This window comes from Citrus sinensis, chromosome 4 (genome assembly GCF_022201045.2).
Source record: "Citrus sinensis cultivar Valencia sweet orange chromosome 4, DVS_A1.0, whole genome shotgun sequence".
NCBI classification, from domain to species: Eukaryota; Viridiplantae; Streptophyta; class Magnoliopsida; order Sapindales; family Rutaceae; genus Citrus; species Citrus sinensis.
In genome coordinates, this window is record NC_068559.1 from 17,420,119 (window position 1) to 17,554,883 (window position 134,765).

Below are 134,765 nucleotides of genomic sequence, written 5' to 3' on the forward strand. Positions count from 1 at the left end.
ATATATGAGCATGGAGTTGCCACCTCCCCTATCTTACTTAATGTGACTAAAAACTTGCATGCAGATTTTCATTGTCGTGTTCCATTTGAAAAAGTAGATGGGCTTGAAGTCAATTAAATGGTAGAATTGAGAATCATCTATCTATGATAAGGGTCAAATTGTAACATGTGATTTCACCCATCTTTGACAACTTGCTTAAGCAACCTTATAATGAGTAAAGGATTCAATGAACAAAACACAGAGAAGCAGGGCATCCTAGTTCGATGTCATACTCACCTCTAAGCGACTTCTCTCAGGTTCAATTTCCCACAAGTGAAAAATAGAAATAGATTTATCCTTTTAGTCAAATGGCAGTAGATCACGCTTTCTTTTTTTTTCGGCCCATATTTTCGATCTGTGTAGAAGACTATTCAAAAGATACCAAATTATACGTATAGATCATTTTATGGATTTTGACTCTTAACAATATTTCCATTGGGCATGTTGATCAATGAACACCTATTTTAGTCATCATGGGTTTCCTACCCTCTCCATGAAAATATGAAATAAGAATATATTTTTCTCCAATACTTTGGTGGGAGTAGATTCTAAAATAATCTCGATAAAATTTTAAGCGAGTATGCGTGAGAGTTCTTACAGACAATGGTGGTGTCACATTAAGATTAGTAGGGGCTGAAACACCTATTTGACTTTAAAAAAATTTTAAATTCATTTTGACATTTATCCTATTTATAGTTTGATTTATCATAAAAGTCCCTATTAAATTCTAAAAATAACTAAAATATCACATACTTATTTTTACACATTATTTTGAAATGCTAAAAACAAAAAAAAGAGTCAAATCCCTAACCCTCAATACTTTTGTGTTAAATTATTTTATACAGTTTTGGACATGCAACTTCAAGAATCAAGCAATTGTTTAAATAAGATGCATATTGAGTTGCTTCTTTGTTTGGCGTGCTTATGGCCTGATGGCTCTTTTGCAGCTTTTGATAAACAAGAACTACTTTGTCTTACTAAGTTTTATCTAAACGATTTATCTTTAATAGTTCTTATGACACTTGAAATTCAACTTCATGTCTACATTATGCATTTGGGTTTTGACAATAATTTTTCAGGATTAGAAGAGATTGAGGAACTACCAAGAAAAATAGTGGAGACTAAGAACGACTAATTGTATTCATTAATTTATCTATTGACGACATTAACATCGATTTTATCAGTTGTCACAACTACAATTGCAAGAGCATTTTCAACTATAAAATTTGTAAAAAATCATCTGCGAAATCATACGAGAGATTAATGGTTGAATAATAATCTTATTGTACATATAGAAAAAGATATATTTTACGGCCTTAATAATGAGATTATTCTTCAAAGTTTTCAACATATGAAAGCACGTGGAAGACAGTTACAAATAAATTTGATCAATTAAATGTTTTAATGATTCTTATTTTAATATTATTATTTATTGATTATTTTTAAATTATATTACTGTTTGAATTTAGTCCATCTGTCCATGCTAAATTGAATTCATGGGCACCGCTACTGCTAATAAACATCAGATTGTACATCCGTAGATTTTAAGAGTTGAAAACCAGCAGCAATGGCGGCATTAGTGCATAAAGCCTATGAAGAAAAATAAATAAAATCTACTGGAGTTCTCTTCGAGTATGCCACGTGTCATGAAATAGGGCAAAGGGCACCAAAATATACGTTTTACTTGTGAGAGAGGAGGACCAAAAAGGTCATCCAAAAAAGCAAAAAGAGACAAAATAAGCCAACCAAGTAGTAGTAGCGATTAATGTAACGTTCAAAGGCCAGCGCGTCACAATCTTCTCTCTCTGCATCTGCTGAGCTGCTGATTCAATAAAAAGCATTTGCCCTTTTCCATCTGCAACGTCCTCTTCACTCTTTTTTAACTCTCCCTTTTCTCAACAAACTATTTGCACTTGTTTGTTTCTCGAGAAAACAGAACACCCACAAAGAGAAAACAAAATGCTTTCTAGACTAAACGGTGTGGTCTGGATGGACGGGAAAGAAGAGGAAGGCTCAGCTGCGTGGGCCAGAAACAACATAAACAACAACAGCAGCAACAGCATCAACAACAATTGCAACACTAACAACATGAGCTGCAGTAACAACAACGACAACAACAATGGTGTGATAGAGAATGAAGAAGAAATGGGTTCACTTCCTGGATTCAAGTCCATGCTTGAAGTGGAAGATGACTGGTATGTTACTGGTAATACTAGTTTAAATAACCATCAAGATATTACATTTCCACCAAACCTTGGTGACCCAACAACTGATAATCTGTTGCTTAACGCTGTGGATTCTTCATCTTCTTGTTCACCATCTTCCTCTGTTTTCAACAACTTTGATGCATCTCAAGTTCACTACTTTTTGCCTCAAAAAAACTCCTTTTCTTCATTCATGAATGTTGTGTCCAACAACAACTCTTTAGAGCATGGCTTTGATTTGGGTGAAATGGGGTTTCTTGACACACAAGCAACTCATGCTTTGAATAGGGGGAATGGTGGGATTTTGAATGGTTTCAATGATTTGAGTGCCAATAATCAGATGAATGCTACTAATTTATGTTCTGATCCGCAATTTGGAACTAACCGTACGCTTCAATTCCCGGAAAATGGTAGCAGTAGTTTCGCGGGTTTTCGGGGTTTTGATGAGAATAATGGGAATTCTCTGTTTTTGAATAGGTCTAAGTTGTTGAGGCCACTTGAAACTTTCCCTTCGACGGGAGCACAACCCACTCTTTTCCAAAAAAGAGCTGCTTTGAGGAAAAATTTAGGTGGTAATGAGGCCAGTTTAGGGGTTTTAGGTACACAAAATAGCCAACTTTTGTGTGGGATTGAGAGTGATAAAGGTAAGAAAGAACTGACTGAAGATAATGAGAAAAAGAGGAAATTGAGTATTAGTGATGATTTGGAGGATGTGAGTGTTGATGGGTCGGGTCTTAACTATGATTCTGATGATTTTTTAGAAAATAATAAGGTGGAGGAAATGGGAAAAAATGGTGGTAGTAGCTCCAATGCAATTAGCACTATCACTGGTGGAGATCAGAAGGGCAAGAAGAAGGGTTTGCCAGCGAAGAATCTGATGGCGGAGAGGAGACGCAGGAAGAAGCTCAATGATAGGCTCTACATGTTGCGGTCGGTTGTTCCAAAGATTAGCAAAGTAAGAATTTCTTTTTACATTATTTTCTCGTGAGCCCAGCATGAATTGCTTCTTTGGGATTCTTATTTCTCGTGACACTAGAAAGAATCACTCATGATTTAAGTTCTTAGGATCATCCTGCCTGCTTTTTTCTTGTTTGCTGCTGTTTCATTGATGGAGTGGCTTATTTTCTTTTTCATGCTCTAATATGCTTAAAGAAAGTGGCATTAATTTCTCTCACATGGTATCTGGTAGAGAGGTTTAAATTTCACCATTATGTTATGGGCCACTTGCAGGGATTTAAATTCTCAATATGTAACATGTCTGAAGGTGCAAACAGCAAATTCTTCCTTTTTCTTTCAACAGAAGCCGCAAAATCCTACATTTTTGAGATCTCAGTTTTACTGATGTGTTTGATTTTCCTTTCTTTCCATTTTTAACGGCTGTATTTGTCTTTGCTGGTGCAAATTTGAAGGTTTTCTGACACACCATAGATTTAAAACTTCAAATTAGGGACTGGGGATGAAACTCTGAGGCAGATACAAAGTAGTCAGTATATACTGAATTTTTACAGGACCCTAAGACTTCCATACAGTCTATATCATTCTCTGAAATTCCAGAATAAACGCAAATTCTTTATGGATCTATCTAGATCTCTGTAACTTTGAAATAAAGTGTGTAAGCTAATTAATGATGCATATTAGTGTTTGAAAGAAAGTGAGTCAATTCTTGAATCAATTTCAGGCTATTGATGCGAGTGCGTTTATTTAGTGTTTTCTTCTTCACTTGGTCGGTCACAGATATATGTTATGTTCTGGAGAAGATAATATAGATAGGATGTTGTGACTTTTGCATTTTAAACTTATGCATCATGGAGATGATATTATGTATTCTCTTTTTCATACTCACAGATGGATAGGGCTTCAATTTTGGGGGATGCAATTGAGTATTTGAAGGAACTTCTCCAAAGGATCAATGACCTCCACAATGAATTGGAGTCAACCCCTCCTGGTTCAGCATTGACTCCTTCCACAAGCTTCTATCCTTTGACACCGACTCCACCTGCCTTGCACAGCCGTATCAAGGATGAACTTTGCCCCAGCTCACTGCCAAGCCCAAATGGCCAACCTGCAAGGGTATAATTCTTAGTGCCAGGAGCTTTCTTTTGCCTTTCTTGGATGCTTCCAAGATGATTTATTTGATTTATCTTCTTATTTTGGTCTGTATTTACTGTTTCCTCCTAAGATGTTTTGTTTCTTCTTCTCCATTTTTTTAAGAATACAATTATATTACTCACAAACCACACTGTACTACTCCAATTTGTGCTACTGTATTAGTGAGCATGATAATTACCTAACATACTATTATAGATAACGAGGATTTCAAGCATCTGTCTGTTTATGAATTATGTTTCTAGGCAATATTTCAGAGTATAAATCACTCTTGTGTGTCTGATGATACCACCCAGATACTACGAGTGTGGTTACAAAATCTTAATATTTGATTTGCTGCTTCCTGTAGGTTGAGGTCAGGGTGAGGGAAGGAAGAGCCGTGAATATCCACATGTTTTGCAGCCGTAGACCAGGTCTTTTGCTCTCCACGATGAGGGCATTGGATAATCTTGGACTAGATATCCAGCAAGCTGTCATCAGTTGTTTCAATGGCTTTGCCATGGATGTTTTCCGAGCCGAGGTATGTCTTCATGTCATCATTCCTTTATCTACTATGTAAACTTCAAATTAATATTACATCTCAAATGACATGATTTTACCACTCTGATAAAAATAAAATAAAATAAATTGGAATTTCCTAAAGGAAATTTTGAAAAGAGAGGCATGTAGAAATTCCAAGTCAAGCTAAGTAATGTTCTAATTTGTTCAAACATGCAAAGAGCAGCTGTCATAGTCTGGCTTTCGTTTGTTGGTGCTGCATTTTAATATCTCATTGAAAAACCTTGTTTGATTGTACATGATCTTAGTAATACTTTCATTGAAGAAAACATTTCTTCTTGTTGCTACATCTGTTTTGAGGAACTGCCTCCCTAAATATGTGTTCCTGATATGTTTCTATCGTTCAGCAATGCAAGGAAGGCCAGGACGTTCATCCTGAGCAAATCAAGGCGGTACTCTTGGATTCAGCCGGCTTCCATGGCATGATGTAGTTTTCTTCAATTTCTCCAAGTTAAAAAGCGATAGCAGTAGTCATCTGTTCCATTTCCCCCTGCCTGCCACCGCCTTCAAGCTATATTTAACTTGGCAGTCTTTTAAAGTTGTAGGTTGCCTTAAAATAGCTAGAAATGCATTTTATAGTTATATGCCCTTCGAGGAGCCGAACATTGTATGTTCAAGCTTTCTGATAAAAAGTCCTTTTCCCGAGTTCTGATTACTGAATTTGGCAGTGAAGTAAACTGTAGAAGTCAACTTGCACTGTGAAATAAAAGCCATGTGTTTCTCATAAATTTCCGGCAATAAGTCTCGGTTAAAACCTTCATAACCAAATTCGGTTAACTCCCCAGTAATCGAGATGGGCTCATGCATTTCCGGCGATAATTCTACAACATGAACTTGCTTCTCGTTTAAGCTAGAGGGGGAGAAGAGCAAAGACACCACCGATGGAGCCGCCGACAGCGTCAACGATACTTCCCACTTTAATTCATATAAAAATTGGCATGTTGCCCTGCTAGAGGGGGAGAAGAGCAAAGACACCACCGATGGAGCCGCCGACAGCGTCAACGATACTTCCCACTTTAATTCATATAAAAATTGGCATATTGCAGGGCAACATGACTTCTGCAATTCGGAAAAAAAAAATTCCACAGCTGAAATCACTCATCTACCGCAATTAATTCAATTGAAGAGACAGTCATGTAGTTTGTCCTTCAATTGCCTCACTATTACCAGTTACATGAAGATATACTTATATATAGCAACACAACATAAACTAATAGATTCTACTATCTTATGACTATTTTGCAAAGACTTACAAAGTCATTAGCCCTTACTACACCTGCTAAAAATCCTAGTGAATGGAGATCCGCGAACAGAAAACCAACAAAACAAACATATGCCTGTAGGCTTTCCCAAGAAGGCACCAGAAGATGTATAAAACTTAGGCTACTTACATTAAGAGGTTGGAAAAGAGGGGTAAACAACTATGTACAAAAAGGGATCGTTCGGGAAAGCAAAAGCTAGAATTGCCATGCTCAAAATAGGGGGTATACATATTGAATGTATTATATGAGTCGGACACCATATACCATGCCCAAAATTGGATAGTCATGCCGTCTACGAGGAGGATTGACATCCATCTATTAGTTCATAATCCAAAATAGAATGCCCTGAATATCTTCTTTCTGATGCTGCAACAAAACCTAACATAAGAAAGCAAAATCAGATCTATTATCAAAACATAAATTCCTTAAAAAAAAAATAGTGCACAAAAAATGGCCAGTAGTACAGGGATCATCAGCTCGAGCATTTTCATAATGAAAATCTATGGGATTAGGCATGTTTAAAGCTTAGAAACTTATCAACCCATGAAACTTACCTTGAACCATCAAAACCACACCTAAAAATTCTCTGCATTGGATGCTAAAGGAAGTGGCTGTTTCACTTCTTTTGCATCAATGCCGTCCCCATTCATTGGACTATCCTCACCCTTCGAGCTAAAAGACACTGAGTTCATCTTCAGGACCTCCTCTTTTGTGTAGATGAAAATTTTGCGTACCATACCACAAAACTCCCTGATTAACACATAAGCAGCTGTTGATTAACCAAGGCCTAATTAGAGGGAAAAAATTAAGTTCACTAGAAAGTCACTGGGTATATATTTTAAAGAATGGAATAAGAATCCTTACTGCCATGGATCATCTCCAACAAGCATCATGTCACCCTCATCATCAGTATATACAATAATCCAATTTTTCTTGGGAGCCATTAATTCACCATCAAATTCAAATAACTGATCCAGTTCGGCAATCAATTCGTCATAGTTGTTGAACTTAGAAAGATCCACAGACCTACCAAGTGCAATTCCCTGCTTTTGAACCTGAAATCCACACATTTGAAGGACATAGTTGTTAATATTTAACTACTACCAACTGCAAATTACCAAGTAGAGATTGTCAGAGAGGGAGAGGAACCTTAGTACAACTCCTAGTCGAACCACACTGTGTTTTGCTACGAACATCCTTAGTGTGGGTCTGAGAAGGCTGGGACAGTTTCTCGTGCTCATTGAAAACTTGATTATCATCTGCCAATTTTGAGCTTTTAGAATGGTCTGACTTTTGATCTGATTCAAATGCACGAAATTGTTGATCTAAGTTTCCAGCCGGGTCATTCATGGTGTTTCTATGTGATACTACTGGCTCTGGCATAACATGGTTACTGAAGAGGGGAATGCCAAAAAGCTTGCAGTCCTTAGATTTTCCAGCCTCTTGGTCTTGCACCATTGCTGATTTGGGCATCAACTCTCTCGAATGAGCTGAATTTTCAAAATTAGAAGGGGGAAGGGGGGGCATTAACCAGTTTCCATGTGAGTGCTCAACTCTATTGCCGTTAAGCATGGGATAGTCACCAAACCCGCCATATCTAACATTACCACGCACTTGATAATTTACATCACCACCTTGTACCGGAACTTTTGCATTAGACTCTGGCATTTTAAGTGATGGACCAGAGGGCATCAAGGACCATGGTCGAGCAACCAAGTTAAACTTCCCCTCTTGATCCAGTACACTTTTTCTTACTGGAACTGCATCAGCAAAAGGTGAACTAAACCCATGGGAGGGATCAGCATTTGCTCCAAATCCTGACAGCAAATCAGTGTACACTGGTTCATGCCTCCCTGGTGGCACCCAGTTCTCTGATCCATATCTTCTTGAAGCAGACACCACATCAATCTTCTCATCATCAAGTGAAGGTGGCCACACAACAGACTTTTCAGCAGTGTCAGACTCGTTACTTTCTCTCTCTGCAAAATTGCCTCTCAAGGTCGAGAATTCTTGACCTTGCAAGACCCTTGAAAATCCAGTAGCTGATGAAGGGTCTACATTTAGTTTAGATGAACCTGAAAAGTTTCAGAAAAGATTAGTCAAATATCAAATGATCTTTTGGTATAAATGTCTTGAGTAAATATAAACAAAAATAAAAGGGTACATGTTACCACACCTTCCCTAGTGAGAACAGACGAGTCAGGTGATGAGGGCAACATGTTTGATCTGGGCCTTTTGGACCTAGGCATCGGAAGAGAATTAAGTGCTGGAGGAGCCAATGCAGGTTCTATCTTCCAGGGAGAAACTCTCTCTGGGCGAGGTATGGTAGAAGTCTCATCCCATCTCACCTAAAGTGAAAATTAAGACTTTGTTTTAGAATCATAGATAAAAACAGCAACATCACACTTGATAAAAACTAACACTACCTTAAGGCATCTCCATTTGGAATCTCGCCACCTCTGGGGGTCAGCATCTTCAATTCCAACTATGGTCCCAGTAAACCTACAAGAGACATTTAAATAAACAGTCAAATAACTGTCAACTCAGACGAGAAGAAAAAATTAGCGCCGGTAAGAACAGCTATTGTTGTCTCAAAGTCCCAACATAACAAAATTGTGGCAAATTTTCTCAAAAGACATGCAGAAAGACTAAATAGATTTACATATAGTACATTAAGTATGTAACTTCCAAAATAATTGCAGAATAATAAGGTATTGTATCAGTAAAGTAATAAACCATCACCAACAGGGCATACCTCTGCTCAGGAGCCTCTTCACCTTCAAATCTCATTTTAAATCGCATTCCAATTGAATAATTGTTCTTGATGGATTCCATGTACTGATCATACGGAACAATGAACTCTGATGGGCTTGTTCTGCATCAAACATCACATATCAATGTGTGCAATCAAGAATTTCACCAAACAAGGACATCACACGAAATTCAGAGTTGAGGTCAACTTTATTGTTGAATGATATAAGTAAAACCATGGACTTCCATGAGTAGAAATTGTTCGTCAAAATAAGCTTTACTCTTCAACAATCAGAACTGGTCATGACTAGCAAAACTCTCAAAACTCATGTCTAGACCGAAAAAAGAAATGGCCAAGACCAAGAAATGCATAAACCATTCATTTTTTAAGGTTAAATGAAAATCGAACTATATTCAAAATCCATACCTTGGCTTGTAATAGACAGTGAACATAGTTCCCGTGGAGACAGCATGCCATGCAGTGGCAAGGACACCGAGATGCATGCTGTGACTAGATATGACTGAAGATGGAACATTACCCTGCTGCCTCATTGCTCGCCTTACACCAACACGAAGTTCGCCATTCTCACCCCTAGAAATTAAAACAAGGCCTAAGTTAGTCTATTTCGAACACTGAAAAACAAAGAGACAGATTAGAAGAGAAATTCCATTAAAATAAAATTGCAAACAAACCTCAGAAATATAAAAGCATCCCCTGCAACTAGTCTTTTTGAGCTAACAAAAACACTCCATCCACTCTGAAGCAAGTGTCTACGTGGTTGACCTGATAGACCCATAATAATGAACATTACTAAAAGAGAGAGTTGAGTACTGCTTGAGTGCAACTAGGAGCAACAAGGAAAATCGCAAAAGGGAATCAACCAAAGACAGGTCCAGTACAATAAAAAGTGCAAGTTAAGGTTTACTTTTTAGAAAAGAAAAGTCAAATATATAACCAATACCCCTGAAAATATGCCGGAACCGCCACTCATTTCCATGCAAATCCTTAGCAGCCAACTCCTGTGTGGGAGGCTGCCGTGACATGTCCTGTCCAGAGAAAAACACAAATCAACCACTCTGTTAATATCTCTACAATTCAAATAAACAGAACACAAATACAACAGAAATGGAACACATCAAACTAACCAAGGGTGGAAGACACTCATCAGCATGCCGTCTCAGCACCGAAAACCCACCATGAGTACTTGTATCCGATGCCGTTAGTGTTTTACAAAACGAATGCACGTGAAATCTTGGTGGCGGGGGTGGAGGTGGTTCTTTCTCCACCGCGTTCTCATCTTGCTAACATTAACCAAAAAAACATAATCTAACAATTAGAATTTCTGCTTTACATATGGTACTAGAATCAAAGCCATGATGAAAATCGATGAAGTAGTTACGTTTGACTCTGGAAGTAAAGTCACTTGTGCAAACACCTCATCAGTATCAGGTTCAGCCTGTAATCAAATTCATATAACAATTAATTACCAACAATAAAAACCAAAAATACAGAGATTAGTTCAAGAAAGTTTAAACCTAAAACCGTAATTACCTTTAATTGGACGTTAATTACACGACAGAGTATCTTTGAAGGAAGATCATAAACTGGCATTTGCTGGTCTGCGACCTGATTAGTTGACGCTTCCACCTAATTTATTAATTTCAAAAAAGAAATTTTTTTCAGAAATTGAAAAAAAAAAAGAAAAAAATTAGAAAAAAGCAAATAAAATGAAAATATAATATAATATTATTCAACCAAAATATGTACAAAACCTGCTCTATGTGGCCTTGAGGGAAGTAGTACACGCGCTCGCCTTCTCGAGGGACGGTGACCAAAGGACCGGCGCAGGCATGCCACAGCTCCGTGTAGAGCGCCATTTCGGGGTCCCCAACTGTAATAACACCGGAAAAAATTGAGGAACTGAATCGACGAAATTCTGACACCGAAATGCTAAAAAACAGACCGAAAAAACGACCGGAACTATACCTCGTTTGACACCGGAAGTTGTGGAATTACTATTCTGCCCTTCCATAGGAATCCTACCAGTCTCGTTACAAGACTTCATAGACACCTCTGAAGAAGAAGCAGCTGCTGCCATTTTATTTGCTTTATCTTCTCTTTTCCCAATTCAAGTCCCTTTCAAGCTCAGATCTCTCATCTGCTAAAGCTCAAAACGACAACACGCGAACCTCTAAACGCAGAGACAATTTCCCTCCCTCTCTCTCGCTCTCTCTCTCTCTCTCTCTCAATCAATTCACAAGCCAAATTTCTCGATTTAAGCATCAATTTTTTCGAAGACTCTTATCTCCTTCTCTCTAGTCACTATCTCTCTCTCTCTACTGCAACCAGCTCAGTTATCAATTACAGGTGCCAGAGCCACACAGCTCGTACGCAGAGTCTCTCTTTCTTTCTCTCTCTAGAGCTGTTTGTGTTGTATTGCGTTGTGTTGGTTGTGTCTCGCGAGACTTAACCAGAGTGGTCAAAACCGCGGAGCAATCATTTCAACCGCGGTCAATTTCTAACCAATCTTTTTTGCGAAACCGGCAGTCACCGGTGAGTAAACCGGCTACAGCCGGTAAAACGCCTCGGGGACCAGATAAAAGCGACATGATCGCGTCGGAATAGTTAATTAATAATAATAAAGGCGGCTTTTTCACGCCGTTAAGTGGGGACTCGTTAATATGTGTCCAGGTCTGGTTGGTTTAGCACCTAACGACGTTTGTCATGACGTTAGTGGGAAAGTTGTTCTGTTTTTATGGGGAAGTGGCTTTGTCGTGCTATTAACGGGCAGGTTTGGATGGAAGTGAAGGGGGTAGATGGTGCGCAATTAACATACATACCGCGCATGTTAGTGCTTTTACGTTTTTATTCATAGTTTGTACTCTTTTCGTTTCAGTGTTGCGCAGAACACATCTTGCCAACGCTACTGTGCACCTGGGTATCAGGGTTCCAATTTCCAAACAAACTCTTAAGATATGCAGTTATGACTTTATGACTCATGGAATATATCGTGTCAGTTACTTCTCGTGCCGGCAAATTACAAACGCTATTTACATGATAAGTAACGTAAGTTCAATTGACGCCATCTTTTGACCAATAATATAATTAGAGCTAACAAAATTTAAGATGATCCAATTAGTCAATACGAATAATAAATGAGTATAGGTCGTTAAATTTAACATAATTATTAAATAGGTTGAATTTGGGTTAACATAATTTTTTTTTCGTGTTGCATTAGAGTTAAAATTCTTCACTCATTTATCCGAACAATGACGATTATATTTTTTTTATTTTTAAATTAATTTTTCAATTTTTATCATTAAAGCTCAAATATTGAACATTATTTTCTTTTTCTTTTTTTGAAAGATGGACATATATATAGTGTTTTATTTATAAAATTTTATATAAATTTAGAACTTTAATAGTGTAAGTGTGTAAAATATTTTTTGTATAATACATGTATATTTTATGATATCGATATATAATATTATTTTCATGTATATAATTTAAACTTAAAATAGTGTAAATGTGTAATAATTTGGGGGGTGTATGTAACATTTATTAAATATATAGCTATTAAATGGATTATTGGGTAATCTGTTTATTTTCTGTGTCGTGTTTAGATCTCAATATTTTGACGCGATTATTAAATGAGTCATGTTTGAGTCAACCTAAATTTGATACGACACAAAAATGACACGACACGAATACGACCCGATGACCCATTTTGCCAGCTCTAAATACAACATAAAAATTCAAATTTGCATAAAATTGTTGGTTAATTTCCATTTAAACTTATAAAATTGTTGAGAACATCAACGAGATCATTTGAATAAATGAGAGTCATGCTGATGAATTTTTTATCAAATATTTTATTTTCTTAATGTTAAATGGAAATCGAGTGATGCTTTTAATAATAGATTGTGGTAAATTTGAATATGTTATTTTATGAAGGAGTAAATTAAAATCTATCCTAAAATTTATAACTTTTTTTTTAATTTAAAGTTTAATGTGATTTTTTTTTTTGGGTCAAGCTACTGCCATTAAGTTTTTTTATTCTTTAAGGATGCATTAAATAAATTGAATGAACGTGTGTTGCGTTAAGCAATTGAGTTTATTTATTGAATTACCAATTATTTTAATCGCTAGTAAAGAATAAACTCATAGCTTGATGGTGGATAATCAAAATACTTATCAACCCCCACTAGCATTCAAACCTAATTTAAAGCATTAACTTGATGGTGGATGATTAAAAAAAAAAAAATTGATGGTGGAAGTAGGTTCTTAGATTTCTTTAATTGATTTATTTAACATTTCTTTTGCTCTTCAACAGACTAAATGCATGACATATGAGGAAACATCAGGTTCCTAGATGTTTATGGTTTCTAATTATTGAAACATTCACTTTTAGCATGACATATGAGGAAAGGCATTTCATTTTCTTGTCGTATATATATTTCATTGTTACTTTAATAATTATTTTCTCTTCTCATTGATTAACTTTTCGGTATAAATTTTATTTTCTTGTGAGATACAGTTACGCCTCAACATACTTGAACAGTTATGTAATTATTTAGGTTATGTATAATTGTTTTTTGTTGTGAAATTGGAGAGAAAAGAGTGTTGTAGTAAAACATTAAGTGTGCGGCAAATTGAAAGCTATATATCTGCTATAAAATGGAGATGATTTATATATATATATATAATATGGTTTATGGATCAAAATTATAGAGACAACTACTCCAAGTTATTTCTAATTTCTTAGACTAAAAATGCATGAAACCAACTCCTTGTATTTTCATATCTTTTAACTATATATGAATAGGCAAGAGTTGTAGGAAATTGAGAATAATGGCAAGAAATGTGATGTGGAATGAGGTTTTACCTTGTGATTAGTAGAAGGGATTAAGATTTCTTTATATAATTTTTCTTGCCTTATTCGTCAAGGACCTTTTAGAATATAAAAATGAATTGACATATGAAACTAAATGATTTTTTTGAACAAATCTTGAGATACATATGACTATTTTTTAACATAAAATAAATGAAGTTTTTTATGACAATTTCTAAATAATAAAAAGGTCTATATAATCATTTCATCAAACTTTGAGTCCATGGATGGGTTTGTTCTTCTCACAAACATTAATAATACTAATTCTCGCTAAGAAATTGACCAGATATATATTATCTAAAAGGCTGTTGACTTTATAATATTTTAATAATTAAATTGGATTTAGGAATTTGTCTCAAACACTCAATTGTTAGTAAAATAAAATGAAATGCTTAAATTGCAGAGAGAACACGAAATTTGGGGATTTTTTTCAAGAAGTTTGTTATAACTAACCCTAAAGGTAAGATAACATCACTGATGGAGCTAGAAATTTGACTCTAAAGGGGTGGTTAGAAAAAAAAAAAAAAAAAGATTAAGACACCTCCATTCTTATTTGTATGTAAACCACAAAAATTAATTCTAAAACCACCCCTTTTACTTAGATAATTGGCATCAATAAGATGAAAAAGGAAAATACATTAAAGAATCTAATTTTGGATGCTCTAATTACAGCTAAGATCAAGGATTCAAAATGTACAAATATTTAAACATAGGTTATATTGTATAAAAGATTGCTAGTGGGGTCACACGTATTAAAACTTAAGTAACACTTATTTTATAAAATACTAAAAATTAAAAATATTCCATATATGTACATAACGTGTATTTATATTTAAAGGATGTTTTATTATGAGTACGAATTGGTTCAATTGACAAAATCTTTTGAAGTGATATAAAATATTTGAAATTGGAACCCGCCTACATAAATAAAGAAATATGAAGAAATATTTAATTCATAATAAGTATCGGTTTACATTGAATCGGAAGTTTATTGGACAGTCACAAAGTTGTTTTTTTTTTTATTATTTGTAAAGAATTGTTTGTTAAATAAATATATTCATTTTAAAATTTGAAAGTGATTTTGGTATATATTTCTGGATTTTTAGGAATTATTACAGAAACGAAAAGAAAAAAAAATATTGGCAGAAGAGAAAAGAAAAAAGGTAGTGAGAAGTTGGGAACGAGATATTGAAAATATCGGGAGAAACGAAGGGGCAAGTCACGTGTAGAGGGAAAGTGGGAAGTTCCAGGAGAAGAAGCAAGTCTGTGGGGCCCACGTGTATTGTCTATTAGCAGTTGTGTATGGTCTAAAGCAACAAATGCAGGAATCTTTGTCCGGACAACTTTCTTTTTCTTTTTCATTTTTTTTTTCCTCCTTCCCTGCGGTAAAACTAAATAAACAAATACATCAAAATAATTTTCCTTTTTTTTTTGGGTAAAAGAAATTAAAAAAAAAAAATTAGCTCTATCTCATTCTCATACGCTGAGATTGTGGACCTTTTTATTTGTCATCCTTGGTACGGCCATACCGCCCATAGTGCAGTTATTGTTTGCTTGGACTTGGAGCTCTGCATGCATAAAAGATCATCCAGGCGCGACGTGACACGTGTCACATTTAGAATTGCCTTTGGGTATGGCCACCGTGTGCAATTTGGGTTATTTTTCATTTCTTATTTTTGTTGCTCCACTCCCTATGTAACTAGAGTGGTGTTTGGTGCAGATAGAGATGGACAGAAAAATCAGAGAAACTTACTCACTCTTTTTTTATCGAGTCACTCTTTCTTTTATTTTCTTTCTTTATTTCTCTCATCTTTCTCACACTTAATATTTTTTAAATAATTAATGTATATTAAAAAAAATAACAATTGGGTAATAAAAATATTTAAGAAAAACTATTGATTTATACTAATAAGACACATCTCATAAGATTATTTAGAAGTATTTCAATTTAAAAAATATATATTTTCTCGAACGAGGTCCGAATAGAAATTGAAAATCTAAACAATAAAAGTATCAACTCCTACTAAAAACAACAGTAAAACTTTGATCTACACGTAAAATACTTTGAAAAAAATAAAAATTAAAAAAAAGAGAGAAAAATGAATATCACACAATCAACCCTAACAAAAGTAGAAACTAAATCCACTAAGAAGGAGACAAGACTCCACACAAACAACTCTTTTAACGGAGGGTGAGATTTTTAGAAAAAGAGATGGATAGCCATGAAGAAAATTTGAATGATTTCTCCCTATTCTCTCAGGCGGAGGAGAGAGTATATAAAATATCTAAATTAGCACCTACTAAGGTTTTGTTTGAGAAACAATAACGTTCCATTAGATTAAATTCTTTTTTTTAATATTAAAATGCAATTCTATTGATTTAACAATTAGAAGTACATTGAAAGTTATGTTAATATAATTCATACGAAATTCAACTCGAAAATCTGCTCTAATAAAAGATGAAAAGCGCTACTCCTAAATTAGGACTTAATTAAATCCATAACACATAGGAAAAGCATGAATCTTCGACCTAAAAAATTAGATAAAGGGGTTCGAAGTGGATTTATAATATGATTTTGTAATTTATATGCATGATGTCATTTCCACTCACATCAACACTATGTGTATTTGAGTATCAAGGCTTGACGTGATGAGCAATATTGGGTTCAAATTATGCAAGAATAACAGCAATTCAATTCAATAATTTAAACTATCGAATTGTCATTCTCATGGATCGATTATTGTATATATACTTCTTGCATTTCTAGAGACGAAACACAAATGGAACACAAACACAAGCATTCATTAGTTTATAACGCCACATAACCCATGTTTTCTCATCTTTTTGAAAAAGGAATGAAGATAATTGAATGATGTGCCTCACGCACGTGACGTACCACAAAACGCTTAGACATAAACGTGCAACGGGGCAAGCTTTGTGTCACTCCAGTCCGCTCAAGAGTTGTGACCACTCACTAAAAAAGATACAAGAAAATGTGAAAGACTAAAATGCGCGTTTATAACTCTTACTAAAATCCAAGCGACACCGTCGCCCATTGAACAACTAGCGAAGCTATTTCGGAGCAAACTTATAAAAGTGATGAGATAAAATTTACCCATTAGATGTGCTGACATTTGTCCATCACCACCACCCATTCCCATTTGGTATGCCTCGCTTTTCAATCGATTACAGAGTTCCCAAATCCTCTTTCATGATTTTGTAATATACTTTTTTGTTTTATTATAAGTATATTATTATTGTGCGTGAATTTTGTTAGAATGATATTGAGAGTCACTAATTTTTAAAATTAGCTCAAAAAGTAAGATTTTCTTCTTATACTTATAAAGTTGACATGCTTTTTCTCATACTTACAAATTGATCAATATCCACAATCAACGAGGGATAACCCCATTAATTTTCTCCCCAAACAAAGGTTTTGGGTTCAAGGGTAGGCAACTCGTTTCTCTCCTATTAGATTATTGTCAGATTTTGATATTAATATTAGGCAGTAGTGAATCTCTCTCAACCCAAAAACTAACTCGATGAATAAGTTTTTCTCTCACACTTATATATTGACTGTTAATCTCTTCCACAACTCACGTGGAGCAACCTCAATAAACTTCACTACATAATTGCAAACAATGCGATATATTGTTCTTAAAAATTAAAATCATAGGACGAGAAATTTAAAATCGCTTATGTCCCAATCAATATTGTCAAAATGAGACAAAGATAAAATTATACCCTATACTATAATTTATATTTTTATGGCCAGCCAACAAATTATTGATGTAATTTTAGCAAATATTTTTCACAAAATTTAACAATCAACACGTTTGAAATATTTTATCACTATAAGAATGCAACCAAAATACTTCTTCCGTTATTTTCAAAACAACTATGTAAAGAAACAAAAAAAAAAAATTGCCTGAAAGCTCATAACATTTATATTTTATTTAATATTAGATAAAACACGGTGTTGTAAATAACAATCATATGTTAGGTAATTTCTTATCTTATCAATCATCATTTCGCTTTCACATGATTATTTACAAGAGAACTACACGTAAATCACACAATTTATATCTGAACTTAGTGATTGTGGCATTATTGACAAAAATATAAGAAAATCCATTCAATCACTTTTCCAAAAATTATAACAAATATTTTAACATAATATTATATTTGAATTCTGTTTGAATATCTCATTAGATAGTACAATATATATATAGTCATATAACTACAACCTAATATATCTCAGGGACCTAAAACTCAACGTAATATATGTTAGGACTTACTCTAACGCATCAATATTAAAGTCCTACCCGTAACACTACACACACACACGCACACACACAAAGACTCGAACCCTTCAATTTTGATATCTAAATACTAGTTTTAATTTTTGACACGTCAAAATAAATAACAAACATGTTGTGTCAAAAATATTTTAGATATTTTGCTAATTCGTAAAATATTTTTCTAAAAATAAAATGCTTTCATAAACTCATCAATCACAATAAAAAGCTGCCGGTCCAATAGTTTTTTTTTCTTTTTCATTTTTATTCTATCCCAATTAATTTCGCGTTGAAAAGAGAAACGAGCCAAGTGGGGTGGGTAAGGTAAGTGGTAAACACTAAAACGGTAACTCAAAGAGATAAGATGAGGTAAAACATCAGCGTCAGTTGAAGGTGGCCACCCCCGGTGCAGTATTGCATGAGCTTGACTGACTGGTTTGTGTGCTCTCTTTCTGTTTCTTTGCTGACTAATAAAGTGGGACTCGAGAAATCTAATAAAAGATTTTTTTCTTTTTGAAAAAAAAAAAAGAAAAATTAAAAATTAAATAAAAAGAAGGCTACAGGGTCAGGCCCGGCTACTTTCTCTCTCTCAACAGATGTATTTGTATTTTTATCTCACCCCTCTCCCCTTCTTTAAAGTGATGGGAAGAAGAGAGTAGGGCCCCACTAAGTGTCCCCCACATAGCTTACAGTAATCCAAGGAGTGGGGTCACACTTTGTATGCTTCCTTTCTCCTTAGCAATTTTCACAATCCCTTAATCTCTCGCCTCTTGATCCCTAACCCACAGACCAATTCCCCCTTGTCTCCCCCTCTCACCTGCCTCGCCCGCCCCTTAACTTAATCTTTCTTCCATTATTTTTATAAATTAGGTCTTAAAACGCTTTCATCAAACACTATTATTATAATCCAATAAGCTGCACCGTCTTTCAAGATAGGCTTAAAGGTCATGGGTTTAAATCTCATTGTTCGTATTATGAAAAATAATTTTTTAAAAAGAAATTCGATTCATTTTGATTCATACTTCAGATATTAAAATTATTATATCCTAAAGTAACTAGTAGGTTTCTAATATAAATATACAAAATTTTAAAATGTAATTGAAGAAAATGTGTAAACTTTTCTCACAGTACGAAGAAAAAAGAGCCGTTAGTGAAAGGATTCGAATTTAAAAACTTAATTTATTGAGGGTAAAATTATAATAAAAATTAATAATTTATAAAATGAGTAATGATACAGTAATAAATTTTTATACAAATTTATTTTGTACAAATTAACGTGACATTAATTCATTAGTTAAATAAAAATATAAATTAATAAAAACAAATCATGTGGGCCAAATGATATTTAATTCAACCAATCTTATCATGCCACATCAATTTATACAAAATAAATTTATATAAAAATTTATGGTTGGATCATTATTCTTATAAAACCGACCCTAATATTAAAATTTATTTACAAATTTACCCGTCCAATCAAACATAATTTTCTTGAGGGGGGTCGATTGTTTACTCTACCTTCCAAGTAGATTCGCTCTTATTACAATGCTACTATACAGTCTATACTTCAACAATTTTAGGCTGACGATATATTCAGACCGTAGGGTACATACCCTAAAGATCTATGTTACTGTACCCTGATAGCATAGTCCAGCAAAATTCTTTATTTTATTTTTGTTAATTTTATTGGGGTTCATGTGCTAATCTGATTCGCCGTGATAATTATTTGATCAAATGATGGTCCCCCCATCACCGTTCATCACTTAGCATGTCAGTCTGTCACCCAAGGGTAATAGAATAGTATTGGTGGACTTCAAATGGGAATTGAATTCAGTTTAGACTTTGCACGGAAACTGACTGGTAAAAAATATTGACCAATTGTCGTGCAACACGTTGGACGACAAGTGGGTCACGCAGGTAAATGCCAGAGTATTTGGACGGTTTCGCGAATTGGTTACGTCGCATCACGCTGGTTACGTGACTATGGTTTGTTAGGTTGGGATGGAACGTTGCGGGGTTGATGACGTCATAAACCGTCACACTCACGTCTTAATCAAAATTTTTTGAACATAATTTTTATTTTTTTATTTGCAGATAATTCGAAGTTGTTCTTATCAATTTCGTCAGTTTAATAGACTACATCTGCAAATAAAAATTGCTGTAAAATTACACAAATAATACAAAAACACATGAAGAATATTCTTTCAAAATTTGAGAATTATCGTGTGGGTATATATGGCGGGGTGTGTGTCTATATATATATATATATATATATATATTACAATCCAGCTAAATTTTACAATCGAGCTATTAATTGCTATTGACTAAATATAAATACGCATCTATTGAAATAAAAACAATCGAGCTAAATAATAATATATTTGTAAATATAAAGTATAAACATAAATAACATTCATCGGAGCTTTAATATAATTCATAGCCAAAAGATAATTCAACTGGCTCATCATTTGCCGTAAAAATAATAGATTAATAATTTAAATTTAAAAAGATACGATTACTTTAGAGTGAGATGAGCTGAAAGAGAAATGTATATGGTGTGTGTTGCCATAAATCAATGCAATAGGAATTTAAAATCTGGACTTTTTCTTATCCAAATTACGTGTACACATAGTTGACAATTTTCTTGTTTTAAATTATAATTTTAATGAACTTCAAATGTAAAATGATGGCAAGGAAGCATTATTTAATCATTCACAATAAATTATATGTTTGAAAGAGAGTTAAAAAGTAAAATAATATAAGCAATGAAGCTGCTTTGATTAATTAATCTTAGTGACTTAACTCTTTGGATCAATAACAATCTAATAGAAAAAAAAAATAGTAATATTGACAATGAACTAAATAGGGACTAAAATAAAGATAATAATGGAGGCAATCCTCATTGGTGTGAGGAAAAAAAGTAAACTGAAAAAAGAAGAGGTAGGGGGTTGGACATGAGTGTGATGGCTGGCTAGCTGTTGAGGATGCCAATGGAATGATGTAAAGAAGATAAGAGGACATGACACTAATCCTAATCTTTATGTTGCTAATTGATTTAATAATTAGCATCATTCATTTTAGAAGATATGTTATGAAATTAGTTCGCTTCTGATTTGATTGTACATTTGTGAATTTTAAATATTTATGTAAATCAATCCCCTTTGCCCACTTTGATGTGAGTCCCACCACATTGTATGAGCAGAATTCGGTTCACAAATTTTATTTTTTTTTTGTTGGTTAACGATTCTCCCCAAAAAAAATCATTATTTCAAATAAATAAGACGATTAAATTAGGTTTAAAATTTTTCTTTTGAGAATAACTTATTCGTGAAATGGTGAGCATCTGTTTCATTTGGTTTATTCTCGAGATTAACGGTTTAAGACTATTTGCATATAGGCAGGGATTTTTTTTTTTTTTTTGAAGCAAACTTTTAAGGTTAAATTTTGACTTTGATATGTTTAAATGGATCTTATCAGATATTGGACTAGATGTCATCGCATTCTATCAAAAATTCTAATGCATTTATCACAAAATTTTTTATACCACATAATGAAAATTAAAAAAAAAAGATTGTAGAAATGATTTATAAAAAAATTATTTATTTTTTATGAATAAATGGTTTTTATTTACTCGTGTATCTGTATAATTGACCTAATGAAAAAGAGAGGGAAAAAAAAATCTTGGATTAAAGCGGAGACCCTTGTGTACTTGTCATTTGGTGGGTCGATTGGTAGTGGGGAAAGACTAAGACCAGGTCACGAAAGTTCTGATAATTCTACATATTTTGGACCACGCTTTCCCGTCTTTGTTTAGTCTTTTTCACTTTTGATCGATTAATTCATTCATCAACTTTCACAAGTTTTCGTCGGCAGCTGCTGCTTTAAGAAAACTCATCATACGGACGATCAAGCTCCCTACTTAACAACACTAATCTTTTACATATATATATTTTTAACTTTCTTAAACATTATTTTAACTTAATAAAAATATATAAATAAATAAAATGTGTAAATAAACGTATTGTATCTCACCTATTAATTTACTTTTTATTTATATTTTTTTAAGGAAGAAATCTAAGGTAAACGTGTTGGGGCACCATATGCTAAAAAAGGAATTGTATCCTTCTACCGATTATTTTAGTCAATATAGCGCATTTGTTTTGATTCTTGTTTTGCCATCTCCCTTCAAAGATTCAACAAAGATTGACTTATATTAATTTAGTAAAAAAAGATTTTTGAAAAGAGGAAATTGGAGAGGGGATGAATCTCATATGGGCATTGACCATATAAAAACTTAGCTTGCAAAACATAACAGTCAGTGTTTACTAAATATTTTATTATTTTACTTTTTTTTTTTTCCAACCACACTACTAAATAGGGCCTTATTTCTCAATGTTGACATTAGTTCTTCCTTAGTCTTCGTATTTGAAGTTTTCTTTACTATTTGCAATAAGTCTTATAATCTTAATCTATCCTTATAAACAGAGTTGGAGAAAATTGATATTATCCATTTATTTGACATGAATACAACACGAACAAATAGATTTGATTAATTAAACTTGACATAATTATTAAATGAGTCGTGTCTGAATCAATAATTTTTTTCATGTAAGATTAGAGTGCAATTTCTTAACCAATTTACCCTAGTTAATAACACAATTACTTGTAAAGGATGAAAATTTATATAATGTTCCATTTTATAAAATTCTAAATAGATTTAAAACTTGCTTAGTATAAATTTAAAGTATTTTGGTAGACATATATCTTTTATAATATTGATATATAATACTATTTAAATATATAAATTGTACTATCAAATATGAGCGACATATTTGATGTAACTTGTATTAAATAGGTACGAAGCAAGTTAATGGACCGTGTAGGGTTCGGATTTTAATATGTTGACATGATTATTAAATGAGTTTTGGAGTCAACATAAATTTAACACAATCCAAAACTGAAATGATACAAATATCGTTCAATGACCCATTTTTCCAGCTCCACTTATAAAAATCTTCTATGGCATGAAATATTTCAATCTCATTATAATTCTTGTTAAATTTTAGTATATTTTCCATTAAAAAAAACCAATGTTACAATATCAAAATTAAGTTCAAATCAATATCAAAGTTATTCCAATATTATTATCAACTACCTTGACCCATTAACGCAAGAAAGTGATAAAGTTCTAATTAATTACATACATTGCATCCACCCATGCGAATTTTAGTGGGCAGCCTACCTTTGAAGCTTGAGTCATCTTAAATAATTAAAACTAGTCTCAAGTAAAACCCCATAAAACAAACTTTTTGAAAATAAAAATCAAACTAATTAATTAATAGTTGGAAAGGCAAAGCATTTGACATTGGATTATAATGTCACCACCCATGCAAAGCACACGTGAAATTTTGTATCGACTCCTCCTTATAAAATATAATATTAATGTCAACTTTTTTTTTTTTATATATATTAATGTCAACTTTAGATTTCAAAAAATTGTCAAATTAATCTCATAATTGTTAAGTAGATAAGGCAAATACGTATACATCTTAGAAAAAGAATATTGACAACTGACAAATAGAAATTTGCCTGGTGGCTTTAAAGCCCACCACAAGAACTGTTGGACTTTTGACATTATTATTGTCATTTTTGAAATTCATCATAAGTTATTATAATTTCAAATTTCGTCAAACCATCTTAATCTTCTTTTGTGAGCAGAGTAAAACTGTAAATCAATACTAGTTAATAGTTACGTTCAAATCTTAATATTTTTCTTATTTTTTTAAAAATTTTCATTTTTTTTTATCTGAGCTACTCTTAACATCGTATCGCGTAATCAATCTTAGACGAACCATGGAATACGCTACCATTAATTGAAATCGGGACCAAATTCACAAATTGATTGTGAATGCTTTCGTGAAATTTTTTGCCTAACATATGGGACTTAGGGGAACATGCCGTACAACCTGAGCAGCATCAAATAGTAAGATAATTAACAAAAATTAATAATATCTCACTATCTGGTATTAATTGTTGTTACTATTAGTCATAATTGTTGTTATCATGGTATTATTTCTTATTTACAAATCACACACACACACACACACACACACACACATATATATATTAAATATCCATAATTTTCCATATGTTTTGGCGAATCATATAATCTAAGACTTTCAAGATAATATATTTTTAATTTAACAGGCTGTACAGTTTCTTGTTTCATCATCCTAACCATTCAAGTTGGAGGCCATCGCAATATTTTTTAATCAAGATGATTATGATTACAAGACCTTATTTTCAAATTGATCATTTCCATGGAGATTTTTTTTGAATACTATTATACAGGATTATAAGTATTATAATTAATATTTACAAATAGATTCTATAATTGAGACATTTTTCGTGGCATGTACTCCTCTGAAGCGCTATCCAAATTCTTCAAACCCTCTCAAATATTCGAGGGCTGTCCACTCCACTCACATTTCGTAAGAGATAGACTGGCTCGAGGGCTATCCACTCCACTCACATTTCATGAGGGATAGACTGGCTCCACTCAATTATTTGATAATTGAGGGAGTATTGTAAATAACCTTATAAATACTTTTATAGAAACTCGAACCTTTACACTCAACATTATAAGTGCAAGGACTCTCCTACTGGACCAAAGGCCCATTGGTCATTTCCATGGAGATTTGAATAGTCAAATATTACTTTAATTAAATATTTTCAAACACCCCCCAAGTTTCTTGGATATGAATATAAATTAATCAGTAGCCTTCATTTTCTTATTAATTTGCAACGTCACGACAAAAGCGAGTTTAATTTCATGTGATTTAAGGGCAGACACGGTGTCGTTTTCGTCATCAAAGTTCAACGCCCGTGGCCTTAAATTTAATTAGATATAATAAATTTAATTGGATACAAAATAAATATGCATTTTGTGTGTGTAGTGAACAAGCGTACAAAACGCTTGGGGAATTAGTGACCAATTTTTATTTTTTATTTTATTTTAGCAAATTAAAGACATTTTTATTAAATAGAATTAAGATGAACATGATCCTATTTAATAAAACGGGTGCCTGATGAAGATAGGTGTATCGCTTTTATTGCTCCCTTATCCTGCATCTTACAATTTTATATTCAGGAAGCTTATCCCTACATATATCCCAATTTATATAAGAAACTAGTTAGTGGAGCCAATTTATATTCGTGACTTTATAAATTTTCATTTAGATTAATGAACAAAAATTCTGAGCTATCTGGCTATATTTAATCCAATAATTGAGAGCTGGTCCTCAAGTTAAAATATATGAATTTACGGTGAATTCGAAGTACAAAATAATACGTTTTTCGAGGTAGTGCATTAATGAAAAAACTTTCGTACCTAAAAATAAAATAAAATGCAAAATATAAGAGCATCAAAATAATGACATTGATAAATCGTAAATTAACACAACTTGTTAGATATTGTATGATAATATGAGAAGCGTGATCGTGTGAATTGATTTTTGTTAATATTTAGAATAGAACTGGTCTTTATATTTGGGAGAATGTAGTAATCAAACGTAGGCTTCGGGTTTAAAGAATTTCAACAAACATAAAATGTGTTGTAAAGTGAAAAATTGAAAAATTGCTAGAATTGACACAATTATTGGCCACTATTGGTATTTTGTTAGAATGGAGAAATTCTTGGTTTCATATTGTATTGAATAAAGAGGAAACATGGTATGGTCCTTGGCCAGTCGATGAATCGTGTGACATTATTGACGGGCAGGCTTTTGTCTACATTCGCATCTGCACAACACGTGTCACGTTTCCCATGTGTCTTTTTTTTTTTTTTATAAATTTTAAAGCTGGTGACTTTATCTCCTCTATGGGTTGTTGGGGAGCCTCACCAATTCGCTTCAAACTGGAAATTAATTCATCTTTTTTTTTTAAAAAAAATAAAACATTGAAAAATTATATGAAAAAAGAATTGGTCGTGCTTCCTTGTACTCCACACAAAAGGCCACAGCTCAAACAAGCATTCAGCAAAACATGGGCCAAAGATCTTTGAAATAATTAAATTAGTTGGAGGGGGGGGGGGGGGGGGGAAGATAAGCTTCAGCACAGCGGAATTATTATTATTATTATTTTTGGCGATGTGTCATCGCTTTTAATTTATTATTAATAATTATCATAAATTAATTTATCCAGGCTTAATTGAGAACAAGTCCACATGTCCTTAATCTTGTGATTAAGCGGTTGCCCTGACCATGTTAATTAAACGCATTTTTATAAGCTCAATTGGCCGACATTCAACTAATTATTATTATTAATTCTAAGTGCTCTATATAAACCACACGTTACATTTTGAGAGTGTCTTTGTTCGACACTACTTCCGAGAATGCCTTGAAAAGCAAACGAATTAAAAAAACGGCTTGATTTTACTTACAAGTTATTACCAATTGCGCGATTTATTCGAGTTAAATTAACACACCCGTTCGTGTGTTCAGTTGGTCAAATTATTCGTGCAATCACAACAAATCATCAATGAAGGATTAATAACTAATTTATTTATATTTTTTAGGGGACATTTAGGAAAGTGTCCTTGTCATTAAGGGCAGTGACATATTTTGATTATTGAAACATTACATTTTCATCTCCCCCCAAAAAAATTAAATTAAAATAATAAAATTTCACCGCCCTATGTTTGTTATTATTATTATTATTTTGGCTTAATGAATGTCTGCATTAAAATTTAGGGTAGGCGCCGGCTTCACCTCCCTTTTCCTTTCGGCCGTTATCAACGAGTTTACGACAACATTTGACAACATCACATTACTAAATTGTGAATTTTTTTAATTTAGAATCTTGATCTCATATGATGAGATTTTGCTTCCCTTTTTGCAACACTTAGACAACAAAACAATTAACCTTTGACCAATTCAAAAACCTAAATTATGATAAAGAATTAGTTGTAAATTGAGAACCCCTTTTGGTGTTAAGACAGATTTTAGTTGAATGGGAAGCTAAATCCAGTTATCAAAACTTGTTTCCCATTAAAAATATAATTAATCTTGTCTCGGTTGACTATAAATTATTTGTTCTTTGGTTATGTGTTGCTTAAGCGGCCTAGGAAGCAAGTAATATAATCTGATTAAGGTACTTCAATGCCCAAATAAAATATTTTTGCTAATTAATATATAAACAGGGGTTAAGGATTTCATAATTAAGTAATAAATATCATGGTCAAATGTATTAGTTTGCTTCTAGGAATTTACATATATTTGATTGCATATTAAGTTATTCCTAATTATTGATGAATCGATATAATTGTTTGACATAATAAGAGAGGAAAATTTTCAAACCGTAGACAATTTTGATCGAAACGATTGGAATGAGTATACATATGCTTGAGATATTAAAAAAAAACAAACTTAATTTACATTTACTCTGTGCTTTTAATCATCAATTTGGATTTAATATTAAGTTAGATTTTTATATTATTGCAATCGGTAATTATGGTAGCGAGTTAGAGAGTAATTAAATATTAACCATATTAAATACGAAAACTCGTAAACATTTGAGTTGGAAAACATTTTCCAAAAGCAAATAAAACAAACGATCGTGAATCGAGTCCATGATTTCTTCATAATCAACTCTTCCCACTTGTTTTCTTATACAAAAATGGTAAAAAAAAAAAAAAAAAAAAAAAAAACCCGAAGCCCTATTACGGCAAAGACCAAAAACTTTGCTTGAGGAGTTGAGGGGCGATTCAACCAATAATGCCCTCAAAGAGAATGCAAATCAAACACGGCATGGAAATATGCACAAGGGCATGTGGATTCAATCCAATTTGGTCACGTTGAAAATGGTGTCCCCCCACTCCACAATTGGAAACAAATTAATTAAACATCTTTTTCATTTCGGCTCTTTTTGTATCAACATTTGTCCCCCAATATTTACTTCAATAATCATGGCACCTAAACACGTGCATTACACAATATAGTGTGCTGTATTTTGTAATTTGTATATGTACTCGCTTCGCAATTCTCAGTATCATTTTTTTTAATACTGATTATATATTAAATTATTATATTACATAGATATTTATAATTGTTATAATAACATATCATTACACTGATATTTACAATTATATATATAATCGTGACATACATTATTATATTAAATTTTATGAAGTACATACCCACAGACGAGGGATGTCATCTCAGTATTATCTACTTAGTTGAATTGATGAGTTTTTTTTGAAGTATAGAAAATAAATGTGGGGTTTCCTCTTTGGACACTTTCGAGATTCTGTTTCTTAGCTTATGATTCATTATGTTTCTTTTGTAAAATGTATTCCACATGTTCGGAGATCATCATGAACCTCTTGCTAAAAATTTATTAGAGTTTTTTTTTTTCTTTAATGAATGATCTCGATTGGGTGAAATTATAATAATAATTTCTTTAATGAATGATCTCTATTAGACGGCACCCACAAATTTATTAGAAAATTAATTATAGTATTGTTGACAAGAAGTAAAAAGAAGAACGTTTGTATATTTGGGATTGGTTCGCACATGTACAGATAGGTTCATTGAATTAAATCAATTACCGTCACATTCTACCATACAAAATACAGATAGTTTCATTGATCCCTGGCTGCTGCTCTCTAGCACCGTCTGCTGGATGTTAAATTTTTTGATGTCAAATTTAGTACCGTTGAAAATCTTATCGAGCAACTACATACTGAATGGACGGAGGAATCTTGCTCGGTTGATCCCGTTTGTAGGTTACGAGTTCAATTGAAGGGAAATGAGGAAGCTTACAAATTCAAATGAAGATAAAATAGTGTTGTCGATTTACAATATCGTTTATCAGATACTAGAGTTGCACGCTTCTATAAAACTTCTGAATCATTTATTAATCAATTAGCCCCATAAGGCTATTGATTGGACTTATTTCCTCAACGGCTGAACCCATACCCAATGCAGGTATCCTGGGCCACACCAGAGCATGAGTGTGGGCTTAAATCCTGAACTCACACCCGGGGGAGTAGAGCGTAACAAGAGAGATAAGCCCATCCATCTTATAAGACCTGGCAGCCCAGTTCGTAGCGGTCACGTTTTAAGCCAATGACTGTTTGACACATCAATGGATTGAAATCCTGCCTCCACACAGTCAGAGCTGCATTGCACATTAGATGATATAGTTTTTAAATCACACCATCGCAATATCAACGAAGCCTAAATATAATCATTTACTGTTACAAATACGAAGCCTAAATATGATCATTTAGTGTTATGAATAATAGACGGATGTTCATTTAAACAATTATATTTCACTAGCCACCTAAGCCACCTAAGTTCGAATCCTAGTGGAAGTAGAGGATTAAAGATTGATTTGAGTTTGTCCATCCCTCTATTTTTTAAAATTGGTAGGGCAATAATTGTGTTATATGTATTTGTATTGTGTTAAAATAAGGTATAATAAAATATTTTTTTTAATTAATCAAGTCAAAATTTAAAATATACATACTATTTATTAAATGTATCTAGTCATGTTGACGCATTCAACATATTCAAGGACCAATGTGGTAATGTTATAATTTTTAAAATAATTGTTGTTAGCTGTGCAATAAAAATAATCAGCTGTGAAAAAAATTAGTTAAACGTTTGATAAATTTTATTTTTAAAAGTACGGTGAGTTTCAAAGAGTCATACGTGTTTGGTAAATCTTACTATTAAATTGCTGTAAAAATATAAATGATTGAATTAGACATAATGTTAAATAAAATTTACTAACATATTTATAAACATGTATATAAAATACTTTTTTTTATTGTGTATATATAATAACTGATAACTAAAATAAATATTTTATATTATTAATTTTATTTTTAATTTATTATCTCAATATAATTGATAATAATAATAATTTCTTTAAAGTTAATGATTTTATTTCCTAAGTAATAAGGATAGTTTTAAATTTTTATAATATACACAAGGATATATATGAAATTGAACTAAGTATAAAACTTGTTCTCAAAATTAAATTTTAAAAAGCTACTCCTTCCTTACTTTTTAAAATCTGCCGTTGGATTAGGCAATTTTGCCAAAAGTAGCTTTTAAATAAATTTATCAAACAACAAAATTAACTTTTAACTTTTCAAAATCTCTTTTGAGCCCCAAAAGTAATCTCAAACAAACCATGGGTGTGGCTAGAATGTTTAACTTATTTAACATGTTTCAACAAACCAAATAATAATTATAATAACAAAAAAAAAAAAACAAAATCAAAACTCATAGTAGCATTATACAACAAAAGATAAATATGTAATAATTGTTATGAATTTATTAAAATAAATATGGATGTTCATAACATGCATATTTTAATTTCCCCACTATCTCCCATTAATAACACTTGACTTTTCTATAACTCTCACTATCTCATTAGGAATTATGATCCTTAATGTTTTCATTAATTTCATCTAGTGATTATGTAGCTAGAAAATGAGAGCTCATCTATTTGTTTTGTATATACTTCGAATGAATAAAATCACTCTGTAATATATTGCTCTCTCATTTTATTCTTTATCTTGTGTTGATTTTTTATTTTGTGTTGCTGGCTAATAGCTTTTCTAATACGTTATTAACACGGATCTCATTTTGATCAGGTATTAATTCTTTTGTTTATTATATCTATCAATTTTAATTGTTATATAATTGTAATATTTTGTTAATGATAACATGTTATATTAGTTATTATTATTCTACATGAGTTTGCGATAAGATTGCATTCCTAAGGTTATAATTTTATTGCATTTCTCTATTTTTGTCTCTTGAAATATGCACAATTATTGGTTTAAAAATTGAAAATGATTTTTTTTAACATGAATAGTCTGATATATAATCATTACATAACTTTACTATTATCAATATCACATTACCATGAGTGATTATATGACGTATCTAATATTTATTTGTTAATAATGAATTTATTATTTATCTTTGTTTATATTATTTTATAGCTATATGAAAATGTCGAATCTCACGAAACTTGAATTTGTGGCACTTGATATTTCTATCGATAATCGTGGGTCTATCATGGGTCTTGGATGCTGAAATTCATCTTGATGCAATAAATCTTGGAGATACTATTAAAGAAAATAATGATGTATCGACTCAAGACCATGCTAAGGTGATGATTTTTCTTCACCACCATCGTCATAAACAATTGAAAAGTGAGTATCTTACAGTCAAAGAACCACATGTCATTTGGGATTGTCTTAATGAAAGATTTAATCATAAAAAATGCTATACTTCCAAAAACTTATTATATTTGTCAGTCAATACAATTCTGCATTATTTAAAATTGTTTCTCAATTAAAATTATATGGAGACGAAATTACTAATGCAGATTTTTGGAAAAGACATTTTCTACTTTATATGCTTCGAATTTGCTCATGTAGCAGCAATATCAAGAGCAAAGATTTAGAAAGTATTTTGAATTAATCTCATGTCTTTTAATCACTGAAAAAAATAATGAACTTTTGTTGAGAAACCATCAGTCTCATCCGACTGGACGTGTACCTCTCCCTGAAGCAAATGGTACTTAAGCCAATAATTGTAGTGCTAATTGAGGTCGTGGCCGAGGCCGTGGTTACAAAAATAATCAAGTTCATGGTGGCTATAACAAGAAATATTGATCAAACCACTCGAAGTGGAATAACAGTAATGCAAAGTAAGAAAAAGATCCACAAAAGAAATCTCCAAAGGATCATGAAAATGTTTGCTTTAGATGTGGTGTGAAAGGACACTGGTCTCGGAGTTTATTGTACACCAAAATATTTAGTTGATCTTTATCAAGCATCCAAAAAGGCATAAGGAAAAGAAATTGAGACAAATTTTATGGATCATGAAAATCCAATTGATATAACTTATTTGGATGTTTAAGATTTTTTTGAAGATGCAAATGGTAAAATTGACCATTTAATTGGTGATGGACATATGAAAACTGATTAAGAGTGCCTCATTTTGAAGTGTGTAATTTTTAAAGTTTGGTGTGTTTAAATTCAAAAGCAAGTACTCGTGTATTTAACGTTTGGTGTGTTTTTTTTTTTAACAGTTATAGTGTGTTTAAGTTTATATTGTAAGAGTATTTATTGTTTTGGGTGTTTTATGAGAATTTGATGTGTAACTTTTCAATTTCCTTAATAAAACATTTTCTGTAATATTTTCTTTATACTATTTGAATATTCTTTATATTCAATTAAATTATTTTATATCTATGTGTGAAGATATAAAATGAATTTGAACAATCACTTGGTAAATAATGAAGATGGATGTTTGGTGGATAGTGGGACAATGCACACAATTCTACGAAATAAAAAATATTTTCATAATTTAATATTAGCTAAGACTAATATTAATACAATATCTGGTTCTGCTAATCTAATTGAAGGCTATGGAAGAGCTAATATTATGTTACCAAATGGTACAAAATTACAAATAGATGATACTTTATACTCCAGTAAATACAATAGAAACCTGCTTAGCTTCAAAGATATTCGTCAAAACATCTAGTGAAGGTAATTCTAATTTTTTTTGCATTACTTAAACTATTTCATGCCAGAAGCATATACTGGAAAAACTACCTTCTCTTTCTTTTGGATTGTATTATACAATTATAAGAACAATATAAATAAACTTTACAACGAACTAGAAGTTTTCTGATCTAAAGATTTTAAAACTTTGGCATGATCGACTTAGGCATCCTTGACTAATCATGATGTGTCGTATTATAAAAAAATTTACCTAGACATCAATTAGAGAACCAGAAGATTCTTTTGCCAACTAAAAGTCTATTTGTTGCTTGTTCTCAAGAGAAATTAATAATTCGGCCATCTCCAATGAAAGTAAGTCTTGAATTTCTTAAATTATTAGAAAGAATCCAAGGGGATATATGTGGCCTTATACATCCAAGTTGTGGATCATTTCGTTATTTCTTGATTTTAATATATGCATCAACTATGTGGTCACATGTCTTTTTACTTTCTAGTCGCTGTTGCATTTGCTAGATTTCTTGCTCAAATCATTAGATTAAGAGCACAATTTCCTAATTTTTCTACTAAAAAAGTAAACTTGATAACGCTGGTGAATTCACATCTAAATTTTTAATGATTATTGCACGTCTATTGGAATTGATGTTGAGCATTCTGTTGCACACACTCATACACAAAATAGTTTAGTTGAATCTTTGATTAAGCGTTTATAATTAATTGTAAGACCATTAATTCTTAGATAAAATTTTCCATTTTAATGTTGGGGACATGCAGTATTACATGCTACATCATTAATTTGCGTTCACACATATTCACCTTCACAACTTGTTTTCGGCCAATAGCCAAATATTTGTCATTTGAAAATTTTTGGATTCCTATTTGTGTCCCAGTTGCTCCCCCACAAAGAAATAAAATGGGTTTGCAATGAAGACTTGGAATTTATGTTGGTTTCGATTCTCCATAAATAATTAGGTATCTTGAACCTTTAACTGAAGATATTTTTACCACACGATTTGCGGATTGCCATTTTGATGAACAAGTTTTTTCTTCGTTAGGGGGAGAAAAAATAAAAATAAATGAATGACGTAAGATTACATGACATGCATCATCTTTATCTCATCTTGATCCTGGTCTAAATCAATGTGAACTTGAAGTTCAAATCATCATTCATTTGCAAAATATTGCAAATCAAATTCCTAATGCATTTTCTGATTCAAGAAAAATAATAGAATCACATATTCCAGCTGAAAATGCCCTAACATGTGTTGGGATCCCTGAAGGATAACACAAAAAAACTAGTAAAAGTTAAGTATGTCTGAAACATGAAAGACCAATTGCTCAAAAGATAAAATTCCCTGGAGGAGGAAAACATAAAAAAAGTTACAAAATGAAATTAGTACTCTTGAAGAGTCATTACTTACTAATCAAATAACAGAAATTAATAAATCAAATAGTGTTCGTCTCGTCGACCCGAAAGAAGAAAATCTACCAACACTGAAGAAGTATCAGTTTCTCCTGAAGAGAAACAAAATAATGAAATTACAATTGGTTTTGTTGGTACAGAAAAATCTTAGGATCAGAATGAAATAATTATTGATGATATTTTTTCATTCATTGTTGCTCTTAATATTACAAATGATGATGAGGATTAGATCTAGAAACTATGAAAGAATGTCGATATAGAAATGATTGGCCAAAGTGGAAAGATGCTATTCAAGTTGAGCTAAATTCACTTGCGAAACGTAAAATATTTACTAATAATCTTGACAATTGAAGATGTCAAACATATTAGTTATAAGTGGGTATTTGTTAGAAAATGAAATGAGAAAAATGAGATTGTGAGATATAAAGTAAAATTAAGAGTACAAGGTTTTTCTCAAAGACCTGGCATTGATTATGAAGAGACATATTCTCTTATTATGGATGTAATTACATTTCAATTTTTGGTTTGTCTCGCAGCCTCTGAAGGCTTTATATGTATCTTATGGACATTGTGATTGCATATCTGTATGGTTCTACGATATATATATTTATATGAAAATTGCTGAAGGATTTAAAATGCCAGAAGAAACAAATTTAAAAATCGTAGTTTATATTCTTTGAAACTACAACGATCTTTGTATGGATTAAAAAAGTTTGGGCGTATGTAGTACAATCGCCTAAGTAACTGTTTATTAAAAGAAGGATATGTATATAATCCAATTTGTCCTTATGTTTTTATTAAGAAATCTAAAATTAGATTTGCAATAATTGCAATATGTGTTGATGAGTTAAATCTCATTAGAACTCTTAAAGAACTTTAAAAAATAGCTTCTTATTTGAGAAATGAGTTTAAAATGAAAGATCTTGAAAAAACAAAGTTTTGTCTTAGCTTATAGATTGAGTATTTGCCAAGTGGAATACTTTTGCATCAACCAACATATACTAAAAAAGTTTCAAAGTGTTTTTATATGGATGAAGCCCATCCATTAATTACTCCAATGGTGGTGCGATAACTTGATGCAGAAAAAGTTTTATTTCGTCCTAAAGAAGACGGTGAAGCAATTCTTCGTCTTAAAGTATCATATTTAAGAGTAGCAGTGCACTCATGCATCATGCAAATTGTACTACACCTGCTATTGTATTTTCAGTTAATTCATTAGTAAGATATAGTTTTGCACCAATTAGTAGGCATTGGAATGGTGTAAAGCATGTATTATGCTATCTTCGTAGAACAATTGACATGGGTTTATTTTATCCAAATGGATAAAAATCACCACTAATTGGATATGCAAATGTTGGGTATCTCTTTGATCCACATAAAGTCTGATCTCAAACGAGTTATTTATTTACCTCTAGCAATAGTGTTGTATCATGGCGATCAATGAAATAAAACAATGGTTGCAATATCTTCAAATCATTTAGAATTACCTGCAATTCATGAAGCAAGTCCTGAGTGTATTTGGTTAAGATCAATGATACAACATATTTGAGAAACATGTGGATTGTCATCAATTAAAAATAACCCCACAATATTATATGAGGATACAACATCATGCATTGCCCAAATTAAAGGTGATTATATAATAGGTGATAGAACCAATCATATTTCACCAAGATTCTTTTATACACATGAGCTTTAAAAGAATGGTGATTTAGATATCCAGCAAATACGCTTAAATGATAATCTTGCAGATTTATTTACAAAATTCTTACCAACTACAACATTAAAAAAATTAGTACATAAAATTAGGATGCGTTAACTCCAAGATTGTTCTCCAAATCTTGAAGAATCTATACTAAGATGAGGGGGAATATACTTGTTGGGGAAAATAATTTATTTTGGAGGGAATTTTATATGTTGTACTCTTTTTTCTCACTAGGTTTTTATCCCATAGGGTTTTTCCTAATAAGGTTTTAATGAGGTAACTCTATATCTCCAAAATTATTTGTTTCAAGATATCAATTAATAATGTACTCTATTTCCTTTACTAATATTCTTTTCCCATAAGGGTTTTTTTTGTAAAGATTTTTAATGAGACATATTCTTTTGTAATGAACATCCAAGGGGTAGAGTTATGAATTTATTAAAATAAATGTGGATGTTCATAACATGCATCTTTAGTCTTCCCATTATCTCCCATTAACAACCCTTGACTTCTCTATAACTCCCACTATTTCACAAGGAATTATGATCCATAATGTCATCATTAATTTCATGTAGTGATTATGTAACATCTCTTTGTTTTGTACACATTTGACATGAATAAAATTACTTTATAATATATTTTTCTCTCATTTTATTATTTATCTTGTGTTGCTTCTTTATTTTGTGTTACTAGGTAATAATTTTTCTAATAATAGTATTCTTAAATGGCTCGTTGACATGAACACAAATATATATTCTACACAATACAATACAAATGTTATTCATGCTATTAAATCAATTTGTATATCGATGATCTTGATGAATAGGAATGGCAAAAGTCAAGGCCCCACCCATTGTAGAGGAAGCATAAAGGTCGGGCCTGAGTCGGGTCAACTGTGGGCTCAGGCAGGGCTTGGGGTTTCACTAATTTTTTTAATTTTTTTAAGTTATTGTCAACTTAAAATAAGTTAATTGTAACACATGTTCCTTGTTTGTTTGAATTTAATTTTGCTTATCTATTTAATTGTTTATCTTTTGTTTAGGTTAATTTATTTTAATTAGCATTATTTGAGATAAGGTATAATTCTATTTATTTATTTATTTATTTTTTAAAATAAATTATAAGGGATTACCAACTTTATCATATAATTTATTATTATAAAAGAAAGTGTCTTTATAAAACTTAAAACTCTTTTAATCTCGCTACGATTTAAAACTCTTTTAATCTCACTACGATTTAAAACTCTTTAATCAAATAAACGTATAGAAGCAAAGAATTTTAGGGTTTTCTTTTATGCATGTTTGAAAGAAATTTTAAGGTATTTATCATTTTTTAATACGTGCTCTCTAATACAATCTTATGTGTTTGATAATGAATGCATGCATTCTTCATTTTATCATGAATGACTAGCTAGACATTATGAGGCATGAGTGTTGTGATTAATGTTTTTCCTTTATTTTTTATCTAACTTTTGCACGAAGTTTCCAAAAAATTAAAGTAGACATCCTAAGGTTGTTGATGATATATTTTGTGTAAATAGATTCCAAGTAACCAATTTGTTGTGAATTTTTGAAATTGGAACAATGGTGCTGGAAAATTCTGATTTCTGACTATCCAAATGATCTCTGAAAAATTATGTTGATTTTTTTTAATCCTCATTATATCTACTTACTATATGTTTAATTTCATAATTTTTGATTGAGTGTAAAATTATTAAAAATTGTGATGTTGGGCTGTTATAATTCTAGAAACTGCTTTCCAAAATTGTAATGGTTGATGGTAAAATTACTTTATGTTGCTAAAAGGCTTTAGAATGACCTATAAAAATTATATTCGTATAATATTATGAGTTCTCTATGATTTAAAATTAATTTGACTAATTTTCGTTGAGTTAACATTAAGGGCAGTTTGGTAATGCTGTAACTTTTAAAATAATTGTTGTTAACTGTGTTGTTGAAAAAATCAGTTGTGAACAGAATCAATTAAGTGTTTGTAAATTTTATTTTCAAAAGTGCTGTAAATTTTGAAAGCAGTTATAGGTGTTTGGTATATCTTACTGTTAAATTGTTATAAGAAAATAAATGACTAAAATGTTCATAATGTAGGATGAAATTTACTTACACATATAAAAATGTGCACATACAATATCTTAATTGTGTATTATAATAATTTTAACTAAAATAAAATTTATACTATATTGATTTTATTGATTTTATTTTTTTTAATCTTAAAAAAATTGATAATTAAAAAATCAACTACAATTTTCATTAAATAACATCAAACAAAGTATAACTAGGTGTTCCAAAATAAACATAAAAAAATATAATGAACTATAAAAACTCAAAACGAAAACAAATAATAGATTCTTATGCAATATCATATTCGCATTAAACTTGCAGCAATATTATTTCTTAGAACTTCCATTTCTCGTGCTTCAGGTCCATTGTTGATATAATCTTCTTCTTGTCCTTCTTGTCCATCATTGACCTCTCTTCCTGTCTCTTCATTGGTGTAATCATTGTGTTCATTTTCTTCATTCTCAAAATGTTTGTCATGTTGTGCGTGTCTTCTTATATAGTTATGTAATGCCGTGGTTGTAATAACTATCTTTACTTGTTTATTGAATGGATAGCTAGGTATGTCCCTCAAAATCTTCCATCATTTATTCCATACACCAAATGTGCGTTTTATTACACTTCTAAGTGAAGAGTGTGCATGATTGAATACCTTTTGATAACCTGTTGGTTGGCTGCCTCTATGAAAATCTTGAAAGTGATATCTTTCACCTTTATATGACCCCAAAAAGCCGCTCATTTGTGGTACCTAGCATCCACTAAATAGTATTTTCCTAAACATTTAAAATATAATTTTAATAATATCATATTTAAAAATAAACTTAAGAAAACTGTTGGAGAAAAATTTTATAACAAAGAAAAAGAAAAATTATGTAAAAATGACAAACCTCTAGGTAGTTTAGGAAAATTCAAAGTAGGGTTACGTTGAGTTGATAAAAATATCCTTGTATCATGGGCGCTTCCTTCCCAACCTGCAATTGCAAATATAAACTGCATGTCAAAGTTACATGCAGCCATTATGTTCTGAGTTGGTATGCCTTTCCGACCAATGTATGGTATTTGATCCTCAGGAGGTATAGAAACATGAACATATGTGCCATCTATAGTACCGATACAATCCTAAAACGACAATACAAAAGTATATATGAAAAAAATATTACAACTTTATAAAGTGTAAAAGTTTAATTGATAATCATTTACCTTAAAGTGTGGCATATGTCTAAAATCTCTCAATATTTCTTCAGGAATATCTTTAAACTCAGGATCAAATGACTTTATCAAATCTACAGATAAGCGACAAATAGCATCTAGCGCTTCACCAAAATATTTACTCGCCGTCTCACCAAAGTGTTGGGATCGTTCTTGTGCCAATCTATTACTCACACCATGTCCTATAGTATGCAAGAACATTCCTAATACCTCAGCAATGCTCACTCTTTTTGAGCCTTTTAGACTGTAATTTATTTCCAATTCATTATATAATCTAAAAAATACATCTTTCTCCATCTTGAACATCCTCTGACACTGAGTTTCATTCCCTTTTAATATTTGCATCAACCAGACATTACCTATTTCTAAAAAATTCATGCAAGGTTGTTTATGAATATATGTCCTATAATAATAATAATAATAATCAATAGCAATCATAAAAGTGGATATGATGCTATCAAACTCCTGGTCGTCATCTAGCATGTACATATTATAAACAAAACCTATAATTCATAATTTAAACCCATATCATCTAGCATGAACAAAAAATAAAAAAATAAAAAATATCTAACAAACATTCAAAATAACAATTCACTGTCATATATTCAAATAACTAATTGTACCTTAAAACACCATAAAAAAGAACAAAAAAAGGATAATCCATTATTGATTCTAGAATATAAGAGTAATAACAATGAAAAAATTAAGACAACAAATATTGTGACTACTCATAATAAAGCCAGATAAGCATAATTTGAGGTTCTGTCATGGTTGCAAGCATCTCCCTTTTTCTCTTTACGAATAAAAAGTTTACTAGCAAATAGTCATGTGTTGCTCCCAATCTCAACCCTAGGAATAAATTCGACTATCTCTATTGCTTCGACAATACTGCAGCCATTCATTTCTTTTTGTAAGTTTATTAATGTAGAACTTTTATTCTCAACTGTTTCAACAAGACATTCAATTTGTTGTGATATTTTTGTAGCACCTCCAACCTTCCTCCCAACATGATCAACTTTTTTTTCTTTCTTAATTTGTTTGGCTTGTGTGCTATTCAATCCAACTACTTTTTCGTCTTTTTTCTCTTTAGCACCTTGGTAAATATATTGAACTTGCATATCCTTGTTAGAATCACTATTTTCTTCAACGAGAAATATAGTATCATTATTGGAATTCTCATAATCATCAACTGTAATTATTCCAGAAGAAGGTGTCCAAGCTTTATTGCCAGTAGCTGTGATGTTCATGAACATCCTATCTAACTTCCCCTCCAATTCTTTATTAAAGCTCTCTTTGCGAATTTTTTCTACTTTAGGATTTGCCTCCATGTAATAAATCATATTTAGATGAATTGCGAAAATATTAAGCAAATTATACTAAAAGTTATTAATTAATGTACCATACTATCAATTTACTTTGCCATTATTCCGGAGATGCATCGATTGTTTTATTTTGTATATTCCATCTAAGACTAGTTTCCTTTCCAATAAGATCCTTCCATAATTTTCAATAGTTTTTTAGTGCATCCCATTTATTTTTTAATTGTAATGTACTATACTTTCTTCCTGTCGCCTTATAAAAGTTTTTGACCAAATTTTCCCATCCTATTTTAGTAAAATGAGTCTCAAGTCGATGTCCTTCCTCTACCTCTACAATACACAAATTACAAAAGATTAAAATAGTCTCATTGTCCTATATAGCCTTACCTCGTGGTATATTTATTAGTTTCAATTTGATTGACAATTTTCTTGTCTCTATCCATCTACATCATTGTAAATATATTTTAACACAAGCACTGCTTTAAAAATTAAAATGAACAAAAAGAAAATGAAAGGTAGGAAACCTGAAAATCACAGACATTCAAATTACATTACTAGCAATAAAGCTTGATGAACATCAACTGGCAGCATAAACAAATAATAAAGCTTGTCAATAAACTGTAATCCTCTTTTACTTGCATATGCATTAAATCTTTTAGAAACAAAAGTATTGCAACTACATTTGCATGGAATCATTTATATGTAAATAAATCCAAATAAGACAAACGAAAAATAGTATAATAAAAATTACATAGGCATGGAATCGTTTATATATAAATAAACCCAAATAAGACAAACAACAAATATTATAATAAAATTTAAATATGCATGAAAGGGTGATGAATCACTTACTGTTATTGAATATGGTGATGGAACACGTACTGGATCTTGCTTTGTTGCCCTAGAGAAGCTTTGACAGAATGTAAAATATAAGAAGAAATAGGGCAAACAAAAGGAATACGTGAATTATAATAAAAAATTATTAAAATATTGATTTTGTTTCTAATTTAAATAAAGATAATTTCGGGTTTAGGTAATAATTATAAGGATGTTTATGGAATTATATTAAAGGATAAAATTAATTTTCAAAATTAGAATCTAAAAGCTATTCATTCCCTACTTTTCCAAATCAGTTGTAGGAGAAACTGATTTTGGTAAAAATGATTTTACTTTTTTTTTTACCAAACATCAAAATTAGCTTTTAGATTTCTAAAATCACTTTTAACCCTTCCAAAAGCAATCACAAACCCCTAAGTTATGAATTTTTGAATGCAAAACACAAACCTGAAAGTTTATGGAGAGGTTTGCTAGTCTCTTTATAAATTTGTTTAAAATAGTTTTACATTTTCAAAAATTATAAAAATTTGATATGTTGTGTGTTGAGTGTTAGAAAATGCATATTTATAAAGGAGAAAACCGTCATTTTACATTTCAAGTCTTACTAACAACCCTTACTTTTATGTATTTAACATTCTTGTGATTTAATTACATGTGTTTTATTTTATTTAAGTATTTTATGTATTTTAGGGGCATTATAGTCATTTCACAATAAAGGAGAGATCAGACGGCAAAACGGACATCACTTTTGAACTCAGGACAGTCGAAAACCTTAGGAGGAGCATAAAAGGAAAAATGACACTATTCACATGTACGGTACTATTCACGTGTACGGTACTGTCTACGTTACTGTTCACGACATTGTTCACATAGACGGATCGATGACGTGGCATTGACCGATGATGTGGCATTGACTGATGAGGTGTCACGATATTGTTGGGCTAAAATTCTTATGTACTGTTGACTGATGACGTGGCGCAATCCTGAGTGTCCAAACTGTTTTTAATCTGATGGCCATGATTTACTCCATGTATCTATAAAAAGGGGGCCTCTCCCCCTTAATTTCATATCTCTGAATCCATTTTTGAACTCCATTTTCTATAATTCCTTCTCCATCTTGTATTTTCTTCATATTTTAATAAATTTCTATTTTGCCCCTAATTCAATTATGAGTGGCTAATTTTCTTTCAAGCTTGGGTTGAAGGTGAAGTCTCAACATGTGTCATGGGCTTTATTTGGTAAATTTATTTTCTCTTCCCCTCTAGTTTTTGTGGATGTTTTGACTTCTCGTCGACAAATAATACTAATCTTGTCTAGTACCGCCTTAGTTTCACCGGCCCTCTAGTACAAGGTTATTATTATTTGGCACGATAAGCCCTTAGCACCCTATTGATTAGAGCGTGGTTCATGAAGTGTGGATTCCCCCCTCATGATTTAATTGGCATTAATATGGATTATTTATCCCATGATACATGTTGATACGGATCTGTTGAGTGTTAGAAAATGCATATTTATAAAGGAGAAAACCGTTATTTTACATTTCAAGTCTTACTAACAACCCTTACTTTTATGTATTTAACCTTCTTGTGATTTAATTACATGTGTTTTATTTTAATTAAGTATTTTATGTATTTTAAGGGCATTATAGTCATTTCACAATAAAGGAGAAATCAGACGGCAAAACGGACATCACTTTTGAACTCAGGACAGTCGAAAACCTTAGGAGGAGCATAAAAGAAAAAATGGCACTATTCATATGTACGGTACTATTCACGTGTACGGTACTAACTACGTTACTGTTCACAACACTGTTCACATAGACGGATCGATGACGTGGCATTGACCGATGATGTGGCATTGACTGATGAGGTGTCACGATCCTGTTGGGCTAAAATTCTTATGTATTGTTGATGGTGACGTGGCAGCATATCAGTGGATGAAAAATCTCGCGTACGGTACATGCATCACACAGGATTATTTTTAACCAAACCACGTTACTGTTCATCAGAGTCAAACCGTGTTACTGTTCATCCGCATGGTCAAACCGTGGACTGTTGACTGATGACGTGGCGCAATCCTGAGCGTCTAAACTGTTTTTAATCCGATGGCCATGATTTACTCCATGTATCTATAAAAAGGGGGCCTCCCCCCCTAATTTGATATCTCTAAATCCATTTTTGGGATCCATTTTATGTAATTCCTTCTCCATCTTGTATTTTCTTCGTATTTTAATAAATTCCTATTTTGCCCCTAGTTCAATTATGAGTGGCTAATTTTCTTTCAAGCTTGGGTTGAAGGTGAAGTCTCAACATGTGTCATGGGCTTAATTTGGTAAATTTATTTTCTCTTCCCCTCTAGTTTTTGTGGATGTTTTGACTTCTCATCGACAAATAATAATAATCTTGTCTAGATACCGCCTTGGTTACACCGGCTCTCTAGTATAAGGTTATTATTATTTGGCACGATAAGCCCTTAGCACCATATTGATTAGAGCGTGGTTCATGAGGTGTGGATTCCCCTCTCATGATTTAATTGGCATTAATACGGATTATTTAGCCCATGATGCATGTTGATACGGATTCAGATACCCAAGTACGTCATTTCAATAGAATTATCTTCAATTTATTCTCGCCATTGCAATTTCAATTTTAGAATTTATTCTTGCCATTTTAATTTAAGTTTTAGCATATTCCAAACCATTTCCACCATAAATCCAACCACCCATTTACAAAATTAATTCTACACATAATTAAAATCCACCTCCTCGTGGGATCGACACTCGTCACCATTGATCTATACTACAATAGATTCGTGCGCTTGCGAGTACATTAAAATTTGCACAACAAGTTTTTGGCGCCGTTGCCGGAGAGGTAAGTAATTTTAATTCATAGAATTAATTTTTGTGAATAATTTCTTTTATTTGTTTTCTTGTATTTTTTTTTATTATTAAAAAAAAGAAAAAGAAAAAAAAGTGAATCTACATTTAAAGGTTAGTATTTCTTTTCTTTTTCTCTTCTTTAAAATTCTGTAATTTAATTTTCAATTTATTTTTCTTTGTAATTTTTTTATTTATCTTATTAATTTATTTTTAGTTAATTTATTTCACGTATTTATTTTTGTGTATTTTTATAGAAAGGTTTTAATAGCGCAATAAGGTTAGTATCGTAATTTCTCTCTCTTCTTTATTTTTATTTGTTTTGTTCCCATCTTTATTTTTATTTTATTTGTTTTGCATACATGGTCGTAGGTCATTATTACCTAATCTTGAACCTATAGACCTTGAATTAAAAAAAACACTTCGCACACACAAACAAATTAAAAATAAAATGGATTTACAACCACATGAGAGGCCATTTAAGGACTACTTCAGTCCTTTAGCTAATTTGAGCACATCATGCATAAGATACCCAAATGTAGCTGCTAGGAGCTTTGAACTAAAACCTAGTGTGCTAAATTGTCTCCCCACATTTTATGGCCTAGAAAATGAGGACCCATATAATCATCTGAATGATTTTCATGCTATTTGTCAAACGTTTAAATACGAGAATTTTTCAGACGATGATGTTAAACTTAGATTATTCCCATTTTCTTTAAAAGATAGAGCTCGTTCATGGTTAAATACTTTACCTGCTAATAGCATCACATCATGGGAACAAATGGTAACTAAATTTTTGAATAAATATTTCCCAGTGCATAAAACCAATGCTATTCGCAAGGAAATCTCGGAGTTTACCCAGAGAGAGGACGAGCAATTTTTCGAAACATGGGAGCGATTCAATGGGTTACTCTTGAAGTGTCCACATCATGGGTACGAAAAATGGCACCAATGCCAATACTTTTTGGAGGGATTATTGCCGAATGTGCAAGAATGGCTAATGGCAACAAGTGGAGGAGAGCTAATGTCAAAAAGTGCATCAGAGATTTGGGAATTCTTCCAGCAATAAGCGGATAATTCCCAACAACGGAGTCGATCACTCAGGAATACTAGAAGAATTAAGGGAGTAAATGAGGTTCACATTGGCGAGTCAAGTTCAGAAATTAAAGAAGTCAAAGCGATAATTGAAGGTCTCTCTCGACAAATAGCATCGTTATCGACTGCTAAATCAACAGAGCCACATGACCATGACTCATACTCAGATCAAGCCAATGCCATAAGTGTAATGAGAAAGCCATCAAATTACAACCCATACTCCAACACATATAACCCTGGATGAAGAGACCACCTCAATTTTTCATGGTCTCAAGGATTCCAACAGAATGGACCAGCAGCTCCAGCTCCACCAATTCCTCAAAATCCTCAAGCCTCTCAGCCACCATTTAGACCATACAATCAGAACCAGAACTACTCTCAGCCCAGACCATGGGAGGATGCATTCCAGAATTTCAAAAATGTTACTCACTCCACGATTGAGCAACAGAACCGCACCATTGATAGACTACGAAATGAGTTGAGAGCAGGCTTTAATTCACAAGCCCAATCAGTTTCAAGCCTCGAAAAGATGGTGGGACAACTTGCTTCTTCAGTTTAGACATTGGCAATGACTGTTGAGAAAGGCAAATTTCCAAGTCAACCAGTGCTTAATCCTAAAGGAGTACATGAAGCAAGTACCAGTTCACCACAGCAGCATGAAGAGGTCAAAGCAGTCATGACCTTGAGAAAAGGAAAAGAAGTCGACAACAAATTAGAGATGCCGGTGACAAAAGAAAATCAAATTGTACCTGTGAATGTTGAGGAATCATCACCGGAGGAGAAAGAAGAAACTAACCCACGGGAATATGTTCCCAAAGCTCCATTTCCTCAGAGGTTAGCTAAAGGAAAAAAGGGAAAATCCACAGGTGAGATTCTTGAAATCTTCAAACAGGTAAGTGTTAACATCCTTTTACTTGATGCTATTAAGCAAGTTCCATCTTATGCCAAGTTTCTTAAAGACCTTTGTACTAAAAAGAGAAACATGCATGTTCAAAAGAAGGTATTTTTAACAGAAAACGTTAGTTATATCCTCTAACATAAAATTCCTCTAAAATGCAAAGACCCAGACTCCCCCACTATCTCATGTAGCATGGGGAACCACACAATTGAGAATGCTTTATTGGATTTAGGAGCTAGTGTAAATCTGTTACCTTATTCAGTGTTTGTGAAACTTGGACTTGGAGAATTACACCCAACTCCAGTGGTGTTACAGCTTGCAGATCGGTCCACGAAAATACCTCGTGATATTGTGGAGGACGTGCTTATCCAGGTAGACAAGTTTTATTTTCCTGTTGATTTCATTGTAATTGACACTCAACCAATACAGGATTCAAGGAAGCACATCCCCATTATTCTAGGCCGACCTTTCTTGGCAACTGCGGATGCTCACATTCAATGCAGGACTGGAAATATGCAGTTGTCTTTCGGCAATATGACTATGGAGCTAAACATTTTCAACATTGCCAAACAACCTCACAATGCAGATGATGGAATTGTTGATGTGGATTTAATAGAAGCATTAGTTGATGACACTCTTGTTTCAAACCTTAGTGATGATTCTTTACAAACATGCTTAACTCACTTTGGTTTTGATTTTGATATTGACAGATCGGTCGAAGAGGTCAACGCCCTGCTTGACTCAGCACCATCTATGGACACTAATAAACGGAAGTCAAGAGTTGAGCAACTAGCACCATCAGAGAAGAAACCCATCCTATCATCAGAATCACCACCGAAACTCGAGCTCAAACCATTGCCCAACACATTGGAATATGCATTTTTGGGAGAAGAAAGTACTCTACCGGTAATCATCTCATCATCCCTAAATGATGAACAAAAAGGTAAGTTGTTGGATGTTTTAAAAGAGCACAAAGGAGCATTAGGATGGACCATAGCAGACATAAAAGGTATAAACCCAGTAGACTGCATACATTACATTCACCTTGATGAAAATGCTAAATCTACTAGGGAAATGCAACGTCGGTTAAATCCTAACATGAAAGAAGTTGTTAGAACTGAAGTCCTTAAGCTATTAGACGCATGTATCATTTACCCCATTTCTGATAGTTCATTGGTCAGTCCTGTGCAAGTTGTCCCCAAAAAGTCAGGAGTCACAGTAGTTACGAATGCTGATAATGAATTGATACCCACTGGAGTAACTACAGGATGGCGTGTATGTATTGATTATAGGAAGTTGAATTCTGTCACACGTAAAGACCATTTTCCTTTACCATTTATTGATCAAATGCTTGATAGATTAGCAGGCCATGAATTTTATTGCTTTCTAGATGGCTACTCAGGATATAATCAGATTCCCATAGCACCAAAAGATCAAGAGAAAACTACTTTCACTTGTCCTTTTGGCACATTTGCATATAGGAGAATGCCATTTGGATTATGTAATGCACCTGCTACATTTCAACGATGCATGCTAAGCATTTTTTCTGATATGGTTGAACGATTTCTTGAAGTCTTTATGGATGACTTTTCTGTCTTTGGTGACTCGTTTAATCAATGTTTACATCATTTAACACTAGTTTTGCAGAGATGTATCGAGAAGAACTTGGTCTTAAATTAGGAGAAATGTCATTTTATGGTAAAACAAGGTATTGTTCTCGGTCACATCATTTCGAGCAAAGGTATTGAGGTTGACAAAGCCAAGGTGGATCTCATTTCTAATCTTCCTTCACCCAAAACAGTCAGAGAAGTAAGATCTTTCCTTGGGCATGCTGGTTTTTATAGACGTTTCATTAAAGATTTTAGCAAAGTTTCTAGACCCTTATGCAATCTACTTGCTAAGGATGTACCTTTTGTCTTTGATGATTCATGTCTTGTTGCGTTTGAAAAATTAAAACATTTGTTGACATCATCACACATCATTCAGGCCCCAAACTGGAGCTTACCATTTGAGCTAATGTGTGATGCATCTGACTATGCAGTAAGAGCAGTATTAGGACAAAGAGTTGATCGAATTCCGCATGTTATTTACTATGCTAGTATGACATTGAATGATGCACAGTTGAACTATTCAACTACTGAAAAAGAAATGCTAGCAGTAGTGTTTGCATTGGAGAAATTTCGATCTTATCTCATTGGTTGTAAAATAATTATATTCACAGATCATGCTGCTCTTAAATATCTTCTCACAAAGAAAGATGCAAAAGCTAGACTAATTCGTTGGGTGTTACTTTTACAGGAATTTGACTTGGAATTCAAAGATAAGAAAGGGACAGAAAATGTTGTGGCGGACCATCTCTCTCGTCTCCATTTTGACACAATTATAGAACCATTACCATTAAATGATTCATTTCCAGATGAACAATTAATGAGTGTGGAAGTATTACCTTGGTATGCTGATATAGTTAATTATCTTGTTACAGGTAAACTTCCAGAGCATTGGACCAAGCAAGATAAGGCTAAATTCTTTGCAGAGATAAAGAATTTCTTTTGGGATGACCCTTATTTGTTCAAGTATTGTGCAGACCAAATTGTTAGACGATGTGTCCCAGAAAATGAAATTAAGAATATTCTTTCATTCTGCCATGAACAAGCTTGTGGAGGCCATTTCAGTGCTAAGAAAACAGCGACTAAAGTTTTACAATGTGGTTTCTATTGGCCATCTATATTTCGAGACGCTTACACTTTCTGTTCTTCGTGTGATAGGTGTCAACGAATGGGGAGCATTACGCGAAGGAATATGATGCCACTAAATCCAATTTTAGTGGTTGAGATTTTTGATGTATGGGGTATAGACTTCATGGGACCCTTTCCCCCGTCTTTTGGCCATCAATACATATTGGTTGCTGTTGACTACGTATCAAAATGGGTAGAAGCAATTCCATGTAGGACCAATGATCACAAGGTGGTGATAGCATTTTTGAAAAGCAACATTGTTTCACGCTTTGGATTCCCTCGAGCAATAATTAGTGATGGTAGTGCCCACTTTTGTAACAAAGCATTCAAAGCTCTTTTGACAAAGTATTCAATCACACACAAAGTGGCAACCCCTTATCATCCGCAAACTAGTGGCCAAGTTGAGATATCCAATCGAGAAATAAAGCACATATTAGAAAAAACGGTGAGGCCAGACAGGAAAGATTGGTCATTAAGACTTGATGATGCCTTATGGGCATATAGAACGGCTTTCAAGACCCCGATTGGGATGTCACCCTACAGGCTAGTGTATGGAAAAGCTTGCCACCTACCTGTGGAACTCGAGCATCGTGCGTATTGGGCCATCAAGAAATTCAATTTTGACATGCAGCAAGCCAGCTCAGAAAGAAGATTACAGCTGGCAGAACTTGAAGAAATTCGTAATGATGCATACGAAAATGCCAAGATTTACAAGCAATGAATGAAAGTCTTCCATGATAAGCAAATTATGAGAAAATCGTTCACTCCGGGTCAGAAAGTGCTTTTATTCAATTCTCGCTTGCACCTATTCCCAGGTAAGTTACGCTCTCGTTGGTCTGGCCCATTTATTGTTCATACTGTTTTTCCACATGGGGCAATTGAAATTAAAGACCCAAAGAACGGTGTCACGTTTAAAGTTAATGGTCAAAGATTAAAGCCATATCTAGAGTACCAACCACATGAAGAAGACACCGAAATAAATTTGAGTGACCCACCAAATTTGAATTGATTTTTTTTATTTTCGTTGATTTGATTTTTCTTTCTTTCTTTTTATTATTATTCTTTTGCTAATTGAAATTGTTTTTGCATAAGTGTGTTTATTTTACCATTAAGTTTTCTCTTATCATTTTTAATCATGAGTCTCATACTTAGACTGTTCCTCCTGAACATTCTTAAACCACTTCAACGTGTCAAAACTCATCTCAAAAGGCAGATTCAATTTTGTAAAACACAACGCATTTGGGCTCTACAACCACCATAGTTAGTAGCCTATGTTGAGGGTTTAGAACGCCAACTCAGAGACATTGAGAGAAGTGTTTACGACATCCAGTTAGAGCTTGAGGTAAATTCAATAAGAGGATGATTTTAATTTTCTTTGTGTGTTTTAATTTATTTTTTTATTTGTGTGCTTTAGTTTGTTACCCTGGTGAAGTGGCGGATAACGGTACTCCGTGACAATCAAGTCGGTTACTTCAGTTTCCCATAATAACTGATATTCTGAGGCGAAGGTATGGACAGAAACGAGATTCTAGCGAAACTTCACAAGCAATTCCCTTCACTTCCTCAGAATGCCCTCCTTACGATCTATAAAGCTCGGTCCGAACGCATGCGATTACTCATGAGGAATAACATACCTGCTGACATCCGTTGGTTAATCGAGGCTAAAGTACGATCGGCAGGTGAGTTACCTCCAAAATTTATTGCATACATGCCTGGTTGTGGTAAAGAAAATTATGCAAGAAAACGACGAGCTCGAAGAATTTCTGTTGCTTGTCATAAGTGTGCCAGAATGAGTTGCAATAAAAACCCATGTTCTTTAGGAATGATGTCTGATAACAGGGAAGATAAGATTCAATTCATTAGGGATGGCTTGAATAAGGAGTCATTGGATGATATCCTTTTGTCTCTTGAAACGCATCCCAGTGGATATGTGCAAGGAGCGATTCTCCAGTTATGGCCATTATTCCAGAAAGAGCATGTACGATATATTCTCGGGAATCTAACTATAAACGACCCTGTTTGCCAGTTTATAAGAAAACTGGATAGGAAGCCTATCCTCGACCCATAGAGGGCGTTCAAGCCGTTTCTGGACGTAAAACCAGAGGAAGATGTGAGCCACAGTTGTTATTTTATTTCACTATTGTCTTATTGTTTGCATTATTGTCTTTAATAATTTTATTACTGTTTGCTTTTTCCTTATTACTGTTTGCTTTTCCCTTTTTACTGTTTCTTTTTGACTCGCGAGCCACGTGCTTTACGCGTTATTTGACATTGACATGTGACCTCATACACAACTATGACCCACTATCACCAAGACTCTTAAATGTGATTTTCTTTGTCAAGCACTCACAAATTATTTTTGCGAAGTATCACAATGGCAGCTACTCCCAATAGACAATTCAAGAACATTTGTGTGCTTTCTGGATTTACATATGGCAAACATAAAGAGTTCGTTGAGGCAGCCATAGATCTTGGTCGAAGCATAGCAGCGAGAAAATTACACTTGGTGTATGGAGGAGGTAATCGAGGGTTATCAAAAATGGTCTCAGAAGCAGCTTTTATCAGAGGAAGTCAAGTGTTAGGCATCATCCCAAGAGTCATAAAACCATTAGGCAGTTCGTCTGACTCATCAACTGGAGAAGAGTTAGTCGTCTCAGGTATGCAGGAAAGAATAACTGAAATGCTTAATCATGCTGATGCTTTTATTTTCCTTCCAGGAGATCTTGCAACACTAGAGGCACTTATCACGCTAGCATCTTGGGTCCATCTCCACATCCACCAGAAACCCATCGGTTTGTTAAATGTAAATAACTTTTATGATGGCTTTATCGCATTTCTTAACCATGCAATAAAAAATTATTTCATTCCCGCTAATGTGAAAAAACTCTTTATTTGTGCTCACACTGCTAATGAGCTACTTGATCTGTTACAAGCTTATAGATCGGAGCCAGACCCCTGGACCTTTGTGTTGGAGCGTCCAAATAATGATGGTAACAGTAGCAGCAGTAAGAAGTACAAATTAGATTTAACTCTCCGCCTGTAAATATTTTCTTCTGTGTTGCACCACCCAGGTGATGCCTTCTAAACTCTACTTCTTTCCTTTCAAACATTTAGGACAATGTTTCGTTCTGGTTAGGGGGAGAGAATAGTCGACAATTGTGGAATCTTGGTTAGGTTTTTACTGATTTTTTGTTGTAGAAACTAACTGTTGCTAACTTTTTGTGTTGAAGATGGCTGAATATGGAGTGTAGTTACTCTAGAAACGCATCTTCATCGTTTGAAAAAAAAATCAAAAAAAAAATTTGCACATTTTCTTTTTCTTTATTAAGTTTTGATGTTTATTTTTCTTCTTATTAATTTCTCCTCTATGAATATATATTTTCCAACTTTTGAGTCGAAGATGGCTGAATATGGAGTGTTGTGCCTCTAGAAACGCATCTTCTTAGTAAAAAAAAAAAACCATTTTCTTTTTCTATCATTTTAAGTGTACTTTTTCTAATTAGTTTTTTTTTTTTTGCATCATTTTCACATTTCTGCATGCATATTTTCCTTTCATGTTTAGAATAGGTTGGGGGGTAGAATGTTGTTTAAAAAAAAAATTGTGTGATTTGTTTTAACATTGGGTGACATGATTAATTTAAATTTTAGTATTTGTATTATCTTTGGTCTTAAGTGATGTTACATTATGTTTGCTACTCTACATGTTGATGTCGGAGACATATATGAGTTGCTTGAAGGAATGAACATGTCATAATAAATACCAAGTGAGTTTTTGAGCCTATCATTTTTCTTGGAGAGTAACCCTTTTGCCCATTTTTTATACAGCTTAACAGTTTATTATTGTATACACGATCTCTAGATTTTTTTTGAGTTAACCCTTAATAAAAAAAAGAAAAAAAAAGTGTGTTGCTATATTTGGAGGCCCATCTAACTAGTAGATATGGAAGATTATTTAGAGCCCTAAAAGACGATGGAAAGGCCATCTTTGATCCGTTTGAGTCTTTCTAGCCATCCCTTTTATCAAATATCCATAGTTAACCTTTTTGAGCCTTTAAAAAAAAAAAAAAACTTTTTTCTTTGTCAACTTATCATCTTGACCCACTCCGATTTGGAGTATTACCCAATGTCTTATAAGTTCCATCACCTATTTATGTTTGAGAAAATGTAAATAATTATGTTGTTCAGTAAAGTTATGCAAAAAAAAAAAACAAACAAAACAAAAGTTTTTGTTTCAAAAGAAAAAAAATAAAAATAATAGGTGAAATCCACCTTGCAACTTCCAAAAAAAAAAAAATTCTCTGCATTTTTCTCAAACATACACTTTGTTTTCCTTATTTTCCTTCTTTGTTAGCCATGTCCCTAGCCTACGTTACGTCCTAATAAAAGTCCTTCTTGATTTTAGGGAACTATAGTTTGAAGTAGAAGCTAGTTATATGGGCTAAAAAGATGTAGTGATGCATAATAAAAAAAAAAGATAAATAAATTGGGTTGACTAGCATTTTTGTTTGACTTGAGATCGTATTATTTCTAAGCTGAGGGCATATTTATTTCATCTTGGTGAGAGCATGTGATATCACTTCTTTATTATTTTCTCTCTCAATTACCATTCATTGGAGTGATTATTTTTATTGGTTTTAATTTCTTTGTGAGAGTGTCACTACTTCCAGTGAGATTTTGGGGTTTGACATGTCATTCTTGAAAGTAGCTATGACAAAGTCTACTGGGCTGATTCATGTGGATGGTTGATGTGGGTGTGATGTTGCTTTAGACTGGAGATAATGCTTATACTTTTATTTGATTGCTATCATTAATCTGACGGAATAAATACGAGTGTTTCTATTAAAAAAAAACAATATTTTGAATTTGAATTTTGTTTTCGCTTTATTTGCTAGGGACTAACAATAAGCTGGTTGGGGGGTGTGTTGAGTGTTAGAAAATGCATATTTATAAAGGAGAAAACCGTCATTTTACATTTCAAGTCTTACTAACAACCCTTACTTTTATGTATTTAATCTTCTTGTGATTTAATTACATGTGTTTTATTTTAATTAAGTATTTTATGTATTTTAGGGGCATTATAGTCATTTCACAATAAAGGAGAGATCAGACGGCAAAACGGACATCACTTTTGAACTCAGGACAGTCGAAAACCTTAGGAGGAGCATAAAAGGAAAAATGGCACTATTCATATGTACGGTACTATTCACGTGTACGGTACTAACTACGTTACTGTTCACAATACTGTTCACATAGACGGATCGATGACGTGGCATTGACCGATGATGTGGCATTGACTGATAAGGTGTCACGATCCTGTTGGGCTAAAATTCTTATGTATTGTTGATGGTGACGTGGCAGCATATCAGTGGATGAAAAATCTCGCGTACGGTACATGCATCACACAGGATTATTTTCAACCAAACCGCGTTACTGTTCATACGAGTCAAACCGTGTTACTGTTCATCCGCGTGGTCAAACCGTGGACTGTTGACTGATGACGTGGCGCAATCCTGAGCGTCCAAACTGTTTTTAATCCGATGGCCATGATTTACTCTATGTATCTATAAAAAGGGGGCCTCCCCCCCTAATTTGATATCTCTGAATCCATTTTTGGGATTCATTTTATGTAATTCCTTCTCCATCTTGTATTTTCTTCGTATTTTAATAAATTCCTATTTTGCCCCTAGTTCAATTATGAGTGGCTAATTTTCTTTCAAGCTTGGGTTGAAGGTGAAGTCTCAACATGTGTCATGGGCTTAATTTGGTAAATTTATTTTCTCTTCCTCTCTAGTTTTTGTGGATGTTTTGACTTCTCGTCGACAAATAATAATAATCTTGTCTAGATACCGCCTTGGTTACACCGGCTCTCTAGTATAAGGTTATTATTATTTGGCATGATAAGCCCTTAGCACCATATTGATTAGAGCGTGGTTCATGAGATGTGGATTCCCCCCTCATGATTTAATTGGCATTAATACGGATTATTTAGCCCATGATGCATGTTGATACGGATCCAGATACCCAAGTACGTCATTTCAATAGAATTATCTTCAATTTATTCTCGCCATTACAATTCCAATTTTAGAATTTATTCTCGCCATTTTAATTTAAGTTTTAGCATATTCCAAACCATTGCCACCATAAATCCAACCACCCATTTACAAAATTAATTCTACACATAATTAAAATCCACCTCCTCGTGGGATCGACACTCGTCACCATTGATTTATACTATAATAGATTCGTGCGCTTGCGAGTACATTAAAATTTGCACAACAGGATCCAGATACTTAAGTACGTCATTTCAATAGATTTCGCTTCAATTTATTCTCGTCATTGCAATTCCAATTTTAGAATTTATTATCGCCATTTCAATTCCAATTTTAGGATAATTTAAATCACTTCCACCACAATTCCAACCACCCATTTACAAAATTAATTCTACATATAACTAAAATCCACCTCCTCGTGGGATCGACGCTCGTCACCATTAGTCTATACTACAATAGATTCGTGCGCTTGCGAGTACATTAAAATTTGCACAACATTGTGTCTTAATGTTTCTACTGTTGCAAAATCAAGTGTTCTAATTTTATGAGTTATATTAAATATTTTATGGATTTTCTAATTCAACGATCTCTGTCTTTATCATTACTGGACAATTTTGATACTTGCATGTAAAATTCTTTTTGCAATATGTTTATGATTTTATTCATTTTTTGAATTTTTATATGAAATGCTACACATGTTTGTAGTTTCTTTTTTAATTTTTACAATTTTCCGACATATGATTACCTTGGTAAAATTCAGCTTGTATAGGATGGTCAGGTTTAGACTAATTTTGATGGTTTAGTGCTTATGAGTTGGCTTGATTATGTTGGATTTATATCAAGGTCAGAATGAGCCAAAATAATTATAAGAATGTGTCTTGATCTTTTAGGGCGAGTGTGAGCTCGTGGTTGAGGTTACCGTTCTTTTTATTGCTGAGAATTGAAGTAGATTCATGCATGGTATATGTATTTCACTATTAAATTACTTTTAATTCTTGGTATGTATTATGTTGAATGAAAAGTTTATGAAACTGATTTGTTTAGCCTATTACAATAATTTGTTAATTAAAGTCATTCTTTAAAATTATTTATAACATAATTTTATTTATGAAAAACTTGTTTTATAAATTGTCTTAAAAATAAAGACTTTTATTAAATTGTTTTAAGTCAAATATTTTGAAATAATTATCAATTATTTAAATGTAATTTACAGAAGCTTACAAATGATTAAAAGTTTAAGGATGGTTTTAAATGAGTTGGCTCATTATATGTAGTGATGTTATGTTACGGAAGGCTAGCCGGATTTTTTGCGCATATGATGTTAATGTTAATGATTCTCGCGGGGTATAATGCCCTGAATGATGATATATGGCTGGGTCATTGGGTCTACAGGTGATATTATGTGGCATAAGCTAAATTAAGTTTTATGTGTTTAAAATGGTATTGTTATGTTTAAAGGATTTAAATAACTTTATGATGTTTTGATATATTTTTGCTAAATGATGATTTACAAAGGTAATTTCCCTTATTATTATGCTTATCTAAGAAATTTTAATCAATTATATTTTAATGATTTTTAGCATTGTACATGAATTTACTTACCGAGCTGACGACTCACCCCTCGCTACCACATTTTTGCAGATAGAGTTAGATAATATGAGCTCATGATCTTAGGAGGAAGAATACGAGCTCGATTTGTTTTGGAGATTAATGTTATGTTAATAATCTATAATTATTTTAGCTTCCTTTGGGATGATATTTATTTGAAATTTTGTTATTTCATTACTTATTATCTTTTGGAGGTTTAGAACATTATTGTTGGATATTATTTTAATGATTTTAGAAATGAGAATGATGAAATATAGTTTCACTTTAATTTCAACTTCGTACCTTATTAGTGGAATTGGGGTGTTTCATTAATCGTTAGCAAATTTTTATAATCAACAATGAGCTAAAGAAAATAAATATTTCAAAATAAAATAATAAGTAAAGAAAACAAAGCAAATAAAACTTAGAGATTTATTTTTTTTAATACTAGAATCTTTGGTTCAAGCAACCTCTTAATTAGTTAACACTTAAGTCAGAGCTTGGTATTATAATTTTAGATTTTTTGAATTATTATTGATTTATGAATTAGAATTTTTTTTTCTATATTTATTATTTTCAAATTTAAATTTTTTAAAATAAAGGGTTGGACTTATCCCAGATTTTTTTTTTGATAAGCCCTTTTCTAGACTCTCATGTGGAAGGTTAGACAAAAAAAACCATGGGCCTTGGTCAGGCTGGCTTGAGTTTTTCTACCCACCCTATTAATAAACATGAATCAGACTTAGGACACGAATGTAAACCTAATAATGCATCATATCAATTCATGAGATAAGGATCTTCTCATGACCTAATTATATTTGAGATTTAAGGTTTTTTTTTTTTTTACACATATTCACTTTTGGTTATTAATGATCAAGATTTACTTAACTATTATATTCTCATTTATTAACTACCAATCATGTAAACATATTTGCTCAAATAAAAAGACCAGATCATGAGAGAATCTTGATCCCAATTAGCAACCATAATTGCTAATCCTTTAATTTTGACCTGAATTTTTGACACCCCACTACAATCCTTACAAAACCCCTCTCCTATTCCAATTACATTAAAGAATAAAATAAATGTAATTTAAGGATTCTCACTCTAACCCTTTACAATTTACACCTACACAACTAGGCCAAAGGTTTTCTTTCTTTCTTTCTTTCTTTTTTTCAACTTTTTTTTCCTCACAAAGACCCTGTATTCTAAACTTATTAGCTTATTTAAAAAATTACATAATAATTATTTGAGTCTACTCTTAATGCTATTTATTTCATTCATATGTATGATTTGCTATTTATTTCATTCATATGTATGATTTTTTAATGAGTTAAATATATATAATTATTGGGTTTTTTTTTTCTGTTTTGAATGAACTCTAATTGAAATGAGTGGAAGAATCTGAATTTTTATTTTTAATCAGAAAGAAACTGAAAAATTAGAAAAGGATATTTTGGGGTTTGACTGAAAGGTGCTTCAAAAGAAAATAACAGGGGTGGTAATAGTCTTAGTCTTCAAGTCTACAAAAGCCCGTAGCGATTCAGGCCTAGTAAAGCCCACCACAATAACAAACATCAAACGACGCCGTTGAGGTCGTCTGCGACCTTGCAAAGTGCAGTGGCAGTGCATGAACACTTGAGCACCCAGAAAGTGAGAAAAAACTGAAGCACTTTTTCATTTTATTTAAATCTCACGGTAACAATACCGTTCAATTAACAAGAAATAATGAGATTAATCACACACAAAACCCGCCATTCTTTTATCAGAACGAGGACAAAAATCTCTCGTCTCAAATCGATGCAATTTAGCACCTCTCAAACCTCCCTACACAGCAATGAAGAAGCAGCCAAAGAAATCACCAATTTTCTCAACGAGAACCACTGGGAATCTCTCATTGAATCATCAAAACTGCGCAACAAGCTGAACCCAGATGTGGTTCAATCAGTTCTTCAACATAGCCATGTAAATGATCCCAAACGCCTCTTGGGATTCTTCAACTGGACCAGTACTCAACTGGGTATCCCCCCAAATTTGCATTCTTTTTCTTATTTAGCAATGATGTTGTGTAATTCAAGGCTTTTTGGTGCTGCCTCCGGTGTGATAGATAGAATGATTGCTACTAGGAGATCCAGTTATCAGATTTTGGAGTCCTTTCTCATGTGTTATAGGGAACGTAATGTTAGTGGTGGTGTTGTTTTTGAAATGCTGATTGATGGTTATAGAAAGATTGGATTTTTAGATGATGCTGCTATTGTGTTTTTTGGTGTTGTTAAAGATGGTGGGTCAGTGCCTGGCTTGTTGTGTTGTAATTCTATCTTGAACGATTTGTTGAGGGCTAATAAACTGAAGTTGTTTTGGAAGGTGTATGATGTGATGCTAGAGGCTAAGGTGACTCCTGATGTATATACTTATACTAGTTTGATTAATGCTCATTTTAGGGCTGGCAATGTCAAGGCGGCTCAAAGGGTTCTTTTTGAAATGGAGGAGAAGGGCTGTTGTCCTAGTTTGGTTACGTATAATGTGGTCATTGGGGGATTATGTAGAGTTGGGGCTATTGATGAAGCTTTTGAGCTAAAGGAGTCTATGATTCATAAGGGACTGGTTCCGGATTGCTTTACTTACAGTTTAATGGTTGACGGGTTTTGTAAAAACAAGAGATTGGAAGATGCAAAATTATTGTTGAAAAAGATGTATGATTTGAAGTTAAATCCAAATGAGGTGGTGTATACTACTTTGATTAATGGGTTCATGAAGCAAGGCAATTTGCAAGAGGCTTTTAGACTCAAGAATGAGATGGTTACTTTTGGCATTAAATTAAATCTTTTCACTTACAATGCCCTTATTGGTGGGATTTGTAAGGCTGGAGAGATTGAAAAAGCAAAAGGTCTAATGACTGAGATGCTTAGATTGGGCATAAATCCTGATACACAAACTTATAATTCTTTGATTGAAGGGTGCTATCGAGAGAATAACATGGCTAAAGCTTATGAACTACTTGTTGACATGAAGAAAAGGAACTTGTCACCGACTGCATATACCTGTAATGTGATAATTAATGGCCTATGTCGTTGTAGTGATCTGGAAGGGGCTTGTAGAGTTTTTGAGGAGATGATTGCCTGTGGTTTGAAACCAAATAATTTCGTCTACACAACCCTTGTCCAAGCTCATCTTCGACAAAATAGATTTGAAGAAGCAATTAATATTTTAAAGGGAATGACAGGTAAAGGTGTTTTGCCAGATGTGTTCTGCTACAATTCTCTTATATCTGGCCTTTGCAAGGCCAAAAAGATGGAAGATGCCAGGAATTGCTTAGTTGAAATGACTGTGAATGGATTAAAGCCTAATTTGTATACCTATGGCGCTTTCATTCGTGAATATACAAAGACAGGCAACATGCAGGCTGCAGACAGATATTTCCAAGAGATGCTTAATTGTGGTATAGCTCCAAATGATATCATTTATACGACCCTAATTGATGGACACTGCAAAGAGGGTAATGTAAAGGAAGCCTTTTCAACATTTAGATGTATGCTTGGACGAGGAATACTCCCAGATTTGAAGACTTATAGTGTCTTGATTCATGGTCTCTCAAGGTGTGGAAAAATTCATGAAGCGTTGGAGGTATTCTCTGAGCTCCAAGACAAAGGTTTGGTGCCTGATGTCATTACTTATAGTTCTCTTATTTCTGGTTTTTGTAAGCAAGGTTTTATAAAGGAGGCTTTCCAACTTCATGAAAAGATGTGTGAGAGCGGTATTACTCCAAATATTGTTACTTATAATGCCTTGATCGATGGCTTGTGCAAGTCAGGTGAGCTTGAGAGAGCTCGGGAGCTATTTGATGGAATCTTTGCAAAGGGTTTGACTCCTACGGTAGTGACTTATACTACAATTATTGATGGATACTGCAAATCTGGAAATTTAACTGAGGCATTTCAGTTAGTGAATGAGATGCCATCTAGGGGAGTTACACCTGATAATTTCGTTTACTGTACCCTTGTTGATGGATGCTGCAGAGATGGAAATATGGAGAAGGCTCTATCCTTGTTTTTGGAAATGGTGCAGAAGGGCTTAGCTTCGACTTCTTCTTTCAATGCTTTGCTTAATGGCTTATGTAAGTCACAGAAAATATTTGAAGCTAACAAGCTGTTGGAAGACATGGCTGATAAGCACATCACACCAAATCATGTGACTTACACAATTCTGATTGATTATCACTGCAAGGCAGGAACCATGAAGGATGCAGAACACCTCTTAGTCGAGATGCAAAAAAGGGTTTTAAAACCGAATTTTAGAACGTATACTTCACTTTTACATGGTTATGCTGGGATAGGAAAAAGATCTGAGATGTTTGCACTTTTCGATGAGATGGTGGAAAGAGGGGTTGAGCCTGATGGAGTAATCTACAGCATGATGGTTGATGCTTACTTGAAAGAAGGTAATATGATGAAAACTATTAAGCTAGTAGATGAAATGTTTCTCAGGGGTCTGGTTTTAAACCAAAATGTGTACACTTCACTTGCAAATTCCCTATGCAAAGAGGAAGAATTTTATAAAGTGTTGAAGTTACTTGATGAAATGGGAGACAAAGAAATTAAGCTCAGTCATGCTACATGTTGCATTCTAATCTCTAGTGTTTATGAAGCAGGAAATATCGATAAAGCAACTAGATTTCTGGAGAGTATGATTAAGTTTGGATGGGTGGCAGACTCCACTGTTATGATGGATTTAGTTAAACAAGACCAAAATGATGCAAACTCTGAGAACGCTAGTAATTCCTGGAAGGAAGCAGCAGCAATAGGAATCTCTGATCAGGTGTAATCCAACCTGCTGGAAGAGAGAGCTATTATTTCCACCTGTCCTAACATTTTCTTTACTTTGTCAAATGGAATACAGTTGCTGACTCTATCAAGTACTGCAAACTCTCTATATTGGCCTTTGGTTTAGCAAAATGTGGTGGCAATCAATTATGAATCAAGTACATTGGGCAGTACTCACTGCTCGATGACTCTTCCTTGGGCAGTTCCGGTCAAAGGGTGAGTAAGCTACGTTGTCTGGCTTTGTCACTGGTTGCCCTTCCTTATCTGTGTTGCACCAAGTTCAAGGAGGAAGTTTGGCCTGTGGCTTTTCCAGGATCTTTCTTTTCTAGTGATTCCAGCTCCCATGCCAAAGATTCAATGCCCAAAACTGCCCTCTGAAGCCCTTCTGGCCAGGATATTCTGAATCCAACTGTTTAATGCCTTGTCAGATTTTTATTCTGGACAACAGAGTGAAAAGTTTCAATCAGAAGCTCATGCTTTTCACTCAGAAGTTCGTGAAAAGCTTCATTAAGAAGTTCATTGATTAATTGCCAAGGAAGCTCGCTCTAAACTAATCAAGGCCGATATTTCTTATAGGAACTAGGCACTTTTCCTTTTGTGTTGAAAATACTCTATGCCGTTATGTCCAGATCTTTACCCTTACTACATTTTCCTTTTCTTGGATGTTCAGTTTAAAGAAATCTTATGTTCTTTCTCAAATAATACTGCAGGGAACCACATTAGTAATTTTGTGGGTTGACTGCATCTTCCCGGACTATATTTTAAAGATTATTAGTTATTGAAGTAATCGTTAATCTATCATGATTGTGATATCTTGAGATAGTATTGTAGAAAGCATTGTAGTTGTCTTAATGAGATTGAAGATGCTGTAAATGAGCATTAAATAAAACATACTGCATTTATCTGTATTTATTATATTTTTAAGTATTTTGTTGCCTTATTGTAACATACATCTAATTCATTTTATCGTTTTTCAGTGTTGCTTTTTTTCTTTCCTTTTTTCTTTTTACGTAGTTTATTTTAAGTATGATAGTCGTTGTAACTAATTAATTAGAAATTTAGAATTAAAAGAGATGCGGCTGAATAAGAAAGACATGAGGCTCTATAATGAATAAACATTTCTCTGCTGTAAGAGACTGAAGATTTAATAATGAGAATTGATTTTTGTTGCGTTATGAGAGCAGCAACTTGCAACTTGCAACTTGCATCTAATTAATTTCATCTGTTTTAGTGTTACTTTTAATAATGAGGGAGCACTGCCAGACGGTAAAATTAAACGTTGCCATTTTACAGTCGTGCTCATTAGATGAGCCAGATTCTAGAACAGTAGAACTAGTAAACACAGATAAAATATTCTGGGTTCCGGCTTTTCGTCGGAGCAGCCACCATAACCCAAAAGTCTATTGAACAAACAATACGAGATGAACCCAATTTTTACTCCTGGGCTGGCCAGTGGCCACCGGGGAACCACTGCAATTACACAGATTTAGGTGTAACAAAAATTTACCTGTACATATTTTCGTGTTCCAAACTTTAGCTTTACATATTTTCGTGTTTCAACATCATGATCCACCAGAAGGTTTTCAAGACTTGAAGAAAGAACAGATGATACGTATAGACATATGAATATACTTTTCTAGGAAAAAATTGATGACGATCAGCCATTGAAACGGGATGACTTCTGCTTTCAACTTCCGAGTGCTCGATTTACATATTTGACTGGTGCAGTTGGTTTGATCTCCCTATCATGTGATATTGTATGTCTTGGGTACTGGGACCTAAATCCTAACAAAAGATTATGAGATTTATCCTGGAGGCTGAAAAAAAAACCTACAAAGGAGCCTCGTTGAACATAACCCTCTTATTGTCTTCAATCCGAATGACAAAATTACAAATATTTCCTGGAAGCCAGTATGACTACTTTGTCTCCCCATTTTTCATTGGAATCTCCTTTTTTTTCCCCCTATCTTAATGCGTCATCCATTTGTGCTAGTTAAGAGAGTGACAATCTCATTGTCACGGAGGTCAGATTTTGATATGAGCTTATGTGCAGTATTACCATCTTCATCTATGGCATGTGGATCAGCTCCCCTGCAAAAAGGGGAGATAAATGATAAAACAGATAATTATGGTACTAACAGCTTCAACGAGCTGTGCTATAACTTAACTAATACAATAAAGTGATTTGAACACAAATCCACTTGATCAACCATTAAGAGACAGAGACACCATTCATTTCAAAGCTTAACTTATCAAAAGGTTCAGTGAGGGTAGCTAAACTCTAATGGTCATGAAAGATAATTGATGCTCTCAACATTATTGGTTGAACAACCAATTAATGTGGGCGCATATGAGCATATTGGCTACTCAGTAGAACTAACAGCCACAATAGTCTCTTACATTTTCTTTGAAAGAAATCCTACTAAAAAGCTGGAAGAATTAGATAAAAAGTCAGAAGAAACAGAATTTGAGAAAAAGAAATGTCAGCTAATTCTGAATGTCAAACATAAGGTTATGGAGAAGCCCATTTGAAGGTGACACCAACAGCAAATTTACCATTGATAGGCAGAGACGGAGCTGGAAATATAGTTTACAGGGGGGCAAGTTCAGAATGAATTCAATATAATGGTTCACAACTTCAACTCCTGGGAGCATTTCAATTAAGTTCATGAAGACAGGAGCTAAATTCTTCAAGTCATGGGGGCATTTCAATTAAGTTTACAAGAGCAGGGGCTTAAATAATGGATGCAATGTACGATCTTATAATCAACTGGGGGCAGCTGCCCCCACTTGTGTATGCTAGCTCCGTCCTTGTTGATAGCAATGGGAAGGACCAAAATTTGGTCAGAACAGAGAGCCCAATCGGTCAGAACAGAGAGCCCAATCGGAGTCCTTGAGAAATCATTTCTCAAGGTTATGACGACTTTTTTCCCAACACAATACTTAGGTTGGCAGGGGATTTGGTTTCTTGACCGCATAGGATTTCTTTATGCCACTATCCTTATATTTGAAGTACAGTGGTTGATTAATCATCTTGAGAGGCTGAAACCTCTTTTTTCATAAATTAATCATCATCAAGGGGCTGAAACTTTATTATTATTATTTTTTTTTGGAACTGAAAATGCAGATTGAGGGTTATGCAGCCCTCTACCCGATAACAATTCTGTTAACCAGTCATAGGAAATATGGTACAAGTTAGACTAGTGACTCCTTGGGTATCTTGTAATTTCTTTCAGATCCTCTGTTTCATGTTTTCCTCCAAGTTTATATATGATACTTGGGCTCTCGGGGGAGGATGGGAGGGGAGAGGGTGTGTGATGGGGGTTCCGTGTAAAAAGCTCTAACTGCTACATTGTCTTGGGTGTTCATTGTGTTGTGTATTTCCTTGCTACTTGAAAAATCTTCTGCACTTTGTGAAGCTAGGAAAGTCTCAATTTGATGGAATTATAGGATAGCAGCAGTTTTGTGGATAATTTGGTTGGATAAAATCAAGAGGTGTTTTCAGTAGTCTTGAGAAAAAGATGTCAAATACTTTTGGGACTAAACTGATTTTCTTGCATTCTTATGGGCACCAAAGGCATCAAAGCTTCTACCTTCTGACATTCATTTGTTTCTCACTCACCATAATTTGGAGGTAGGAGTCAAATGATTCTTGTTTTGAAGAGCTTACTTCTTATGGCTGTCTTTAGCAGATGTCCATACTCAGACTTGTGTGTACCTCTGGTTCATTTAAATTATGAAGTTTTGCCTCTTTACTAAAATGTTCTGTTTCTCATCCCCAATGACCCAAAAAAGAAAAGGGAAAAAAAAAAATTCCTGATTGGAGACTTAACAAAAGGGCATGAAGAAAATGAAGAATTACCTTGCAAGTAGCAGTTTCGCAATTGCGGGTTTCCTGCTGATAATACAATGATGCAGCGGCGTTCTACCTCTTGAATCAGAAACATTTATTTTTGCACCATACTGTAGGAGAAGCTCCACCATGCCAATGTCAGCATTTAAACATGCAAGGTGAAGCAGTGAACAGCCATCAGAAGCCTCTTCTATGAGCTCATCTCCACTTCTATGCATTGAGTTCAAATAGCTCAAAGGATCATCCAAAGTGTCACCATCAAAGCAATCAATTTTTTTATCATCCCTTTCATGCTCTTCCATTTCCATCACAGTGGCCAAAGGCAAGCGTTTACCATATGAAGCTTGCCCATGGATGGCATTGACATTTGGTTCAGAGCAGATTATATGGCGGTAAACTGCTTTCTTGTCATTATCACGGACACTTTCCCACAACTGCTGTGCCACTGAAAGAAGGTGGTGATGGTCCTTTCTCTTATGAACAAAAATTTTCTCAGCATACTGCATGTAGAGAAAACCATCAACTCTCGGTCCCAAATGATATACTTTTACCATAGAGATGCATGTAAACCACAAAACTTATCACACTGTAAAAGGAGGTCGGGTGAATGTAGAAACTTGATAACTTTAAACAAACAGCTGAAAACTTGGTGGAGAGACTGATACATGTCAGTGGAAAATGCAAGTAAACTAGTCATTGGATTTAATAGCTAAGTCAAAAAACAAGGAGGAAATGATCAATATCAAGAACCGCGAGAAGAGCACATTAAACTAAGAATCCATGATGCTCGTTCCTCTTGGGTTGGGACACACCGGACTGACCGGAGTTAGGTAGGGGCTTGGTTTATATTTATATAATATTAAAAAAAAAAAAAGCAGAGCAGAGGTATCCATAAAAGGACAGCCAACTGGTCATGAGGTGATGGGGAATCTATGGTTATTTTTAGAAGTGACAAGAGGGTATACTTGTAAGTATAAAAATGTGTTGCCAATTATTCAACTACCAACTAAGAGAAGAGGTGGGTGGAAGAAAAAATGGAAGAAAGAAGCTACCAAAATCAAGCACAGAAAGCAGAGCAAGAAGAATCAAACTAGCTCACAAGGTTTCATATTTTGATTAACCAAATTAATGTCATATCTTTTTTAAAATTTTTAAGATTCTTTTTCTCATTAAATAAAAAACTGAAGAAATTACATGTGATTAAAAATCAAAATCACCAAGCAGTTGGTTGGATAAGAATATTCAATGGGTAATATAACAATGCTTATAATTGAATACAACAAATAGAGTTCTCTTAACTTCAGAAGCTGGTTCAGGCAAACAATATTCATAAGCTATAAGCCGTTGTGAGAGAAAGAGGAAATGAGAAGGGAGAAATTGAGTTCTTTGTAGTGTTACCTTTGCATGAATATACTGCTCTTTTACTGAAATGGAATCATCAGGATTGGGTTTTCTCACAATAAACCGTTTCTGTTTGTCAGTCCTCGAAAAGCTAAACCACAGAACTAACAACTTATTAGAACAGAAACAAACTTCGCAATCAGATCAAGGTATCCATCACTTACCCCATATGCCTCTCATCAGTTAAGGAATTATTTCCAATACGCAACAACTCCTCCCAGACTGAGTTTGCATAGATATTTCCCAGTGACTGAAACAAATTTAGGACAGATGGTTCCCACACTTTAACATCAAGTGTCAGTGATCTCACCTGCATTGAAGTTTATCAAGGAGAGCTGCATTAATAAAAAATAAAAATGGAAGGAGACTTTCAATTAGGTTTAAGCCTCACAATTTAAACGTCCTATGCAATCCATGTGGTTTTCCTCATGACCTATGCAATCCATGTGGTTTTCCTCAGGAAACATTTAAATGAAAATTACCAATCCCTGAACATGAAAAGAGGTGAGGTCCCCTAAAGAAACCTTCATGACTTACTTTTGATATATGAACTCCAAGATTACGATGAACACCAGAGCATTGAATACATATAAGAACACCGAGGTTTAGGGATGCCCAATCTGGTTCAGATGCACCACAATCAGCACACTTGTTATTCCCGTATACTCTTCTTAACAAATCAATTGGCTTCTCATTCTTAACAATATATTCCAGGTCACCCAAACTTTTTGATGAATGCAAATGATCTCCACCGGTAATGTTTTTAGATGCATGTTCCTCAATTGTTGTCTGATCAACATAAGGGGAATCCACCAAGAGGCCACTTTCACGGATGAAGCAACGATCAAAGCTTTCTTTAGGACCAGAAGAAAGACACTGACGTATAATAGAATTGTGATAATTCAGATAATTTAGAGATATCAATGACTACATATAATGATAACATGCTTAACATTTACCCTCTCAGGTGTTTGGAAACTTAGTAGGGAAGCAATTACTCCATTTATTTTTTCGATCCAGTCCATTTGGTCCAGAGTATTCTCTGCCTACATTACGAAGGAAACACAAATAAGATCTGCTGATTAATATTGACATATTCCTATGATCCAGTAAGTATTTGCAAAAACAATTACCCTCAACTTTGGATTCCAGGTTCCATAATGAATTCACAAGTTTTATGCACATGTTGGATGTTGAACGGATACCTGCAAAGTATATACTTTTGTTGGAGAGATGATCCTGAAACAGAATCTTAAATCTGACTGATCAGCATCGGGCTTAATTGTGGAGGTCAAAAGATTCACAGTGTGACGTGCAACAGATTTTTCATCATGTACACCACCGTGGTAATGGGAAGAAAGCCATCGACTCAGCAACCCCTGACTAGTTTCAGAGGGATTACTTCTCTGTATAGCAGACTGACTCCCAGCTGCCTGAAATTGCATACTCACATTTAACATGGAAGGGGAGACTTGAAGAGAAGGATTGTCCAGTTAATTAAATTACAAGTAATCTTCCAGCCAACAACTCACTGAATTCCAGCTCCAAGGTTTACGGTAATAGTACAACAGCCCTCGACTATCAAGTACAAAAAATCTTCTTTTCCAGTCAGCTCTCAAATTTGATGATCGTTTTGAGAGATACCCTTGTTTAATGGTTTGAACCTGAAAATTTGTAGCATTGGCTTAAAGATGTAAAGGTTGAAACAACTGCAGTTGAGTCTAAAAAATCGAAAATCAAATCAGAAAATACCTTTCCTTTCACAGCAGATTGCATAGCTGCCTCTATCAATTTATTTGAATTCCTTGGAAAAGGTTTTACATCGTCTCCACTAGGAGAACCAAGAGAACCATTTAAACATTGCCTACTTTCTCGATCAATCTGCTTAAGATAGTCCTGCATCCTTTGATGAAGAGATGCCTGCTCATAGTCAGAACATTCTCTTGATTGCTGTGCATAAGCCAGAACCTGAAAACCCAACAGCCAAAAATTTAACACTGACCAATTTAAAAGAAAAAATATATATTTTTACAACGAAAAAGGGGGAATTGAAGACAACTTTGTTGCTAGCAGCCAACAGTGAGACAATGTGCCACTCGGCGCAGACATTCAAGGGAACAGGAGATCAGCAGAAAGTGCTGGGCTTATTGCAGTGTCTGGCTAACTGAGAAGTTACAAGTCATAACCAAAGAAAGTAACAAGAATTGAGTGCCTGCAGGCTATTTATTAACAATTATAGGGCTATCTTTCCATTCGTTCAGTTTGGCTAGAAAATTTCCTATCCATAGAAAGGATTGCTAGAACTGCACGGGATGTTGATGTTGAGAAGGTATTAGACCAAAATGGTACCAATTTGATAGTCCAAATATATTCAACCAGTGAATGAAAGTTTATGATTTCATTATCCAAAGGGCTTTAGAGATGATTCCCTTCATATTTATAGGTACTGACGATAAAGTCCTTGTGGATTTGTCAGACCTGGTTAATTAAGTAAAAAAGATAGCATTTCACACCATCTCAGAGAAAACAAAACTAGAGAATCAGACCTGGTTAATAAATGGCTCCATCTGATGTAGCAGCTCATATCCCTGAGAGGAACAAAGTTTCAGAAGCTACGCAAGTATATTATTTCTTATGGGAAGAGGAGGCTGACTTTTGAGCTCATAATCATATTGTACCTGTTTGAAGAATCGAAGGTGAGCATCCATTGTCCCACCAACAGCCTCCAACAACTCAAACCTCTTTTTCGCTTCAACATTAGAGAGAGCACCAACCTGAATATGGAAAAGCATGCAATATATAAGAGTTGCCTACCCTAGACGACATAGTTACTTAGTTGCACCGAGTTTCCTTGTTAAAATAAATGTACCAGATTGAAGCGAGCTTGCTCAAATGAGGTTCTTGCATTGTGAAGATCCTGGAATCTCAACCAAATTAGAATTTTAAAAACGTACCTGTGTAAACTACCAATTAGCTAATCAATCTATCCATTAGAACAAACATAAGTTATGTTTTAAATAGTTGATATACGTCCTCTATGACAACAGCTACATCCATCCTTGTGCTCTTCCTCAATGAAAGAAACTTCTCACGTGCCTGCAATACAAAATTACCATCACCATTGAATGCCACTGTAAAGAAGATACTGGCCATATAGCACCAACATGACACATTTCTCCATACAAGTTAGCCACAAGTTCATTGTAAAACTATTCCAATTTTCTGAAACGAACCTCAAGATGCTCATATTACTCGAGATGATTTTATAGTAAAATTAGGACTATCTTAAAGATCCCTTTCTCGATTTCACAGAACCTAGTATAAGAATCCAAATATTGAACATATTATCAGGTAGATTTAGAAACTTTTCTATATTGAACATATTATCAGGTAGATTTAGAAACTTTTCTTCCAATTCCATTGTTCTTCTTATTTTGGTTTGCAATCAAGAGTTTGAAGACAAATGTGTCAATATGTGCATGGTACATTTATTAAATTAAAAAAATATTCAGGGGAACCCATAGATATTTTAACTAGATTCTAAACTATCCAAATAATTTATTGAACCATTGAGATATTTGAACAAACTTAAAAGGAACATACATATACACAAACATATTATATATGTGTCAACCTATGAAATTTCAAGAAAGTCATGACTATAAATCAAAGTGCAATCACCAAGGATAGAAGGCATGTTGATGCTAGCGAGAATCTATATCTATCAGCAATGCAAAAATATATGAAAAGTTCTGGAGAAAGTGAGCAAGCATGAATACAGAAGAGTACTCAAACAAGTAATAAGTTCTCAAATTATCAACTCTTGTGATTTGGAATCCACCTGATCATATATAAGGGAAGCCTTGTCAAAACGTTTTCGGGCCTCCTGCACCAATTTGAGAGTACTGAAAAATGAATCTCTTTGGAAACACAACCGGAAAATAGAACTCATAAAAAGATAAGAACAAATCAAAGAAGGAGCTAATTATAATTCGAAATGGTTAATGTTAAAAATAAATCTAAAAAGATTATAACTCTAGGTACCGTGTAATAGAGGACTTAAACTGGAGAATAGAAACAGACCAACTTCACAGTTTGTTATCTTGAAATAAAAATCTTCGTAATTACAACTTTTTTAACATTGTATTACAAAGGCAATGAAGCAAAGGGCAAGTTTAAAGTCTGTGGATGTGCAATACAGATAGAAACTCTGTGTTTTTTTTTTTTTTTTTTTTTTGGGGTGGCGAAATCTTATAATCATATAGATCCTATACTACTTATAAAATCTGATCAGTATTCTATTGCGTAGATCTGCAATCTTAAGGGATTCTTTTTTGTCAACACCTTGTTCACTTTTGTACATGTATTTTTTTCTTAATAGAAGTTTCTTTGTTTCCTAAATGAAATAAAAACGAAAAAGAAATGAGAAAATCAGACAACACATAAGTTACTACTACCATATGTATAAACATACCTATTTTTTTAGATGCAATGTGTATGCACAAAAATATACAAATTTTCTCTTACAAAAAGATGAAGGCATGGAAACAGAAAAGATATTGGGTAAGGAATTAAGTTTTATGTCAGACAATGAAAAGCTCGAGGATGCAATTTATTTTGGCCATCCCACAAAAGTGTTGATAAAATGCATCATTATTGTTCTTCATGTGGTGCTAAATTGTGTGATCTTAAAATGAATGAAGACTACATGTTGTTTCTTATCAATCTCTTTAGTGACCAATAGGATGACCAACAGGATTGTCCCAAAAAATAAAAAATAAAAATCCCATTCATTATCTGTTTCTTAGGAAGATGCATTGATCTATTTTTTCAAGTCTATGACCTCAAGCAGCGGATTGATCATACAAAGTTAGACACTGAGATGATATAGAGTTGAAAATTCAATTAAAACACCGTGTTCATGGGATTAATCATGATATCATAAGATACTTTAAGCCCCGTCAAGCTTAGGCCTCTGTCTTAAGGATGGAACTCAGTATGCAAGAGAAGGGATCACCTTCATGCATGTGCACAATCTAGAATGTGGAAATATAATGTCCATCACATTAACACTGTATGCAGCACTCAGGTTCTTTAGGACAATGTCTTAACAATTTCATAAATGAACTTCAGCAAGTTCTGAAAGCTTTATAGAAAATCAGTGAAATGAAAATTATTATCTTTATCACAAAAGAGACGGCCTATAACTTTCCAACCAATCTGAGTAATAAAGTGAAAACTTAAGAACAAAACCAGGTGGGCTTGGTCTAAAATGAGCTAAACGTATTCCATGGAAACGAATCTTACGATTGGAATCAAAGTTGGACTTAACTGTGGTGTCCATCCAATCTCATGGCCTTGATAACTCTTTAATTCAATAATTATTCATGATGTAACTGAAAACTAAAAATAAGGTGTTAATTATATTTGCCAAAGACCCAACTCAAATAAGATTATCAAATTTACCACTATTTATCCCACTCATACAAGTAAAATAAAATCTAATCCAGCTTAAATAAGGAAAAAAAAATATCACCTTAATAAATTCTAATTTCAACAGAGGTTGTCCTATATCAGAAAAATGCAAGAATAAAACTATGTGGGTTTATCCTGAAACAACAATATCATATTGTGCATAACCCATATAATTATAAACATAAAACTTTCAAACTTGCATTCTTCATATCTTTTTTCCCCCCACCATCTACTATTCAATGTACAAAACAAGCACAAATCTCAGCATGCTTTCACCCCTAGATTTTGGGAGTTGTTGTGTCTCCCACAACATGTCCTAATCAAAACTGGACACATGTTTATGTCCACAGAGCAGTGATACACAAAATAGATTCTGACTTCCAAAACTACGAAGAACAGAAACTTGCATAAGGTGTACAAAATACCTTAACATCCTGCAGATCAACATTGACAAAATGCAGTAACCTTTCATTCAGCATATCCTCTACCTGAGAAAGCCAATCACAGGATGTCAGCAGAGGAAATCAATCAAGTTCCCCATGTCTCCTAAATCTTTCACTGGAATAGTAAAGCTCAAATCTAGCAAGCTACAAATTAACTGATGACCCACAATTTTAACCAGGAGCATGTGATGGCCTCTCTATTACAGCAGGAAATTCCAAACATTTCATTGAAATGCTTTGAAAGTATCAGACAGCGAAAAAAAAAATTCATTGTTTTCTTTAATGATTATTGGCAGGAGAGAAACAAGAAAAACATACATGATAACTAACTAAATAAAGACCAAGGACTGGGAAAAACCAGGTTACATCAAGAGGCAATCCTGTATTTGATGATCCCTTTTTTTCACAGAAATTTACTTCTAATTTGAGCTTCATGCATTTAAGAGAAACTAGAAACTTACAAGAAGGAAAAATACCAAGGGTTGTTAGAAGCATTTTTAACTCAATTAATGATGGCCACAATGCAAGAATGCAAGTTAATCAGTAATGTTTGCCTTCTCTGGAAACTAACTAAAGAGGGTCATTATTTATTTCTTGTAAAATTGCTCCATTCATTCAGAATTTAAGGGACAAAAACAGCTGAAAATTTGTAAATTCAGATTTCAGTCTATTTCAGTTGACAATTGTCTAATATAGTCTGGATTCTAGCATGAGTTTGGGTTTAACAAGCCGTTGAAGCGCAGACTAACTTAATTTGGAACTCGTTTAGTACGAATCAGCTATGTACAAATAGAAGTCCAAATAGCCCTTTGCAGTGATTTTTCTTTTTTCAAACAACAGCAGTCGCATTATAAAAGGGACAGGACCTTCAATTATCAGGATGACATGTCATAACAAATTTTTGCAGTCTTACAGGAGCACCAGAAACAAGAAACCGTCGCATGCATATTAGAACGATAAGAGCACAAGATTTTCTACCTTTGATCGAAGAACTTCTTTGTATGTACCGATTTCTCTCAAAGCAATTGTGAATTTGGTCATGACAGGGCCTGCAGACACATTAAGTTTCTCAGTAGTAACAGAACTAAACATATTGAGCTACTTGTTAAGCTCCTTTAAAACATTTTGAATGAAAACAAAGGCCACATGGAACGAAAGTTCCAGTTGAAGCAACAACATTACTGTATAAGTTCGGCCCAGAAAAAAAAGATGTGTCAGATAGAAGTGCAATCAAGCAGCTGTAGTTAGCTTGTTAAAAGCTCTTTCAGGCCCATCCAATGGTCTAAACAAACAAAATCCTCACTCCAAGCTCAGTTGCTTGCAGAGAAAATTTCAGGCAACACAGAGCTTGAATAAGGTGGGCTCAGTTGTGCTATACTTTTAAACAAGTTTTTGACGCAATGATTTTGTACAACTCAAGAACAAAAACACATACCAATTAATTCAAACACATTCTCAAAGCTAAACCTACGCATACATGCCAAAAGAGGAAATTTTTCATAACATATCCTGGGGGCAGAAATAGGAATACATACCACCAAGAGCAACACAAATAGGATCATTATGGCCACCACCGAAACTTTCAAGAGCACTTACAAAAGCAATATCGCCATCGTACCCCTCTCCAAGCCCTTCTCTGATATTTATAGATGACTGTGTAAGAACATCGATGAACATAAAAACTTATAGCAAAAAATAATATGATGGTCGAGAAAGTAATCTGGCCATAACATTTCTGCAATTGGCACTTTTGGAAATAACATTGTATTGCATCTGATACCAGTAAGCTTTCATCAACAAACGTTTTCCAGACCAAATATAAGGAATTTTTACAATCCAATAGCCTTTTGATCCTGATTTTAGAAATCCCCAGAGTGCTCTGGCCTAAGGAGGCAGAGATGCCATGAATTCCAGCTTCCAGGAAGCCACTCAACAATTTTAAGAGTTAGAAGCAGTCAGGAACCTTCTACTCCAGTGAGTAATTGTCTGCAGTGAAATTTCATTTGACCGCACAGATATAAAATTTCAATTGAGAGAGACATTTTCCAATGGTGTAATTTTTATAGGAGGATGGAAGTCATTTTCTGGCTAAAGCAGATTATGGTTCTCTTCTTGTTTCCAATGTAGCATTTTCTGTCCACAAATCAGTACTTCGAATGATTCTGATGACTGATAATTTAACCAATAAAAGTTGTTTCATCCTAGTAGCTGTTCTTTGTACACAATTGAAGCATAATCAAATTTCTCGTAATTTATGTAATTTTCTCTTCTCCCTCTCCAAGTTTTTTGATCCGTTCATGGTATTCAAACCGTTGAGTGGCCGAAGCTTAAAAAAGAAGAAGCTAGCAGGTTGTTGATGAGGACTGCTGCCCCCTCATTGCAAACTTTGTTGCATTTAGAATGAAAAAGAGAAAAAGGTTGCTCAGGGAATGTAAACTATAAACATGAGGCCATAGAAGATATTACGAGTCTCGATTTTTCAGCTAGGGATCATTAGTCTCCCAGAACAAATACACAATCAAATGCATACTAAAAGCTTAAAATACCTGCCAACTTCAAAATTATAGAAAGAGCGTAATAGAGCATTGGGAATGTAGAGTTACGTGTACTTGCGACACCCTTTGTAAAACTTTAAACATCTCCCTCGCAATGCTTCATCAGTCTCCTCCATACATTGTATCTGTTCGCCAAACAGTATATTATCAGGGCACTCACTCTCTAAATATTTTGAAGCCGAATATAATACACAAGGAAAATCCACTGTCATTTGTATGCAATTTAAACAACATAAAACTTAAACATCTTCTCATTATATAAAATGGCATTGTAACAAAAGCAATTCAAAAGCTTTTCTGTCTACCCCCCCCCCCCTCCTTACAAGTTTAACACAATATAAAAATCACTTGCGCAACCTAAAACGCATCGTTTTGAAATGCATGAAAGTGAAGCATTAATCAAGTAAGATTTTGCTTAAAACAACAGTTAAGAACAAAATGGAATTTGATAACAAAAAAAAGACTACAAAAAAAGAAAAAAAAGAAAAGAAAAAGGAACCTGTTGCCGAAACATAGGAGAATCGTCAAGTTTCGTGAACTGCATTTTAGAATCGATACGATGAATTTCTCTCTTCTTCTTCTCTGAAGATAAAAGAAAATTAAAAGAAGATAACAATTAAGAATTATTTATTAATTCTTTCTTCTTTTGTTAGTGCGTTTTGTGTTTGGCTTAAATGGCCGCAATTGAAGGAGCTTTTTGTTTCTTAAGTGTTTGCGAATTTTCATGGCTGTCACTAAATAAATAAAAAACAAAAAACAAAAAAAAACCAAAAAAACAAATCACCCGCCTTCCAGTTTCTCTCTCCAGTCTGTACTAGCAAATGTATAGTTTATTTGTCATTTTGGGAAAAAGAAAAAGCCGTTTTGACTGTCAATGCAACGGTGTCGTTTTATTTGAAATTTGCCAAACGTGGGAGAATCCTCGCAATAATTAACTACTGATTAATTAAATAATAAATCGCTTCGAGATTGTGGGGTCCATGAAAAAAAAAGAGGAAACGAACCTTAGTCGCACTTTGGCGGCATGCGTGTAAGACACGCTCCGCAAAAGCTGCGTCCACGTATAGTACTAAATATTAAAAAAAGAAAAAAAAAGGTGAAACTACACAGATTTATGTCTGTTTCATGATGCATTACGTTTCTTCCATTAAAGTGTTGTGGGGTTTTGTTTGGGAGAGTAATTTTTGACACAAGGTGAGTCAACTTTGATTCCTTTTTTTCCTACTGCATTATCTTATTGATACAAGTAGTTTTCTTTTGATTCTATTTCTAGCAAATGTAAAAGCATCAAATGTGTGTATATTATTCAATTGCATTGTTTCATTACAGTCATTAAAAAAAAAAAAATCGAACTTTTCTTGGAAACTTGACAGAGCAAAGTTTGCTTGGTTTTCATAGTACACGGTGGACGCATACTAGGGTTCTTACTGGTTGTCTTGATTATCATAGATAATTCTTAATACATAGAAAATGTTTAATGGGGTACCTAATTTGAGTTCGTGGCATCTGTGATGGTGCAGATGCATAATCATTTAATCCATGGAAGCTCTGAAAGTGATGAACATAATTCAGTAAATGAGTTAAGTAATATCGGACCCAGAGAAATTGTTCACTGCAGTTTGCAAATTATTCTTAATCTGGGATGACCAATCTAAAGGAAAGACTTTAATAGGAAATGTGCTGTAGATGGCTTAAAATTTTCAGTAGCTGGGATCGCTCTTAATTAGTTGAACCGTGTTAAGTAGAGTGGTCAAGAATCAGGGAAGTAGTTACAAAAAATATAATGTGATAGAAGTTTACTGAAGTACGGTTGGTTCGGCAAAGAAAGATGAAAAATTTTGTGGTCTCATGCGTCCTGATGAGTGGATACAAATTTTGGATGTTTCTTGATTAAATATGAATTTATAATGATTTCCATAGGTTGTTAAGTTTGTGTTCCTTCCTCATCAAGCCTTCTTTAGGCAACAATTATTTTCCGATATGTTGATTTCTTTGCTGGTATGATGTTAATTTCTGATCTTTTTCCTTCCCTGTGATATTGTTTGTTACCATTTTTAAAATGATACATGCAGTCAGTAATGATACGTTTGTTTGTTTTGAAGCTAAGCCCAGAAAGCAAGGCAAATATTCAGCTGACTTGTTTGCTATAGATATCATGTTCTGATGTTCTAATGAATCAATTAGAGACTTGAAAAATGACGTTGAATAACTGAGAAATGGACGAAAATAGAATAATGGCCCTGAGGGAAATATGGGTTGCTAAACTTATGATGCATAATGAGGATTATGACTTTGCTAGAGACAAGCTACTCACAGCTCAGCAGCTTTATCCAGCACTAGATGACATAGACTCAATGCTATCTGCCTGTGACATGCTACTCTTGGCTGCTGGTATTAAGTTATCAGATTCTGAGATTAATAAAAGCTGGATTTTTGAGCTCCTTAAGCCCTTACAGAAGCTTCGACCTCGTTGCAGCCTATAAGGGATGATTTTCCTGGCACAGACTTGGCTCTACAATTTCTACATGATGCATTCTCCAAGCTCTCAGACCAAGAAAAGCAATCTGAATATGATTTGAAGCATAGTTTGGGAGGTTGTACGTATACATGTGACAGGACTTCTTCTTGCCACATTTTAGGCAGATTGATTGAACAAAGTAACTCAACAGAGGTGAATTCCAAGAACAGTAGAAATTTTGGGCTGTTTCCATTACGAGATTGTGACGCAGATGAACAAGTTGGTTTAATTACATATCAAGCTAGCCATTCAGAAAATAATTCAATTTCAAACCCGATGATTATCACTTTGAGAAAGTCTAACCAGGAATTCTACAATTTTGAGAACAACCGAAAACTGGAAAATATCCAAGCGGGGCAGATCTGGGCTGCGCATCTTCAGGCAAATGTTAACAGAAGTTACTGTTATGCTCTAATTAACTATAATGACAGTTATGAACTCCATGTCACATGGTTGAAACCAATACCAATTAGACCAAGTGAGACAAGATGGTATTTTTCAGGCTTGCCTGTTGGATGTGGTTCCTTTGATCTAAATCCAGTGGTACATGATTTGGAAAGTCCAATGATTTTTTCCCATAAATGCTCCCCTGTTCATACAGGGACACAGGATCAGTTTGAGATTTACCCCAAAATAGGTGAAATTTGGGCACTTTATGAAAATTGGAACTGCGACGAATGGGCCAATGATCCTCAAAAACTAAAAGGATGTAAATTTGATTTGGTTGAAATGCTATCTGATTTTTCAAAAACTTCTGGTGCACATGTTGTGTGTTTGGAGAAGGTTGAGGCTTTCAGGAGTGTCTTTCAGAGACAAACAATTGGACAATATCCTGTGATTTATCAGATTCCTTCCAATCATTTGTATATCTTCTCTCACAATATACCAGCTTACAGGCTTTTGGGTGGAGACAATGGCAAAGTTGGTACTGCAATCTTTGAGCTTGACCAATCTGCTTTGCCTGATGATATGGTTCATGGTACTTCTACTGAAATTATCTCAGTGGAAGAAAAATTAGACTCCTCATCTGGATTCACTCCTAGCAAATATTTACCTTCATTTGAGTCAAGTGCAGACAGCCAGCTTCTGAAGCACACTTGGTCCCCGGTTGACTTTGCCATAGGTCAAGTGTGGGCTGTATATTGTGGAAAGGAGAACATGCCACGACCATACGTCCAAATAGTCGAGGTAATTTCAGCGTCACAAGTATATGTCACATTCTTAGAACCTCTACCAGTTTTTCATCTGGACACTGAGTGGAAGAAGAAAAACCTACCCATCGCTTGTGGCTTGTTTGAACTTGGCAAAACCAGTGTCATACTGAAGATGTCACATTTTTCTCATTCCATGGAATATGAAAGATCTGTAACTGAGAATGAGCCACACTTCATTATTTACCCAAAAAAAGGCGAAGTTTGGGCTGTGTACGAGGATTGGAATGAAGAATGGCAGCAAAATGATTATAAGAATTACCATTATTACATAGTTGAAATTCTATCAGACTTGTTAGATGAAACTGGGATGACAATATCCAGGCTAGGCTGGTGGAGGTAGAGAATAATCTGACTTTCTTCCACAGACAGCAAAATGATGGTTTTGATATCACTTGTACAGTTTCACAAGCAGAGATGTTCAGCTTCTCTCACAAGATCCCTGCTTTTAAAGTGCAAGGAACTGCAATTTATGGTATTCCTGAAGACTCTTGGCATTTGGATCCCAATGCATTACCTCTTAAGCAAGTAATTAACTAAGTGGATAGCATTGCACCTCATGTCTCAGCGGATCTCTTAGTGTAGCATGTCACTTATTCAGCTGACTTATAAGAAATATTGGATACATTATACTAGAAGAACATGACATAGGTATGAGATTTAAGGATGGGTTTAAATAGTTTTGAGAAATGTCAAAAAGATCTTAATGTATCTGAATTAGAGAACTTCTGTTAAAATGTTACGTATGTTGTGAAATTCCTGGGTGAGATTAAAATGTTCTGTATGTTAAGCGATAATATCAAATAACTTTTTTTCTCTGGGCTAATGTCTTTGTTGAAGGTGTCAGTGAGAGCCAAGACGCTCCCAGTGAAAATTGAAATTTCAGTGACCTTTAAATCACCCAGGAATCATGTTGGTAAAAGTGCACCATAATTTTGATGCTTACCGTGTCAAGTGAATATTTATAGTGCCGGATGAAACATAATCGTAAGGCTTGTTCTTGTCTCCTTGTGAAAGTTTCATATGGGAATTTAGGAGGTTGCTATGTTACAGAATCTGTAACATACACACCCAATGAGAAGAGCACACATGTCCTGAGGAGAGAGAAAAGCCAGCAAATGGGTGTGTATGGGAGTTGGTTAAAGCTGGATCTGTAAGTTACAGAATCCGTAACTTAGCCAGCTCCGAGAATTTATGGGGAATCGTCAAGAGTTAATATAATAATGGGTGGGAAACAATTTTCTATGAACACCCCGTTACTCAGCACACCCTTTGCTTCGATTTAAAAGTTAAAATTCTACTTTCTACACCTCTTGTTATACCAAAACTAGCCCCATTATAACATGTAACTTCAAAATAATTCTGTGATTTTCTATGAACACCCACCAAAATCATTTAAAAGCATCCGTGTTGGCTAAATAGTCTACAAAGCTTTCAATTTCGTACCAAATAAGCATTGATGTTAAATCAGAACAATTAAGTGGGGATTGATGTTTAATGTTCGTGCTCAAAGTTTCTTAATCCTGCTTTTACTGTTTTTGCAAAAAATTGTATCCATTGAAATATTTCATAACAAATATCCATTGAGAGAGAAACAATCAAACAAATATGAGAGTTGGAAAGTTATAACATATATGGTGAAGAAACTATTATCATACATACACAATTAGGGGTGGGCATAAACCCACAACCCATGGGTTTACCCAAATCCAAACTAAATTAAATGATTTGGGTTGGGTAAATTATGAAAATGGGTTAAATGTGAGTTTTATATAGAAAACAATTTCATTATGGGATGGGTATAGTTTACCCACGGGTCATGGACAAGACCCTAACACTCAAAATTTTCAAATGAAATAAATGAAAACAAAATAAATGAACACAAATAAGTGAAAGGCCACCATTAAATTTTTTACGGCGTAATCAATTGTCAACAGTTAGAAAATAAATATAACAGTAAAAATAAATTTAAATTAACATATATCATTTACCCACTTTCTGTTTTTAAATGGCCAAAAATCCCCCTGACAACATAAGTTTATAATATTACCCTTATTTTTAACTACTCTTTTATTTACATTTATCATAAATTAAATAAATTACATGAATAGAAACTAAATAAAAAAATTAAGTATTAAAACAAGAAATATATGTTTTGATATGAGCAAAAAAATTAATAATAAAATTTTTTCTTGTAATTATTTATTTTGTGAACATTTTCTTATAATAAACATTTTGTAATATTTTAAAATTAAATGTAAAAAGTATAGGTAAAATATTTTATTATTTATCTTATAATAAATTTTTATTTGTCATTCAAGTTTTCTTATAATAATTTTTTTATCATTTTACTAATAATTTTCTTATATATTTATTATAAGAAAATTTTCACAAAATAAATAAGTATAAAAAATTTTTATTATTAATTTTTTTGTTCATATCAAAACATATATTTCTTATTTTTAATGCTTTATTTTTTATTTAGTTTCTATTCATGTGATTTATTTAATTTATAATAAATATAAATAAAAGAGTAGTTGAAAATAAGGGTAATATTGTAAACTTACACTATTATGGGGTTTTTTGGCCATTATAAAAACAGAAGGGGGAAAAATAATATATGTTGATTACTGTAGGGGGGAAACTAGCAATCTCCCTAAAATTAAGTATATAAGTAGACAACATAACGCAAAACTACCAAAACGATAAATAAAAATAAATATTGCATAATTAAATAAATAACAAGTGGCAAAATTTATTATTAGATTGTTAATGTCATGTTTGTGAAAATTTATTATTAAAGTGTACATTCTTATTTATTGAGAAATAATAATTTTTGTGATTAAACTTTATTTTGATTTTCTAGTATTCTTTAATTTAAGGATTAAGTTATTGTAAAATTTATAATTTTTATCCACTATATTTTTTTATATTTTAATATCAATTTAATAATTAATAACAATTAATAATTATTATAATTTTGATATAATTAAATTTTATTAAAATAAAAATTATTTTGATAATAAAATTCAAACTAAACCCAAATGGTTTGGTTTTGGTTGGGTTAAAAATATTTGGGTTGGTTTGGGTTGGATCCAAATTTTTATGGTTTGGTTTGGGTTGACTTGAAATTCAACCCAAACCAACTCATGCCCACCCTATACACAATATATGTACATCCCCAGTTATGAAATGAAATTAAAACAAAAACTTGTGTTAAACATTTCTACTAATTGAAAAAGATAACTCTAATTGAGTTCTTTCCTCCACACATATTCTAGATCGAATTCTATTTGTGAAAATATAGTTAAATTAAGTTGATAGTAAATAACAAATAAATAAGATGGGTAGAGGAAGTAAAATTGTTTTAGTTAAACTTAATATTAATTGTGTCTCAAAAAAAGTATATTATTTTGTCCTTAATGGTAAATTGCTTGACATGTATTTCAAAAATATAAAAATTTAATTAAAAAAATAAAGAGTTTAAAAGTAATTTAGTAAGTTTAAATATTTTCACCCTATAATACCTAGTACAAAGTGTAATTTTTAAAGACCTCCCTTGAAATTTGATGTATTAACACTTAGATATAATGTATTGATGTAATTACAGATATTTCCTTTGTCGTTAGCATAAAAATACGTCTGGCATCAGTATAGGAGGGTAAATGTGTAAAATCATATTTAAAATTCAAAATATTTTTTTACTAGATCAATACAATTTTGACTGATTTGCCTGATGTTGACCGAACGTGACCAACCAGTTATGGCTCCATAGGCGGTCGATGGTGGTGTTTTGCCATTGCCAGAGTCCTCTTCATGCCGGTGACCAACGCTGGTGACCAACGCCGGTGACGGGAGCCTCTGAATCAGTCGCATCCACCACCAAGCATTAACCCAAGAAGATGGGTTTTGTCTCACAACCCCCACACCGGCAGTGCCCCTTTGGCCGTTGCTGATGCCACCCATCCGCCATCACCCTTGAGCCACCCCAATACCATGCAGCAACCTCTGATATCCCAAAACTCAACCACACACAGCCCTCAAAACCCTAGCTCGCGGCTTCTCACGCCGCATACCACTACAGTGATTTCTGCCATCGGTGATGGTTCCATTTTGTCGCCGTCCATCCCCTCAACCAACCCTCGTGCAGCTCCGACCTCAAAACATCTCAACAGCCATAAATTTCATCCCGCACTTGCGGCCATGTTCAACCCAATTAGATCTCGCAAACGAAATTCTCTTTAAGCCCAATACACCGCCAACATGCATTTTGTTGAAGTGGGTTTTCAAACAATTTGTTGATTCTGATGCAGTTAATTACTTTGATACTTGATAATATTTTACTAAGGAATTATTTCAGTGTTAGGGAATTTTTTATAGTTAACTTGTCAATTACTTTACATAAATGATTTTTTTTTATCTTGGAAAAAGCTATTTCCCCTGAATTTAATCCCGAGTCGCGCCCCGAATTAGAAAAACGACGTTGTTTTGATTAAATTGAAAATGCACCGTTCTCAATTTAATCTGCATCAGAAACCACACTCACACACTCTCTTACTTTCCTTTTGACAAATCACAGACTCCAACACAAATAGCAATCACGCCCACAAATAGCAATCACCCAACGGTCGCGCGAACAACCGGCACAGACGACGGAGGAGCCCACAGACGATGGACCACCGCCATCACGCGATCGAGGGAGTAGAACTCAAGCGGTGGTGCGTCCAAACTCCGACGAAATCGACGACGACGAAGGTGGTTGGAGCCGCGGTTCTTTCAAGCTAAATCGTCGGTGTTCCTGTTGGTTTTCGGCGGCGAGGATGGCATGGAAACGACGGCCGGCTTCCAAGCTTCATATCAATACCTTGATCGGCTGGTAGAGTGGTCAGGATCGTGAAATCCAACGGGGTCACGTTTGCGGGTCAGGTCGGGTTTGCAGGTCAAACCGGGTCAACTTCTCTCCCTCCTCATCCACTCACAAAGCGCCACACGGCTCCCCTTGGCCAGGTTGTTGCTGCTGGAATTTTTTTTGCTGGAAGCGTTACTGGTGCTGGAATTAATGCTGGAGTTGTTGCGGCTGGATTTTTTTTTGCTGGAAGTGTTACTAGTGTTGGAGTTGGTGTTCGAATTGTTGTTGCAATTTTTTTTTTTGTGTGTGTGAACTCCTGATTGTTTTTTATTATCTTGGGCACTTGTTGCTGCTAATATGTGTGTGTGTGAAATTGCTGCAATGAATTGAATACAACAAGTGCCCAAGTCTTGTTGGAATACAACAAGAAGTCTTGCTGCTGTTAGTGTTGCTGCAATGAATTGAAGAAGCGACGTCATTCGGTTTAAGTGACCGTTTTAAAACTCACACACCTGCTGCACAGCTGCAATTAAAAAGAAAAAGTGACCGTTTTAAAACGCAGCGTTTTGGCAAATTCAGGGTGCAAATTCGAGATTAAGTGCGGGGCATATAACAGCGCTCTTTTATCTTTTTGTGTTTTGTGATTCCAGCCAAACCTATACCCATCGATTCTCAAAGCTATATTTAATCATTTATTATTTTGGTGAGAAGAATATTTTAGTAATTTTAAAAATCCACTAACAGTAAACTTAACTTCTAAATAACAGCATGAGAGGTTTCCGTAATTATATCAATACATTCTATCTAGGTGTTAATAGGCTAAATCTCAGGGGAGGTCCTTAAAAATTACCCTTAGTACAAACTAGAAAGAAAGTCTTTTTCTGCAACAAAGATGTCCCATGTTAGAAATTGTTACTAGATGCTCACCACTACAAAGCATTCCGGGGTAGAGAAATGACGTTGGAGCACATACATGATGCCGTAACTCTGCTCGTAGTAATCAGAATACGGAAACGTCTCAAGGTTGATAGCAAAAGGTGTGCGCTTGATGGGATTCTTGCACCTTTTCCAAGTGCTCTTGGGGTAAGAGGGATTCCTGAAGTCAAATTTCAGAGAAGTAATAATACCTCCGATTTCAGTAACCCATCCGAAAACGTTCACAAATAACATGATGGAGTAACCGTAAAATCAATATTACTTCCTGTCACATTCATCAAAGCCAACCAACTTGGTAACATTCCTTTCTACCGCAGAATCGGGGGAGCCTAGACAGGATTTCTTCAGCACTGAGAATAACAGAAAATCTGAGCACTTTGTGACGGCTTATACTCGGCAACCATTTGCCAAGAACAGATAGTTTACAATTAGATGCTTGAAATCAATCCCTATTGGTATTAATGAGGAAAGCCAGAGCTAAAATCCACAGATGCTTGTTGCTCAAAGGTCCTATGAGAAATTGGATGGTCTCAGGAAACCCACTAAAATAAAAATAAGTAAATGAATAAATAAATAGCAATAAAAATCCCATTTCAAAAAGATGGATTTCATCACAAGAAAGAAGTGAAACAAAAAATTGTTTTCTCAATTATCTCCACAGCCAAAGTATAAGGGAGGACAAAGTTAGCTTTACCTATGTCAACTTGGTTGCTGATTCCTGAAATTTAATGAGCCAAAAACGTTTGAAAACAGTCTCATCCCAGAATTCTAAAGAATTATGAGGTAAGAAGCAATGGCTAAGTACATTGCCAAAATTTTTCCGCTTTTCATATGGAGATACACTATCCGAAAACTCAACAAAACTAGATTTCTGATCTTTCATGTGTTCTCGTATCTTCTTTCAGCTGGGGTAATAAGTAGAAACCTCATCAAGGAAACTCATCGCCATAACCTACTAATGAAGCCCTTTCTGTCTTTCTTCATCCTATTCTCAAGAGATGGGAAATCAATAAAATTGTAGGCAAGGTCAAGAACAATTGGATTCCGAGCTATTGATTGGAATGCTGGGGGGAAGGCCTCAATGCGTGCAGCACCTTTCACATTTGAATCACCAACAGCGGACTCATACACATCAAGTTTCTCAAGAAGAAATTTATCCACCTGAAAAGACTTACGAAGAAATGAGTCAAACCAATGCAAGGATATATGATAATATACTCCAATATAAGCACAATTTATAGATGCTTATTATACTCATGCTAACAAATTAAATAGTAAAAGACATAAATAAAAGAAAATAGTATGAATCAATTTTCTCTCCCTCCTATAGAAAAGCAACTCCCAGTATGTAAGCACAGACTAAATCAGCTTAACTAAATAAGGATAAGCTGCTTTAAGCTTCTAGTTAAAATAAAATACATGGTTAACAGATGTCATATTTATTTCTTAGGAATGAAAGAAGATGAAGGCTATGCAGTACCTTCTTTCCAGTACCACTTATCGATACCGTAGAGATTTTATTCGACAAATTTTCCGAAGCCTTCTCCTCCACCATAATCCCCTTCGCATGTTCTATGCAACTATTAGATCTGCACTCCTTGCATAATGTCTTCAACTCTTCGATCATCATCTGCAAAATGAAAAAGGAAACAGAAAAGATTTAGCATCAATTCCCAACATGCCCAAAAGAAAAAAAAAATCATTTAAAAAGTGTAGGATTATGCAACTAGGTTATCTGTCCTGAAATAAGGAGTCACTTACAGAAAGTTGCGAACATTAAGAATCTCTTTTCTACTGTAACTTGAAGAAAATTGTAAATACCGAGAATATAAGGCATATAAGCATCAATATATGCACGTGCACTTAGTTAAGAATCATCAAGGACCTTTTGATATTTAGGAAGCAAGTCATAATGCTTTTTGAGGAAGCAAAACAATCTCTGAAACTACTTTGAAAGGTATAGACGAACCTGATCGCTGTTGGCCATGCGTTGAAAATCCTTTAGGGCATTTTCGGCATGAGAACGGGCACGACAGTATAATGCATAAGCTTCTGTTCTCTTTCCAGCCAAACTATATGATCTGGCCAAGTAAAAGCACCTGCAAGAAGTACAGAGTCCAATGACTTAATAGGACTTAGGAACATTCCTTGACAACCAAATCAATTATAAATAAAATACTCCTGGAGATATGTGAGAACCTGGATCATCCATCATCTAGGCAAGAAGGAAATCATAAATGATGATGAAGACAACAAGGCCCACTCCCCAGCAAACGGACAAAACCCCCTAACCCCAACCTCAAGCAAAGAAAAGATTTGAGAAACCGGTATATAATAAAAAATTTATTAATCTGATTCACATTGGACAAAATAGTAAACTTCAAGGGGATAAAGGAAAGAGACAAAACTTCTATACCATTTTTCTGGGAAGAAAGGAACATTAATTATTATACCTCACGAATTTTAAAACAGTTCTTAACAGAATGTCTCTTTGTGCCTTAGTTTCAATGGAATTTCAAGGTACTCTCTTTTTTCAAATACATTTAAATTGAGGAGGAATTTTAAGGTAGGTAGCTTTTGTCTTTTGGAAAGGTTTTTGTCTTGGATGGGCTAAACAGTATCAACATCTGAAACATTCTTATTGGAGATACTCTCTAATTTGTAAATTCTTAAGTTGTTTTTGGGGCTAGCGGACGTCTTGTTCACCTTTTGGAAATTTTTATATATTCAATCTACTTGGCTTTGTTCCCAGAAAAATGTGGCAACAAAGCCAGGCATCCTTGATGCCCTTATAACAGATTTTATAAAGAATTAGCTAAACAATCCTCATAGAAAGTCAACAAGGACATGTAACACAGGTTACAGGTTCTTCCAGCAAAACCCCAAACAAATATGATGTGCATTTTCTACCATAGCAAAGAATTCTAACAAGATGAACATCTATGGACAGGATGTAGACCAGAGTGATGGCAACATACAGACAATACTGAAAATGACACATTAGAAGACGTGTAGCACTGAAGAAGGTGAGAAGAACCTAACCAAGGTTTTAGTTGGAAATGACAAGGGCTCCAAACTTACCCAAACTAAAAGGCACAGCAAGATTTGAAAAATAAATTGCAAATCAAGGCATAACTCGCCCAACACAAATTGGAAGGATTAACTTAAGAAGACATTAGTGTGATCCACAGTTGTACTAGTAGATGAAGCAATTTAATTAAAAAGAGTTCAGTCCAAGCGAACAACAAAGAATTATAAAGAATCATACCTTTCAGCACGGAATGCTAAACTTTTAAGCTCACACTCTTCAGCAAATTTTACTTCTTCAGGTTTTCTCTCTCTTCCAGAACTAACTAAATCAGATAGATCAGCTGTATTCTGTTACAAATAACATAATCAGATAGATCAGCAGTGTTCTGTTACATATAACATCAATTACAGAGAAATTAGCTATCAGCTCTCAGGTAGCAGCAACTAGCAAACTCATCCCAGCATCTTTTCATGAATAAAGGCATAACAAGAATGCATACATATAGAAAGACTGTTAACCTGTAATAAGAGATCATATAAGCGAACAAGTTCTTCAGGCTTGGTAACTTTCCCAGTTTTGTCATCACGTTGCTTTGTGAGTTTACCCTTCACAATGCTAACCAACAACTGATTCCGCTCAATGGTACGTTGCCCTAGTACAGCACTAACAGCTTTGTCAAGGCCAAATAAGTCATCTTTTACATTTTCGGCATTGCCTGCACTTGCCTATAATAGACATCAGGTCAGGAATATCAGTCAAAAAGAAGAAATGAATTGTACACACAAGTTAAAGAGCGGGGAAAAAACCAGCGACATCACCAATAAAAACTCAAGCATAAAAGTACAAGGATATCATCTTTTATCATTATGAATAAGAAACAATTGGTTAATGTTCCATACCAAGTCACTACGAATGCAGCTCCTGGCTTCATGGTATGCAGTAAAAATTTTATCAAAGATGACTAGCTTTTTCTCTGCAGGTAGGGAATCCGCTGCTTTAACATGTAAATCCTTCTCCAATTCTTGAGCTGAAAAACATGTCATTTGAATCAGAACATGAGACCTTGTTTGGACTAAACAGCATATGACTGATGACGAAACTTCAGAAACATTTCACAGAATTTGCCACAATGACCTGGAGGGATATCATCATTCACTAATAGAATGAATGATGCATAAACAAGATTTTCAACCAATATGCAACTGCCACTAATTTGCTAGAGTTTAATTAACCGAACAAAAGTGCAGACTGCATCGAAAGGAAACAAACAACAAACACATAAGAATAGGTTCAAGGGTAAAAAGTACACAAGGCTTACAGACTTGGCATCAGCTTTATAATTGGTTTTTCAATTTGGGTAGGAAACAGAACAGCAGCATTTTTCATTTAATAATTAAATTCATGAACTGCTTGAATTATTAAAGACTTAGTATACCCAGAGGACATGACAATATACTCAATGCTCAAATTCAAGACCATAGAACCATATTTGTCCTGTCCCCACCCAAAATATTGTCCAACTATATTGGAAGCATGATAGAACAATACTATGAGATTGTAGCATAGAATAGAGAAGCATGTATACCCTTCAAAAATGTAACAGACAAACAAGGATTGGTATTTTTTGACCGAGCACCCCCTAATAACAATGATATATTTAATATCACCTTTCCCTAAAAAAATTTCCCTAGTCAAAAAAGATATTCAATACCCCAGAGGACAAGTGAAAACACTTTTCTAATCATCACCATCCACTGGAAGCCAGTTTGCTGATAATTGAAATAGCATCAATCAAGGCAAAAACTATTCCAAGTACCTTGCAATTAGTTAGCTTCAAGAAACCTGTAAGTTAAATAGATTTCATCTACCTCATTAATTACTAGTTGATAAATTCAGGAGCTCTAAGATCTCTTGTACTACATTTGAGAAAAGCAAATTCACCCGGAGAACAATAAGACTATAAGAGATGACAGCAGACCTAAGCAACAAACTGTACTATGCTGCCTGTGAATCATTATCAAAGGAAACAAATAATCAACCTTTTAAAATGGCGACCCGAGTCTTTGCATTGGATATTGGAAATCTATGGCCAAGCCAGTGAAACTCAGTCAGGGATGCAGCCTGTTGAGACCTTGCCTCTGCCATAACAGCCTGCAACAAGAGAATGAAAGCATCAGCACTCATCTCAGCATATGACTTGTTCTGTTTACAGTATTCAAACTTACCTCCAACTTTGATTTGAAAAGATCTAGTGCAGGACCTTCCATCTCGCCGATTTGTAAAAGTTCAGAGGTTTTTACATTTGATTCACCAATTTTATGTAGGCAGTAGCGGATGCTAGGTTCTAGCTCCTCAACTCGCTCCCGGCATAAAACTTGATTTTCTACATCTCCATATTTCCCAAGTTCTTCATACACAGCCCTAAAGATTATTAACAAAAGCAGCAGAATAAAATCCCATCAGTATGAAGAAAGAATAGTTAGTCTAGCTTCCTGGTTTATTAAACCACAGCAATCAGTATGAGAAATCAAACAAAAAGTGAGGAAATAAAGACGAAAAAAGGCGGACTCAAAAAAGAAAATATCACAAGAATTCATAACATGAATCCCTGAAGCAGTCAAAATACGCTTTTTTTTTTAATAAGAAACTGGTCAAAATACGCTTATTTATCTACAATCAAGGACTTCTAATCAGTACCTAAATCGAAATTCACTGATCACAGTGAGACAAAGGATATATTGTTTATGGAAAGGCAACAACCAATGATGTCCATATATCATGTTCCAGAGACAAGGATTAACCTGGCACTTTTGAAATTCTTTAATGCAGTTTCCCAATTCTGATCTTGTTCAAACAACAAATTCCCTTTCATGTAGGAAGCATAAGCCTACAAATTAAAAACAAAACAAGGTGAATAAAACAAATAATAGCAAATTAAAAAGGGACAATGGGAATAATCTTAAGGCAATCAGAATTTTAACTAGGAGTACTGAAGCATTTGGAATACATAATAACTCAGCTGTAATACAATAATCAACTAATTGATTAAATGCATAATGGTGGGAAATAGGTCAGGAATACACAAGCCTTGCATGAAAATCAGACAAGCCTTGAATGACTTCTTAATCTCATACATACCTCAAAGTAAGGGGCTAAAAATTTGATCATTGAAAAATGCCTTGTAATAGGGCAAACTCATAACCAAATAAAGACTAGGCTTATGCTTGGAGTCAGCTCCCTTAAAATGGCTTCTCAAAAGATGACATGAGAGATAAACCTTTAGTTTCAGTCTCTAATGCCCACAAGGCACAAGCCCCATCCACTGATACACACTAAGAAAAATATCGTGCATAACCAAGACAATACATTTATTTAGTAATCCCAATGTTCTTCACGCATTTTTAAAGAAGAAAATTGAGTACTATATACAACATTTTTAAGTCCTATCACACACATGTCAAATTCCATTTCAAAAAAGCGATAGCCATCAAAAATTTAAAAGGCCATTGGATGCAGTGATAAGAAACTGCCACAAGGGCCTCCTGTTTTCGCTATCAGCGTACCACTACATAGCAGCCACTCAATGTCATTAGTGCATCCAACAAAAGGAAGACTAAATATAAACTCTTTATAACTTTCCAACAAAATATGCACAGATGTACCTAGCAAATAGTTTATAAACTTATCTCATCAGTACAATGACTGAATAATAAAGTCCCTGAAAGCTCCACAAAAACCATTTGAACAAAAATTACCACTGTCACAACACAAAGTAAGAAGAAAAGTGATTTCCCAGGAGTTCATGGAAACAATGCACTCACTCTATCCACACATACATGATTTGCACTAAAGAAACATTATTGTTCAGGAAAAAGGTATAACTACTTTCTTTTTCTCTGTGTCCTACTAACAGCCATCACATAAGCAGCCCAAAACAAGCTTATTACAGACAAACCTCAGCTTCCAAAGATGTTCTTGGGTCTGCCTTGATAGCACACAAATTCGAGAACAGGGTGGCCCATTTGACTGCTTTCCTCAGTCTTCCAATCAAATAGATGCGTTGCCGTGCGTTAGGGCCATCTGGAAGCTGTCTTTTCTCCATGGCATGGCTCCAAGCTCTCTCTGCCGTATAAAGAACCAGATGAAGAAACCTAATTTGAATCAAATAACACTAAATGTTAAACATAAACAGACTACAAATAAGTTGAAGTTTTTCTCTCTTTCAAACTCCAGTAGATGTTCTTTTATAAATTATAAGCCACAAAACAAGGTTCTATTTAATCAATAAAACAAGCAACACCATGCTCCATTAATTTAAGTTTGCTAGTTTCATAAAATTAAAGGAAAAGAAATATAAACTTGAACTTCAACAAACGTCCCATTAATTATGATAATATTTTATTTGACTTAATCCCATTCATATCTCAAGTTTCACAAGTAAAGAAATCAAGTTTGCATGTCTAAAGAAATTAAAGGAAAACACTTAAATTTCAACAAAAGACCCTTTAGTGACGATTATCTTTTTAAGACTTAATCCGATTCATATATCAAGATAAGTAAAGAGAGCAACCAATCTCAACCAAATTATGTAATCCCAACCTTTGGTTATGTCTTACACATCAAAGCAACCAAATTGCCAACAAACATTCTTTGGATATGCTTGGGATTGAGATTGGAAACGCTAACTATCAAGTATGATCGACGGATGATAGGTTAATATTATCTGGCGAGTAAATATGAATGTTTGTGGCAAACACTATAACTGCTGTCGTTTCAAATTTAAGCAGAGGCATAGCATTTATAACTTATAAACATACGATTAGTAGCATTTGATTCTGTTGAAGCCGATTACAATGAGAATGAAATAAAGCATAAACCAAAAAGAAAAAGACGAATAAATGAGACACACCTCACTTCAGTGACGGTGGATTCAGTAATGGCCTTTCGTGTATATTTACCACGGCCATGGGTAAATTTCAAGGATTTATAAAGCCTCCTCAACCTAGCAGTGCAATACCTCCTGTATTTGACATTTAATCCAATCAATTTTAAATTCACAATATAAAACAAATTTCACAATTCCTAAACTAATAAAAATAATTTCAACATTGTTAAAATATCTAAAATAAAAATATCATCAATATAAGTACCGATAGCGAGTGTAGTCGCCATGCCGCAATCCATGCTGCATCTGAGCAGACTTGAGAAGCTGCAGCACTGTAGCTCCAAAAAATAAATAAATATAAAAATAACGTCAATTTTTTTAAATATAAAACAGATTTATTTTTTCTATTGTTTGGTGAAATGCTAACCGTTGATAGAGAATTTGGAACCGATCTGATCGGAATTGCTGGATTTTTTATCGTCAATTTCCATAGCCGATGTTTCGCTGTTTATCGCCATGCTACTGATCGACAAATTAACTAAATCCTCCGTCTGGAGAAAACGATGTCGTTTTAAATCTCAATGTGGCATCGAATTTTAAAGTCAGTGCAATTTATCATGAACTCAAAATGTAGAGTTTTAAAGAAAGAGATCAGATTAGAGAGAGGGATATGATAGAAAAGGCGAAAGAGAGATGACGGTTTTGAATCGTAGGGCAAATCTTTCAAATGAAATCCGAGCCGATTTCAAAACCGGATTTTGGGTTTTGATGACATCGCCGGGTTAACCGGTTCTCTGTGCCTATATTTTTTGAGCCCGGTTCACGGATTTTGCTGCATCGTTTGTACTCGATTTTTTTTTTCATTTTTGAAACAATGAAACTCGTAACCTTATAAATCAGTATTTATTAAGCATATAAATGCTTTTCTATCATTAAATAGTCAAGGATTTCTATCTCCTTTTCAAAAAATTTATGTTAACTTTTTTTCATAATGTGAAACTGTGAATGGTGCCAAATTTATTAAGTTAATTTTATTTTTAAGCTATTTAGACATCAAACGTGCACTAGTTAGCATGGAGTTGGCATCAATTGTTGCTTGTACAATTTTTCGGATAATTAAAAAAAAGAAATAATTTTCCATGGATGAATAATCCATAATTTATTATTGCTTTTCTTTGTATATTATAAGTCCAACAATTAAAACTCAAAATTCAATATGTAAAATCCAACATAGGTCCAACACATAAAATATCATAATAAACTCTACAGCCACATGGGGAGACTTTCTTAACTTAAGAGAGAATGTGTCAACCAATTTAATTATGTGTTATTTACTGTAATTTGTTATTATTAGAAAACTTTACGTCGATTAGATTTTAGATGATTGATTATATCAATCCCAACCACAGTTGTGGGTCGTAATTTGCTATTGTTAAAAAAATTTCGTATTGCTTAGATTTTAGATGATTAATTATATTATACATAAATTAAAAAAATAAAATTATTAAGAAAAAAAATAAAATTAAATAAGAACATTACTCGGCTAGCAAAGCTTGTTATTAAACTTAATATTTTCTTATTCTTTAGGACAGCTTTTTTTCTCATATTATTGTTGTTTCCATTCTTTGTCTATTTAATTCTTTCATGAATCGCAAACATGAGAGTGTAGAGACAATTGACAATATATTATTGATCATTACAACAATTCGCCTAGGCAGAGCTCTATGAGAAGCCTAAACTAGTTACTTATTTTAGACAGCTAATGACAGACATTACGGTAGCGAAAAAGTTGCCTTCCGACGCAAGTTACTCCGCCGGTATAAAGCATCTGAGAAACTCCCCCTATAAGTTACCTACAAAAGGAGGAAACCTATAAGTAATAAATCACATTCGCGAATACTTATAAGTTCATAAAGCATTTCATACCTTTTAGAATAAAATTCGATAACGAAGGTGCGGATTTCCATTGGAGCAAGTTCAACAACCAATTTTGCTGGATCAACAGGTGATCCTCTTACAGCCGTTGGTTGTTCTTTGGAAGAGCCTTCAACTCTCCACACTAGCCTCTTCTTCTCCATCACAGCTCTTTCTTGATTAGCCGATAGGTTCATCTCTGTTACTTTGCTAATCTAAGAGTAATGAAACAGAAAACATCATTAATGATAATTCATTACTTAATGCTACTAGTAACAAATGAGTTTTGTTTGTGTAGTGATCTGATTCTACCTTCTTCTTTGGGAAAACCTTTTTCAGTTCTACACTTGACATAACTGATAGATCTGTGTCCTCTTCAATCTTGCATTACAAGGCACCAAAAGGAATATGAAAATGTTTTCTTTCTAAGACTATAATAGATTTTATAATTGGAGGTTGGAATAATCAAATAACTAACTACCTCATATAAGTGTGCCAATCGAAGGAGAATCTTTCCAGAATCCAGCTCCTGCAGAATTTGGGGCAAAGTGATAAATTTGAACTCATTAAATCATTAATACGTGGGCACATACTTTATTTCAAGTAGTCTATAAGAGACAGAAAATAAGCAATGTGACATAAAACCTGTAGGGTTATCAGTGCAACATTATCAGGTAAAACATAAGTGGTATCCATCGCTGAGTAGGTTGCTAAATGAGAATTTGCCCAATGATCTCCATCCTGGAAATATTATGACCAACTTTATGAGTAAGAAATAGATCACTTTATATGTTAGCTAGAATACTCCAAATTTCTTGCTTTTCACCTGCTCTGTGAAGGCTAATAGGAAGGGAGAATATATCTCTTGCCCAAATGATCGGCGCCACTTAGCAGCCTCGCCTACAGGATCTATTCTGAGATAGTACTTTCCGATAATCTGTAAGATGTACATTAAGTAGGCGAAACACAGGTGACAACTTTTGTATCAGTGAAATAGTTATATAAATCAGTCAGAGTGGGCTTACAGTTAGTCCTTCACATTTGTCAAAGACACAAACTGTTTCATTCAATGCCTCAGAAACTCCTCTGTTGTCATCTGCAACCAACCTCCTGCTCATAGAAGGATCCCATTTAACATGTTTGTAACAATCAATGATATAGGTATAACAATGCTATGGGTACTATGGGTATGGAGAACAAACCTGTGAAGCATCAGTTCCAATTGACCATCAGCAATACTTGATCCCCCCACTGATCGATCAACCAAGATTGAGAGCTCTGAACTATTATCTTTCATGTAAATTCCTAGATTAACCTGAAAGGAGCAAAAGAGCAAACTTCATAAGTTATGCACAAAGAGATTAATCTTAAATCTTTTACATCTGTATTGGTCATCCAGTCATGAGCACACAATCTTTTGTAGGGACCTAGCATTTTAGCATACACTTATATTTTATGAATTTGTTGTCCATGGAAGATATCCAGAGCATTATGAGACAATAAAATGAAGTGGTTACACATATAAGATAAACTTACTGGGTAATAATTTCCGGCAATAGGTTGATTCACCTCCAGGTTCCAATCTTTTCTGTAGTCTCGAATCTGCAAGAAGTGAATATTTTAACTTTATGCACGATCACAGATTTGAATATTGATTGATTCTAGAACATAGAAAGATTCCAGATTCCAAGGTGCTATTCATAAACCCTCCAACCATGTGTTAGTAATCAATGTGAGCTGGTAACATACCCTTTCAATAAAATCACGACCACTGGAATCTGTATAGAATGTCTTGTTGCTAATCACATTTGACGTAATCTGAGTCACAACCTCTTTCCCAATCCCATCATCAATAGGTATAGGTCCAACCTGAAGTTGATAAAAAAAATTTGTTGATACAAGTCTCCAATATGAATCGTCTACTCTTGATTATACTAAGTAGTAGTGCAGTACACTTACAGTAAACTCAATTTCAGCATGATCTTTTCCCTTGTACACCCTAGTGACCTGTTTATGCATGCATTAAGTAAATACCCACCATTTAGTGAATGATTTGACGCTGCATCGAATATTAGAAAATAAATAAAGATTAATGCTCCTTCTGGCGAGTTCATTCACCTGATATATCCAAGGATTGATCCTCTGATGCACTTCATCCAACAATGGTCCCCGCAAAATGGTGAAAGAGAGCTGAAATTACTGGCAGCTCCTTAGTTTTTCATTCATTACATATAAATTGTTCATTTTTTAATTTCTTAAAAAGAGTCTGAGTACCTGCCCTTCAGGTTCGATAGGATATGTACCATTTGGACGAAAAATGTATGCTCCAGAGGGCTTCAACAATTCAGTTAACACATTTGTTTGCAAAGTTTTAAGATATCATCACCCATCAGGAAACTAGAATAAGGATGGAGTAGTTATATATAGTTACCTGAAGATCTTTACTTCCATCGTCTCCACGATAATAGATATATGATTGCTCTAGCAGTTTGTTAACCTTCAATTGTGAAATGATTCAAATTACATATGAAAATTAGAGAAATATGTAAATATACAATTTGAAAGGGAGAGTCAATTTCCAAACAAATACATACCAAAGTTTTACTATTGATGTACTGCGTAAGTTTTGCTCTTTTTCCAGAATATAAAAGTTTCAGGTTTCCTGGACCGACTTCTATGGTATCATTTTGACGGATTTGTGACTTGTAAACAGTTCTCATCCCTGAATGAGAAGCTGCAATTCCAAATTGAAGGTTAACAAACTGTTAGAAACCTTATACTCTGTCTATGTCACGTGTTACACACTACAGCAATCACATTCATAACCTGCTTGTTTGGCACTTGAGATGATGTAAGTGTTGAAACCAAGAGGTGGTACAGATGCTGAAAATGCAAGCCAATAACTTGGGGTCACATTCGTGGATTTTCCCAAATAAGCTGTAGAATAGCTGTTTCTTAAGCTCATAGAGTCTTTCAGAAGAGGCAGAAGCTGAGATTCAATTACTTTTCCTTTGGAATCCTTAACAGTGACATTCTCATTAATAACCTGCAGGGAGATTAAATAAGTTGAGATGATAAGTAAAGAGGTTGAAGACAAAAAGAAAAAGTCGGAAGAAAATACTTTCAAACTCTTACTGGCTAAAACCTAAGATAAAGCATAGTGAAATCACTCACAGGAATTCTTATTATATCCTCTCGTTTCCAGCCTAGGGGATTATATACAACAACAACCTGCAGAACAAATTACCTTAAGATTTCATCCACAGCAATTGGAGTAAGATAATAATCCTTTCTAAATAAATCGGATAAAAATATTCAAGTGTTCTTACTTACCAGGCTCTTCCCACTAGACAGATCAACTTCTGATGGAGGACAATAGCTTATATTCAGAAGTGGACACTGAAACAGCAAAAAGAGGAGGAGGAAAAGCGATCAGCATTCTTAATTTTAAAACCTGGGGCCTAAGAATTGCTTTAAAGAAATGCATGCTACATTATGCATTATTTAAATTAGCATGTCTTGCAATGTGCTTTATGTCATGGCAATTTTGAAGCACACAATTATCCGCATCACAAAAGTTATTTCAAGAGTCTTGAGTTAGTGCGTACATAATTACATACATTTTATAATAAGTTTATAATTCTACACGCAGAGTAAAAACAGCAGCCAGTGAAAGTAAATTTGCCTGTTGAAAATTAGTAATTGGGTTGACACAACCATTCTTTGAAAACTCTGTTAGGCATGCAAGTGATGCTGCAACAACCTTTTCAGCCTGCAAGAAAAGTTATCAAGAAACATTACAGTTTTAGCATGGTGAAGAGAAATAATACAAGAATGCTAAAGAAGGTGAAGCCTCAACCTCAGTGTAGCCAATTGACAATCGTTTCGCATAATCATCAGCTACATGCTGCTTCTCTGTACCACTCACTGCATCATGATGTTGCACAAGTGCTAAGGCATCAGCCAAAGAGTCAGTGCTGAGACCAACTTCATTCCTTCCCTTGAAGAACTCCAATTGCCTTGCTGCCTGTTTATTTATTTAACAAAAGGAGCATCATGCATCTATCTTTTTTTTCTTTTATGATGAAACAATTTAGAAGACAAATCAGTCTTACAAGGTAGTAGGCACTCATTGTTCTGACATAGCCTTTGAGAGCTGGCCTACTTGTAAAATATCCTGTCCAATAAGCATTTTCACGGTCTGCATATCTGATGAATGCATGCATATGTATACACACAGATCAAACAACAAATGGTGAATGGCTATGAGTAGTTAAATTAAGTATTACTCACGGAAAAAAGTCATCGGTCTTCAATGGCCAGGACTCATTTGCTGCATATTTTGCGTCAATGTACATCGATGGGGTCGAGTACAGAGCATTGACACGCCCATCCTAGATACATTCAAAACCAGCACTTCCATTGAACACAGAAAAGAAGTGTTTGGGAAGCCAAGTCCTAGATAACTTGGTAATGCATTACAATCACTAGTCCTAGATAACTTGGTAATGCATTACAATCATTATGGATGTACTAACCTGATTAACATAATGGATAAATTTGTCCATCTGCCGGAACCATGTGTGTGCATATTGATACTTGAAGTCCGTCCCCATAGTCCACATGATATGATTTGTTCGAGTTATATTTGCCTAACAAAAAAAAGAGAGGGAGAAAATTAATGATCTTTGATAAAATTGAACTGCTGCTATTGCATCCACTGAAAATCATTACATAAAGCAATTGTCACTGGTAAAGAATTAAAATATGTATTTGATATCAATTGAGATAGCAGCACTGCATATCTGCCAGTTAAAGCCAATGCATGTGTGTCACAGAAGTGCAACATATTGACAAGCTTAGTGTGTGAAAACAGCTAACTTACTTGTGCTATTGCAGCAGACACAAAGTCATTAACGCGCTCAGGGACATTGTAGTCAAACAAATTCATGTCATCCTTCAAGTCAAAAACAAAAAGTCAGAATTTTACATATATATTTGTGTAGATATGTCAATGCTTGTCATAGAGATTACCTGCACAATAGGCGAAGTATCGCCAACTTCAAAGTAGAAATTGTCCGATGGAGGTTCATAATTCTTAGGGGATATACCAGTCATTATCTGCAAAAGAAATTAAAACACACATACATAACATTAGCACATGGACCAGTTTGGTTAAATTAACGAAAACAACCATGTGAATGGCTTAAGTAACTCACCTGAGCAGATGAACCGAGACTCTTAGAGGCACGCCAGACAACCTCCAGAGTCTTTTCGTTTATCCTTTTAGCTCTGTCTTGATAATCAATTCTCGCAAAGAAAAGAAAGTCGAATCCAACCTAGGCCAATAAGGAAGCTTTTGTGTTCACCAATTTGTTGCATAAAGCATGTGGACTAGTGAGGGAGTTAAAGAGATCGCATATAATACCTCAGCGCTCAACAGGTAAGCCTGCACTGCAGAATGCCCAAATGGATCAATTTGCCAACCAATTCTTGGAGTCACATTGAATTGTTCTTTGATGTATCGATGCCCAAGAGTTGTCTGATCGATCATGTCAATGTAATGTGGGGCTGCCTCGTCGTGCATGCACATACCCCCATTTCTGCACACCAATAATGAGAAAATCACAACCCAGAAAACAAAATTCCCTTTAAAGCACTAATCTTCATTCTTCAGTAATCCATTGTCAGTGGCTAGATGCTACCGCAACATAGTTTTAAGAAGAAAAGCTTCTTTATGATATATAGATTTTAACACTTCAAAGATAGGAGAATGTTACATTAGCTCAAGTTGACCGGAGTTGACCAGCTGCTTCACTACATTCTGAACTTCCTCACTCTGGTCTCTCCACCACCTCTGGAAGAATGCCTATACTTATCGAGAAAACAACAAGTCCGTGGGCATAAATTTCCAATAGGAAATCAAAACTTAAAAAACCAAAAAAAAAAAGCCATGAGTGATTGCCTGTTCAACATATATGAACTTCCTGTTCTTATCAGCCACCAGTGCCGGAATTAGAGAATCAAGCACATTTTGCACACAAGCCACCTGCATATAGGCATCCCATTAATCATCAAAAAAGAAACCATTCATTTCAATAAAAGTGAGTGCACATATAAAGAAGAAGAACCTGAATGCTGTTATTGGAGCCAACATAATATTGATCCACGGTTTTCAACCAACCAACATCATCATGCGAATGGGGCACCAAATGAACATTGATCTTCCCCGGCACAATCCCGGCCGAGGTATTATACATCATGTACTTCGACTCCACGCATAATAAAGACAAAAAAAAAACCACTACTAAGCAAACTTGATTCACCATTGATGACTGTTGATGCCCAGTTAGCACAAACGCTTAAATTTGAGCAGATAAAGTAAACCAAAAAAAAAAAAAAAAAACTCAGCCGAGAGAACCAAAGTCAGTAGTATTATCACTTATTTTCTTGTTTTCTAATGGCTGGCCTGTGAAAATGAAAGCCAAGCTCTTGATAATTCTTGTTTGTCTTTGTGAGTGATGGAAATGGAATATTGTGAGCCCAGTTGTTTTAGTATTCAGAGTCGTTATCGAGTCACTATGTGTCTGTGAGCTTTATCAAGACTTACAGTCTTACAGAGCCACGTGCATGCAGTTAAGATTTAAATTACAGGTATATTACAATCTTATGAAAGGATTAGCATTTAATCCAAGGAAATATAATTAACTTGCAACTTTAAGATTAAACGGAGAGACAATGAAGGGCGTGTATGTTTGAAAAAGTATTTGCCCGCTTCTACTGTGACCAATCGTTTATCATTTGGTCTTGGCCAGCCAATAGCGTGGCACCCCACGCTTTTACTGTTGTATCTAAATTTGATTTTCTTCCATTTTTATTAAAGATTCGCCATCTTGGATTTTTTATTTAAAGAATTTATTACACATATGTGTGCTACTATTTTTGGAAAATCGTGAACAATCTAATAAATAAACAATTTCGTATTTCGATAAATTAATTTATTCAGAATTTATATGAACATTCAGGTTTTTGTTATCTTATCTTCTAAGTTGGGTTTGCACCAATTATTCCCTAGTTATGCAATTAATAATGGTCAAAGCTCATACCCCACCTTTTGGCTTTGTTGGTTGACTGTGACGTGTTATGGTCTTGGACAGACTATAAGATAATTAAACAATAATATTTGATAATATTCTGCTCTTAACAATAATATTCTGCTCTCATCAAAAAAAAAAAAAAAACAATAAGATTTGTAATCTTTAACAAATCTTTTGTATCGTTTAGAATCTGCTTTTTGAAGTTTTCCCTCGTTCATTCATATTGCGATTTAATGATGCTATGAGGAAGTATTTTAAGTGTGTTTAGTATATTTTATTTGATTAGTATAAGTTTTTATTTATTTCATAAGTTCATTTTAAATTTTTGTTGTTGTTTAAATTTATTTAATATAATTTTTGAAAATTAAATAAGTTATTTTGCTTCTATTAGTAAAATTTTAAATTTTGAGATTTTAGAAGTAGAGGTTGATTTTTTAAATATTTAAAATATAGTTTACCCATTTAATAATCTTACTTGATTCATTTTATAATATAATTTTAAAAAACTTAGTTATTAAGATGATTTTATAAATTTTAATAAAAACTTACATTTACAACCAATCAACTATATATTTTTTTTTGTAAAGCCCGATTGGGAGTCAGAGGATCCATAGTACCTGCAGCCCCACGGACTTAATATTCATCATTTTTGAAAGCGGGGGGAAGGGATCTCTTTTCTGCAACGGAAAAAAACGGAGCAGATTTGACTCAACACAAACAAAACAATACGTCTAAAAAGTGCTTGTTTGGTTCGCTCTATTTGAAAAGTTATACCAAACATAATCTAAAACTAATTAAAATAAAGAGCAATGCAACATAAATCTCAATGAGTTGGCACCATCGTGCAATAGAAAAATAATGCAATAAATTATTTAAAAAAAAATTAAAATTATCTACAGCTTAATGAGCAAGCTAACTTATTAGGATATTGTTTCTAGATAGATTTTTGTGGATATTTAAAATTATCCAATAAATTAATTATAAATGATGAAAACTGAGGGTAGCAATTGAGTTGATGAGCTGAATTCCTGTCGAATTTTAAACGAGTTTCTTCAAAATTTGGCTAACTCAGAATTAATCTATTTTATAAACGAATCAATTTGCTTAACTAAAATTTTAGTTTGATTTAACCTTAAAATAATATATAATATTAGATAAATGTTATGTACCATATAATATTTATGTTTCATTTTGTCTTTTTCTAATTCGATTACAATATTGCGCTAGAAGTTAACCGTGTTTATTAACCTAAATTGTTTAAAATATAAAAGTAAATAAGTAATTCATTTTATTAATAAGTTACCTATTTATTAATTGAATTAATTTTCTAAATATAAACCCATTTACTACAAATCGAATCGGGTGAAATAAATGAGTACGGACTCAGCATCCGTAAAACTGGGTTACACTAAATGGGTTTGTTCGGTTGTAATTCACCGTTCAAGCAATCGAATCAAACATGATTTTTACTTTTTTTTTTTTCAGTTTTCATTTTACAATAGAAGTCTGAAAACACAGTATCCACTATCCAACACATTTTCAAATTAAATATTAGTTATAAACCATTTCAGAAACAACAAAATCAAGGGCCCATGAAAGCATTTCACCTTCTATTGGTCCAGCCCAAGAAAGCAGGCCCCACAGAAATAAAGCGCCCATGAAAATCTATCTTATCTCCAACGTCAATAATTATCAAAAACATCACCAACTGAGCCACTCCCCACTCGCCACGTCACCACGTAACGACCTTACCCTTTTCCCCTTCCCCTCTCCCTCACCGGCGGGAAACACAAAATATCACTGAAACTTAAAAAAATAAAATAAAATGGCATTCACAGCTTCACTGTCTTCCCACATTCCATTCTACAACAACTCCTCTACACTCTCGCCGAACCGCGGCAAAACAAGTAAAACGACGCCGCTTCTGTGCAAACCAGTAGCTGCAATTCCCCCACTCTCGACCGCCACCACCAACTCCGTCCCCGACCTATCCACCATCGCCGTCATCAGCGGCGGCTCAATCGCAGCACTCGCCGCCGTCCTCTCCCTCGTCGACCCCGAGCGCCGGCGCCAGCTCCAGGCCGAGGAAGTCGGAGGCGGAGACAAAGAGGTCGTGAGAGAGTACTTCAACAACTCGGGGTTCCAGCGTTGGAAGAAGATTTACGGCGAGACCGATGACGTTAACAGAGTTCAGCTTGACATTCGGTTAGGTCACTCGAAGACCGTTGAGAATACGATGCAGATGTTGAATGACGAAGGCTCGCTGAAAGGAATTGCGGTTTGTGACGCAGGGTGTGGGACCGGCAGTCTGGCGATTCCGTTGGCGAAACAAGGGGCGATTGTCTCGGCCAGCGATATTTCGGCCGCAATGGTTGCTGAAGCTAGGAAGAAGGTAAAACGACTCGTCGTATGTTGCATTATTGGAACTTGGAAAATGTGATTGTTCTAAAAATTAAAAACATTTGATATTTTATCCTTATTTGTTAAATTTATGCAGGCAGAAGAGGAGCTGTTAGCAGACAATGGAGGGGAAGCACCAGTGATGCCGAAATTTGAAGTGAAGGATCTAGAGAGTTTAGATGGGAAGTACGACACAGTAGTCTGCTTAGATGTTTTGATACATTACCCACAAAGTAAGGCAGATGGGATGATTGCTCACCTTGCTTCATTGGCTGAAAAGCGACTTATTCTTAGCTTTGCGCCAAAGACATTTTATTATGATTTGTTAAAGAGGGTGGGCGAGTTGTTTCCTGGGCCTTCAAAGGCAACGAGGGCTTATCTCCACGCCGAAGCTGATGTGGAGAGGGCGCTACAGAAGGTTGGGTGGAAAATAAGAAAGAGAGGCTTAATCACCACTCAATTCTACTTTGCAAGACTTGTTGAGGCTGTCCCTGCATAGAGAGGGAGGTGAGGTTAGATTCAGATTTTACATTATTGCACTTTATTTGTTGCTAGAAATTGTTAGGAAAGTTCTCGTGCTTCGTGTGTAAACCCCTGAGTTCTCCTCATGTGTTATCACTGTATATGTATATTACTTCATCTGTAAGGTAATTGGATGTCGGCATGCCTAACTATGAATGCAAAATGGCAAGATTTTGATTATCTAAAATTTCGTTGATATCATCAACCTGTTACCTTCAAAGTCTCATTGACGAGAGATTGAGTACCATTTTCTTAACTCACATTAAAATTTTCAAGCAGAAATGTATATGTTGTTGTAAAGAATATCGAAAACTCAGAATATCACTTGGTATTGATTTTGATAGGGAAAAGATAAAGCCAAAAAAAAAAAAAAAAGGTCCATCAAACGACTTAGTCCTTGAATAGATCAGTTTTCGAAATCTCTCAGTATGCTTCCTCTGTTAGCAGTCACCTAATGTTGGAAAAGATGGTTTTGGGGACCTTTGTAGATTGGAGAGCCTTTTTTGAGCTTGGGTGTGAGAAAGATTCTAAAAGCAAGCATGAGATCTGTCATCAACTCCATCAGAATGTTTTTCTCGTACGCCCAGCGATGTTGTAATTTTAGAAGAATCTCTTGAATTACGTAGCTTTCTCCTATAACTCATTACCAATTCTTAATAGACCGTCTATGAGTTCGTTCATGGCAGCAATCAAGTTATCAGAATGCTCCTTCGTTTGTTCCGTATCAAGTAGACAGTTGATGTTTCGAGCTTCAACTAGTGGCCCAAACATTTAAACTTCTATAAATGTTTGATTCATAAAAATATATTAATATTTGCAAATTTAGACCACACTTTAATCCTTCTTAAATCCTAATTATGTTGATATGGAAAAGATAAAGCAACAAAATAATAAGTCCATCAAATATTTGAAAAGATGGGTTTGGGGTCCTCTGTAGATGGGGGAGCATTTTTTTTCTTTTTTGAGCTTGGGTGTGAGAGAAAGATTCTAAAAGCATGCGTGAGATTTGATGTCAACTGTATCAGATGCTTCATGCACGCTTAGAAATGTTGTGGGAAGTTTTAGAAAGATACCTTGAGTTATATTGCTTTTTTCCCTATAACTTATTACCAATTCTTAATAGAGCGTCTGTGAGTTTGTTCATAGCAGCAATCAAGTTATCAGAATGCTCCTTCTTTTGCTCCCTATCAAGTTGACAGTTGATGTTTTGAGCTTCAAGTTGGGTGTTTAGCATGCTACTATTCCTCTCTAGGACCTTGATCAACAGATCTCCCATGTTGGTCTCTTTGCTAACGCATGATGACAATCTCCTTCGCTTCCATCTTTCCTGAGTTGTGGATCCATTGGCTGTAGTTGTGCCTGCAAGCTTTTCTTTCAATGTATCTGCGGGATAAATATATCTATAAAGCCAAAACAAACCACAAGTTCTTTATTTTCTTTTTCATTGACAGTAACCATTGGCATTCGTCAACATCGTATAAATTCTGTATCAGGATGCATACATCAGAATAATCTATTAATCGAATGAGTAATAAGAATGAGGGAAGGAAAGGGAATGAAGGAGAGAGATTGCATGAAATCATGTGCAATGAAAACTTCAGTTTTACACTTCATTTACCTGCAACGTGCAATGGAGCTGCAACTTTCTTGATGGGACTCTGTCTTTCAGTTGTTTCCTTCTCAGGATTGTGGCCAATTTCCTGCCGTTGAGAAGGTTCAGAATCTGAGAACAAACCATCTCCCGCTGCAGTACTTCGGTCACTATCAAACACCTCATCATCCTCATCCTCCTCTGACACCGACATGGTCGTCAATGGAACAGCTGGCATGGCAAGGACTCCATCTAAAACATCATACACTTCTCTATCAAAATAGCCCGGCAGTTTCATTTGTTTCCTCGATTCATTTCTCATCACCCAGAAAGATTGTTTCTCTTCCTTCATCTGCGACTCCCATCTTTTAATTTTCCTGAAATCTACAAGAAGATTGCCCCATCTTTTCCGGCATTGTACTGGTCGTCTGTTGACACCGTACTGTTTACAGTACGAAGCAACCGAATCCCACTTTGGTTCACTCTGGTCCGATCTGAAGGCTGAAGTTGACGTGCGAAACCCGCGAATTCGGTCCTCTACAACCCTCTTGCCTTGTATGAGCACAATAGTTTCCTGTCTAGTCCATCGAGGGTGTCTTGCTGTCTTACCCCTGTCATCAGTGTTACCACCAATTGCCTGCTCTTCGTTATACCCATTTGGCAGAGAACTGCCATCTTCATGCTTATCATTTGACCCTGGCGCCATCACAAATGATCTTGACTACTGGCAGAAGAGTTTTGGGAGTCTTGTTTAGGTGTTAGCGAATTCTGCCCAGTGTTACCCAATCTTTCAGGCAATTTAACTATTTAAGACATTCTTAATTCCATTTCTTTTGACAGGTAAAAAACTACTGTCTCCCACTCATAGCTTTAATGGTGAGTTAAAGGTATGCATTATTATGAAGGGAAATATTTTCTTGCGGGAGGACACACGGGGCCATTATGATCTTTTCATGGGCAATTTCCTAATAGACAAGGTTGTTTGAATATGCCTGTGAATATGTAACTGTAAGCGCCAGAAATGGTAGTCATTTTTTTAGCTGTGAACAGATGGGGCATGATAAGCTGGATAAGGCGATAACGCAATTTTTAGAGGATCCTAAAATGGGCAAATTCCTCATTGATGACTAGATTCTCTACCAAAGGAAAAAAAAATACTTAATATGTTGACCAATCAATCATCGATTGCTCGTAATCTTAAATTTAATGGGAATTTTAAATTGTGATACTTATCATATTATCCCATATTTCATGCAAGGCTAAGGTTTCTAAATGAATACGGATTATTAATAAACGAATTATATAATTCAGCGTAACGGCGTGCTTAACGTTCAAAGCCATTTACCAAAAACGCTGCGTTTAATCCCGTTTCTTTCCCGCGCCTTTCTTCTACGGCAACGTACGGGTATGTATATATATATATATATATATCGATAACCAAATTGACGAAGCCCTAGAACCAGTAGCTTGCAAATGGAAGAAGAAACAATCGGAATCGATGAAGAGAGAAAACAACAACACGAAGAAGACGCTTCGGTAACCGAAATATTGAGAGACCGATTTCGACTCTCCACCATCTCCATCGCCGAAGCCGAAGGTTTCGTCCTTTCCAAAATTATAAATTTGAATATGAAGACATATCAATCAAATGCAGCGTTTTCAATTTTTTTTTCTTTTTCTGGCTAATCAAGCAGCCAATCAAATCGGCATGGAGATATCGAAACCGATTATAGCTTGTATTTCAGATTTGGCATTCAAATACACAGGTATAGATCGCATCATAATCATCATCATTGCTATTGAATTGAGATTGATTGTACAGCGTTCAATTTTTTTCTGTACTATCAATGGAATTAGGTTATTAGAGAACAACTAATTTTTTTTTTGAACGTATTTATTTAGTATTTGTGCCGTTACTTTGAAAGTTTAGAATGCAACTTTATTTTTATTTTCGTAATGTAATTTTGGTTATGCATCTGTGACGAAATTTGTTAAAGATTGATCAATTTAGATGCCATCAACGTAATCAATAAACCTAACTATGAAGATTGATATGAATCACGTTATCATCTAATTGGCCACTGAATATAGATATGACCTTAATGACTAAGGCAGCTTCCAAACCCTCTGCTCAAACTCTCCTTGATGGGCAAGTCTTTTACAAGGAATTGGCAACCTTTTGTTTGAATCTTTTTTTGGGTTGTAATCATGAGATGTATTGCTGACACAGCTTTGAGAACAAGTTTCCCATATTTGTTGATGTTAAGGTCATTCTAGGAACCATTGTTAAGAAGCTTACTAAGTTTGATAGGCAAACAGGACTACCATTGCAAATGCCATGAGTCTACACACTGCTCGATATGATGGGCTTATTAAGTATATCATGAGATGACTGACTATTGTGACGAATTGATGGTTAAGGACGCTGCCATCGTTTTTCAAAGAGGAGTTGTTGATGAAAAAGGGCAAATCACATGTTGCTTTAACTATATCAGAAAAACTTTCTCAATCAACGATGAAAGAGTGTTTTCTCAACCTCCTACTAGTCCAAATTTAAGATGTTACTCTCAACCTCTTATTGCATATGTGATAGCTAGTCTACTGAGTGATCATTTAATTTTTGGCTAGCTACAAGAAAGAGTGTTTTCTCTCTTTCACACAGTTTGCAGCTGTTCTGTTTCACCCAGCAGCTTGAGTCTCCACCACTGTTTCTTCATCGAACATAGCAAGATTTTACTATAAATTAAGCATATAAGTCCAGAAACCATGTGTTTTTCTTGAATTGGTTTTAGAATTCAGTTACTTTCAATCAAATTTTATATTTGACATTTGCACTTCATCTCCCTTAACGAAAGTAGTGACATTAAGCATCACTATTGGACAATGATGCATAACCTTTACAACTTCTTTGAAAACTTGAGATGGTGAAGTTTTTTTCCGCACCAACCGTGCCATTTTAATGCTCTTTGAAGATTGCTAAGCCAAGCCTGGCCGAACTAATCAGGAAGATACTCTTTTGAAATGCAGAACAGCTTTCAAAGGACCTTGAGCTATTTGCACAGCATGCTGGACGTAAATCTGTGAGAATGGAAGATGTCATACTTTCAGGTGAGTGTTCCTCGGTCATGACTTTGCTAGGACCATTAGCATCAAGGTGTTTGAATGTTATGAATGAACATTTATTTCACCAGAAGACACAGCCTAAGCATTTCTTGCTCTTGACCAAGATATTCAAAATCCCTGCTCTGTTACCATTGCACATATTTGCAATCATGATTATGCAAAAGTGAGAGAGAGAGAGAGAGAGAGAGAGATATGCCAGGGTTGAGAGAAGGGGAGAAATGGCATATATTTATGTTTACATTTGGATTAGCTAGAAACTTTTTTAATTTCTGTGAATGTTTTAAGACTGGTGCAATTTGGTTTTAGCACATAGGAATGAACGTCTGGCCGCCACTTTAAGGTCCTTTCGCAATGATTTGAAAGCAAAAGAACCACGTTCTGAAAGGAAACGGAAGAAATCTTCAACAAGGGAAGACATAACTACTACCAATGTAGTGCAAGTACCTGATCTCTAAGTCAGGACTTCCAGGTATGTGCACTCCCATTTGGTAATGAAGGCCTATTATTCTTTGATAATTAAATAACACTTCAACAATGACTTCTTTACTTGTTATCCAAATCTTTCTTATCTGTAAAATGAATTGCATTTGTATTTCTCTGAAAGTACTATATCTATATACTTATAATTTTCTTAAATTGCTGAAAACCTGATCAACAAGATAAGTTTAAGTCGAAGGGTGTTTAGGATTATAGTATGGTTTGTATTATGTTTGTTGCTTGATACTAATTTCTACTAAAGAGTAAAGACAGTATCTCAAAATTGAAGTTTGGCCGTTTTGGAGTCCATCCATTTCTTGATCATGACTTGGACATTCTCGTTACTAATTTCTTTCTAAACACAACCTATACCAATTTGCACCATTATATTCCCAAATTAAGCTGAAGCTTTAGCAATTCCTCGGTTACCGAGAAGTTGATTAATTTTCAACTATGGGTAACCCTGATGACTTGGAGGAAGCCTTTAATAGATTTTCAGGTCGCCGTTGATGAGTCATGAATATTGTTTGATGAAATTTGAGAGAAGAGGTGATATTGTAAATATCAATAATGGTTTTAAGAATTAAGAGGATGATATATTGGTGCTAATAGGATCATAAGGAACCTTTCTCGTGGAAACTGCTGAGTTCGGTAATTTGGTAGCCATCAACATCAAGGGTGGGATATCTAGATACGAGATTGTGAGTCCAAGTTGGGCCTTCAAATGATGTGGACCACTTTAGTTCAGACTTGGCCCAACTTTGTAAGGAGAGGACCTTACTGCACTCTCAACAAACTACTGATGTGCCCTATAACCGGAAATCATAAATTTAAGGGGAAAAGAACTAGAGCCCACTACAATTTATAGTTTATAGGATATATTTTGCCCCTGAGCTTGGCTAAGTGTTTTCCTTGTCTTCTTTAGCTGGCCACTAATGTTCAAACTTTGGTTTAGTTAGGGAGATTAAAAATAGATTTGCACTTATTATTATTATTATTATTATTATAGGAAATAAATAATACAGAGGAGAAAAAATTAAACACAAGCGAATGATAACAGATGGATCCTATCAACAAATGACGAAGCTTCAAAGTTTTGTTTATAATTAGTTGAATTTTGTTGGGTTTCAGTATTTATCAAACAAATTTTTGAAAATAAAAACCAATGATAGGTCGAGTGGTGAGATTGAGCTATATAATATTTAAACAAAAAATATAAGATGATAATCTTTGAAAACTACTTTTAATGTACTTTATTCATTTCAGTCAAAACATTGCAAAGCAATTACAAGAATTGAAACTTGGAAGTGTTTTTGACAATTTTAAAAACTAGTTTCAAATGCATCATTATGTCTTGAATGAAATAAAATAAAATATTAACTACTAATATATCTATCTTTATTTAACTTTTAAAGAAATGGAGTATATTTTTTATTATTGCACGAGTATGATTGTAAAAAAGATATGTGTGCAAGCTGACAAATCATATATGGTTCTCGGCCCAAATTGGAATACATTTTTTTTTTGTTTTACAGCCGCATCTCTTCTTCAGTCAAGCTCGGAAAGAATAGGAGAGCAAGTATTAGTACCATAGTAAAAATACATTCCTTATCATTAATATGGTTGCTCGCGGAAATTGTGGTCTCTCAGAAAAATGGATGACTATATCTTTAACTCTTTGTCAAATAAATTTTATATATTGGATGGGTACCCTATCTGTTTAGTCCACAAGCTCCCATGAAATGGATGTGTTTGGGTATTCAATATAGGTGGGCTGTTAATGTCACATCTTGGTATGATTTAGACCACACAACGCAAATTGAATCATTTTCAAATATGAAAAATATGTCACATCTCGTTCAAGAATTTATAGTGAGGTCAAATACCACTCAACTGACTGGTAATTTTTTGAGGCAAATTGGATCCTGTGAAGCAAGTCTCTTGATGTTTACAGTTCATTAATTTGATTAAATTTTGCATTCGGTCCAATTCAAAATCACAAAAATTTTATTCGGGTGCTGCAAATTGTTTTTAAAAGATTCAAAAGAAATATGAATCGTTAGAGGGCAACGAGAACCAGTTGAAGTTGATTACGTCTTAGATTTGATTATTGTACCATCCGCCCATGTGCACATTAGGTATATGCTCTCTATATTTAGGTATCTCTTTTTGGATGCTTTTGTTCTTTTTTTTTTTTTTTTTGAAAGAATGCTTTTGTTCTTTTTACCAAAACTGCACATTTGATTTGCTGTCTTATGAACATTTGTTTAGCAAATTAAAATAAAAAAATGATGAAAGGATATTATTAATTCTTAGACCAATTCATTTGGAGATTATCGGTAAATTTTGTCAAAGAAAAAACTGATCATTCTGATAACTCTAAGATTTTTCTTTTTTAAATACACCATAATTACAAATTTACTTATATTTAGAAATTTCATAAGTCAAATTTTCAACAATATAGTTTAAATATCTGAACTCACGACGAATCAGATATATTTTCGAACAGTTAAACTCGAATAATCGAATTACTCTGCGACACATGAGTGTTGCCACAGTCAGTGGATTGTTGCAACTTACAAATTTAATATTTTGTTTGTATGTTTGGCAGAAACTTTTTGATTTTGAAATGAGAACTCGTGAAAAATGATAAGACTTTTTTTTCAGTTTCAACGGGTAAATAAAGAGCGGGAAGGCTATTCAACTAAATTGCTTGCAACTGAATTAAGCTTTGAAAAGGTCGTCAGGTCACGCAGTTGGAGGTGGAAATGAAACCGAAACTGAATTACTTTCTGGCAGTTTCTCTCGATGCGGCAAATATGTGCAGAAGATAACGAGTGTCTTGTGTCACAAGCATTTTCTTCAATTTAGTGCACATTCACACACCCAACGCATCTTTTGTTCAAAACGCGCCTCTCAGACTCAAATGCTTAGCCTTTTTTTTTTTTTTTTTTGAAAAAAAATAGTAAATTCAAAATTGCATTAAAAGAGCCAAAAGCAGTTGATACAAGTCACGTCATAGTTAAATACAATTGGCCACACGGCTGAATCGAATATAATGTGTAAGGGTTTTACGGAAGTCATGACTCAAGTCTCGGTTAATCTAGCAATAAATATTATGAATCTCTTAAAAAAATGGTTCTGAGAATTTTTTGAATATGGCATAATCTATGCATCCTAGCTATCTCAGACAATAAACACATTCAAAATTTTTTTTAAAAAAAAAAAACCTTTATTCGCAACACATACCGTCGCTCATTAAAAGTTAAATTTGTTGAATATAATTCAAAAGCTCTCTGTCCTGGCCTGGGTTATAATTTGTTCCCAAAAAACGGTTGATGTTTCATCTCGGCGACGCGCGTGCTAGCGCGTGGGTACTGTGCTGACACCTGAATCAAGATTCTCTGAAATCATTTGTACTCGTTGTTCGCAAGGATGTCTTTTTTCTGTTTCTGAGCCTTTGATGGTCAATGTCATGGTCACATCGTGCGGCTCACATGGTTCCATCATATCACTTGAAGCCTGACCTAATCTATTTCCACGCCTTTTCTCGGGGCCAATTGCTAACGCCATTGTGCAACTCCTAACCGTACGAGGGGTGGTTAGTGCTTGACCGCTAGTGTGGTACCAAGTACATGTAATTCAAAGATCGGGAAATGAGACTCTCGTTTATTTTTTTTTAATGACAAATATTACTCATGGTATTTATAATTATATAAATATTAAGATCCGTTTACATCAATTTTAATATCGCATTATTCAGATTTTTAATCTTCTCAAATATTCGAGATACATCAATTCCCATCCTAAAAGAAACACTGCCTTCACTTAAGTTCTGGGACACCGAAGAAAGAAATTTAAATTAAATTCTTATAATGCGTCTACGGAGACTCAAACTACTTCCCTCACAAATCACTTCCCTCACATTTGTGAGGGAGTGACTCTAGCCACTCGATCTTAGCTCAAGTGGTTAGACTCTCATTTTTTTAGATTGACCATTTTACCTTCTTTCAAAATTTAAATACCCACTTTATCTTCATTTAATTAATTAACATATTAATATATTTTTAACAATAATTATTAATATTTATAATTTTTGAATAAATAATCACAATAATTATATATTAATATTAATATATTAATTATTAATTCATCTATTAATATTAACTAATTAATATAAATAGTACTATTAATTAATATATTAATATACTATTAACAATAATATATTAATAATTATAGTTCTTGAATATATATTAAAAAAATTGAAAATTTATTATAATTATGGAATTCAGTTATGGTAGTTGTTGTTGTTATTATTATTAATTCTTTTTATTTTTATTTTTATAAAATTTATTATTGTTGTTGTTGTTGTTATTAATTTATTAATTATTACTATTATTTATTTTTTAATCATCATCATCATCAAATGATAATGATTAACAAAAGGTATTTTAATATATTATTAATCATATTATTTTAATAATAATATTATTATTAATCATTTTTATAATAATAAAAATCACAAATAATAATAATAATAATAATAGCAGTAGTTATTATTATAATTAACTAAGGACATTTTAGTAACTTGAAACAATTCACTTATTCTGATTCGATTCCAAGATAAATTAAATACATCAATGGGATTCTAACTTATTCACATTTCGATTCTTATAGTTCAAGTAAATAATTTATTTTGATTCTCATTCCACATTCTCATTTCAACTCATTCTCATTTCAATTCATTCCGATTTCAACTCATTATGCTTCTAATTTATTCTGATTATTGACAAATAAACGCAACGTAAGAGTTATTCCCAATAACCTAATAGTATTCGACAATAAATTATGCTTAAATTATTTAAAACAACTTTTATATAGATGTATATGTAACTTAGCAAGGTGACTCAACTCAAGGTTAGCACTATACTCTGTTTTCTTTCATGCGATGAAATGTCCAATAACCTTTTAGTATTTTGACAATAAATTACACTTAAATTATTTGAAACAACTTTTATATTGGTGTATATATTACTTAGTTAGGTGATTCAATTTAAAGTTAGTACTACACTCTGCTTTCTTTTATGAATCATGATAATGTAAGGTAAATTTTTCCACAAAGGCTGTAAAATGAATAAAGCCATAACAATAGAAACCAAAGCAAAGTGCATCTCCTTTATAAATTCCTGCTTCAAATTGGTCCACTCATATTACATATATATTTATATATCAGTTTTCCTTTTTGCCCTTTTTATTCTTTCGTAATCGTTACAAGATGCTCAAATTTTCGACTGTCTTCAAATGTTTTCACCATTAAAATCCCACCATGCTTCCAAAAAGGCCAAAAGCAAAAAAAGAGATGTCACTTGAAGCTGACACGTGGCAGTGATATCATGGAACGTAGTACCACAAAACTTATCCATCACCCATAATAAAACCCCGTGCCCCAACACCCGTTTCCCCACCCTCCCCATTGGCCCGTCGCTTTCATGTTTCATGCACATGCACGCAACAACAGCTGTAGTGTACACTGTACACTTACAATAGCAAGATCAGATCCAACGGCCACCACGACGCCTCCGTTACCACGGGAACCTCTCTAAGAGTGTAACCGAACCGTCTCTGCTTTTTGTGTCTCTCTCCGTTTCGCTTTCACAATAAGCGTCCGATTTAATGGAAATTTGTTAGAAGCTGTGTTTGCCCAGTAATTGTATCCGAAACGAAACAAAACAAACAAATCCTTTTGTGTTTTTCTTTTGTTTTTTATTTCCACGGTGTACATTAAAGAATAATCCTTTTTTGTTTTGTTTTTAGACGCAAATGCAATTGATCGTCATTTATGACAAATTATTTATTAAAAAAAAAAAAGAACACCCACGTCTCATTAGATTTCTTTCTTTTTTTTTTCCTCCCTAATTTGATCCTTACTTTTGTTAAAAATGAGAGATCCCTAATAATTATTCCAAAATACTTACATAGACTACGACGGTTATTCACATTCGAATATTATCGATAATACCAAATACTGAGATTAATTTTCTTTTAACTTAAAATCTATGTAATTGACGTACCCCAATTATTGATCCTAATTTTCTTTTAACTTAAAATCTATGTAATTGACGTACCCCAATTATTGACCCTTACACCGTAGATAGAATAAGATGGTTTTGTTTCTCGTGTTTGGTTTCATTTTAGTTATGGGAAAATAAAATTATAGCCGAGAGAGGGAATTTCCCTCTTTAGATTGTTATTTCTATTACATTCATCCTTTTCTTGCTCTTGTATTCTAACTGTTCTGTCGACTCCAATAATGGTCCATGTGGATTTTAATTATAGTGACTTGTCTTTGTATGGTTTGTGCATCAATTATCGAGAAATATTTGAATTTATCCAAGTAACAATAGTTTTCGGGGAAAAAAATAATAGTTAAAATTGGATTCTTAATTATTGTTATTCTAAGAAAAAAAAAATTATTTTTTTCTCTGTAATTTATGTATACAAAAACCATACAAAAGGATCCAACTTTCACTATTTTCTCATGTATTCTTTTTTGTTCATCCAGAACTTTCGCATTCGTTTATGTTATTCCAACAAATTAAACACCACCTATATTAATCTTGGAACTTTTTTTTTTTTTTTTGGGGTGAACCTCGGCCGTACAACGAAGCTTGGAAATTATTTTAGTCCGTACTGAACTAAAATAATAGTTCGATTCATTGAGATTAATATGTTTTAGTTATATATACGGATATACGAATTTTTTAGGTGCTAATATGAATATTAGTAATACTGAAACATTTTAAAAATGTGTTAAAGATCAATATAAATATTACTTCTTATATTATGCTTTATTATAAATATTTAAAAAATTACTGGGTCTCAAATAAATTTTAGAAGGTTAGAGATGTCGTACCTTTCACTTTGGATATTGTTTGATGATCAGTGAAACAATAAAATTTGATTATTTGACGGTGTTAAATTGTAGAATATATATGATACCTTTAATAGTATAATTACAACTAAATATAATACGGTAAATACAACCTCAATCACATTGTTTGCCAAAATATTCGGATGCTAAATATAAGTAAGAGTGCTGCTATTGAGACTCAGGAACGACAAAAGGAAGACAGAAACAGCAGCATATGCTGTCGTTTTCTATCCTCTCTCTTTAGAAAATGAGCATGCGTGAATTTTAAGTTAGACCCACAATCAATTTAAAAAATTAAATTAAACATAATGCATGAGCCAGTAAAGCATTAACAAGAATTTTTTTTTCTCTCTCACCTCTCTTTTAGCTGGAATAGAAACCACAAACTCACTCACGCACGCACTCTTTACTTCCCTTTTGACAAACCACATAATCACACCCACAATCAACAATCAGCCACGCACTCTTACTTTCCGTTTGACAAACCACATACGACGGACGAGCCCACAGACGACGGACCACCACCATCACGTGATCGAGGGAGTAGAACTCATGCGGTGGTGCGTTGGAGCCGCGGTTCTTTCGAGCTAAAAGGTCGGTGTTCCTGTTGGTTTTCGTTGGCGAGGATGGTAGGGAAACGACAGTCGGCTTCCAAGCTTCAGATCAATACCTTGATCGGCCGGTGGAGTTGCCGGGATCGTGAAATCCAACCGGGTCACATTCGTGGGTCGGGTTGGGTCGGGTTCGCGATTTTTGAGCTAAATCGACGGCGTTCTTGTTGGTTTTCAGCGGCAAGGATGGCAGGGAAACGAGGCCCGACTTCCAAGCTTCAGATCAATACCTTGATTGGCCGGTAGAGTGGCCGGGGTTGTGAAATCCAACCGGGTCATGTTCGCGGGTTGGGTTCATGGGTCAAATTGGGGCAACCTCTCTCCCTTCTCATCTCCTCATCCACTCACAAAGCGCCACACCACGGCTCCCCTTAGCCAGGTTATTGCTGCTGGAATTTTTTTTGTTGGAAGTGTTATTGGAATTTTTTTTGCTGAAAGTGTTACTGGTGCTGGAATTGATGCTGGAGTTGTTGCTGCTGGAATTTTTTTTTTTTTTGTGTTTGTGTGTTTTCGTTTGTCTCTGTTTCTATTCCTGTCTCAACTACAAGCTTCTATAATAAGTGTTTGGCCTCGGCACAAAATCAATGTTTGTAATAGAGATAATCAATAAAAGTCAGTTCAGTTTTCCAATTTTATCTGTTTGGCCTGGGCACAAAATTTTTTATGTTCTGATTTATTTTCGAAACAGAGTAGAACTCACAACGTGCTGCCCAGCTGAAATGAATTGAAGCAAAGCAGAGCGACATCGTTTGATGAAAAGGGAATGCTCACACGGTGCTAAGCTGAAATTAAGAGGAAAAAAGATTAAAATTAGTTTCCTATCCTCTCTATCTCTCTAGGGAGATTTGCTAGATAAAGTATAAGGAAAAAGATAAAATGAAGAAATTTGAGCTGCTTTTCCATTTTCTTATTCTTTATTTTATTATTTATTATGGTCCCATGCATTTTCGAATTGGCGTAAGACAACGTGTGAAACCACGCTAATTTTTATCGTCCTTTAGTCTTCCTTTAGTTTGTTTACCATTTTGCTATAAGTAAACTCATTAATTTTGGCCTTAAAAGGGTACACAAACACATCATCCCCTCATTAGGGCAAAGTCAATAATCTAATCGTGCCAGCAAATAAAGTTTGGCAATGCTTCCTCGTTGTGTTTGTTAGATGGACACAACGGCAACAGCATGCATTATCAATCACATGGATCATTACCCAGATTCTTAACGTGTGGACCCCCCGGCACTCCCGTCTAATGTCTAATCTAATTGGTTTTTTAGCTGAAATCGTGCCCACGTGGCGCCATAAAACACCTTTCAGATATCTCAACAATTTTTCAACGCTTTTAAATTTGATTTGGTTTAGATATCATGAAATAAATGGTCTTAATAAATACATCATGGTTGGATAAAAAGAAAATAATTGAGAAAGATAATTTAACACTTTTATATCATTTTCTTAAATAATTGGGGGATTAACAATTTTGTTATTCCATGCTCACCTTAAATCATGTTATCATATGAACTTTGAGAATAATGGATGATCCATGTTTGATTTGTTGATGTTATTGTAATTCAGTAATTTTCATCGAACCTTCTCATTTTTTATTTAAATATATACAAATTCTTAATATTAAAATTTTAGTATAATATAGAACCATGTATATCTTTAGTTTTAATTAGACATAAAATATTATTATAAATGTGTCAATTTTATCCACTAATTATTTGCTCCAAACATGTATAATTTTATGATATACTTTTTAAGTAAAATTATTCTTTGTTATTGTAATGAGATGTGAGAAGATTAAACATCACTTATTCTAATGTTGATTACAATTTTTTTTCCCCAAATGTGACTTAGATTATGTTATATATTTATTTATTTCATTGATTTTTTTCTTAATGTTTCAAATTTATAAACTAAAAAATTTTAAAAAATTACTAGAAGCGATAACGTGGTATGCCTCCATGAATCTTCACACATAGATTTTTGAAAACTAGGCGGTGAACAATTTTGTCACATAAAGCCTAAAAATGTTAAGGGCCAATTTGGTAATATTGTAATTTTTAAAATAATTGATATGAGATGTACTGTACAAATAATTAGATGTGAAGAGAATTAGCCAGATGTTTAGTAAATTTATTTTTGAGAGTCTTGTGAGTTTTAAAAAGCAGTCATATATATTTAATAAATTTTGCTATTGAAGTCTTGAAAAATACAAATGATTAAAATTAACATAGTATTGAATAAAATTTATTTACACATTTATAAACATATATGTATATAGTTTTTTTTAATTGCGTGTATATAGTAATTAATAACTAAAATAAATTTTTTATTTTGTTATCTCACTATAATAGGTAATAATAATAATATTTTTAATTTTAACAAATTTATTCTCTAATTAAATTATGATAATTTTAAATTTTTATAATATACGTGAGTATATATATAAATTGTATAAAGTATAAAACTATTTTTTAAAATTAGATTTTAAAAATATACTCGTTTCTAACTTTTTAAAATTTATTATAAAATAGGATGAAATTACTTGAACAAGAAAAAATAAATTCTCTAATAATAACAACACAATTTCAAAGTGGATAAATATTTCACATTTGATTAGCTAAGCAAAGATTACAAAATGTCTCCAGATGATATCGTTATAATAATAAGTAGGGGTCCGGCTCCGGCGAGGGTAAAAAAAAAAAAATCACGAGGGGGGAGACCATTTCTGATTGGCCAATAATTTCACAAATCCCAAAGAAAACATATTAAAAAATAAAAGCATTCTCTGTCAAGAAAAGTTTAAAAAAATATGAAAAAGTAAAAGCTATTTTGACCTTTTTTTTTTAATTCTCCTTTAAAAAGAGATTTTGTTGTAGTGTGTCAAAAACACACACAGAGAATTATAACTCCAAGTTACTCAGCAGCTTTGATAATTTGGAACAAATAAAAGGGCGACACGTGGATGGTTGATTTGAACAGCAGTATCTCGGATAAATGCTTTTCTAATCCTTTACGCAGCGCCCAGCCCCAGCATTCAAAATTCTGGTGCACGGTTATTTGGTCCCCCCTTTCAGTTCGGCTTCACGGCTTTCCCATTCAATTTATTCTGCTTGTGAACTCCTTGTTAGGTGGCCGTTAGATTTCGTGTGGAAGAGGAAATTGCAATTTAAAAATGTCCCAAATTCTATTATTATTATTATTATTATTTTTAATTAGACAAACAATTCTTATTTATTTCTAATACTATTTAAAATACATATTTAATATGTAATATGAAGGTTGGTTAGGTTTCATAGTTTACGAGCTTAATATTTATTGAATAATTGAAAAAATGAGAGGAGAATAATATTATAATAGTAAGGTTAGTTTAGTAATAGTCGAATATTCTTTCATTTAAAAAGTAACAATTTTCTTGCTAAGTGGTAGACCGGTAGTTCATTATCATTGTTGTTCAATTCTTTATTGGATAATGAATAATGATCTATGTACAACTATTTGTACAATATTTTTATAAAAAAAAAAGAAAATATTTTGTAGTAATTTTTTTTTTCAATCCTACCATGAATTTTTTTTTTATCTCGTAGTGATAGTGTACTAACTATAGAATTTTCTATAATAAGAATATCGTTGTTGTATTGTATATTTTCCCATACGGAGAAAATGTAAAGGCAATTATTCTTGACTAACCCGATTTATAAATAAGCATTATTAGATATTAACAAAATGAAGTTTTATTTATTTAGTGCATGAGAGCAACACATAATCATTATATACTTTTATTCACGCATCGGTTGTGATATAATCTAAATTGTCTTTTAAATCTATACACGAACCACTTTACTAAGCATTAATGAAAATTGTTATATTATTATAAAATTAGAATATTAAAAAAATGAACGGAACAAATATAATGCATTTTTTAAATATAGTACTTCAAAATATGTTCCATCTTAAACCCCCACGTGTTGGCATTTTACTCAATAGATAGAAAAAGGGGCAAGAAAATGCACCGTTTGTTTATTTACTTTTATACTCTTCACCAAACCATGACAATATTAATGGCTTTTTTAAATTTTGTGCCAGCGAGAACAATACAATAAAAATTGAAGCTTTACAGCGCCATGCCCTTGTTGACAAATCAGAAGGAGTCGAGAATAAATTGTTATAAATGCTGCTTGTTACACACTTTATGTGAACAACAATGAAAGAGTTTTTTATTACAATAAAAATGAACTGTAATAATAATAATAATAATATTCTTGGAGTAAACAAGGGAGAGGATCTATAGCTAGCTTATCCCATAATAATAAATAATGACAGCTTATACATGCAATTCTTCTTTTTTTTTTTTACCCTTTTTCGTGTATACAAATGTTCAAAACATATCGTACACGACACTCATATTGAATGTTCTCATAGAAATTAGATCATCGGGGCACGCTTTACAATTCATCTCTACGTGAAAACTTTTCCCAAAATTTCATTAGTTCATAACTACCAATACCAAACTCCCCAAATTTGTTTCTTTCTTTCTTTTTTTTTTTAAAAAAAAAATTGTTTATTTCAAGCTCCTTTGTTTCAACACCTTTTGAGCTTAAAAACATTTTACTTTCATACTTCATCCTCCAACTCCTGCTCAATTTTCAATTCAAGGATATTTCCTTTGACAAATGTGTTTAAGATTATTTCTATTGTCAAGTTTTGAATTTATAATCGTTTTTAGAAAATGTAGTCTGGGTACTTATCATAATGATAAGAAAAAAATATATACATTAATTATACTTTAACTAATGGGTTAGTTATTGGTAAGTATTATAAAATTATTAAATTACTAATAAATAATAAAATCTATTAACAATTTACGCATCATAAATACCGATATATGTTGACACCAGAATCTAATTTAGTAGGAACAATGTTTAAGGGTTTGATTAAGGTACCAACACTTAAATGAGTTAATTATCTCTGGGTGACACATATTTTGACAAATTAAAAAAAAAATGACACATGTTTTAAAAATATTTGAGCGGGTGATAAATCATTAACTTTGCTGTTAACTTTAATGTGAATAGTAAATTAATAATAAAATAATATTGTTGCCCCTAGAATTAATAATAAAATAATGTTTATGCCCCTATAATAGAAAAACATATAAGTGTAATTGAGTAGGGGTAAAAACATAGTTTGTAACTAATTGTAAAGATAAAAATATTATTTTGTAACTATTATAAGGGCAGAAACATCATTTTATAATTAATTCTAGTGACAAAAATATCATTTTATAATTAATTTACTATTCACATTAAAATTAATAATCTGTCAGTATTTTTTTTTAAAAAAAATAAAAAAAAATATATATATATATATTTTTTTAAATTTATCAAAATATCTATGACGTGGAGGCAATTAACCTCAGTTAAATTTATAGATTGGGGCCTTGGGGGAAGTGGTATTATTATGCTTGAACTCAGTCTTGTCAGAGTTCAAACGGCTTTGGTCAAATATGATTTCAAGTCTTGAAATCGCAAAAATGATCAACGGGTGCTAGAATTTTTTAAATTCAGCCACTTTCTAGAATTCCGAATTCAACTGTCATAAAATTAGCAAAATAAAATCATAATTGTAGATAAATTTCCCTTCATTATCTTTACAAAAGAAAAAAACGAAAAAAAAAAGTTTGGATACGGTTAATTACAAACGTAATTCTTATTATAGAATACTCTTTAATCCTTTTCCTTAAAAAAAAAAATGCACCCTGTTTAATCGTTGGAAACTTAATAAATTTCACACCTCATCAACATCAACCCCCGTTTTCTTATCCCTCATAAATAGCTTATAACATCATAAATAATACACTAAAACTTAATGAAAAATAAAAATTTTCATTAGGTTAATATTATTAATTTGAGAATTTATTTAGTAGACGCAGATATTTATCTAATGGGGAACGACAATCCATGTGTTCAATTCTCATTGTAAGAATTATACACTAAACCCTACAATTTTTTTTTTTTTTAATAGAACTGGTCGTATGAATAATTGCATATTATAAAAAGTGAACGGCCTTGCCCACCGTATAAAAACCTGGATTAATTCACTAGTTAATAATTAAATCCAATCTAGCTCGAGCCATGAGCCATGAGCCGATCCACCTAAGCCAAGCCAACGAAGCCCTGTGAGTAACAGCAACTTTCAAAAGCCGTAACGCCGTTATATTAGCATGAGAATAAAATGGCCCGAATCAAAAGCCAAAAGCTCGTGTTTCAAGGGAACGGGTCTGGTACTCTGATTTGTAGTTCCGTTTTATCCACACACGCACACAAACACAACACAACACAATTCACAACCCCCGCCTATTTCTTTTCTGTTTTGTCTTCATTTCAGACCCCCATCAAATTTAAAAAAAAAAAAAAGTTCAGTTTTTTTTTTCTCTTATCTTCTTATATATAAAAAAAGCATATTTCATAAAACAAAAAATCTGTCTCTTTCTCTCTCTCTCTCTGAAGCTCCTCACGCTTTCAATCAATCACCTTACGCAACAACTAAGACCGGCGAGCGAAATCTCGCCGGTTCCTGGCCGGAATTTCAGTCCTTTCTGAGAACAAACATCTGAATCTCCGGTTTTGAAAAGAAAAAAATGTTTCCATTCAAGAGAGAGATTGGATAATTACTTTTCTGGAGAAGTAATTATTATTATTATTATTATTATTTTTTAATTAATTAATTGGATGTGCAGAAAAAAACAAAAAGTGAGAAAAAATATTCTCTCCCTTGTGTGGTGAGTAATAATAATAATAAAGCTTCGTAATGCAGGGGGAAAAGAGAAGAAGAGAGATGCTGAGATGAGATCCCTTCTTCCCTTCTTCTTCTCTCCTCTTTAAAACTCCTTTCTCTTTCTCTTTCTCTTTCTCTTTCTCTCTCGCTCTCTCTCTCTCTCTCTATCTATCTTTAAACAATTGTTTAATTGCTCTGCCTTTCGCTTTCTCTCTCTCTCTCTCTCTCTCTCTTTACGACGACGTTTCAAGCTTGAGGGAGAAAGCGAAATTCGATGACAGTCTGGTGAATTCTTTTTTGTTTTTGTTTTTGTTGAAAGGTGAGATTGCTGTTCTCTTTGGGTTACATAATTTTAAGGTCAAACTTGCGGTTGGTTCTGATTTTGATTTTTTTTCCTTTGGGGGATCAAGCGTGAGTTGAATGAAGAAAATTTTGTTTTTTTATATTTTTTCTTTAAAGCGCGATCGGTTTGTCATTTTTGTGAATTTTGCGGTGGAAATGCTGAATTTTGATGGAATCTTGAATGTTAAGATTGATTTTGTTGTGATTTAGCTCAACTAAGCTCTGAAGGTGTTGTGTTAGGTTTAATTATTATTATTTTTTTAATTTTGGAGGAAAAATGTTTTGAGGCATTTTTTAATAATATTCATTTTTTCAATTTTCATTTTCTCACTAACCAAACAAGGCATTTAGGTTTGGTTGTTGGTAGGTAAGCTTGTGGATTTCATTTTTATGGTATTATCCTTTTCATTTCACTATCTCTCAAATTTTAAGGAAAAAGAAGAAAAATCTCCGTTTAATTTTTTAATGTTAAATATTTAATCTCTTAGAAAGACATATACAAAGTGAACGACTTTTCTCTGAGTTTTTTTTTCTAAAGGAGTAATTTTTTCCTTTTTAATTGGATAGTCTGATATGAGAATTTAAGTGGTAGAAAATTATCATATCTGAAGTAAAAGGAATTTGAAAATTTTGCAGGAAAAAAAGATCATGAAGTAGCAGACTAGCTAGTGATAGAATTTGAGCTTTTGTCTCTGTTTTTGGTTTTCTATCCGTCATCAAACTGCTGCGCTATGCCTTTTGAGATAATGGATCACAGGAGTGGATCTGCTCCAACCCACTTCTCCGAAGAAATTCGTTTTCCAGCTGAGGTAACTGCTTAATGCATCCACTCTAGATTTTCTAATTATCAACTTCTATTGAGTTTGTATCTCAGCAATTTGAATTTCTCTCTGTGGATATGTATTTTGTCCACCATATGTGCTTTTCATTTGAATTTAACTTGTCATCAGTGATTTTTCTGGGCAGAGACAAATTGGTTTTTGGAAGCCGAATACCATGTCCGATCAACAAGGTGAGCGTTTAATGCGTTGAAGTAGTTAACTTTTTGTCGGCTCTTGACTTCTTTTGGAAGGATGGACGTATATTTGATCATTCATTTACCATGGATGTTCTTTGATCATTACCATGATTAGTCATTATGATTGAGTGAGTGGTTTATGTGTTAAATTCATGATTAGCTGGTTCCAGCTGTTCTCGCTTGTCATTACGCGGAAGATTCGGCAATAAGCATTTATACGCAAGATACTGTCTAAAGCGATCTCCACATGTCGCGGAGAATCACATAGCTGGATTTAATTGAGTGTCAGATATTCATTAACCATGGATGTGCTAGACTATTACGATGACTAGTCATTTATGATTGAGTGAATCTTTTTTATGTTTCCTCCAGGACTGTCTGGTTCCAACTGTTTTTGCTTGGCAGTATGCAGAAGATTCATGCATTCATTTGGTCAACAAAGCATATGACATATGGATTTTCGCATCAGATTTCTTTTCCATTTATAGGAAATATTTGGACTTTCTGTTTTTTGACCGGCAAATATTGGACATTTAAGCAAATCTACTCTTTTTTTGTTTTGTTGTAATGGGCACAATTGATACACACAACCATTTTGAAAGGCATACATGGATAATGTTTGCACTTCAGCAGGGTTGTAGATGATATAGATGATGAACTGGGTATCTAAACTTCTCAAGATGAAGTTGCTTTTTCTAAGCTGTTGTAGTTGATGGATATTTGCTAATATGGATATGCTTTTACACGTTCTTATATTTATTAGTCTGATCTGTTTTCTGTTCTGGAATGGTTGTTATGATAGTCAATATTTTCACCACTCTGGTTCATCATTCTATGTGCCTAAGTTGATTTATATATTTTTTTGATTCAGTTAAGTTTTTTTAAGTTCATTCTGTACAAAAGTTGAGTGTAGTATTGATTCTTATCCTGTGACTTGACTTCTTGTTTTATCTACAGATTCTTCTTAAACAATCACAAATGACTGTAGAGAGTTTTTCCAACTTATTCTTATGTAAATGTTGTTCTTCATTAGGTTCAGATGGAACGGTACCAATGCTTGGCAGCAAGTTTGTTGCATCATCACCAATGGAAAATTTTTCACCAGTTGGCATTCCGTCAGTTGATTGGTTAGAACTGCAACAGTCAACATTAGCCAGAGAAAAAATGAAAAGGCTAGGGATTGTTGGAGAAGAAGGAGCTGCCAATTTGTCTGAGAATTCATGGAACTCCGTGAATCACCATCCAAAATCATGGTCAAATTTGGCTGTGCAACCAGGAATTAATAGTTTGAGTGGAAACAGGAGTGGTATTAATGGGATCCAGTCTGAAAGCAGTCTGTTCTCAAGCTCTTTGTCTGATATATTTACTCGGAAGAGTAAGTGCTTCTGTTTATGTCTATAAATATGCCTTCTATATTTCCAAATGTAAGCTAATGGCTAAAGTCTGACACCTTAGATGACTTTATGCATTAAGAATATCATGTGGGAATATTGTGGCACTCCAATTAATGGGCCCAAAATTGTCTTAAATACTGTCTTCTGTATGTTCATCATAGTTTACTTCTAACTACTTCTAACTTTTGAAGTCCCTAATTAATTGTCAGAGAATGATAATTTTTTTCTCCTTCTCCATTAATGTACAGTGAAGTTGTCAGGGAATGAAATTCTATCTCGTCAGCCCCTCAATGCAGTTGCTTCTCATCATCAGCCAGAAGAACCTTTTGAATCTTTGAAAGAAATTGAGGCACAGACTATTGGAAATCTCCTTCCTGATGAAGATGATCTATTTTCGGGAGTGACTGATGATATGGGACATAATTTTCAAGCCAATACTGTGGATGACTTGGAAGACTTTGACCTATTTAGCAGTGGTGGAGGCATGGAATTAGAAGGGGATGATCGTTTATTTGCAGTGCAAAAAAATTCTGATTTTGTTGGAGGAGTTTCAAATCAAGGGGTTTCTGCTGGTTCGGTTGTTGGCGAACATCCTTATGGTGAGCACCCTTCTAGAACACTTTTTGTCAGAAACATCAATAGCAACGTTGAAGATTCTGAATTAAAGGCTCTTTTTGAGGTGTGTAGCTCTACTTTGCTTTTGCTGTGGTCTTATTACAGAATTACTTAAATTTATTTCTAGTTTAACGTGTCCTTGTCTTCTCATCTATCAGCAATTTGGAGATATCCGAACAATCTATACAGCCTGCAAGCATCGTGGGTTTGTGATGATTTCTTATTATGATATAAGGGCTGCCCGTAATGCAATGAAGGCGCTTCAAAATAAGCCATTGCGACGTAGGAAACTTGACATACACTATTCAATTCCGAAGGTTTGGTGATGTCTTTCATTCTTAACATTCTTCCTAGTCATTATTTCCTTACAGTTGATTTTTTTTTCTTTTCCCCCTTTTTTTCCACGGTCCTCATTATTGTCGTTTTGTACTCTTTTGATGATCTGATTTTTTTGTTTTAATATCTTGTTTGCTTCATCATTTCAGGATAATCCATCAGAAAAAGATGCAAACCAAGGAACCTTGGTGGTTTTTAATCTTGATTCTTCTGTTTCAACTGAAGAGCTTCACCAAATTTTTGGTATTTATGGAGAAATTAGAGAAGTAAGGCTTTGAGTGATTACTTCTTGCTTCAGTTATATTGAGGTTGATACAATCAGGTTTCATGGTTGTGAATTTGATTTGCAGATCCGTGATACTCAACACAAGCATAATCACAAGTTCATAGAGTTTTATGATATTAGGGCTGCTGAAACTGCTCTCCGCACATTGAACAGGAGCGACGTTGCTGGCAAGCAGATCAAGCTTGAAGCAAGCCGTCCAGGGGGTGCAAGACGGTACGGTTTCCATTTATTTCATGCACTTCTTTCCTTATTTCTATCACAAGTTGGATATATTAGGAAACTTTATGTGCTTCCCTTAACGTATGACTCAACATAGTAGTGATGAAGACTTAATTCTATTTTGTGTAATGGTCTGTGGCTTTCATGGTCTTACCTTGATTTTTTTATTTTAATTGATTAGTAAACTTATATGTTTCCCTATGTGTTATCTGTTTTTTATATTTTTCTTATTCTTTTTGGCCTATGTTAAACGGTAGATTTCATGAACATTACTTTTGCAGATTCATGGTGCAATCAGAGCAGGAGCAAGATGATTTAAATCTTTGCCAAATTCCTTTTGATGATTTATCATCTGGCCAAATGGGTATGTTTTTGCCAGTTTATAATTCCTTCGTCTTGGTGAATTTGTCTTTTCAGAGCTTTTTCCCTTTTTGTCTGACAAAAATAATTTCCGTGGCTGCAGTTTCTTCTGCAGTAATCACATCTACCTGCATGGATAATGGATCAATCCAGGTTTTACATTCTGCTACCCGGTCGCCTGTGATTGCACTTACTGAATCTCATCAAACTTCTAGTGTGCCAAACGGCTTGCCTTCTCTGGCAAGAGTGGGATCTATTGGCAAGCAATTTGGCCATTATGAGCCCAACCTCTCTTTGGATGAAATGAAGTTTGGCAACCAACATCCAAGTTTCCATCCTCATTCCCTCCCTGAATATCATGATAGTTTGGCCAATGGTCTTCCATACAATTCCCCTAGCACTATTGCAGACATAGCCAGCAGTGTTGGTACCAAAATTAAGGATGGACTTGACAGTAGACACATTCGTGGAGTAAGTTCAAATGGGCACCTGATGGAACCTACTGGAGGGGGTAAGTTCTGTTGATTCTGATGTTCCATAGTTGATTTCAAATATTTGCTTGCATCTCTGCCAGAATTGGGTGGTAAATAACATTTTCAAGAAGATAGCAATTGGATTTTTACACACTAAAGTAAGAGGCTAACATGAAAGCAAGGATTTGCTGGATGCGGATGGTTGTAAAGAATTAATTACTCTTATTTTAAAATTGTGTGGCTTGCCACTTGTTTGAAGACTGATTGCTTTCTTTATTAATGAGATGGATAACATAGACAACTTCAACCACATATGGGTGCGTGGTGGTGAACATTGGCTGCCAAGTGAAAGTGGGTATTTACCAAACACCAGAAGTTGTGATTTCAAAATTAAGTACAACAAATCAACAATTACAAACATACCCTAAACTGATTTTTTTTGGACTTCTGGATGTTCCTCTTAACATTATGCTAGTTTTGCACATTGCTTGTGCCCAACTGCCCATGTTTGAGATGTACGGTACAATGTGGCTACCAGGACCTTAAAGCAATAACTAATTTGTTTGCCCACTGGTGTTTTCTCTCTACTGCCTGCTGCTGAGCTCCATTTTCTTCCTTATATAGTGCTTTCTCCAGCGCACCTTAGATTAAATAGATTAGCTTATTCATTGCTTGCAATGTAAAATTATACTGGTTCGGATGGAAAGGGATTTTTCAGTTTGTATATTTACTTTCTTGTATACTCCAATGGTTTTCTGGGTCAAGCCAATTCAGGGATTTTGAAGATAGATAGATCGGTTGTAATTCACCTAGTATTGAACTCAGCACATAAAATGTGTCATAGATTCTAATTTTCGATTATTTTACATTTTTCTTTTACACATCAGATAAGTGATTTCCTCATTTTGATTTTTATTTATTGGTTTGGTGAGTTGTTTGTTGATACAATCCTTTCCATCCAGTTTTTGGATCTCCTAGAAATGGAAGCTACGCCCTTCATGGAAATCCTTATGTTTGGAATAACTCCAATTCGCATCAGCAGCATCCTTCAAGTCCCATGGTTTGGCCAAATTCCCCATCGTTTCTCAATGGTCTGCATGCTAATCGTGTTACTCACATGCCTGGATTTCCTAGAGTACCTCCTCTGATGCTGAACGCAACATCACCTGCTCACCACCACATTGGATCAGCACCAGCAGTTAATCCTTCTCTTTGGGATAGGCAGCACGCTTATGCAGGGGAGTCTCCCGAAACTTCTAATTTCCACCTGGGTTCTCTTGGGAGTGGGGGTTTCCTGGGTCGTTCTCCATCACATCATGTGGACATTGCTTCTCAGAACATCCTTTCTCATGTTGGTGGAAATTGCATGGACATGACTAAAAATGTTGGAATGCGTTCTCCTCAGCCGATATGCCACCTTTTTCCTGGAAGGAATCCAATGATGTCAATGCAAACTTCTTTTGATTCTTCTAATGAACGCATGAGAAACCTGTCGTACCGTAGAAATGAATCTAATTCAAATCATGCTGATAAGAAACAGTACGAACTTGATATTGATCGCATTTTGCGGGGTGATGACAGTCGAACTACGCTGATGATCAAGAACATTCCCAACAAGTATTTGAACTATCCATCTAGTTGTTTCAAGCATTTTATTTCTCATTGCTTTCTCCTGTCATTCTATTTATTTGTGTGAAGGATGTCAGTATGCAGCATTTCCTTGTCCATGAAACTAATTAGTAGTGAACTGCAATTTTTGATTTTATTGATATATGTGTTGTGACCTTGGTAATCAGTGCTAGGCATTCTAGTGATGCATTAGATTCAGTATCCTTGAGTACTTAAAATTTTCTATTCCAATTTGGTTAGTCTAGTATGGTGTGTCTTAGATAATTTATTATAGAAATTTGACAGTAATGATAATTTTTCATTTGATCATTTTTGTAATCATGTTTAGTTGCTAAATAGTGGAAGTTGGTGCATGCTTTTGTATTAATTATACTAGAATTGCTAATTTCCTATTTTCAAATCAATTTGATGTGTTTTTCCCTCTTTATTAACCCGTACATTTTTGGTTTGATATGGTGATTTTAATAGGTATACTTCAAAGATGCTTCTGGCTGCAATTGATGAGCATTGTCGAGGAACATATGATTTTATTTATTTGCCAATTGACTTCAAGGCAAGTTTGTTCGGTTTTTTTTCATTTTTAATACCCTGACGGATCATCTTCATTTTCCCTCTTCTTTTGAATGGAAGAGAATCTCTCTTGATATATGCATGAAATACTCATACATTTTTATATGTACGATTTAGTAATTCTTTAATTATCAACAGAACAAATGTAATGTGGGCTATGCATTCATCAACATGATTGATCCCCGCCAGATTATTCCTTTCCATCAGGTTAGATAGATGAGCTGTGATATGTGCTTAGAAGGAATTTATTACTTTCTTTTGGAATTGGTTTTCTTGTCAACAAATGTTTGTGGCATATTGTACTAAAAACTAATGGAAAAAGAGACAAATCTTCTTTGCAGGCATTCAATGGAAAAAAGTGGGAAAAGTTCAACAGTGAGAAGGTGGCATCTCTTGCATATGCTCGAATTCAGGGAAAAGCGGCTCTTATTGCCCATTTTCAGAATTCAAGCTTGATGAATGAGGATAAACGTTGCCGTCCTATTCTCTTCCATACTGATGGCCCCAATGCTGGTGATCCGGTAGGATATCTGGGTACATTCAACTCATTATTTAGATCTATATAAAGAATTGATTGTAGTGCAAACTGAGCTGTTAGAAGTAATTCTAATCTATTGACTGGTGGATTTTGGAATTTTCTCAAAGTTATCATCAGTCAACTGAAGTTCCGGTCTAGTGTCCTAGTCTTGGTTAGGTAACAGGTGTTGGTTAGGAAAATTTTTGGGAATGATTTGACTGTCAACATCAGGCACTTCTGGTGCATTTGCGAAGGACCAAAACTAACCCATCTTTTATTCCTTTGTAGGAGCCGTTTCCCATGGGTACAAATATTCGATCAAGATTGGGCAAACCTCGAATCAATGGCAACGAGGAAAGCCAGCGCCAAGGATTCACTTCAGTATCTGGAAACGGAGAGGAATCTCCCAATGGATCAGACTCCTCGGGTTCTTCAAAGGGTTCTGATTGAGTAATCAGGTTTAACCAAGGTCCGAGGCACTAACCTTAAAACCCTGTATCAGAGTACAAAAGCTAAACCCATCCCTATTCTGTATATCAGGGGTGGCCTGACAACATTTTTCAGCTATAGAGGGAGCAATTTTTGCATAGTTTTTGGAAATCAAAATTCAAAACCAAAATCCAGTGGGCTATTTGCTGATTTTCTTTGCTGTTTCCTTCAACAGTTTTTGTATCATCGCCCACTAAGTATAGAGCATGGCGTAATAGAGAGAGAGAGGTTAAAAGTTTTGGATAGTCGTGGCTAAACAGAGTTATGATGTACAGAAGTTCCTGAGCTTTTTGAATGACTCTGGGGATCTTCTCTGTTTTTGTTCTCAATTTTGTATCCCATTATCTTTATTGTAATTTCAATTTTCCCTTGAGATTTTGGAGGTGTTTGTGGACTCCGCTTCTGTTCTATGCGGGCGGTTGTGATTGCTGAAGGAGAGATAGAGAGAGAGAGAGAGAGAGAGAGAGAGAGCTCATTTTCTGATTTAATTATTGTTCTGGTTGTTAGAAATTTTTGAAGTGCTGGTCTATTGTGTCCGACGTTTGTTTAGAACTTTTTACTTTCTCCCAGTTTCTTTCCTTTTGTGCCCACGCTTACAAGACCTGCCTGTGTACGTCCCGGCCAAGAGTTCATGTAAGCTAGCCTGCAGACTAGTTTACACTAAAGATCCGTTTTAACTGTGTGTCTTGCATTTTTGGCCGAAGAATAATAATGCAAGAAAACAACTGTAGGGAGACGGGTTAATCGTATAATGCGTATGCAACTTTGCATCATTTTTGGTGAGAGCACGTTACCTCCGTTACCATCCAGGTAAAGTTGTTGTGGCTTAGTTTAGCTGGCCGTGAGTGCACATTGCATCCTCGATCATCTGAGTAAACACGAACATTTTTTTAATGTTGCAAATCAGTCAAAAATTAGTTAATATGTTGTATTATTATTATTATTATTATTATTATTATTGTAGAAAATGAATTCGAGATTTAATGGACAAGATATTAGAATTCGTAGCCAACTGGAGCTCAAGCTACGGTCAATTGACTCAATTGTTGGGCTTGGACTATTCTTGTAGTTGCAGCTCTCGTGATTTGATTTTGAATTTTTGATGATTTCCTTTCAACTATTTGATGTTCCGTCTGCGTGCCCTTTTCCTCAATTTTGCCAGCAACCAAAAAAGAAAGAAGGTTTAAAAATCTCGTTCAAAAACCTGGCATTGATATTTGGAAACGAATGCAAAGAAGAATACTGTCACAAATCTCTCAATCAGCCAAGCTCAACTTCCGATTCACTCAAAACTTCTTCTTATTCTCCTCAAATGAAACCCAAAGCCCAAACCTAAATGGAGGCGGGGATGATCCTCTGTACTCGGACGTGCCGAAACCCCGTAGGGACAAGTCGGAGAGAAAGCCGTATCCGACGCCGATGAAGGTCTTGATACGACGAGCGAAAGAGGAGAGAGAATCAAGAAAAGCTGAGCCTGTTAAGCTTCTCGAGCATCCACCTGGCAACGGATTATTGGTCCCTGAACTCGTCAGCGTGGCCCACCAGGTCTACCGAGCTCGTCAGTCACTCCTCTCCGGTCTGTCTAAGCTCATCCAGTTCAAGCCCGTCCAACGCTGCAGGTAAAGATTCGACGTCGTTTTTTGATTGCCTCTTTTCACGAGAGTACCCTATCTTTTGATTTTTTCTTTTTTTAATATTTCTGTTTTATATACAATTTAATGATGTTCACATGTTGCCATTTTGGTTAATTCATCTGTTAATTCTAATGGGGTGAATTCTCTTTTCTTGTTTAGATTCTGCTCTGAGGTTCACATTGGCCATGTGGGCCACGAAATCAGAACCTGCACCGGCCCGAAAAGCGGCTTTCGAAGTGCTGCACATGTGTGGAGAAGAGGAGGAGTTGGTGATGTTGTATTCTTCCCCAAATGCTTCCATCTCCACGATCGTGTTGGGAAAGCGAGAGTTGTGCATGACGAGAGGCATTCTGTTCCGAGGATTCCTGCCATTGTTGAGCTCTGTATTCAAGCAGGTGTAGACATTGAAAAGTACCCTACTAAGAGAAGAACTAAACCGGTATACTCTGTTGAAGGAAGAATAGTAGATTTTGAGTCAGTGGTAGAAAATGATGAAATGGAGAAACATGTATTAGATTCTTATTTGGGAGCTAAGATTGATGAAATGGAGAGGAGTTCAAAATGTGAACGGATGGATCAATCAAATGATGTAGAAGGGGCAAATTTGAGGGAGGTAAGTATTAGGACATTGGCCTCGTGGTTTGAGATGATATCAGGGGCCAAGGAGATGATGGAGAAGTACACTGTGTGGACCTGTGGATACTGTCCGGAGGTTCAGGTTGGTCCCAAGGGACACAAGGTGAGGATGTGCAAGGCATCAAAGCATCAGTCTCGCGATGGTATGCATGCGTGGCAAGAAGCAACAATGGACGATCTTGTTGGTCCCAACTATGTCTGGCATGTTCGAGATCTGAATGGGCCTGCTTTGGATAACAACTTGAAGAGGTATTATGGTAAGGCTCCAGCTGTAGTGGAGCTGTGCGTGCATGGTGGTGCTCCTGTTCCAGATCAATATAGAAGCATGATGAGATTAGATGTGGTTCCTCCTGA

General features: G+C 34.1%; 12 protein-coding genes, 1 long non-coding RNA gene and 1 other non-coding gene across 27 annotated transcripts in view; 8 read left to right on the top strand and 6 right to left on the bottom strand.

Annotated features, from left to right (window-relative positions):
* Positions 1-1,816: 1,816 nt before the first annotated feature.
* LOC102630264 (transcription factor ICE1-like) lies at positions 1,817-5,635 on the top strand. Its single transcript, XM_006485042.4, has 4 exons — positions 1,817-3,198; positions 4,089-4,313; positions 4,699-4,869; positions 5,255-5,635. The coding sequence occupies exons 1-4, from the start codon at positions 1,999-2,001 to the stop codon at positions 5,336-5,338; spliced, it is 1,680 nt and encodes a 559-aa protein (XP_006485105.1). The 5' UTR covers positions 1,817-1,998; the 3' UTR covers positions 5,339-5,635.
* Positions 5,636-6,115: 480 nt separating this feature from the next.
* ARF (auxin-response factor) lies at positions 6,116-11,059 on the bottom strand. Its single transcript, NM_001288860.1, is given in 15 exon segments — positions 6,116-6,547; positions 6,724-6,919; positions 7,034-7,224; positions 7,319-8,244; positions 8,346-8,517; positions 8,596-8,671; positions 8,925-9,044; positions 9,348-9,512; positions 9,614-9,704; positions 9,883-9,967; positions 10,067-10,222; positions 10,321-10,377; positions 10,473-10,568; positions 10,694-10,812; positions 10,908-11,059. Coding segments are annotated over 14 exon segments (2,541 nt in total). The 5' UTR covers positions 11,020-11,059; the 3' UTR covers positions 6,116-6,547; positions 6,724-6,744.
* A 33,880-nt stretch (positions 11,060-44,939) lies between these two features.
* Positions 44,940-45,043, bottom strand: LOC127901983 (small nucleolar RNA R71). The gene has a single exon (XR_008054388.1). It is a non-coding gene; the product is annotated as a small nucleolar RNA R71 (small nucleolar RNA).
* Positions 45,044-58,066: 13,023 nt separating this feature from the next.
* On the top strand, positions 58,067-62,093 carry LOC102629776 (pentatricopeptide repeat-containing protein At5g61990, mitochondrial). Of its 2 annotated transcripts, XM_006485041.4 has the most exons (2): positions 58,067-60,910; positions 61,121-62,093. In XM_006485041.4, the coding sequence occupies exons 1-2, from the start codon at positions 58,201-58,203 to the stop codon at positions 61,291-61,293; spliced, it is 2,883 nt and encodes a 960-aa protein (XP_006485104.1). In that variant the 5' UTR covers positions 58,067-58,200; the 3' UTR covers positions 61,294-62,093. The 2 variants fall into 2 exon arrangements, with proteins under 2 accessions (XP_006485104.1, XP_052295545.1); XM_052439585.1 differs by having other exon boundaries at positions 58,069-62,093.
* A 621-nt stretch (positions 62,094-62,714) lies between these two features.
* LOC102629316 (ADP-ribosylation factor GTPase-activating protein AGD1) lies at positions 62,715-75,810 on the bottom strand. Its single transcript, XM_025101451.2, has 19 exons — positions 75,519-75,810; positions 75,068-75,144; positions 74,000-74,100; positions 73,443-73,513; positions 72,447-72,509; positions 70,388-70,432; positions 69,577-69,642; positions 69,416-69,463; positions 69,225-69,320; positions 69,093-69,134; positions 68,299-68,514; positions 68,079-68,210; positions 67,752-67,979; positions 67,506-67,592; positions 67,084-67,422; positions 66,711-66,856; positions 66,544-66,637; positions 65,155-65,645; positions 62,715-63,383 (listed from the first exon to the last, which is right to left on the bottom strand). The coding sequence occupies exons 1-19, from the start codon at positions 75,561-75,563 to the stop codon at positions 63,269-63,271; spliced, it is 2,502 nt and encodes an 833-aa protein (XP_024957219.1). The 5' UTR covers positions 75,564-75,810; the 3' UTR covers positions 62,715-63,268.
* Positions 75,811-76,090: 280 nt separating this feature from the next.
* On the top strand, positions 76,091-79,637 carry LOC102628855 (uncharacterized). 3 transcript variants are annotated; one of them, XM_006485037.4, is made up of 2 exons: positions 76,091-76,213; positions 77,122-79,637. In XM_006485037.4, the coding sequence occupies exon 2, from the start codon at positions 77,814-77,816 to the stop codon at positions 79,089-79,091; it is 1,278 nt and encodes a 425-aa protein (XP_006485100.1). In that variant the 5' UTR covers positions 76,091-76,213; positions 77,122-77,813; the 3' UTR covers positions 79,092-79,637. The 3 variants fall into 3 exon arrangements, with proteins under 3 accessions (XP_006485100.1, XP_006485099.1, XP_052295150.1); XM_006485036.4 differs by having other exon boundaries at positions 77,132-79,637; XM_052439190.1 differs by having other exon boundaries at positions 76,097-76,213; positions 77,127-79,637.
* Positions 79,638-82,450: 2,813 nt separating this feature from the next.
* Positions 82,451-84,085, top strand: LOC102628653 (uncharacterized). The gene is made up of 2 exons (XR_371307.4): positions 82,451-83,026; positions 83,328-84,085. It is a non-coding gene; the product is annotated as an uncharacterized LOC102628653 (long non-coding RNA).
* A 185-nt stretch (positions 84,086-84,270) lies between these two features.
* LOC102628161 (uncharacterized) lies at positions 84,271-93,193 on the bottom strand. Of its 4 annotated transcripts, none has more exons than XR_008054126.1 (14): positions 92,877-93,193; positions 92,715-92,781; positions 92,474-92,584; positions 91,520-91,715; positions 90,366-90,451; positions 89,790-89,985; positions 89,604-89,715; positions 88,464-88,591; positions 88,083-88,289; positions 87,802-87,911; positions 86,503-86,632; positions 86,014-86,163; positions 85,228-85,703; positions 84,271-85,043 (listed from the first exon to the last, which is right to left on the bottom strand). XR_008054126.1 is itself a non-coding variant. In XM_052439589.1 (13 exons), the coding sequence occupies exons 1-13, from the start codon at positions 92,965-92,967 to the stop codon at positions 85,473-85,475; spliced, it is 1,815 nt and encodes a 604-aa protein (XP_052295549.1). In that variant the 5' UTR covers positions 92,968-93,193; the 3' UTR covers positions 85,159-85,472. The 4 variants fall into 4 exon arrangements, 2 of the variants coding, with proteins under 2 accessions (XP_052295549.1, XP_006485098.1); XR_008054125.1 differs by having other exon boundaries at positions 84,271-85,075; XM_052439589.1 differs by lacking the exon at positions 84,271-85,043 and having other exon boundaries at positions 85,159-85,703.
* Positions 93,194-94,115: 922 nt separating this feature from the next.
* Positions 94,116-100,892, bottom strand: LOC102627684 (probable alpha-mannosidase At5g13980). Of its 2 annotated transcripts, XM_015532296.3 has the most exons (30): positions 100,495-100,891; positions 100,329-100,412; positions 100,144-100,232; positions 99,792-99,966; positions 99,583-99,702; positions 99,398-99,484; positions 99,249-99,320; positions 98,902-99,015; positions 98,657-98,757; positions 98,479-98,572; positions 98,223-98,390; positions 98,049-98,135; positions 97,697-97,762; positions 97,538-97,594; positions 97,190-97,409; positions 96,958-97,097; positions 96,795-96,860; positions 96,638-96,697; positions 96,482-96,553; positions 96,323-96,370; positions 96,113-96,232; positions 95,900-95,965; positions 95,566-95,678; positions 95,389-95,473; positions 95,190-95,300; positions 95,009-95,104; positions 94,845-94,892; positions 94,676-94,744; positions 94,376-94,578; positions 94,116-94,302 (listed from the first exon to the last, which is right to left on the bottom strand). In XM_015532296.3, exons 1-30 carry the CDS (start codon positions 100,690-100,692, stop codon positions 94,299-94,301), a joined length of 3,033 nt encoding a protein of 1,010 aa, XP_015387782.1. In that variant the 5' UTR covers positions 100,693-100,891; the 3' UTR covers positions 94,116-94,298. The 2 variants fall into 2 exon arrangements, with proteins under 2 accessions (XP_015387782.1, XP_006485097.1); XM_006485034.4 differs by lacking the exon at positions 96,638-96,697 and having other exon boundaries at positions 100,495-100,892.
* A 2,275-nt stretch (positions 100,893-103,167) lies between these two features.
* Positions 103,168-104,562, top strand: LOC102629883 (magnesium protoporphyrin IX methyltransferase, chloroplastic). The gene is made up of 2 exons (XM_006485110.3): positions 103,168-103,852; positions 103,958-104,562. Exons 1-2 carry the CDS (start codon positions 103,286-103,288, stop codon positions 104,357-104,359), a joined length of 969 nt encoding a protein of 322 aa, XP_006485173.2. The 5' UTR covers positions 103,168-103,285; the 3' UTR covers positions 104,360-104,562.
* A 916-nt stretch (positions 104,563-105,478) lies between these two features.
* On the bottom strand, positions 105,479-107,182 carry LOC102629600 (trihelix transcription factor ASR3-like). Its single transcript, XM_025101431.2, has 2 exons — positions 106,001-107,182; positions 105,479-105,765 (listed from the first exon to the last, which is right to left on the bottom strand). The coding sequence occupies exons 1-2, from the start codon at positions 106,677-106,679 to the stop codon at positions 105,479-105,481; spliced, it is 966 nt and encodes a 321-aa protein (XP_024957199.2). The 5' UTR covers positions 106,680-107,182.
* Positions 107,183-107,308: 126 nt separating this feature from the next.
* On the top strand, positions 107,309-112,513 carry LOC102627384 (protein MHF1 homolog). 3 transcript variants are annotated; one of them, XM_025100602.2, is made up of 5 exons: positions 107,309-107,570; positions 107,668-107,739; positions 109,001-109,081; positions 109,403-109,565; positions 112,241-112,513. In XM_025100602.2, the coding sequence occupies exons 1-4, from the start codon at positions 107,447-107,449 to the stop codon at positions 109,549-109,551; spliced, it is 426 nt and encodes a 141-aa protein (XP_024956370.1). In that variant the 5' UTR covers positions 107,309-107,446; the 3' UTR covers positions 109,552-109,565; positions 112,241-112,513. The 3 variants fall into 3 exon arrangements, with proteins under 3 accessions (XP_024956370.1, XP_006485095.1, XP_015387760.1); XM_006485032.4 differs by lacking the exon at positions 112,241-112,513 and adding an exon at positions 111,109-111,359; XM_015532274.3 differs by lacking the exon at positions 112,241-112,513 and having other exon boundaries at positions 109,403-109,732.
* A 10,926-nt stretch (positions 112,514-123,439) lies between these two features.
* On the top strand, positions 123,440-132,519 carry LOC102626517 (protein MEI2-like 1). Of its 5 annotated transcripts, XM_052439507.1 has the most exons (16): positions 123,442-123,802; positions 123,933-124,212; positions 124,872-125,044; positions 125,202-125,247; positions 126,287-126,628; positions 126,896-127,326; positions 127,421-127,579; positions 127,748-127,864; positions 127,949-128,097; positions 128,385-128,467; positions 128,567-128,974; positions 129,899-130,553; positions 131,034-131,118; positions 131,274-131,342; positions 131,477-131,656; positions 131,941-132,519. In XM_052439507.1, the coding sequence occupies exons 3-16, from the start codon at positions 124,967-124,969 to the stop codon at positions 132,100-132,102; spliced, it is 2,964 nt and encodes a 987-aa protein (XP_052295467.1). In that variant the 5' UTR covers positions 123,442-123,802; positions 123,933-124,212; positions 124,872-124,966; the 3' UTR covers positions 132,103-132,519. The 5 variants fall into 5 exon arrangements, with proteins under 5 accessions (XP_006485092.1, XP_024956823.1, XP_052295467.1 ...); XM_006485029.4 differs by having other exon boundaries at positions 123,440-124,212; positions 126,293-126,628; XM_025101055.2 differs by having other exon boundaries at positions 123,441-124,211; positions 124,948-125,044.
* Positions 132,520-132,664: 145 nt separating this feature from the next.
* Positions 132,665-134,765, top strand: part of LOC102626222 (APO protein 3, mitochondrial) — a 2,583-nt gene continuing 482 nt past the window's right edge. The window contains exons 1-3 of the mRNA XM_006485027.4: positions 132,665-132,920; positions 133,304-133,760; positions 133,935-134,765. The exon at positions 133,935-134,765 is cut by the window's right edge and continues 482 nt beyond it. Coding sequence (XP_006485090.2) covers positions 132,893-132,920; positions 133,304-133,760; positions 133,935-134,765 — 1,316 coding nt within the window. The 5' untranslated portion in view covers positions 132,665-132,892. The remainder of the gene's footprint in view (positions 132,921-133,303; positions 133,761-133,934) is intronic.

What these genes read in the sequence shown, in the direction of transcription:
- LOC102630264 (XM_006485042.4), top strand. Translation starts at nt 1,999, where the DNA reads ATGCTTTCTAGACTAAACGGTGTGGTCTGGATGGACGGGAAAGAAGAG. An exon ending in CAAATGGCCAACCTGCAAGG is followed by an intron (nt 4,314 to 4,698) that starts GTATAATTCTTA and finishes TGCTTCCTGTAG; the next exon opens with GTTGAGGTCAGGGTGAGGGA. An exon ending in TGGATGTTTTCCGAGCCGAG is followed by an intron (nt 4,870 to 5,254) that starts GTATGTCTTCAT and finishes TCTATCGTTCAG; the next exon opens with CAATGCAAGGAAGGCCAGGA.
- LOC102629776 (XM_052439585.1), top strand. Translation starts at nt 58,201, where the DNA reads ATGAGATTAATCACACACAAAACCCGCCATTCTTTTATCAGAACGAGG.
- LOC102629316 (XM_025101451.2), bottom strand. Translation starts at nt 75,563, where the DNA reads ATGCAGTTCACGAAACTTGACGATTCTCCTATGTTTCGGCAACAG. An exon ending in TAGCTGTTGTCATAGAGGAC is followed by an intron (nt 69,464 to 69,576) that starts GTATATCAACTA and finishes TTGAGATTCCAG; the next exon opens with GATCTTCACAATGCAAGAAC. An exon ending in AATCTGCTGTGAAAGGAAAG is followed by an intron (nt 68,211 to 68,298) that starts GTATTTTCTGAT and finishes ACAAATTTTCAG; the next exon opens with GTTCAAACCATTAAACAAGG.
- LOC102628855 (XM_006485037.4), top strand. Translation starts at nt 77,814, where the DNA reads ATGATTATCACTTTGAGAAAGTCTAACCAGGAATTCTACAATTTTGAG.
- LOC102628161 (XM_052439589.1), bottom strand. Translation starts at nt 92,967, where the DNA reads ATGGCGATAAACAGCGAAACATCGGCTATGGAAATTGACGATAAAAAA. An exon ending in GCTGCATTCGTAGTGACTTG is followed by an intron (nt 88,290 to 88,463) that starts GTATGGAACATT and finishes TGTCTATTATAG; the next exon opens with GCAAGTGCAGGCAATGCCGA. An exon ending in GCATGGCCAACAGCGATCAG is followed by an intron (nt 86,164 to 86,502) that starts GTTCGTCTATAC and finishes TTCATTTTGCAG; the next exon opens with ATGATGATCGAAGAGTTGAA.
- LOC102627684 (XM_015532296.3), bottom strand. Translation starts at nt 100,692, where the DNA reads ATGGTGAATCAAGTTTGCTTAGTAGTGGTTTTTTTTTTGTCTTTATTA. An exon ending in ATACTTCGCCTATTGTGCAG is followed by an intron (nt 99,321 to 99,397) that starts GTAATCTCTATG and finishes TTTGACTTGAAG; the next exon opens with GATGACATGAATTTGTTTGA. An exon ending in AGGTTTTCCCAAAGAAGAAG is followed by an intron (nt 94,579 to 94,675) that starts GTAGAATCAGAT and finishes CATTACTCTTAG; the next exon opens with ATTAGCAAAGTAACAGAGAT.
- LOC102629883 (XM_006485110.3), top strand. Translation starts at nt 103,286, where the DNA reads ATGGCATTCACAGCTTCACTGTCTTCCCACATTCCATTCTACAACAAC. An exon ending in TTGCTGAAGCTAGGAAGAAG is followed by an intron (nt 103,853 to 103,957) that starts GTAAAACGACTC and finishes AAATTTATGCAG; the next exon opens with GCAGAAGAGGAGCTGTTAGC.
- LOC102629600 (XM_025101431.2), bottom strand. Translation starts at nt 106,679, where the DNA reads ATGGCGCCAGGGTCAAATGATAAGCATGAAGATGGCAGTTCTCTGCCA. An exon ending in AGCTCCATTGCACGTTGCAG is followed by an intron (nt 105,766 to 106,000) that starts GTAAATGAAGTG and finishes TTTATCCCGCAG; the next exon opens with ATACATTGAAAGAAAAGCTT.
- LOC102627384 (XM_025100602.2), top strand. Translation starts at nt 107,447, where the DNA reads ATGGAAGAAGAAACAATCGGAATCGATGAAGAGAGAAAACAACAACAC. An exon ending in TTTGGCATTCAAATACACAG is followed by an intron (nt 107,740 to 109,000) that starts GTATAGATCGCA and finishes TTTGAAATGCAG; the next exon opens with AACAGCTTTCAAAGGACCTT. An exon ending in GGAAGATGTCATACTTTCAG is followed by an intron (nt 109,082 to 109,402) that starts GTGAGTGTTCCT and finishes ATTTGGTTTTAG; the next exon opens with CACATAGGAATGAACGTCTG.
- LOC102626517 (XM_025101055.2), top strand. Translation starts at nt 124,967, where the DNA reads ATGCCTTTTGAGATAATGGATCACAGGAGTGGATCTGCTCCAACCCAC. An exon ending in TTTATCATCTGGCCAAATGG is followed by an intron (nt 128,468 to 128,566) that starts GTATGTTTTTGC and finishes CCGTGGCTGCAG; the next exon opens with TTTCTTCTGCAGTAATCACA. An exon ending in GATGGAACCTACTGGAGGGG is followed by an intron (nt 128,975 to 129,898) that starts GTAAGTTCTGTT and finishes CTTTCCATCCAG; the next exon opens with TTTTTGGATCTCCTAGAAAT.